Source organism: Astatotilapia calliptera, chromosome 13 (assembly GCF_964374335.1).
Source record: "Astatotilapia calliptera chromosome 13, fAstCal68.1, whole genome shotgun sequence".
NCBI lineage: Eukaryota > Metazoa > Chordata > Actinopteri > Cichliformes > Cichlidae > Astatotilapia > Astatotilapia calliptera.
The window spans coordinates 10,200,908-10,324,880 of NC_137434.1; the positions used below are offsets into that span (position 1 = coordinate 10,200,908).

The window sequence follows — 123,973 nt, forward strand, 5'->3', positions numbered from 1 at the left end:
AGAGACAAATGAACAAAGCAAACAAAAGGAAAACGAGCAACCACAACTCCAAATAACGTCCATGTTCAAAAAGGAGCAGGAAGAAGCATAAGCTTATTTAATCCCACCCCTTTTCCACTATCTAGTATCAATAGACTACAGAAATACCTCCTTGTAATTACATTATATGTTATGTGTAATTTTTTTTTTTTTTTTTAATATATACACATATATGTTTCTATCTATCCATACCTATGCATATACACACATACGCACATATACACATTTTCAATAACCCCATTAACACCTGAAGGATACACAACCTACAATTTTATATATATTTAAAAATATGCCATATGCAATATCAATATCAGCTTCTTTGTACACATTGTCCCAGTCCTGATTTAATAGATCGTTCTTAAATGCAGTCATAGTTTCTTCTGTCCTTACACGTCTGTATCTCAGTTGTTCTTCATGCTGATTTTTCTTATAATTAGTGTCATAAACTGCAAAAACTGGTAGGTGATCACTGATGTCATTAATTAATATTCCGCTCACAATGTTGTTTTCCATATTGTTAGTGAAAATATTGTCAAGTAAGGTGGCACAATGTGGTGTAATTCTGCTAGGCCTGGTTATTTTAGGATGTAAACTCAAACTGTACATAGTGTTTAGGAATTCGTCGCTCATTTTATGCTTTTTTGGATTCAACAGGTCAATATTAAAATCACCACAGATAAACATAACTTTTTGATTTGTTTTAGAGAATATTTCCTCTATGAAGTCATTAAATACTTGAATACTAGAGCCAGGTGTTCTATATATACAGCTAATTATTACATTTTTTTCTTTTTCCTTATAAATTTCAATTGTTATACATTCTAGTAAATTATCAATTACAGTTGTCATACTTTCTACCACCTTGTAGTTTAGGTTTTTATCCACATACACAGCTACTCCCCCTCCACTCTTGTTCCTTCTATTTACAAAATTCACTTCATATCCCTCCAGTCCAAAGTCCATTCCTTTCTCCGCATTGATCCATGTTTCAGAAATGGCAATAATTCCAAATGGATTTGTCAACTCATTTAGATATTCCTTTATATTGTTGAAGTTGGCATACAGACTTCTGCTATTAAAATGGATTATTGATAATTTATTTTCCGTGTTGATGGTGTGCTTAAACTGTTCATCAGTGAAGTAGCAGCAGTTACAGCTGATGTTGTAGAAGAAATTATTTTCCGGGTCTATATCCTTTTCTAAGTCTAGAACATTATGGTCTGTGTATCGAAATGTTCTCAGTTCCAGATTATCATAAAGAGAATTCCAATGAGTCATGTTGATATTGTTGCCGGATGCAGATGAAGTTCTTTTGGACTGTGCCATGTGTTGTGTTGTGTGTCACGTCACATGTGTATTCATACCTCCAGAGTAAGTTGACCTCAGTATTTGTCCAGCTCTTCCATATTTCTGATGACCAACACTTTGGCTTGTTCCGGTGTTCCATTGAGTTTAATGAATACTTTGCAGTTGGTGGTCAATGTATTTTGAATTTTTCCCTGTTTCTTCAAGTAACGTGCTTTCCTGGCAATGTCCGCATTTCTTTTTATCAGATGTTCGTTCATGAAGACATCGGATCCTTTCAGTTTCCTTCCTTGTTTTAACAGTGCTGTTTTCTGTTTTCTGTTTGCAAATCTCACAATGATGGCTGGTTTGTTACTGTCATTTTTTCGGGGTAGAGGGTGGCAAGCCTCAATGTTGTTATAATCCACTTCCACACCTTTGGACCGTAGAAAGGTAACCACTTGATGCTCCGTGGAGTTGACATCTTCCTCTCCTGGCCCTCCTACATTGTAATGATAATGGTTATGAATAGTAACAGTAAAATAATTTTCTAATCTCCACAGTAAGCCAATCACATGACCACTTCAAGATGACAAAGCGACAAGGTGATATATACCAGTTTTTAAATAGTGTTGATAGGCCACGTAAAACCAGAGTCATGATAAACAATATATACGTGTGGTTTTTTTCTGAATACTTTTACTGTCTAAGGACAGCGCTAGCAAGCACTCCCTGCTTATGAGCAAAAAATTAAAAAACAAACAAAACCCCAAAACAGCCCTTTTGTGTTGGTGGAAAAATGTACAATGTCCACCTATGACAAATGATATGGCAACATGACATTTGGTTGTTTAGGAAGAGGGGGAAATTTTAGGAGTGAGAGAGAGAAAGAAAGCAGAAAAAAGAGAGAGTGTGAGTTTTGAGATGTGAGAGATTTGTTACGTTTAGCGTGTTTGGAGTGTGTAGTTAATGTGTTGTCTTTTGTATAGTTTTGTATTGTGTGTGAGAACAATGAGGCGACTGCTGTCTCCAGGTAGAGATCAGGAGTGATACACCTGCTGCTGTCAGACCTGCAGGTATCAGGCTGTGATGTTCTCTTTATAGTGAACAGAAATTTTTGGAGTGGCACAAATAATTTGTGTGGCATCTTATTTAATGCAGGACACCTGATTGTTATGCAAATAGCTTGAAATGGTTATAAAAACAAGGTAAAAGATAAAATGGGTGCAAATAACTTTGTTTTTTGCAAACTTTGTGTATAAGATTTTAAAACTGTTTATATTTGCATTTAAAGTTATGAAATGTGATTCATTAAACATGTTTGTGGTTGTTACAGTAAAAAATATAACTTTTTCTACTCTGATTTTATGTTTTTGTCTGATTTTAGATCTATTGTGTTACTACAGTATGTCAAAATGAAAACATAACTGTAAACTCAGACATGTTAGTTTGTGCTGAAAGGATGATACCAAACAAGGCAGAGTAAATAGTTTTTAAAGGTAAAATGTGGAGGGAAAATCAAAAGTAGTTAAAAATGGCCAATTATATCCTGGACCAAAGAGGGTTAAACGTTTTTTAAAGTAACGCAATACTTATTTTTCCCAGTAATTAATTAATTTTAGAATCTTGCAATTCAGTTACTAACTCAGTTACTTTTTTGAAGAAGTAACTAGTAACTATAAGTAATTACTTTTTCAAAGTAACTTCCCCAACACTGGCCAGAGCACATTTTGAATAACACCATGGGCATTTCAGATTTCACACAGGTGGTTCCTTGTTACACTCTAGAAATGGAATGAAGGTAAAGACATGAGTTTTTGTTATATACTGCTCAAATAAAGTATAGGAACAATTTGAAAACACATCAGGTCTCAAAGGAAAAAAACATGCTGCATATTTATACTGATGTGGGCTGGGCAAGGTGTTAAGAACGAGAGGATGCCACATCATTTGATGAAAAAATAATTATCAACCTACAGAGAGCTGAATTCATAGATATGCAGAAAATTAAAGTGAAAAAAACAAACAATGCAGCACGCCAGTGAACTCACGAAGTTTCACTGCAGCGACTCAAAATGGAACTCAGTAGTTTGTATGGCCCCCACATGCTTTTATGCAAGAACAACATCATGCTCGTAATGATACAACGGCTGGTGTCCTCTGGGTTCTGCTTTCACAAGTGGACTAGGTCACCAGATCTCTGAGCTCCTGGATAGTTTGAGGCGCAACCTGGTGGTAACAGATCAACTGAAACATAATGTCCCAAAGGTGTTCTTCTGCAAGTTTCAGCCTTTGGGAAGCAATATATCTAGTTGTGTGAAAAACTGAATCTCGATTGCATAAATGTTTTTTTTCTTTTGGTTGCCCTTTAGGGGTGACTACAGTAGATCAGCTGACTCCATCATACCCCTGTCAGAAACATCTTCTTCTATCACACCAACCCTCTGCATGTCGCCTCTCACTACATCCATGAATCTTCTCTATGGTCTTCCTGTTTTCCTCCTGCCTGTCAATTCGATCTTTAACATCTGTTGTACAATATATCCGCTATCCTCCACCTCTGTTGACTGCTGTTTGACTGAGGAAGAATAAAGTAGTCGTGGTAAGCCAATCACATGACCAATTCAAGATGACAAAGCAACAAGGTGACATATACCAGTTTTTAAATTGAGTCATGATAAAATATATATACATGGTGTTTTTTTCTGAATACTTTCGTCACGTTTACTAAGGACAGCGGTAGCAAGCACTCCCTGCTTATGACCAAAAAATTAAAAAACAAAACAAAAACACCCCTTTTGTGTTGGTGGAAAAATGTTTGTTGTTAAACTCCAGAAATAGAATCAAGGTTTTATTAACCCTCTGTGTGCTGTACCTCCAAATTACATGACTGATTTAAGCTGACATAGCAAAAAGAAAAATTCAGACTTGTGAGGTTGTGCTGAAAAGAATAACACAAAGCAAGGTGAGGAAAAAATAAATAAATAAAGCAATTTGAAGGTGTAATACAAATGTAAAATCAAAAGGAGTCCAAAATGGCCATTTATGTTTTGGACCTTAGAGGGTGAACAAATCATGAAAAATTAGGTTTACATTTTTGTTCATGCCAGTGCAGATTCCTGACATTTTGTGTAAATTTAAGCATGTAACAATTAGATTTTTGCTAACAAAAAAAGTGTGAAACTTAAGTTAGGCTCGTGTTTATAAATGAACCACCCATGTTGTGTAGCTTTCTGGATTGGATACTTATTGGGCTACATACTTATTTATTATACAGGCTACAGTACATAAAATCAAAATTCGCATGTTTTATGTAACTAAAATGTTTAATTATGTGGGCTACAGAAAATAATTAGGTTATAGACAATATTTATATGAAAAACGTGTATACTTACTGCATTTGAATCATTTTAACCGTATGTAACCACTTGCACATGTGTTTAAAAAATGGCTTTACTTTTGCCACCCCCACTTGATTTCCTTCTTTAGAGCCATCCCTGGGTGGTCATGTGATGGTCTGGGGCTGCTCTGCTGCTCCAGGACGACTTACTGTTATTGATGGAACCATGAATTCTGCTCTCTGTCAGTAAATCCTGAAGGAGAATGTCCCCCATTAGTTTGTGCCTCAAAACTCAAGCACATCCAAAACACACCAGTAAATCCACCTCTGAATGCTTATAAAATAACAACAGGAAAGTTTTGTTATGTCCCAGTCAAAGTCCAGACTTTAATCAGATTGAGATGCTGTGGTACAACCTTAAACAAGCTCTTCATAGTCGGAAACCCTCCAGTGTGACTGAATTAAAATAACACTGCAATGGTGAGTTGATTGTGTTGATTCTTGCTGCCACTCTGCTCATTATTTAAATACCAAAAATGAAAATCTTTGGTAATTATTATATACCAAGTGCTTCTGCAAGAACAATCAGAGTTAAATGAGAGACATTTACTAGTTCAGTTTCTTATACACCTTTTCATTATTTCAACCCTCTAGTACAGAATTAATGACCTTTCTCCTGCTGTTCCAAGTCACACGTAGCTGACTGATATTGCAATCAATCAGATTAAAATGAACAAAAGAAAAAAATGGAAGAAAAAAAATGTTAAACTGTATTTCATGGGTTAAAAATGAGTGAAAACATTTAGGAAAGTTTCTAAAATTGAGCCACATGGAGTGTGCTTTTTTATCTCTGACATTCAACATGAATCCATCAGAAGTACACGTAGCATCACAGTTCCTCCTCCTCAGGACAGCAGCAGGTTAACAACAGTTACAAAGTGACGACCTACACCGGGAAACTGATTTGAATAGTTAGATTTTAAAATCATGATTTCACATTTCATTTCCAAATCCAATACAAACTTCCCTGAAATAGCCGGGAATCATGATGTGACCTCTTCCATATATTAACTTTGCACGTTAACAGTTACCCAACATAATATTACACAGTACATCAAATCATTTCATTAAGCAGATGCAACAAGACAGATTTGTAAAGGCTTCTGTGACTTTTGAAACTTTTCTCTTGTGACTATCAGACAGTTTGATTTTCCTGGCGAGATGCTTTTTGTGTGCTGAATATCTGAGTCCACTCTTCAAGCTCTGCCTTCACGGCGCTGGCATCAGGTCGGTCTTCTGGTTTCTCAGACAGCAATGAGTTAATAATTTGCTTCTGTTTAAAAACAAGAAAAAACACGGTGTATGTGTAATGTCTTGTGCAGTGAAACATCTGATAAATAATAAATATATTTAAAAAATGCATATGTTATGTCCAGACAACTCAGCAATCAAAGAGGACCTTTTATAAGTGAAAAAACCACTTAATGTAAGTTTTATCACTACTCTGCTGATGACCATCCTGTCAAAATGTAAGCATAGTATGAATATGGTAATTTACCTCTTTGGTAAAAGTCACTGAAAACTCTTCAGGGAACCTCTGCCTTCTGACGCCAGGCCAAATCTGGTGTTAATGAAGTGATTAAAGAAGAAAGAGGACGTTAGTTTATACAATAATTGTTCCAATTACACTTGTTTGAAGAATGAAAACATTTAAAACACACAAAAAAGCTGTGCCAGAAGAAACAACCTACAGGTACCTAGTTATTGGTATATAATAACTCCATGCATATGCACAATTGTTAACATGACTGCAGTGAATCTCACCTTTGCTCTTTCATAGCCAGTAGAAAGTTTCCAAAGGAGTTCAAAGAATATCAGCCCCAAAGCAAACATGTCCACTTTTCTGTCGTACTTCCTCTCAGTCTTCTGTGATAGACAAACAGACAAAGGACAAATGTATCTGATGTCATATTTTTCTCAATCACTGTGCTAAATGTTACAGTTATGCTTGAATTAAAAAAATCTTTTCATCTTTCAGTTTAATTGCTTAAATTTGAGGGTCAAATAAAATTCTGCGGGAAGAAAAGCTGATGATTTTACAGCTTTCACCACTAAAGAGAGGTGAGACTGAGCTTTAAGTGTGAAAGGCTCACATGTAGTACTTAGGCCAATTATAAAATCCTATTTGTTAACCAATGAAACACAAGAAGTAAACATTATTGTCAGTATAGACCATCTCACTTGTTCAGGAGCCATGTAAGATGGAGTTCCTTTGCACACTGTTCTCTCTTCATCATCATCATCACTGGTGACCAGACCAAAGTCCCCAATCTTCACTTCTCCTTCCACTCCAAACATGATGTTTGCAGGCTTTGCATTCAAAAGAAGAACATGAGGTATGTTTGAGCAAAATTATCAAAGAGGTATATTTATGTTTATTTATTTGATCATTTCTAGGGACCAAAAAATTAGCAAAGATGTTGCACAATCTATTGTTTGATAGTTTCATGAATGCCCTTACAGCAGATTTAAAAATAGTCAACAAAAGTCTGTTATGTGTCTCAGGGCGCCTAAAGACCCTTGTCATAGTAAACCAGAGGACACATTAAGGGGTCACACACTTGAAGTACCTTCTAATTTCAGCAGAACAATTTTATTTTGTCTTGAAATTCGCTGCATTGTCTCACCTTAAGGTCTCTGTGGATGTGGTTCTTGGAGTGAATATACTCGACTCCACAAACTATTTCTTGAGCAATTCTCAGACTTTCTTCTCTTCGCTTGGAGTCTTGTTCACTCTCTTTATTCTTCTCATCAATCCAGTCTCTCAGTGTGTTTTTGGCACATAACTCCATCTGAATATACAGGAACTTTGTCTCGGGGTTATCTGCAGTGCTAAAAATGTAAAAAAAAGAAAAGAAAAGGAAAAAGTGATGTAAATATTTAACTTTAACCTTTTAACAAAAAGTTAATATATAAAAGTAGGTCCACAGGACTCACTGTGAAGAGGCGTAACTGTCATAACTGTCTCTAAGGTCCCACTCGTATCCAGTATCCTGCATCCAGAACGTGTAATATCTAACAATGTTACGGTGGAAGAGGTCTGATAATGTTCTCACCTCTCGAAGAGATTTTCTGAAACACAATAAGAAAAGTGTCAGTACAGAAAGTGCACAAGTACTGTACATATAACACTGAATGCTGGAATCCTACTGTGGCATACTTAACTCTTTATAGCAGCCGACCTTCACAGCATATTCTATCTTCAACTGTTTATGTCTTACTTTGTAAACAGAACCAAAGGCCCCCTTACCAAGATGCTCCAAGGGTTCAAATTCTAAAGTAAACCTGTGGACAGCAACAACACATTTATGCAACAATGTAACGTAATGATCAAATACAGAAAGCTCTTATAAACTTCAGAAATCAAAATCCTAGATGGCAGCATGTCTGTGTGTGTGCTGACTGATTTCGATGTTTCTGAAAACTACCAGTGATTTTGGCAGGTTTTTCTACACGGCACGGTTACTTGACACTTACCCTTGACTAATAATTAAAAATCCTGCATTGAACTGATAATTAGACTGTGGTCATTAGATTGCTGCTGAAGCTAAAAAGTTCTCCAAGTTGACCTCAAGCTATGTCAAGCTGTAGCTCCATAAGAAACAACTGTTTCCAATTCGGATGTTTCCTTCTAAAGGAAGGATAAATCCTCCTTTCTCATACAAAAAAGGTAGACTTGCATAAATGACCACAGGGGTCTGTGCAACAGTGACTTTTTGGCCATGATGCCTCCTCACCTTCTGGAATTGGACTGGCAAAATGCCTGACGGGCCCAAAACCCAACACGAAAGAATACATAAATGATATTGCTCCTTTCCGACCTGCGTTTGCTACTTTTGTGGATCTGTAGTTAACGCCATCACAAAGGCTGAGACTCCTTTTCAGTGCTCTTAAATTGTAATACCGTATGAAATGGATCATGTACAGCTAATGGGACTCAGACCATTGAGTCATTCAGCAGTAGACTTTTACACCCACAGTGTAGGAATGAGTGCTACCGCAGGTCATTCTTACCAGCAGCTGTCAGACTCTATAACACAGTTTAACATCCTTTGGATTATCTTACTCATCATCTTGTTTGTTCACTGCACATTTTATACATATCTCCGTACAATTTTTTCTATATATATTTCTGTACATTATATACGATCTTCAGTTGATTATGTATATAGGACCACTTTGTGTCTTCCTTTTATATTTTATATTTCCCCCTGCTATAAAAGCTGTGTAACACCCAAATTTATCATCCGTGGGATAATAAAGGTCTATTCTATTACCTATCCCCATACTATTCTCCTCTGTGGACTTGACCCGTATGATTTGTGTCATGGTCCTTCAGGAGAATTTTACTTTTCTTTCACACAGATGCCATGATTTTATCATAGATTTAAATAATAAAAAATAATGTCCTAGAAAATCTTTTAAGCAGAGGTGCTCAACTGCTCTGTTACTTGTTATTTCTGGGAATGTTAAACCAAATACTGGCCCCAATTTTAGTGAAAGGTTTAACACTCCTCTGGATTTTAAATCTAGATAAGGCCTCACTTGAATGTACATAGCTTATGTTCCAAATAAGTTTGCTTCATGTGTGGACACATTCTACTGATGCTAATGTTAATGTTTAACCTGAAACCTTGTTAAACCAATGCATTACCAATAGTGTTATCAATAGAGATTGCGATATTTGTCAAACACAAATTCTATGTAAATTTTGCCTCTCTCTGAGTAAGCAATTTCAGGTTTTGATAGTTTAAAAAAATCTACATTAGTTGTTGATTAGTATAAAACACCCTCAGCTGTCAACGGTGTGCTAACCTCTTTAATGAAGTGCTAATCTAAATTCAGTCTTCAGGAAATATTTCTCATGAGGGACTTCAACTGGAACTGACTGCAACTCTCTAAATCTCTTTAAAATTGTTGAAAGTGTCCAGAAAAATCTTTAAAATCTTTCATCAATTGAATTATTTTAATCCAAGTTATATTATGATCATAGCATTATAAAAGCTTTTCAGTGAATGATTTAGTGCAAAGATGGGGTTAGAAAAACTCTGTCTTTTCCTTTTCTTTTTCATGAGACAGTTTTACTGTGGAAAAGAAGTGCTTTGTCCTTAGTCCTCATCACAAATAGAAATATATGCCTTAAACTGTGATCCAGTGCACATCAACCTTTCAACTACTCACTACTACAAGTCATTCTGAGAGCAAAGCACTTTTAGCCAGCCAGCTTTAGGTTGCTCTGTATCATCCGTGTGGTACGCTGGAGCCACTATCAGGGACAAACAGAGACTGCAGCGTGTTGTGCGCTCTGCTGAGAAGGTGATTGGCTGCAGACTCCCATCTCTGCAGGACCTGTACACCTCCAGGACACTGCAGCGTGCAGCTCGGATCTCAGCTGACCCTTCTCACCCTGGACACAGTCTGTTTGACCTGCTGCCCTCAGGCAGGAGGCTCCGGTCCATTTGCACCAGAACCTCTCGCCATAAGAACAGTTTCTTCCCCTCTGCTGTTGGACACATGAACAATAACCGTATGACTGTTCGCACCACAAACACATGACACTGCACTGTCATGTGCTTTTAATTCTTTTAATTCTTATTTTTATTTTCATGTCTATTTAAGCATTTATGACAGTATGTTTGCACTGAAGCACCGCTGTCATGGTCCTGGGCCATGTTGGCCCAGTATTCTTAGTTTTCATGTATTTTTGTATTTTGTTCCTTGTGTGTTTTCCCCTTGTGACTTTTATTCCGTGTGCCCCTCTATGTATCTGTGAGCCCTCGTCTCCCCTCCTTGTGTTTTATTCTATGTTTTCCCCAGCCCGTTATGTCTGCGTTCTCCCCGTGCTCTCTCTCCTCCTGTTTGAACCTCTGTACTTCCTGTTTTACTTTGCCCGTCTCCCGTTAGTGTTGCGTTCACTCCTGCCGTGTCTTGTTATGATTATCAGTGTCACCTGTGTTCCCCGTGTGCTCCCACTTCCCTCGTTAATCCTCTGTGTATTTATGTCTGCGTCTCCCTCATGCTGTGTGTGATTCCCCCTGTGTTTCCTGGTGAGCTTTATGTTAGTTTTTCCCAGTTTAGTTTTGTATCTCCTATTATCTTTTTGTCAGCAATAAAGCTGCTTTTTGAGTTCATCCCCTGAGTCTGTGAGTTTTGCGATTGGGTCCTCATCCTGCCTGCCACACAGCCGAGCCATGACAACCGCAGCAATTTCCTAATGTTGTAAACCTGCTCAACATTTGGCAATAAAACCCTTCTGATTACTGATTCTGATTCCTGATCAGTCTTTGTGATGGTAATCTATTCCTTATATTTACCTTTCAGCTAGGTTTAAGAGTTCTTAAAATAAATAGTCAGTCATAGGAATGATTTATTAGTTTGTTTGTTTTTTATCACTATGTAAAGTGTATTTAATTATAAGTTTGCTGTGAGTTGCAAATGAACCCCAGTCAATGAATTGCAAATTAAAATGGACAAAAGGCAGGGAGAGGTACTGATAACCTCGCAAGAGTTTTTCTAAGCAGATGTTCACAACAAATATGTTGGAGCCCAACTGATACTCTCATTGGCCAATTTGTTTTTTGAAAAACTGCAGGTACTGATAACATCTGTGATTAGGCTAAGATTTACAGGTATCAGCTGAGCTCTGTTTTTCTTCTTCTATTTGTTCTTTTGATGAGGTACTAATTATATACATAATATTGATTCTTACTGAGAGCAACGCCACTAGCTATTTGCTGGTATGTTTTTTCCCTTTTCTTCAAATGTATCTTTCTTTGTAGATTCATAAAGTTTTGTATGAATAAAACACGTTACAAACTGGTTTGAATGAGTGGTTATCTCGAATGGCCTTTGTTATGGATTCAAGTTAAGATTAGACTTTCATTTTCTTCTTTTCCTTTGTTTTGGTGGTTTTAAAACAAAAGCATTGAAAAAAAAATCAACTGGATTTTTTTAAACGGCACTGACTTGAATTTAATTAATTTCCCTGCATGATCTGTTAACTTGAAAAACAAAATAAAAGCCAAAGCAGATCATTGTCTAATGGAGATTTAAAATAATATCAATAACCCCTTTAAAATTTGAAGGACTGGTCTAGACCTCACCCACATATAGACAAAGACTAAAATCACATTTCTGGCAAGGCTGACATGTTTGGTTCCTTTAACGAGCATCTGATGTCCACAAAACCCTCAAAGTTTTAGGTTCTAGGAAATCAAGAGGTCCAGATAATTTGAAACTTTTCTTTTTTGGTACATAACAGGCAACATTGTGAAGCTATTTTTAGTGATCTAAATGAGGTATTTGACACCATTTATTATGAAATTTTAAAGTAAAGACTTGTCAGTGCAGTGTTGTTAGAAAAAACTGAATGGTTTCAAAGTTATTTATCTTGCAACTATCAGTGTGTAAGGATAGAATAAATCACTTGCTACCTCCCTTAATGTAACAAAAGAACTGATGGAAGGTTAAAGTGCTACTGTTATTAATTTTATATATAAACAATCTGGGTTATAATATCACTACAGCAAGAACTGTACAGACTGAGTAAGTATCTGAAAGTCCTATTAATCTTTTGAGGCAAGAAATAGACTTGTTGTTTTCACCTTTATGTTTGTACTTGATTATGGGGATTTGATTTACAGTATATAGAATGCTCAGAATGCTTGATTCTGTCTATCATGGAGCAGCGAGGGAGATTTAAGACCATAGTCTAAACCAGCTTGTGGGGATAGGTTAATTGGATAATCCAAATTGTCACTAGGTGTGAATGTGCGAATGAATGTGAGTGCGAATGGTTGTCTGTCCCTGTGTGTTGGCCCTGCGACAGACTGGCGACCTGTCCAGGGTGTACCCTGCCTCTTGCCCTATTACAGCTGGGATAGGCTCCAGCGCCCCCCGCGACCCTGAAAAGGATATGCGGAAGCCGATGGATGGATGGATTTAAACCTTTCTCTCAGGACATAATACAACAAAAACATGAGTTAAATCAGAATAGCAGTTTCTTAGTACTATTTCTTTTTCCTTATTTAAAATACCGTGATACAGTTGGCATCTCATTCTGGCCATTTCCCACGTTCTTGTCTTTGGCATCCTCCTTAAAGAATAAAAAGCATACATCGATTAAAAGGATAAAATTTGCTCTGATCAGCTGTATACTCTTTAAGAACTAGGGCATACAACCACATCTAGTAATATCAGTAAGTTTATCCCTCCAAGCTGGTCCTTTTAATTACTTGTAAAGAACAGATTGTCTGTTGGAACCTTTAATCAACTATATCTGATGAGACAAAGTAAAGATAAAAATATAAGCACCTTGCTTGACTGCTCCTGAAGAACAAACCAGGCCTGTCGCGCCGCACTTTGTTTGGCTTCTTTGATACTCTTCCCCTTCCCCACAGGATATTGCTTGTTGTTAATCCGTAATTTGTAGAAAAATCTGAGATGCAAAGAAGTTGAACAGTACATTAACAGTTTGCTGAACATCAGTCATGAGCATCCAGTGTCTGCAGTGTGTATTCAGAGTCCAGTACGTCAGGCATACTCACTGACGTTTATCAGGTGTGCCACATATTTTCTCATCAACAAATGTATAGGAGCAGTTTTCTCGCTGACAGTAGTCATTGATAAGTCCTATGTAATTTGTCTCCACTAAGCTGGGGTCTTTAGAGTTCACGGTCAGGTTTTTTGTTGTAGTACTGTAAACAACAAGCAGTAAGAAACTTTACTATGATGCAGATGCCACGATTAAACAATACATCACCATTGTTAATTACTCACCACAGATCAAAAACATTCTCACTCAAGTCCTCACTTTGTTGACCTGATCCATCGCTGTGATTCTCATCTGCAGTCTTGAAAAATATAAAAAGTACAATTTTAATGTGGTTATATTAAAATGTTTATGTTTTAGGATTATGATCAAGCTAGAATGGCATGGACTGAACTATAACTTACATCTGTAGTTTTGTTGCCATTTATTATGTCGTATACGAGCTTGGCTGCTTCCTCCTTAGCTTCTCTTGCCGTTTTCCCAGAGACTGCTGGGTACTCCTTATCACCAACCATGAAGCTACACCACCTAATGCCATAAAATAACATTTATTTAATCTATTTTACATGAGCACAGAATAGCTATAATTGAGAAACAGTCAGGAGGCTTACGGGATAGCATTATTTGGTCCAGGCCTTGTTGTCTCCATAGGCTTTATAGTCAACCTGTTTCTCTGGCCATATTCATTGAGCCAGCATATGAAGTTGATATCTGTCTCAGCTGGTGTAGAAGCTTCTGCTGCATTTTCTGTCTGTTAAGGTTAAAAAACAAAAACAAACACCATGGGCACATGCACCACTTATTTTTCTCCAACATGCTAAAGTTAAATAAACTTACCAAGTCCTGACATTTACCATCCAGCAGGCACCTCAGAGCATTTTCAGCTGCTTTAAGCTTTGCATCTTTTTTGGTCTTCCCCACACCTTTGGGGTAGTCTTTACCATCTATGATCGCCTTCTGGCTAAATCTGTAGAGGAAATGACCTGTTAGGGTTAGGTTGCAAGAAATAACTTGAATTTTCTCCTTCCACTTTTAACCTCTGGGAGGCAATATTTCTTTATGATGAAACTTGAGATGTAAATTGCGTGTATATGCAATATATATATAGTAAGACATCCTATATATACAGCAACAGACAAGCAGGTGCAGTTTTAAAACGGGTTTCCAGTGCTTTGCTGGGCTCTTTATAATAACATGACTATTCAACTAGTTAGAAATAAAGATTTGGCAAAGCATAGCGCCATTATAGAGCCTTTGGGCCTAACAGCTATTATTTCCTGTAATTGAAAGACAGATTGAAATTAATTTAAAATATAACTGCAAGGTAATAAAGGCTTACGACTACACCAGTCTGTATTTGATGTCACCATCATTACTTGTGCATTTTTCCGATAAGATACATAAGTCCTCTTCTTAAACTGTACTGATTAGCTTTGACTTACCGTGCTATCAAACACTCATCTCACCCAATACTTCTATTATCGTCGATATATTATAATGCTCAAAGCTCTCAGGTACTACAAATGTACTCACACTTTATTATGGTCTGGGCCGTCAGAGCCAAGGTACTCATACTTCAGCTTCAAGCGATTTCTCTGCGCATACTCGTTTAGTTCAGCTACGTAGTTTTTAGTTGCCATCATTAATGACTCGGCAAATGTAACAAAATCCCGGTGAGAGCACACAAAGCTCACAGTGCTGCTCCCGTCCCCACTTCCATCTTCCTTCTCCGACTGCGGTCAAGTATGTCCATTGTTTGTTTCGATTCAGCTGACTTTAGGCATCAGTAAGTTTCGGTTTCTTCGTCCTCCCCTACGTGGTAACAGAGCAGTCGAAACCAACTCCAACTTGTCGCACATTAGCGACGTTCTGTGTACGGAAATGCGCAGCACATTCAGCTGTCCTGCGGTGTGCAGAAAAAGCCTCTGCATTTTTTTAAAGGACCCTCTCCAAGCTCGTTTCTTTCTTCAATAAGTCTTCGTGGGCCGTGTTGGTAATGCTGAAAGGTATATCTAATTTTAGTTTGTGGGAAGCAATAAAAAGGAACAAAAGTGCACTGCAAAGAAAATAGTCTTCCAGCTTGTAATGTTGACAAGAACTTGTTGCATAAAATGGGATTTTTCCCAAACTGAGTGCACATTTTGCATGTGGTAATAAAAAAAATCCCATACGCACTTATGTTTAATGTAAAGTGTAAGCAAATTATCAGTACCTGTCAAGACCCACTCACTAAATTATGCAGTAAAACATGTACAAAAACTGTACAGCAGACAAATGACCATTACACCCTGGTTGGTCGTTATTTTATTTTCCACATCAGTCTATTTATTACAAAGCAAAGGCTGTAATAATTCATCAGTTTAAATATGTTAATCACATTTCCACAGAACATGATTCCTACTTTCTGTACAAAGTGACTGAACATAACTGCTATAGCCATAAAAAACAGTACATCAAAGACATTGAAACATGAAAAAAGACATGACATGAAAAAAACAACAACAAAAGATGTATTTATGTCACTTAGTAAGTGCTGATCAATCAGTTACATTTTCTAGGTGCATTCTTTGTGCATTTAATGTTTGAGCCCACTGTTCCAGGTCTGCCTTCAGTGTACTTGCTTCAGGTCGGTTTTCTGGGCTCGGACACAGCATTGACATGATTATCTGGTTCTGCAAAACACATTAAAAAAAAATCAGCTACTTTCTGTATCAACATGAATATATATTATCAGTACAAATAATTAGCCAATTCGTGCTGCACGATTTTTAACTGGTACAAGCAAACAAGAACACATGGCTCCAGTTTTAGAGTCCCTCATTGGCTTCCTGTTAAGTTTTAAATCCATTTTAAAATTCCTTGATTTGTCTTTAAGTCTCTTAATGGTCTTTCCCCCTTTTTATTTGTCTGAGCTGCTTCACCCTTACATGCCATCACATGCTCTTAGATCAGCTAAACAGATGCTTTTGACTGTCCCGAAGACATTTTCTAAATCTCGAGACAAAGCCTTTTCAGTTTTGGAACCTAAAATGTGGAATGAGCTGCCTCTGGAGGTCAGGCAGGCTCGCCGATTTATTCTTTTATTCTTGTTTTCCTATTTTATCTTATTTTTTTTTTTGTACAGCACTTTGGTCAGCTGTTATGTTGTTTTAAAGTGGTTTATAAATGTGAAAGTGAAAAAAATAAGAATTATACCTCTTCTGGAAACTTCAGTGTAAATTCTTCAGGGAGAATTTGCTTTCTGACACCTGTAAAAATCTAGTATACATAATGATAAAAGGATACAAAAACATGTTATTTGACTTGACAGAAAATCATCACAAGAAAAACAAAAGCAAAACTTAAGTATGCAATTCTATACATTATATTCTTCACACATTAACACTGATAGGAAGCTACCAGTAAACATTTTAAAATGTAAACTATTAAATTGTTATACCAACTCACCTTCCCTCTTTCATGCCCAGAAGAGATTTTCCAAAGGAGTTCAAAATATATCAGTCCCAGAGCAAATATGTCCACTTTGGAGCCATATCTTGTTTTGGTCCTCTGTCATAAAACAAAAACATAATGTGGTACACACCCCTTAACTCAGTGTGAGTGTTTAAATTATAAGATATGGTTGTGGTAAGCTAATCTATGTGGATTTCACTTTTTTCAAGTTGTAGTTAAATTTTAAGACCATGGTATATAAGTCTAAAATTAAAAGTAGAAACCAGAAAAAAACCCCATCTGGCTGCAATCACTTAAAAAAAGATATCTTAGCATGTATCATAAGAGATGGTTTTATCTGGAATGAAATAAGAGTTTTACAGCGAATGAATGAGGTGGTGATAATGGAAAGAAAAAAACTTTTCAATTTGTAAACATCTTTAAAAAAAACACAAAGAACAGGAGATTCTGTCATTTTTAAGAACATTTGCAGAAGGTAATGAAACTTGAATAGATTCAGAAAATGTTGAGCACATAGCTATCATTGAATACTGTCAACAATAAAAAAAACACAGAAAAGAAATCAAAGGTTATTTGTTTACAGAGACCTCACCTGTTCGGGAGCCATATATGACTTGGTTCCTGTTTTCTCTGTTCTCTCACTCTGATTTTCATCATTATCATCAGTCTCAGTAGCAACTAGACCAAAATCTCCAATCTTCACTTTTCCATCTTTTCCAAACATGATGTTGGTAGGCTGACGATTGGAAAAGCAAAATTTAAACATTGAGCATTTAGTGCCTCGTGTAGTCAGAAATGAGTGAATAAGCTCAGGTGATTCTACGAGAAATCTTTCAAATTTACACCATATGTGCATCTACTAAGAGGCTGCGGCATAGCACTGGCTGCTTCTAGTATTTCTCCTTGATGCTGCGCCATCTCTTCAACCTTCTTATACTTATCACCACCTTGTAATGTTGACTTTAATCCCTAAATCAACACTAATAATGTTTTTCTTAATGTGGCCCTAATACTCAGTCATTTCCTGTCTACTGGGTTTACTGTGAAGTAGAAGAAGCACACCAATACTTTAATAGCAGCAGTGTGCATCTCCATTAAACACACAAAAAGGATACTAAAGAATATGGAAATGGAAAAACTTAAACTTAAATGTGAGCTAGCTCAGCAACATAAGCTTGTGATCCTGTAATCTTGAGTCTCACCTTGAGGTCCCTGTGGATGAGTCTGTGGGAGTGAATGCACTCGACTCCACTGACTATTTGCTGCATAACGGGAAGACTTTCTGCTCTTCTTATAGACTCTTCAAGAGTTTTCTCATTCTTCTCAGTTATCCAGTCTTTAAGTGTTTTGTCGTCACATAACTCCATCATAATATAGAGGTACTTTTGTGATGAATTACTACTAGACCTAAAAAAAAAAGGAAGATTAAAAATCTAATTAGCATCAAGTCTTCATTTTAAGCATAGAAATGCAAAACTGCACAATACTAAATAACTGAACAAAACTTACTGGGAAGTACTGTAACTGTCAGTTGTATTGTCCCACTGGTATTCTGAATCCTCCAGCCAACACTTGTAGTATCTAACAATGTTAGAGTGGTTGAGGTCTGATAATGCCCCAACCTCTCTTAGAGCTTTTCTGATCAGAAGGAAAACACAGAAATGCTTCAGTAAGCAAGACATACATACATACATACATACTCACGGTTTCTGTTATTAGAATGTTGCTTATGCAAAACATTTGTACTTTGAAAATATACACTGTGCATATGACTTACTCTTTGTGGCGAACAATCTTTACAGCATAATACTTCTTCACCAGTTTATCTCTTGCTTTGAAAACATGACCATAGCCTCCTTTAGCAAGACATTCAATGCAATCAAAGTCTAAAGTAAACCTAGTGAGATAAACAACATTCATTAGATGAAGATGTGAAAAAATAAGTAAATTATTGGAAAAAAAGAGGATGCAAAAATCTGACCACACAAGTATAAACGTCATGAAATTTTTTTTCATACTGTGATTGGCCAGATGTGTCACTTGGTCTGTTGTCTGTATTTTTGTTTTTGTTAGCGTCCTGAAAAAAAACACAGAAGGACATAACATGGTTATTATTATCATTAGTATAAAAAAATGTCTGATGTCTGAACATATTAATTAATAAATACAATTACTTTTATTGGCGGTTTGGGCTTAGCTAAACATATCAAAGAAAAGAAAAAAGGAAAATACATGCTGTGTTACCCGTCTTTTTCTGTTTAACTACACTGTGATGTGGCAGAGCTGTAAATGTTTGTGGCGCTTTGGAAATACATTTGGATTTTCTTCTAACTTCTTTGTTAACCCTGAACTTGGGCTTGCAGAGACTGACTTTCAGATGTTGCATTACTGTCGCATTAATATATCGCATTAACAGCTTCTCTACCAGCCATCTGCTACCCAGGGTTAGCAAATATTCTGTGTAAACAGCCAAAGCGCTTGAGTCACAACTGATGTCCATATTTTAAGCTATTGAAGCCAAATTCAATTCATATTTTACAATCCATTTACAAATACCAGTAGGTTTAGAGATCTGAACACAGATTTGCTTATTTATTAATGACATTTATAGATTGCCATACACATTTATGATTTTTAGTACAAATGTAATGACTTTACATTGAATAAAATATGATTGCACACTAATTGACTGAAATAAAGTGACTGAACTAGAACTAAACACTAAACAAATTTGCAAAAAATTCTGACACAAAAACAGCTTCCCATAATGCCACGAAGGCTGACATGCTATGACTCTTAACTGTGCCTAGAACATCTTTCTATGAAAGTTATGAATAGAACTGGTGAGAGACGTGAAAGTGCCCAGCAGCCACTAGAAATAAGTCCAACTTATTCATAAGAATGAAAACAAAGCTCTAACTACAATTGTGCATGATCTAAAGACCAGCAGTTGACCATTTATCCCATAGTCAAGCCCTCCACCGTCCACCCCATATTCACCATATGCCATATAATATACAGTGCATAGTATACAGATTATAAAGTGGGGATTTCTTTCTTTCAACAAATTCTGTGTTTAAAGCAACAGACCTTTTCCATGGAAGGGTGTGATGAATCAGTGAAGATAACGGAGTCACTCGTACTTGTTGGCATGCTTTTTGAAGACGCTTCGAGAGACTCCCTTGGAGAATACAACAAGAGTACATGAGTGCTGCTTTCCTAATACACAACTGTCTGACTTAGTAGTTGTATTACTACTAGTATTAGAGTTTCTTACAGTGAAGGTGTTGACAGCCTGGTTGGTGGAGTGTCTACAGACGAAGTTGACATGAGGGACATCTATAAAAACAAAAACAATTTTCCAATGAAATTGTTTTGATTTGTAAATATGTTAGCCTTTGGAAGCACTCACCTCACCAATGAGAAAAAAAGCAATCCTAGTATTTTATGCTTTTATAACATTTTTCTCCTGTTTAGCGTTACTGTCAGATTATGGGTTTAAATTCCAGAAGAGGGACACCACAGATACACCGATATGTTTTAGTCTAAAAAAGTCAACTTCAAGTTCTATGAATTCTTTTATAATTTTAAAAGCAACATAAAAAAAAACCTGACCTTAGTCTCCAACAAGTTCGATAGGTCAGTGATTGATACTGATTCACTTTCACTCCTTGTTGTGACTTCTGACAAGGCCTCCCTTAAAATTAAAAAGAGAGCCATTTGTGTAGTTTTATACATGTTAAACTTTACCACATACTCTACCATTAATGTTAATACTTGCTTACACTGTGGATGCTGGGGATGGCAGCATTGTTGAAACACTGTCTTCAGACATGGTTGACCTGTAGGATACCTTAAAATAAGCACAATATGTGACATTCAACATTAGTTATCAAACTTAGAAAAGTGCTGAGTGCAAGCTTTATGAAACTGTGCAATGTTCTGCTAAAGTGACATTTTAGCAGAACATTGCACATGTTGTGTAATGAATATGAATATAATTTTTTTTCTTACCTAAGTGACAATAACATGCTGAAAGCATTTAAATACCTTGCTGTCCCAGTCAGACTGTTCCTGAAGAGCAGACCAGGCCAACTGAGCTGCCTTTTGTTTGGCTTCCTTGCTAGTGCCACCTACAGCCTGAGGGTAATCCTTCTTGTTGATCACACATTTGTAGAAAAACCTATGTAACCAGGAAAGATGTGTTAGTTTAGACTTTATTACCCAACTAAGTGTTATTGCAGCTTCTATTCACCCTCCAAAGATTCACTTATACTCACTTAGGGTTATGTGGTGGGCCACAGCTTCTCACTTTAATAATATCAATGATTCGCCCTGTCTTCTCACAGTAGTTGTGAATAAGTCCAACGAAATTTGTCCGTTTGTGATCTTTATATGTTACACCCAAGCTCTGATATACTAGCTTGGCTGCTTCCTCCTTAGCTTCCTTTTTATTTTTCCCATAGGCAGTTGGGTACTCCTTCCCACCAACCACAAAGCTACAGCATCTTCTGTAACATCATACAACATTATGCATTAATTTTTATATTTTTAAAAACAAAAATATATTTAAAAAAAATATTTTCTACGATGTATGGGGGCTTACGGAAAACCACTTTTGTTTATATTTATTGACTCCTTAGGCTTTATGATGATCTTATTCTTCTGACCATATTCATTTATCCAGCTTATATAGTCAGAAATATTTGCTTGAATAAGTGGAGCAGTTGGATTTTCATCTTCTGTTTCCATCTAAAACAAAGACATCAATAAAAAGCAGTTAGACTTGCAGCTGTAAACTACACTTTCATTTTGAACATAATAAGCAACCTAGTATACTTTAGTTCAGCAAAGACTGCATCATGATCTTACAGAATCAACTGGAGCTTGTTGCTCTTTATCCATTACTGCAGAGTATTTCCTGTTGTGGTCTGTTTGGCTCACTTCCTTCAGGCTGTTTAGTGGTGGTAAATCTGATGACAAATGATCAAAGCTTTGATTTGATTATACTGGCACGTAATGAAGTTCTTAACTACATAAAAATACATATCTATATTCAGTACCAGTCAGTTGACGTATCAACCACTGTAATGTAATGCACAAGATACCAAAATGGGAAGCAGGTTATTCCAGCCATGTTAGTTATTCCTGAAATATAACCTTAGATGCTCTAATTGGTCACTGTTGCGTTCACTTGAATAATATTATTTTGTGCAACTGGTTTGTGAAGAAAGTGACTTTAAACCTTTTTTCACTGTCGCGGAAAACAGTAATTAGCAGTCAGAGTAATAGTCAATAGACCAAATGACTTGTTATTCATTTACTAGTTAGATGTTCAAATTACATCACTATATATACACGTCTTTGTCAGCAGAAGAAATGAAAGAATGGTGACAGAACAGGGAGTAACGGAGTGTAGCGCCAATTGCACGAGCCAAAACTATTACATAAAATAATAAAGCCGACGATTGATAAGAAGTGTGCTATTGCATAGACACACTTAAATATTAAATACAACTTACCGTGATCATGGCCTGTAGAGCCAAGTTACTCGAGTTCACCTCCGAGCCTGTGTAGCTCATTCCCTATAGAACTACATGGTGTCCCACTTCCCCCCAAAATGACGAAGGAGTTGCAATCAGAGTTCAGAATTGCGAATAATTGTGACAAGTCACAAAGTACAATAGTATCGCTTTATCTCTTTTTAAAAAAATTGCCTCCACGTTTCCGCAACCGCGTTAGCGGATTCAGCCGCCTTTAAGTTTCGATTCGTCAGTGGAAACGTCATGTCCCAGTGTCCACACCTTGGCAGGCATTAAAACTTAGTATTAAAGCAAAGTCGAATAAAAAAATAATTGCAATAACATAACTATAATCTACGCATTGTCCATTCCCACTCGTCTATTTATTTTGGCCCATGTTCATATCCATCTGGGAAAGGAGAATACTATGGCACAATAGGAATGACGCATGAACAATGGCAATTAAACATTAGAAATGTCTTGTCATTACATGTATAAGCTGGCATGTTAGAAGATCGCGAGTCACCGATTCACTCACAGCTGCTTTCTCTATATTGGAAAAAAAAATTTTAAGAAAGTTTCTTGATCCAGAAAATTAAACAAAATTTTATGTATATGATAGGATAAAAGACAGGCTATGGAAGAGAGCCAGAGATAAAAAATAAATAAATAAATAACCAATGGCTGAATGCAGAGTGGAGTATAAACAGAGAGTGAAAAGAAAGTGAGTAAAGAAGAAATACCCATCATGGGAAGACTCAAAATTCAGTTTTGCAGTACTCCATGGCAAATCTATTGTACGCAGTGACTTCACAGTAAAAATCTGAGAGAAGGATTTATTCACTTACCAGTATATTTAATCTTTCAATGGATGAAATTACTCACATGACACCTTAAACCACTTACTGTAACAGAAAGTGGCCCAACTGTATGGAAACTACCATAACCAGCATGCTACTCCCTCCACACAGCTGAAAGGATGAACCCAAGTCACCTTGTAACGTTTTTTATTGCACTATTTCACATTGCAGTCATTCATCTGGAGTTCTTTTTTTTCATTTTTAATTATTACTATTATTATTATTATTATTATTATTATTATTATTACTATTTACAATACTATACAAGTATGACATCACTTTTATTACAAAATATTACAGGCTAAAACAAATAATTTATATAAGTGTTGACAACAAGTGAATAATGACACAAATTTAATTTGTATTTCATTCACACATTATAACATGAATCACTTCATCAGCCTTTCTTTAAACCAAGCACTCCATAAATACAACTATATCTGATGATGCATCAGACCATGAAAAGAAAGCATTCAAAACATCCACACATGCACTGCATGACATGATGTGTATTGAATACAGTCATGCATGAAATGACTAAACTGAGTGTTCTTTTTTAGACTTTTCATTAAAGTCCTTATAACTGTCAAACTGTGTTACTATTTCGAAGCATTTGTTTTTGCATTAAAAGTGCATCAGAGTACTCTTTCAGCTCCTCCTTTAGTTTACTTGCTTCCGGACGGTTTTCTGGCTTCGCACACAGCATTGCCTTTATGATTTGATGCTGCAATTAGACATAAGAAGAAAACAGTGTGAAATCAATATCAATATCAATCAATGCTGTCATTTATTGTGAAAGTCCAGTATATATTATTTGCCACATTTATACTTTACTTGGGAAATTAAACAAAGAAAACTTTCAGGTTCTAAGACAGTCCTGCTTGGTCATTTTTGCTATTAACGATCAACAGTTGTGGCTCTTCATCCTTTGATGGAAATAGATGATTGCTGAAAATGTTTATATAGTAAACTTAAAATAATGGTGATGTACCTCTTGTGGAAAATTATTCAAAAACCCTTGAGGAAGTTTCTGGCTTCGGGCATTGTCCCAAACCTGGCATTTATATAATGAGAGAAGGGATAAAAATGATGATCTGTTCATTTATTAAACAATATTAAATAAAAAAATAGTACACATTAAATTTGATTTATATCAACATTCTGCTTCCTATGACACAAACTGAGAAAACCATTATTAACAGAGCAAGTTTGCAGCAACATTTTGCATAAGCTTTGGAAAAACTCACCGCTTTTCTTTCAGGGCCAACAGGGAGATTCCAAAGAAGTTCAAAATATATCAACCCCAAAGCAAATATGTCTACTTTTCGGTCGTAATGGCTCTTGCTTTTCTGTCATTAAAAAGAGAAAAACAAAAAACGGCCAATTTTGTGAGTAAATAATAGAAGACAAAAAAAGGTTTTTACTATCTCTTTTCAATATGGGTGGACTAACCCTTAAGGACATTGGGCATTAGAAACTAGTTTAATAGTCAACCCAATGCTTCTTTGGTTTTAAGGCAGTTGATTTAAATGGTTTTCCTATTTACTTGCAACAGTAGTAAAATAGTTTTTTAGTAGTACAAGAAAGAAGGTGCATTGCCCTATGGTGTTGACAACCTTTAAAAAAAGTGTCTTTAATGTCTTCTCTTACTACCTAATATTTATTAATGGGTAAGACACTAAATTTCAATTTAGATTATTCAACCTGCTCGGGAGCCATATAAGATGGTGTTCCTTTGTAAGCACTTCTTTCCAGTAGATTCTCAGCATCATTGTCAATCTCAGCAGTGACCAGGCCAAAGTCTCCAATCTTCACTTCTCCATCCCGTCCAAACATGATGTTGGCAGGCTATACATTTTAAGAAAAGGCACAAATAAACGTCTACCTCTTTATGAGATGTGCAGCAACAAACAACCGTCTTCTCCTCTTTGTCTCACCTTCAGGTCTCTGTGGATGAGCATCTTTGAGTGAATGTACTCGACTCCACTGGCTATTTGCTGAGCAATGATTAGGCTCTCTTCCTTTCTCCTTGAGTCTCGCAGAGATTTCTTCACATTCTGAGTATTCTTCTCGTCTATCCACACTCTAAGTGTTTTAGTATCACACAGCTCCATCTGAATATAGAGGCACTTTTCAGATGAATCACTAGCAGACCTTGAAAATAAAAAAACACAAATGAAGGAATTATGAACCTTTACTTTATCCTCAATGGTGAGGCAACACTCTGTAAACTACTGTAAAAATCAAGAAGACAGAAAACTGTGGCGCAATGTGTGTTGCTATAATAAACTGTAATATTGATTAATTTTAGTATAATTTTAGCCACAAAGAGAAAACATGTGTCCAGTCTTCAAAAATGTACATCAAGGTAACAGACAAGAAACTAAAGTGTGAAGTGAATGCTTCCTCTGTCATTTACACCACATGTGATGCAATGTTAAGACATAATAATATTAATAATGAAGTAATGTGACTTACTGCGAAGTACTGTAGGTGTCGCCTGTACTGTCCATTTGGTATTCTAAATCCTGAATCCAACAGGTGTAGTATCGAACAATGTTGGTGTGATGGAGGTCTGATAATGCCACCACCTCCCTTAGAGACTTTCTGATTATAAGAAGTACAAGAAATATCAATAAACTTTAAATCTCTTTTAAAGCATCTGTAACTTTCCAGCTGAGGGACTCAATACATCAGGAAACAATACTGTAAGGTATCTCTGTGAAGACTTATAACAACTCCCTCACTTTCAGAAGAATTCTAAGTTTCATATAGCTTTAGGCTGTCATTGTGCTATGATGTAGCCATCAAATGCATATGTAACGCACAGAACTAACCTTAAGTAGCAAGCTAGCTGCAACTGAGGAATGTACACTTTCAACTAACCCAAAAAAATTCTGTGTCAGTTTTGTATAAGAAACATTGGTTTATTTATTACTTTATGAAGTAAGAAGACATTAGATACTAATGGGTGACCTGATACTAGAATGGATAGATTGCATACCACATGGAGATAAAAAAAAAAAAAAGGTACATTAGCATTAGCGGACAGTAGCACAAAGTCGTGTAAAACAGTAATGTGATGAGAAGTTTGGCACCTTAATTCATTTACTGATGCTAAAATGAAGGCTGCAGATGGATGTTAAGTAAAAACAAAACATCAAAAACCTACAGTGGGGCAAAAAAGTATTTAGTCAGCCACCGATTGTGCAAGTTCCCCCACTTAAAATGATGACAGAGGTCAGTAATTTGCACCAGAGGTACACTTCAACTGTGAGAGACAGAATGTGAAAAAAAAATCCATGAATCCACATGGTAGGATTTGTAAAGAATTTATTCGTAAATCAGGGTGGAAAATAAGTATTTGGTCAATAACAAAAATACAACTCAATACTTTGTAACATAACCTTTGTTGGCAATAACAGAGGTCAAACGTTTACTATAGGTCTTTACCAGGTTTGCACACACAGTAGCTGGTATTTTGGCCCATTCCTCCATGCAGATCTTCTCGAGAGCAGTGATGTTTTGGGGCTGTCGCCGAGCAACACGGACTTTCAACTCCCGCCACAGATTTTCTATGGGGTTGAGGTCTGGAGACTGGCTAGGCCACTCCAGGACTTTCAAATGCTTCTTACGGAGCCACTCCTTTGTTGCCCGGGCGGTGTGTTTTGGATCATTGTCATGTTGGAAGACCCAGCCTCATTTCATCTTCAAAGTTCTCACTGATGGAAGGAGGTTTTGGCTCAAAATCTCACGATACATGGCCCCATTCATTCTGTCCTTAACACGGATCAGTCGTCCTGTCCCCTTGGCAGAAAAACAGCCCCATAGCATGATGTTTCCACCCCCATGCTTCACAGTAGGTATGGTGTTCTTGGGATGCAACTCAGTATTCTTCTTCCTCCAAACACGACGAGTTGAGTTTATACCAAAAAGTTCTACTTTGGTTTCATCTGACCACATGACATTCTCCCAATCCTCTGCTGTATCATCCATGTGCTCTCTGGCAAACTTCAGACGGGCCTGGACATGCACTGGCTTCAGCAGCGGAACACGTCTGGCACTGCGGGATTTGATTCCCTGCCGTTGTAGTGTGTTACTGATGGTGACCTTTGTTACTTTGGTCCCAGCTCTCTGCAGGTCTTTCACCAGGTCCCCCCGTGTGGTTCTGGGATCTTTGCTCACCGTTCTCATGATCATTTTGACCCCACGGGATGAGATCTTGAGTGGAGCCCCAGATCGAGGGAGATTATCAGTGGTCTTGTATGTCTTCCATTTTCTGATGATTGCTCCCACAGTTGATTTTTTCACACCAAGCTGCTTGCCTATTGTAGATTCACTCTTCCCAGTCTGGTGCAGGTCTACAATACTTTTCCTGGTGTCCTTCGAAAGCTCTTTGGTCTTGGCCATGGCGGAGTTTGGAGTCTGACTGTTTGAGGCTGTGGACAGGTGTCTTTTATACAGATGATGAGTTCAAACAGGTGCCATTCATACAGGTAACGAGTGGGGGACAGAAAAGCTTCTTACAGAAGACGTTACAGGTCTGTGAGAGCCAGAGATTTTCCATGTTTGAGGTGACCAAATACTTATTTTCCACCCTGATTTACGAATAAATTCTTTACAAATCCTACCATGTGCATTCATGGATTTTTTTTTCACATTCTGTCTCTCACAGTTGAAGTGTACCCTTTGGTGCAAATTACTGACCTCTGTCATCATTTTAAGTGGGGGAACTTGCACAATCGGTGGCTGACTAAATACTTTTTTGCCCCACTGTAAATGTATTTGTACACCGAAAAACAAAAGATGCAAAATATCCCCAAACAGTTGACAGTAAATTTGCCACCCGCCTTACTGTATACTCTTGTATACTACTAGTGTGCTAAGATTGTTAGGCATAAGATATTGGAGGCTTTGGAAAGACTGAAGAGATCTCTCTCAAATCTCCTGTACAGAGCTAGTGGCAATTCACCTTTTTCATAAACTTAAACAAAATTAAATATTTATATTAAATATTTACTTACTCTTTGCAGCGAACAATTTTAATAGCATAATATTTATTCAGCAGTTTATGTTTTGCCTTATAAACACGACCAAAGGCTCCTTTACCAAGGCGCTCTATAGAGTCGAATTCCAGTGTAAACCTGTAGAGATTAACATAGGTGTTACTATTAATGACAAATGCTAACAAAGAGAAAATTCTCCTTTAACTATAAACTGTAGTAAAAACATGATAGCAGTACATTGTAGTGTTGTTGTTGTTTTTTTAATACCTCGATTGTACTACTTGACTTGATGTTTTCTCGGTGGAACCTCTTTCTTTACTCTTTTCTTTGAGATCAGAGTTGTGCAAATCCTTAAAAACAATGCAAAGTCAGCATATTGAAATTCCAGTATTAAACAAAAAACTGAAAACACTCAGAATTTCTGTGAGTCCTTCATACCTTTTTTTTGTGTCTGGAAACATTACCGAAATTTGCTGCAATTCTAACCAGGAAAATCATCATCAGCAATAATGTCAGATGAAATATTACACAACGATGTTTACAACAGGTTTCAAAGTATGACTTACCTTATTTTTGGTTTTAAATCAGGATTTTGATCCTTAAAAAGGGAGAAATAAAGGGGGAAATAAGGCTAAATTAGATGCAAAACATTTGTTACAAACAAGACAAACTTAGTTATTAAATGGTATTATTAATAGTAGTTTGAAACACTGATGTCAATCATCAGGTATTGAAAGTTTGTAAGAGTTTGTAAGGTGCTATTTTACAAATACACACTCAATTTCTGCCCAGAGCCTTAGCTAACTTCTTGTCTGTATAGAATGTATATATTTATGTATGTTTTCCACATACATCATCCCAAGGAAACTTTTCCTTCATTTGTACAAGTACATAGTTGAGCCTTGTTGGATTAGTTCCTACAGATAAAAATTATATACTTGAACAACATCACAAGAAAAAATAATATTGTCAGTTATTTTTCAAATTCTTGGAAAAAGTTAAGCCCGTTTCTAGCTAATATTATCCCCTTTAGTAAAAATTACTCATAGGAGATTTGCATAATTATCCACCTGCTTGATGTGAGGAAAATCTGCAGTGTGCAAAATCATTGGCCAGTATTGCAGTGATACAGATTTTACCACATTTATATTTTAATTAGAAAAGAATATCAGACTGTAGGATTCAGAGGTTTAAACAACATGGGTTTACCTTCCCAAGGCAAATCCTATCATTGGCATTTTTTCTTGAACTTCTGTTTCTAATTTTACTTATTTATACAACTGTGAGTTTTATGTTAAAAAACAAACAAACAAAAACAAAAAAACAAAACAAAAACAGGAACAGCAAAAAAGAAAGCGATGAATGAAATTGACACATACAAAATCTAAGATGCATTCGTTCTTGTTAGTTTTTAATTTTTATTTTATTCTGACTTTGTTTTTAATTCACTTTAGTTTCAGTTAGTATCCAAAGTGAATGTTCTTGTTTTACTCTTTTTAATTATTATTGCATCAAGGGGATATGTCAGAGGCAAGATTTAGGAAAATCAGTGCAGGTATTGCAAGAAAAAAAGAAAGCAGTTGACTCACAGTGTTGTAGACATATAGGGTCTCAATAAACATGTACACCAGTGACTCATCAGGCAGATTGAATTAAACAAACTAAATACTAAAACTAAAGATATTTCCTCTATATTTGTATTTTAGTTTAGCTTTTTATTTCCCTAACTGTGCAAAATCATTTCACTTCACTTTAAAAAAAAAAGTCTAGTTTTAATTTTTTATTTCAGTTTTTTCACATCTAATTTTAGTTTAAGCTGACTATAATAACCTTCACTGAGAAAAAAAAACAGATCAGTTTTTCATTTATTTAATTTATGAAGACTGTCAAATGCATTTGTCACATTTTAATAGATCATGATCACCAATATGTAGTGTTTGCGTGATCACATTTTTTAATAAATAACTATTTTCATACATTGATATTACTATAGATACATCACCCATTATTATTGAAAAGTTGTTATTGCAATTATGAAAACTACTAATTAGGAGTGTAGAACTGGAGCTAAATAATTAAAAGCATCCTAATATAACCGTGTTAGTATCAAAGGACATGACAACAAAAGATATAGAAGACACAGAGGATAACAAACCTGTTCCTTGGAAGGTCTCTGAACCTTTGGGGAAACAACTGGGTCACTTGAAGTCATTGGTATTCTTTCTGATTTTGCATCATGTGGGATCCTTTGAAAATACAGCAAGATACATTCATGCAGTTTTCTCCACATTAAACTTAAGTATTAGGTGTGCTTGCTCATTCCATTGCCTTACAGTGTGCTCGCTGGGCTGGACAGCTGGACTGGTGTAACATCATCTGACACAGCTGACCAAGAAACCAGCTGAAAGAAACAAAAAAATGTTCAGCTGTACACTAAGACACCGTTTGGTAGTAGGACACTTTAATGTAAAATAATATGATTGTTGGTAAGTGCAGGGGATATTTATTAACATGCACGACACGCCCTTACTATTTGTCCATCTGGCTGCTGCAAAATTAACCATTGGTTAACCACATACATGTACGTTTAAAATGAGACTGTCAGAAAAATTCTAAATGTTTTTGAAAACATTAGTTTTAGCTATAATTTAAACCTCCTAACACCTGAACTCTTTCATGGCATGCATTTTTAATTTCTCCTTGCTATTTGGGCTGATTGGGAAATGCAAAAACAAAGAATTACATGATTTTTTTTCTGATTTTTAGAGCCACATATGAGGACATTCGCTTTAAATTTCGATAGAACAGTGGCAGTATAATGTCCTCGTAAGTGGAAATCAGGCCCTTGTAGAGCAAAATTTTGTATTTTGGTCTAGACAACTCAAAATGTGATGTCCACATATGTGGATGCCAGGTCCCAGGAGGTTAATATACAACATAAAATATTCAGCAATAATCACTTTCTGTATGGTTTCTGTAAAGTACAGCAGTGGCTTCAAAAGCATGTTAGCATCCTGGAACCCACATCAGGTGTTTTTTGGATATTTTTCACATTTAACCTCTTAGCATGTCTGCTTTTTGCGACTGTTTTTGGTTGCATATGTAAATCTGTGAGGTCTTTTCTCAAAGCGCAAAACATAGAGAAGAAAATATTTAAATCAAGCACATACACTTATTTACTAATGTTTTCAAATGCCATTTACTGATAACTGTACCAATAATGCTAAAAAAAGAAAAGACAAAAAAAGCATGCCTTTTTTTTTTGGGCTCGATTTTGAAATTAACTTACTGCACCTACGTTTAGAAAACAACCGTGATTTTAAAACTAACCACATCTATGAGCTCTATTTGGGGTTTGCTCTCACACACTAGTTTGCTCTATTTAGCAAATCTGGTCGTATGCTTTAGAAACACATGCTTTTTTTAAAAAAAGAAAAAGTTCAATAAGTACAATAATACCTGATGATTTTGTTAGGAACATATTTCTGCATCATCCAATCTTTGAGATACAGCAATATTTGGACACTTATAAAAATTATGATTATGAAGTATTGTTCCTTTACCTAAATTGTGCTTCCCTGTCTGTAACACTGAGCTTACACTTTTCAAGCTGTTTTAACACACGAAGTTCAGGCAGCTTAGCGAGAAAGGACAATACTAAATACTTGGCTGTCCTCTCTTTTATGACCTTACAACTAGCAGGAAATAATTCGCCTCAGACTAGTTTGCACTATTGGAAATACAGTTTGGTTTAGTCGAGCTTCCCGCATAAGTGGGTTTGAAGCAGTAAGAATGATGCCCACTCATTAGAAGTGAATGCAATCTGACATCACACATCATGTGTACACAGCAAGTAGGGAGCAGGTAGATAAATGAAATGTGTGACATTTGCTTTCTCACAAGCATCTCTGTTGAATGATGCTGAGAAAAGTTTAGTAGTGCAACCCTTTTACCGCCTTTATAGTAAGGAATTAAAAAGCTAGAGTGTGTTGGATGAGGAATATGGAAGATTTCAAGGTTGTGGATAAAAACAAAAATCATTAAGTAAAGATCATTAAGTACCTTACTATCCCAATTTGATTGTTCCTGAAGAGCAGACCACGCCTGCCGAGCAGCATTTTGTTTGGCCTCTTTGATAGTCTTACCCTCACCCACAGGATATTCCTTGTTGTCAATGACTACTTTGTAGAAGAATCTGTGTAGGGAGACAATATCAGCAGCAACAGGTTTAAGAGTTTTGTGCCATACAAATAGCTTTATATATACACACATATAGATTTAGTCTATATAAGGTGTATTTAGTTAAAAAGGTTAAGTCATACTCACTGAGGATTATGTGGTGGACCGCATTTGCTCACTAGGACGTAATCATGGCAATGCTTTGTTTTCTGACAGTAGAGATTGATGAGTCCTATGAAATTCTCTTCTGTAAAGATTTCAGCTTCTTTCTTTACCATCAAGCTCTTTGTCTTAGAACTATAAAGACAAGCCACATATTCAGAACTTTACCAACAAAAGAGAATCCAAACATTGAAACTGAAACTATTTGTTGCAACTGTTTGTCCTCACCAGTTGTCGTCATGATTCTGATTTATTTCTACTCCTTTGTGACTTGAAGAACCACCGTGTTTTAGATCGATGATCTTAGAACAAGAACGGACATTTAAACTGATTTTATTTAATCCAGTAATTTAAAAAAAACTTCTGCAACAGCCTCAACATTACAAACTGGTGAACCATGGCAGGAGTGGATGAAAGAATGGGATATAACCAACCTGCTCCTTGGAAGCGTTAGATGACTGGGAGAAAACAACTGAGTCATTTGTAGTTGTTGTACTGCTACTTGATTTTGGACAACCAGAGTCCCTTTGAGACAAATAAAATGCCTAATTAATAGGTATTTTCAACATTACATGTTACCATCTACAGTAGTGCTCAGCCTTACAGTGTGCTTGGTGGTGTGGACAGTTTGGACGGTGCTCTATCATCTGACACAGCTGACTTGATAGTTATCTGAAAACACAAAGGAGGTTGTGGCGCTGTTAAACACAACCCTTCTCATTATAGTCTGCATGATCATACAGAAGAAATTCTGATTTAGTTATTCGAGTAAGGCCATCAAAATCTGACTGATGAAAAATCTCCAAAATAGGCAGAATACTACAAGAATTATCTGAGGAAAACACTTTAATATGCAAATAGGACAGAGTGCTCCATAATAAAAAGTTACGATGAGGCCAAGAGCTTACTCAACCATTACATGCAAAAAGGATTAGGTGAACATACACAGAGATGGACGCCTGAATTTTGTTTCTAGGGGAACTCAAACTCAAGTGTGCAATAAAATGATGTAAATAGTGTATGCAGCATCTAAAATACCAGGCTAGGGTCCCACTATTCTTTGGGGACAGTGTGAGCCTGGGGTGGTACCATAGTGTGCATAGTGGAAATACCAACATCAACAATCTATTAAATTGGCAAAATACACTGAAGAAAAATATAAATGCAACACTTTTGTTTTTGCTCCCATTTTTCATGAGCTGATCTTAAAAATCTGAAACATTTTCTACATACAAACTTTGCCACACCTGTGGCAAAGGAGAAGTTCTCACCAACACAGATTTCGACAGATTTGTGAACAATATTTGATAGTAATGGGTCCTTTGGGTATGTAGAAAATGTTTCAGATCTTTAAGTTCAGCTCATGAAAAATGGGAGCAAAAACAAAAGTGTTGCATTTATATTTTTCTTCAGTGTATTTAATATCAAAAGAACCCATAGGACATTCATGTGTGTATGAGAATCTATCAGTGTCTTCATTTTCTCCGGAGACTTAGAGTTTTTAGTTTTGGTATTATATCAGTTGTCTACTGCAGAGTCTCTTAGGCTATGACAGCAGGTTTGGAAATCTAACAATCAGGAAAGCAGGAAAAATTATAGGAACATAAACATTCCCCAAGATATTTTTTTATGGTTCGATAGGCCACAATATTTTATTAGGAGGTACAACTTCCCTTTGTGTCAGTATAACTGCTACAAATATTCAATTGTCCCTTTGTCAGTTAAACTGATAAATGAACAGCTCATGACTGAAGGACAACTCTACTACTACTTCAACTATTTATTTAATTATTTATGCATTCTAAGGTCTGTATTTATAAAAGTGTGCCCAACTAGGGTTTATGCTTTGATTTTTATTACTATGTGTGTGTGGGAGGGGTTTCAATGCAGGAGCTGGCCGATCCAGGATGATTTCCCCCTACGGCAGACAATAAAGTACTCTTAACTTAACAGAAAATGTTAAATACCTTGCTGTCCCAGTCTGACTGTTCCTGAAGAGCAGACCAGGCTAATCGAGCTGCATTTTGTTTGGCTTCCTTGATGCTGTTACCCTCACCAACAGGGTATTCCTTGCCATCTATGACTAATTTGTAGGAAAATCTGTTGTGAAACAGTGAAAAACTGGTTTACATCATTTACCAACTGTTAAACATCAGCCAGCATTTAGCAGAAATTGTCTATAATGGCTGGTAAGGGGACGGTCACACTCACTGTCGATTATGAGGCGGTCCACATATATCCTCTTCAATAAACGTGTGGGAGCGGGATGTTTTCTGACAGTAGTGGTTGACAAGACCTATGAAATTTACCTCTGTAAACCTTTTATCTTCAGGTTTCACAGCCAAACTCTTTATCTGAAGGCTACAATATCAAAGAAAAAATACATAAAAACTGAAACTTCAACCACTTTAAACAATACATAGTTTACAAAAAGGTTTCACAGGGATAAAGCATCAAAAAGAAACACTGTTTCAACTCACCAGACATCTGCAACATTTTGTTTTGTTTCCTCCTTTTGCTGACTTGATGTGAAAATGTCTTTCTCATCTCCAGTCTGGAATATAAAGTACAAGTGAACAACATGCTACTAGAACATGCATGAAAATATTTAAACCATTTATCCAGTTTTCTTTGATGTCAAGTCAATCAGTATATTCCATTAGTTACCTCTAAAGTGCCACATATATCGTGATATACAAGCTTGGCTGCTTCCTCCTTGGCTTCCCTTCTTGTTTTCCCGGAAGCTGCCGGGTACTCCTTGTCACCAACAAAAAAGTTACACCATCTAACATTAAAAGAAAAATATTAAATAGATTTCAAATAGATTATTCACATCTACAATCAAAACTAGATGCATCATGTAGACTTACTGATTTTCATCATCTGGTCCAGGTCTGGCAGCCTCCACGGGCCTTACAATCACCCTGTTCCTTTGACCATACTCATTAAGCCAGCAGGTGTACTTGATGTTACTGCCACTTCTCTGATGAACTGATGTATTAGAAACTTCTGCAGCATTTTCTGTCTGTTTGTAACCAACAAACACACAGCAGATTAAAACAAATGTCCACACATACAGTGAGTGAATACAATGGTGCAATGATCTTACAGTATCAGCTGATTCCTCCAACAAGCCTGCCAATGCATTTTTAGCAGCGTTCTGCTTGGCTTCCTTCTTGTTCTTTCCAACAGCGTCAGGATAGGCTTTACCATTCAGAACAACTCTGATAGTAAATCTGTTGAACAGACAAATACAGTAAACTCCTAGTGTACTTTCCCCACACAAAATATTAAATATGCCATTCTACAACTGGAGGCCAATTTAAGCTTTAAAAATTGGAACACTGTTACTGTATCTTTATATACACGTGGCAAAAAAGTACTCAGGACCACAGAACTTGCTGCTCAAAAATATTCTGTTTTTAACATATGGTTGGAATGTTTTATTTGTACGGTAGGAGGTAAACAAAGAATTGTAACAAAATATTACAATTGCGTGCAGAGTGACAAAGTTTAAGTGTGGAAACAACACACTAGCAAGATACTGCAGGATCAACATACCTGTGGACATTTAGTAAATGGACTAAAGCGACGTACAAAATACATTTACTGTACACAAACGTGCATTTGGTAGCGAGTGAGCGAAAATACAGCCTACTACGGTTTCACTGAAGAGTCTATCCTACAAAAATACACACGTACTCGTACGACATCCCAGGTCGCAGATCCCATCTATGTTCAACTTACGTTTTAATGTGGTCAGGGCCAGCAGCTCCAACCTCCACAAACTGGAGCGCCAGCCGCTGTTTCTGTGCATACTCGTTTAACTTAGCTATGTAGTTTTCCATCCTAAGTTTGTCGGGAGTCGGAATATTTACACAAAATTCATAAAAATAGAGAGCAAAGTACAAATCTCAAAATAAAACATGGTTTCCGTTTTTCCTTTCCATGTCAGTTTAGGTTTCGTTTTCTCCGTAAACGTCACATGGTGCTTTCAAGTAATGTCCGACATATCAACCACGTTTTGTTCAGTAAAGTTTTATAAAAAAAAAAGAAATGGTTTGAAGCTGTACGCTGAAACTAGCAGAGTTGGGTGGAAGATATCAAAATAAAGTATAACAACAGAGAAAGTGTGAGTTATAGTACAGGAAAACTGAGTAGCAACGATGCTGTTTTGGGAGAATAGCTGTTTGCTTTATCAATAGTTGTTTTAGATTGTTTTTTGTAGTTTAACTAATGTTAAAGCTCGGAATTTTAACGTCAGTAATATATGATTACCTGTTCGTGTTTTTTTTAAACTTACGCATGTTAGGATTGAATGACTACATGTCCCAAGATGTTTAAGAGCAGCTCCCATCGCTAAGTTTCATGGGAACTGTAGTTCTTTTGTCAAGCGCCAAACGTAGAGATGTGGCGATGTCATAGTGACAATAACATATAAACCAAAAATCCTTAAGTATTTCAGACATGTAAATTATTATTATTATTGCCCAATTTACGCATCAGAATTTTTTAAAGTAATAGTAATGAAAAGAAGTATGGCTGATATAAACTCACAACAAATCATAGAATATACAAAAAGTCAAAATGGTAGCATTCTTAAAACGTTTAATGAAGACAGATAAATACAATTGATCTTGAAATATGTAACACAATTTGTATTCATCTTTATAAAATAGAAATATTGAAAGACATCCTAATTTATAAATGAAAAAAACAACAACAACAACAACAACCCAAAAAACAGAAATGTATACAACAAATACAAACTTGATGGTCTTTCAATGAAAGACAGCAGATTAAAACTGGATGATTAAAGAACTTAATTTCTGATCACTTTATTGCCTTGGCTGTTTTTGTAGTCCGATGAACCTGACTCACATATCAAAGTGCATTCACATATACACAATATTTTTATGATCAAACATTTATACTTTTTTTTCTCTTTACAGGAAACTTGTGCAGACTGGTTTTCATTCATTTTATTCATGGTCTGCTGCTGTATCCCCAGGACAGTTAGCGCACAAGTCCTCTTCATCTGTAAAATAGAAATCAATACATTATATACACATACACAGTATGAGCAATGGCAATACAAAAGAACCTTAAAAGCTACAGCACTAAAGACAAGACATCACACCTACCATTATAGGTGGTCCCACACCATATGCAATAAAAATGGACTCCTCTCAAATAGGATGTCAAAATTTGTAGTTTATCAAAAGACTGCAACAGAAAACCACATATCACATTTAATATTCATTGGGATAATTTTGCCATTAAATCCTATAAGATGCATTTATGTTTTTTCAGCTCAACCTGAGTTGTCCCTCTGATGTACTCATTTCTAATCCAGAGTATATGAGTATTAGATATGAAAATTTAATTGAAAATATTTCTTTTCATTAATTCAACACATCATAGCAGGTCTTCCTACCATCTTTTCATTTACTCTTGCTGCTATCCTTCTGTTAGAAAACACACTTCAGCACTGATCTCCATCCAATGCACTCTATGCTCTCTTCTTCACCTCTGTTGTGCACTGTCTGGTGATTTTGATGGTTTAAACTCATCCATCTTCACTAAAGCTACTCCTTGCATTTTCACCCATCTCCCTCTCATTCACACACATGTATTCTGTCTTGCATCCACTGTCTTTCATTTCTCTTGAGAGACATTCACCTCTCCAGGCTTTTCTACCTGCTCTCTACTACAAATTTCAATGTCATCTGCAAATATCATAGGCCACAGAGACTCCTGTCTGACATCATCTGCCCATCACATTGCAAACAAGAGGGGGCTCAGAGCCAATCCCTAATGTAATCCCACCCCCATCTTGAACAAATCTGTCACTCCCACTGTACACCTCAACATCATCTTGCTATCCTAATACATGTCCTACACATACTGCTCTGCACTTCCTCAGACAGTACCACAATTGCTGTTTTGGTAAAAAAACAACAACAAAAAACCCCAACTATGAATAACATACATTAATTTTGATTGTCTAAAATAAAATACTTACAGTGAGTTCTGTAACCTCCTCTTCATCCTCATCCTCCTCTTTAAGATCGTCCTCTTCTTCATCAGAGTTTGCTTTAGGCCAGTACCAGTCTTCTCTCGGAGCAGTTATCCCCTGAAAAGAGAAGAAACCTCAGCTAGGAGATACTTTGTGTCAGTGGTCTATAATTTTCCTCCTTTCACTGGTAAGAGACTGATTAGAGAGAGACCTGCTACTAACACTAGCACTGTGATGTGCAGAGGAGTCCATAAGGAGCTATACTCATAATTCTTTCCACCTTTTGACTGTCAAGCTGTTCGCAAGCTCGCTGACTCCTCCTGAGGTCTCCTTCAATCTTTCGCTCCTCTCTTTCCGTCCTTACTCTTGACCTGAAAACGCAAAAAAAGGAAAAAGTTAAAAACACAGACTATAAGAGGGGGAGGGGACAACGTTTAGAGGTAGCTGCATGCTTCACCTGAAATCTTCCAGAGATTTGGTCTCATTCTGTTGTTTGGCTCGTACTTTCTGCCTATAATGCTCCAGTTCCTCTTCAGCTTTTCTTTTCTTCATCTCTTCCATTCCAATACCCCCTCTGTCTGATTATAAACAGAAAAGTGCTGCAATCATTCAGCTAGGCTGCACACAACATCACTAAATACTCATTTTAAAATAACATTTCCTACCTGTTTTGATATTTAGTGGGATTGGATCAACTCTTCCTGCTCCTATAGGGGTAACAAAGATTAACATCAGTGCACACTACGAATGCAAAGCAAATTCACAATTTAGCGAAGAACAAACTTGCCCTGCTTCCCAAGTCCTTGCCCAGCTTTGTAGCCCATTTTCTGCAGAAGTGCAAACCCTTTGTTTTCATTGCTGATGGAGCTCTGTAAAGCCACTTCTCGGCTTTCGCTCTCCTGCTCCTTGTAGCTCTTCTGACGGTTCTTAATATTCTTTTCCTTTTGCTTCTCCTCCCTCTTCATTGCTTCTTTTACCCGCCTCACCATGCTGACTCCCGGTTTCACATCTTGACTGACAGTCGGAGGGACAAAGAAAAACGTTACACGGGTGTAAAAAATACCGATAACTATTCTGAGAGCAACGACACCCTGCTTCTTTGTTTTTATAGCTCAATATCGGAATATACTCGATTCAACAACAGTTTCATGGCACTGACCGAACATTGTTGTCAATATGAACATTTTACAGTAAACACCAGAGCCAAAACACTTACAGTTTGCTAAGAAATGCATCAGACATATAGTCTTCTTCTTCATCTGACATTCTGCACAAACTAAAGAGAGAAAAAACAGAGAAAAACAGCAAAAAAAACAACAACTTCGGTTTGTGCGTTTGTATTTTCTTCTGTGGTGTTCTGTTCCTTTGCAAAAACGTTCCGAGTAGCTGCAAGGTACACACAAAGTCTACAGTTCCGCTGCATTTGGCATATATTTCAAAAGAACGTGTTTGTCCTGTGAAATGGACTCGATTAATGTCACGTCTATTTTTGTTTATTTCACAAAATTCTACAAGCTATATGATTTAAGTTAAATTATTTGTTTGGTTTAACATCGGACAAACTTCACAGCGACACCGCCCATAGTCGTCGTCATTCATCCTGGGTCACCGAAGCACAGGTAGGATGAACAGTTTTGCTGTATTTGTCCCGTATTTCAGGGAGTTTGTTGTCACTGAGGGGTATATTTTGAACAACTCAAGGTTGTAAAAAATGACGACGAAGAGCCAAAGTCCTATTTAGTCGTCAGTGTTTCGCGGAGTTTAGCTTTCCCCTTTTAGGAAGCAGCTAGCTTATGTTGCTAACTAGCTCGCGTATTAACATCTGAAGGATGACAGCTGTCAACACATCACTGCAGTGTTAATATTTTTGTGTTATTCCATACGAGACTTGAGCGCGGCTATTATAACTTTACAGCCACTGACATTAAAATTACTGACGTACGGAACACAGCGAAGGCATTCCAATGGCGATAATTGGTCCTTAGCATCTATAGGGCTGTTATAACCTGTCCAGCTGATGGATGTGATAGTTTATTGACTGAACAGGCGTATTGTTAGAGAAGAGGCATTTAAATTAGACAACTAAGAGGCCCTGTCATGCTGTTGGGTACAGAGTTTGTCTCCTGAGCAGGAATGTCCAACCTGCAGATCAACACAGCTGTTCCCAGTATTTATCTTCATCCTATAATATAGTATTCCTTTCATGCTAGGAATGATCTCTTCCATGGTGGCAATGAGGTGCAAGAGCTGATAGAACTTTTAGATGAGCATGAAAATGATTTTGATCATGTTATGTGGTGACTGAGTGGCCTTCACAGTCACCACAGCTCAAGTTTATTGGAGCCATTTCAACAACACAGCTGCATATACAACAAGACACATCAAATGACACAATACAGCACAACATACAAAGTACACGTGTATTGAACACAACCCATAAAAGTAGTGCAGTGTGTCAGTGTACCTATGTTTAAAGTGATTTTAGTGAATGGCGTAGAGTCTAGATTGCAGAAGGGAACAGTCCACAGTGCAAGAGGTTAAGTTGATATTGCAAATGCATGATACATACGTGTACGTTTTGCTGCATAATATATTCAGATTCTGGGCGGCACGGTGGTTAGCACTGTTGCCGCACAGCAAGAAGGTCCTGAGTTCAATGTGTGGAGTTTGCATGTTCTCCCCTGTTTGCGTGGGTTCCCTCCGGGTACTCCAGCTTCCTCCCACCGTCCAAAGACATGCAGTTTCTGGGGAAAGGTTAATTGATTAATCTAAATTGCCCATAGATGTGAGTACAGATGTGAATGTGAGTGCGAATGGTTGCCTGTCTCTCTGTGTGACAGACTGGCGAGCTGTCAAGGTGTACCCTGCCTCTCGCCGTATGACAGCTGGGATAGGCTCCAGCGCCCCCCGCGACCCTGAAAAGGATAAGCGGAAGCGAATGGATGGATACATTCAGATTCTATGATTACAACTTGCTGTAGGTCAATTGAAACAAAAAATAATAGAAGGTTCAGCATATATTTAAGCACCTAATAGCTTGGAGATAGCTACTATCTCTGTTCTTGTAGTAATACCCCTGTATCTTTTGCCTGGTGGGAGATGATTAAACAGATGATGTGTAGGAGGGGACAGTGATGATGCTTCTACCTCTCCTGGTGGTTCGGGTGGCATAGTGTGGAGCTATGAAAGGCAGACTACAACCAGTGATGTTGGAGGCTCAAACTTTTTCCAGGCTGCTGTTTGTCCTGATTGGTTGTGCTACCTTACCAAGTCAGGTTGGAGATAATAATAATAATGATAATGATAATGGTTTGCAGCTTCCCAACTGAACCCATATTTTCCATACATCTCTACTTCTGCCAAAGGAAGTAGAGTCTCTGATGGGCTTTGTTAACAGTGAGACTGGTGTTTAAGTTCTGTGATAAAGACTGGCATATAGTGGTGCCCAGGAAGCACTCTTTCAACAGACCTTGGCCAATGAAAGGAAGATGTTGGACTTCTTCCCTTCTAAAGTCAACAGCCTTTAGTTTTAGATTTGCTCAGGATCAAATTGTTGTCTTTGCACCTCCTCACCAGCTGTTCTGTCTCACTCCGGTATGCAAATTCATCACTGTTAGAGATAACGTCTACCACACTGATACCATCACTCAGTCCAGCTGAAAACCCATTGAAGATTTTGTGCTAGTAATGCTCCCTACTGCTATCATCAAAATGCCAATTAAGATTATTTCTAAGAGAAGTGGTGCTCCAGTCTTTCACTTTAGTCAAAAAGACTTGTAGATTCAGTGTCAAGTCACACTGAAGCTGTTTGAGCAAAATATGGTCTACCGACTGCTTGTGTTGCAACAGTATATTAAGCTTTTTGTTCCTCTAATTTGTCACGTGTTCGTGAATCATTGCAGAGAGGAGGGCGCACGTCTCTGTGTTCAAGGTTCCTCACCATGGAGCTGGCTCACAGTCTCCTGCTTAATGAAGATGCTTTGGCCCAGATCACCGAAGCAAAAAGGCCCGTCTTCATCTTCGAATGGCTCCGGTTTTTGGATAAAGTGCTTGTGGCAGCAAATAAGGTGACTATTCAGATTTTTAGCTTTTCTGAGTCAGAATCATTGGAAGCGTTTTGTAACTCGATTGTGCTTTTTTCCCTTCTTTTTTGAATGCAGGTGGATGTAAAAGAGAAGCAGAAGAAGCTGGTGGAACAGCTGACGGGACTAATCAGCAGCGCTCCGGGACCACCGACTAGAAAACTCCTGGCCAAAAACCTTGCTACGCTCTACAGCATTGGTGACACCTTCACTGTTTTCCAGACTCTTGATAAATGCAATGACATCATCAAAAGCAAGGATGACACACCTGCATACTTGCCAACAAAACTGTGAGTTCCCATTTATTTACTACCGCGTATATTTTTATTGGCTATTTTTAGAAATACAGGAACTGCATATTAATAGTCTGCTTGAGCTTTCACATATTTTAATTCAAATGTAAGCTGTTCAGAACTGCTTTTAGAGCTCCAGGCACGTGCGGTAGGCCTATCTTCAAGGGTATTAGCAGTTAAGCTGGACGGTAATCTGCAGAACGACATTTTATGTTTAAAAGGAGGGATTAAGCGTACAAGACTAGATTTGCTGTGTTTCTTGCTGGCGTTAATGGAATTTAACAGTGGATGAAGCTGCATCAGTGGTGCCCTGCAGGGTTTTATCCATCAGTCATTCATACCTGCTCATTTCTGGGTAGGTGAAATACACAGACGTGCCAGGGCCTCCCTTTTGCATACTAAGCCACTGTGCTTCCCCTTCAGCATTTTACAGTAGATGAGGTTAAAGCTAATTCATGTATGTAAGCCAGTCTCACCATTTATCAACATAAGGAGGAGTCTAATAAATAGAAGTTAATAACTATTAATTTTCATGAAGTATTCCATGGTATTGCATATTTTAATTTACATAATTATGAATTTTGACATAGATTTTTGTCTGAATTGCTGTGTTAATGCACTGTTACACATTTCTTGCAGTGCTGCAGTGGCATGTGTTGGGGCTTTTTATGAGAAGATGGGGAGGATGCTGGGAAGCTCCTTTCCAGATACCATCAATAATCTTTTAAAGGCATTAAAGAGTGCAGAGGTATGCCACGTGAGAGTAAAGAAACTAGGAGCAGGCACACTACAGTATAAGAACAGTAATGGAGGGATTGATTTGTAACGTCACTTTCTTCTATTTTATTGATGTAGTCACAAGGTAGAGGAGAGATCCTTCTGAGTCTGCAGAAGGTGCTCAGCGGACTGGGTGGAGCTGCAGCTTCTTGTCACAGAGACATCTACAAGAATGCTCGCTCTCTGCTTACAGACAGGTCCATGGCTGTACGCTGTGCAGTAGCAAAGGTTGGTCTCACAAAAACACAGTTAAGATTTTTAAATGTGTCAACTATCTTGCGCTTCTTTGTGGGGATTTTGTGGGCTGCTGGGGCCTTCCATATCATAAAGTTAAAAGCTACGTAGAAGACACACAGAGTAATCTTCAAACTCTTTCTCCCAAAACAGTTAAACTTGGTTTTTGATCTTAAGTTGTTAAGGCCCATCTGGGGAGCGTTATGCAAGGCTTCATTCTCAGTTTCACTCATAAAAGTAAAGGTACCGCATGCTTACTTGTGACCACTGTTTTCAGTACGATCTAATTTTCCCTTTATGACACAAGTACAGCAATTGTGTGTCAGAATGAGTGCAGACTGTTTGTAAAGGGAAGAAACCACTGACTTAAATGCTTTTGCTGTGTCACGTATGTCGACCGCATACACTGTTTCAATTTCCGTTTAGAAAGCATACAAGTTACTGTGTGTATTGTAACATTATGTGCACATAAGCCTCTGAATTCATGTCATGAAGTAGATATTACCAGTACACACATTATATGAAAAGTAATGATAGCGTCCCATTTTTTTCCTCCTTGCCTGATCAGTGCCTGTTGGAGCTACAAAATGAGGCCGTATTCATGTGGACCACTGAACTGGAGAACGTCGCTACTTTGTGTTTCAAGGCCTTGGAAGGGTCTAACTATGGCGTTCGGGTAGCCGTAGCGAAACTGCTGGGGACGGTTATGGCCACGGCCCTGATGCCCAAACAAGCAGCTGGTAGGTTACAGAGTGGATTTGTGTTGTTTTTAGAGTAGCTCACTGCTTCTGTTCTTTATCACGTTCTTTTTTTAAACGTGTTCTTCTCGCAGTGATGCGTCAGAATGTAAAGCGAGCCACTCTGGAGGAGGTGCTGGAGCTCATGGCCACAGGCTTTCTGCGCGGTGGATCTGGCTTCCTGAAGAGCGGAGGAGAGATGTTGAAGGGGGGAGGCTCTGTCAGCAGGGAGGTGCGGGTGGGCGTCACACAGGTGAGGTGAACTCTCAAACATATTAAAAATATGAACCCGATCCATCTGACTCATCCACCTCATGCGTGTTTTTCGTTAATTTCTTCTTAGGCATACGTTGTGTTTGTGACAACACTTGGCGGTCAGTGGCTTGAGCGCAACTTTGCCACGTTCCTGTCGCACGTGTTGGACCTAGTGTCTCACCCTCGGGCCACGCAGACTCACGTTGAGGCTGTGTACTCGCGCCGCTGCGTCTCCTTCATGCTGCGCGCCACCTTGGGGGGCTTGCTTGGAGAGAAAGCACAAATCGCAGCCGGCAAAGAAATCTGCCAAGCCATCAGCAAGCAAATGAGGGCTGTGGGTAAGGAGGATGGGGGGGAAATATCACGGTTCAGAGCATTACAGAGTAAGTACTCATCCATTATTATCACCTTTTAATTCGCTCCTCATTCAGTTTTGAAATCTGTTGCATGGCTTGTGCTTATGTTGTGTGCAGAGACCGCTTCTCTTTTTCTTTTATTTCTCTGCTTTTCCTTCTGCTTTCTCCCTGTGAGGTTACTTTCCTCTTTCTTCATATCCCCTTTTCACCACAAGTAGTATCATAATGTCAGTAAGATCATCCATTACCTGCGCAGCATATTAAGTACTCATGCTTGCATTATTGCATAGCCTTTATGGCTTTTTTGCCTGTGAATTCACATTTTGTTATTGCCTTATAAACCCTAAAGAGCAGTTAACGTAACCTTTTCTGGATCTAGCATCTGGCATGCACCAGCAGAAAAACTGCACGTGCCACTAAATGCAAAGACACATGACAGGATGATGCGATTACATCTAAAAGAACAAGACACAGTGTTTTGCATTATTTTATTTATTTTTTTCGCTTTTGATCATCACAAAATTATTTTCAAAATCACCCATACGTCGTTCACAAAGGATGTTTCTTACTCTGATTTGCTTTGCAACCTTTAAACCGATGTACGTTTCAGAACTTCTTGGTGTTAAGACAGAATTTCTAAAAATGTTGGATTCTTCTGGGTTCTTTGTTGTTCACTCTGTACTTGCTGCTGTATTTTTTTCCATCTAGTTGGATATGTGAGACTTCTTGAAATGGGACTTTGAGAAATGTCTAAGCTAAACATAAGTGGGAAAATGTTACCGGGAGCCATGATAGAAGTAGGACATCTAGTATATGTGTTTACATTTACACTAAAGTCCGAATGAAATGCCACAGTTCAAGAAGCATCTTCATATACTCTCTTCCTCAAGTCGTTTTATTGACCTTTTTTCTACATATGATCTGTCTTGACTGTTGTCTTTCAAGAGCTCAGAGGATTTTAGTTCCCGGTAAATGATCAGCTATTCATTTTTTTTCTTTTTTCACAATTATAGCCATCATTTCCTGTTTTTATTTATTTCTTTTTGAATGGGGGGAGACAAATCCTCAGAGCTCTTGGAGTACATTGAAGTGTGCTCTTCTGTGTTTTAATGTAGCGGTTCTGTAGTTTAATGTCGTTAGTTAAATATATGACAACAGTGCATGGCCTAATGGGGTCTGTTGTGTTATTAGAAGCTACGGTACGCACCTGTCAGTCACAACATTAAAATCAGTGTAGGTGACAACAATAAAAATCATTATTTTGCCTTAATGTTACTTGTCGAGTTGTAGCAGGAAGTCAAGTTGTTGGAAGCTGTAAAGATGTGACTTTTTTGATGTCTAAGCAACTGGATCAGATTATCTATAAAATATCAGGTTTGGGGGATTGTTTCTGGTAGTTAGTTGCTACCAAAAGTGGTATAAGTAATGAACTGGCAATAGGGTCACAGGGGCACTATACTCCACACTTTGCATGTGGTCCTGTCTGTTCTTGAAAGCACCTACAGCAGAAAGAAATCCCATTTTCTTTTACATCTTGTGTGATGTTTACCAGAGAGAGAGGGGGGATCAGCATGATACACAGTAGAGTTTAAGCAATTTGATTCTCTGATTTTCTGCAGGAAAATAGCTTTAATCTGATTCTAACTAGCCGCAGACAATTTACACCTCATTATGGAAACACTATTCCCCGATGGTGCTGGCTTTTTTTTCTGCAGCATAGTGCACCCGCCACGGCATATTGTTCAGGAATGGTCTGAGAAACATTACAAAGAGTTCAAGATCGGAAAAACAAATCAGATGTAAGGAGGCCCCACCTTGCAACTTCCTACACAATATCGGGTTTTAATGTTGTGGCTGATTAGTGTAAATTTTACTAATAACATTAGTGATTTATACTTATTATGGACACAAAGCATCTTTTCTTTGATATAAATCTTTTTCATCAATGATGCACACATTATAAATTAGTGTGTTCTGAATATTATTGAGTATTCAAAATACGAACTTAAGTGATAACCCAGAAAATGTTCATGCTGACAGATCGCTTTGCTCGCTTCTCTTCCTGAAATTTGTGTTTTCAGAGGCAGTAGTGAATGATATCAGTGGGGAGAACAAAGCAGGGGCAGGTGATGTCTCTGCCAGCCAGCATGTTATGGTGTGTGCTTTAAAAGAGCTGGGCAGTTTGGTTCAGAGTTTGAGTGCCACAGCTTCACCACTCATCCAGGAGCCTTCTGTAGGTAAGATAAACAGAATACAAAACAGGATATTCACTGTTGTCACTCTCGGGTTTCTGGTAACACAAGCTCATGTGACATAAATCCTAATTTAAAATAAGGCTGAAATCCTTAAATAACTTATTCCACATCCACTTCTTCAGGACTCCTTGAAACCGTGACCTCAGTGCTGCTGCACCCAAGCATGGCAGCACGTTTGGCAGCTGCATGGTGCTTGCGTTGCGTCGCCGTTGCGCTACCCTATCAGCTCACCCCTCTGCTGGACCGCTGTGCTGAGAGAATCAACAACCTGAAGAGTTCGCCTGAGGCTGTAAGCGGCTACAGCTTTGCGATGGCTGCTCTGCTGGGAGGCGTGCACCAGTGTCCACTGGGTATCCCCCACACCAAGGGCAAGGTGTGTAGCTTCAGAATTTGGCCTTAGTGGTTCTTTCATATGTATGTCAGACTTGATTGACTAGCCTCGCTGTTCTTGTAGTTGGTGGTGAGTATAGCTGAAGACCTTCTGCGAACAGCTGCTCAGAACAGCCGTCTGTCCCTGCAGCGCACGCAGGCTGGATGGCTTCTGCTGGGAGCCCTGATGACTTTGGGTGAGCCTCAAAGACACTTCCTGATTTTGGAGTTTTTCAGAAATCGTCTCTTTCTCCCACCACCTTTGTGACCACATTGTGTTCATTTGTGTTCCCAGGTCCCTCCCTTGTGCGCTATCATCTCCCCAAAATGCTGCTGCTGTGGAGGAACGTGTTTCCTCGCTCCCAGAAGGAGCTGGAAGCCGAAAAAGCCAGAGGAGACTCCTTCACCTGGCAGGTCACCCTGGAGGGCAGAGCTGGAGCACTGTGTGGTAAAGGCTTGCACCTCCACAGTGTGCACGCCCTAAAATGTTACGAGACGCAGTGTTGACTAAAACTGTTCCTTTTCTTTTATAGCCATGCGTAGCTTCGTGGCCCACTGCCCCGAGCTTCTCACAGAAGACGTAATCCGCAGGCTGATGACTCCTATCGAATGTGCCATGACTATGATGTCTCAGTGAGTGTGGTGGTTTTTTTTGTGTAATTTTCTCTTAAATGTCTGACTTTTTATTTTATTTTTTTTGTGTGTTTTTCGACTGCATGTCTAATGATTGTAACATTTTGACTTTTCTCAGTGTCCCTGCCATCATTAAGGTACATGGAGCCCACCTGAAAGCAAGTGCAGCTATGGTGAGGCTCCGGTTGTACGACATCTTGGCTCTCTTGCCTCCAAAAACTTACGAAGGTAAATCAGTCACTTGTGCATTAGCTTTCACATAAGTTGAGGAGAGGTGTTTTAAAATGGGTAATCCTCTCGTACAGGCAGCTTCAATGCTCTCCTGAGAGAACTGGTGGCAGAGTTTACTTTGACCGACAACTCGGCCAACACTACCACGTCTTTGCTGCGCTCTCTGTGTCACTATGACGACAGCGTGCTCATGGGCTCGTGGCTACAGGAGACCGACCACAAGTCCATAGAGGATCAGGTTAGTTGGTAAAAGACCGTTCTAGTAACCCAGCTCTTATTTGAAGATGCTTTATGTATGTGATTTGGATTAGTCATCACTATCTCTCGTTAAATGTTAAATATAAGTTTGGCCTTTTGGTGTTTCTGTGTCGTTACCTGCGAAACAGTTGCAGCCCAACAGCGCGTCTGGCAGCGGAGCTCTGGAGCACGATCCCTCGTCGATCTACCTGCGCGTCCCCGTAGGCGAGGCCATCCCAGGACCTCTCCCTTTGGGTGTGTCGGTTATCGATGCTTCAGTGGCTCTGTTTGGTGTGGTGTTCCCTCATGTCTCCTTCAAACACAGGCAAGGCGCTCTCTCTTATTGTGGTGACTTGATGTGGTTCTGCATCATGTTAACATTATTTTTATTTTCTTGTCCCGCAGCTGCTCTCATTATTTTCCTTATATATTTATATTCACTGCATTGTTGCTGAGCTGGTTTTTATTAACATACTGTGTTTTAACTGATGGGTATGATTCAGGCTGCAGATGTTAGACCACTTTGCAGAATGCATAAAGCAGGCTAAAGGAGTTCGACAGCAAGCCGTCCAACTCAACATCTTTACTGCAGTCCTTTCTGCCCTCAAGGTAAGAAAAAAAGCTCTATATCCTCTTAAATGGGAAGGTAATTTAGGTAATAGCTACAGTGAGAAATAATGTTTCTCTTTCGCTTTAACTGTAGGGTTTGGCTGAGAATAAGAGCACTCTTGGGCCTGAGGAGGTGCGTAAATCAGCTCTGGCCCTGGTGATGGGAGCTTTGGACAACCCTAATCCCATCCTGCGCTGTGCTGCTGGAGAGGCCCTGGGGAGGATGGCTCAGGTGGTCGGAGAGGCAACCTTCATTGCCAGAATGGCGCAGACCAGTTTTGATAAGTGAGCATATCATGTCTCCAATTTCTGTTTCTTTGCTTTTTGTGTCCAACATTATGGTTTCAAATCATCTTTGTTGTTCACACAGAATATTTAAGAAAGGCCTTAAGAAAATTTCTTCATATTTTACACCAGTGTTCACTTTCATTGACTGATTGATTTGTTTGATTCATGAGGATGAATTTGATAGCATTTGGAGGTCAAAGGTCAAGCCCAAAGAGCTTACTTTTGGCCATAACTCAAGAATTCATACACCAATAAAAACGATACAAGTGTCTAACAGGATAAAAATGATGAATTGATAACATTTTCTGTTTAAAATGGTCTGTGGTTAACATTACCATGACAACCTAGTGATCTGTAGAAACACTTTGGACAGAAGGAGAGATTTGAGCGCCAGATTTAGTCTTCTGAGGTGCCAGGTTTGAAAAGTGTGGATTTTTGCAATAACATAAATATTGAAAACATTGTCTACAGTGCACAATGTTGTGATCAGAATAACCTGTATTTACCTTACATTAATAAATGTTTTTAAGAATACAGTGATTTTAGGTGTAAAAAATATTAGTCTATCACTACATATCTTGAATGAGCCTGGACAGACAAGGATGTAAACTGCACCTTGACGTTTAGTGGGACGGACAGAGAGTCATTTTATACCTGATTGCACAAAATAAACATTCTCACTACATTTTCAGAATGTCTCTTTTTGGAAAGTTATAGTTTGTGTTTCATTGTTGTTCATCTGTCTTGAAGTTGATCTCTCATACTTTGTATCTGTCTCTACTCACGTGATGCATGTCTTTGTTTTGCTCTGTTTACAGGCTGAAGTCAGCTCGTGATGTAGTTTCAAGGACGGGCCATTCACTGGCTCTCGGCTGTCTGCATCGATATGTTGGAGGAATTGGCTCTGGCCAGCACTTAAAGACCAGTGTCAGCATCTTGTTGGCTCTAGCCCAGGATGGCTCTTCACATGAAGTCCAGGTGCAGTCAATTATTTATTAGAAGTACATTTTTATATTCACTCATAATTAAATTACATTTTGATTGTTTTTCTTTTCTGTTAAATGTTATGTCTAAACCTAGTTTTGATGCATCCCTGTCTTTTTCTTCAATTCTGGTCTGGCCCACTCTAAATTAATTCAATCTGTGTTTTTGTCTTCACCAGACTTGGGCTCTGCACTCTCTGGCTCTAATTGTGGATTCAAGTGGTCCCATGTACAGAGGCTATGTGGAGCCTACACTGTCTCTGGTGCTCACCCTGCTCCTCACTGTGCCCCCGTCTCACACAGAGGTTCACCAGTGTCTGGGCCGCTGCCTGGGAGCTCTAATCACTACTGTGGGACCAGAGTTGCAGGGTAACTGTGGCACAACCAGATTACAAACATCATTAACCATAGTATTTTTTTAGCCAGCAGGTGGCAGTGTAACCGGTTTTGATCCTTTGCAGGCTACTGAAGTATATGTCTTTAAGTACAATGTTTCTTTGTGCTGGTCTTGCTAGGAAATGGAGCCACTATTTCCACCATCCGCTCGTCCTGCCTGGTTGGTTGTGCCATAATGCAGGACCACTCAGACTCTCTTGTGCAGGCAGCTGCTATCTCATGTTTGCAGCAGCTGCATATGTTTGCTCCACGACACGTTAACCTGTCCAGCTTGGTGCCGTGTCTCTGTGTAAGACATAAATACTTTTAGAGTACGTATGTGATAGTTAGAGTTTGTGTCAGTCTGAATGTTGATTTCCTGCTGTGAACTGGGGTTCCCATAGGTGCACCTGTGCAGCTCTCACCTGTTGCTGCGTCGTGCTGCAGTGGCCTGCCTGAGACAGCTTGCTCAGAGAGAAGCTGCAGAGGTCTGCGAGTACGCCATGAGCCTGGCAAAGAGAGCAGGAGACAGCAAAGACAGCACTGCAATCAGTCAGTACACGGTCAAAACTTGATTCGAGCATTCTGTTTGAATAATTCCCCTTAATGCAACCTGGATCCTAATGCCATAACTTGCTCTGGTTCAGATCTAAACATCACAGAGACTGGTCTGGAGGGCGTTCTGTTTGGCATGCTGGATCGGGAGACGGACAGGAAGCTATGCTCAGACATCCATGACACACTCGGCCACATGCTGTCGTCTTTGGCCGTAGAAAAACTTTCCCATTGGCTGAAACTCTGCAAGGATGTTCTTGCAGCAACTACAGGTAAGTCTACAAAACGGCAAATTCAAAAATCATCTTTTATAAATCTTTCACCACAAATGTGCCCGTGTCCTCTTTCAGATGTAGGGGGCGCTGTTGTGTTTGAGGTGCAAAAGGACGAGGAAGACTCGGAGAAAAAAGACGAGATGGACGATGACACAATGTTCACGGGTCTGGGCGAAGACGACAAATCGAAGCCATCTGTGGCGCCGCGCTGGGTCACACGGGTGTTTGCAGCAGACTGTTTGTGCCGCATCATCCTGCTGTGTGAGAATGCAGACAAAACACACTTTGACCTGGCAGCTGCTCGTTCGGCGCAGGCCAAGAATGTGAAAGGTACCATTCACTGTGCTGCCAGAATAGACTACTGCAGAGTTCACTTAAAGAATTGTGATTGATTAATGCCACTTTTACTGTGCGACAGGAAATTGCTTATTCACATGCTTTCATTTAAAGATGGAACAAAGCTAGAGGTTCAGAGGGTTTTGTTCACTGTGGTAAATATAGGAGACAATATTTATGTAAGCTTTGCTGTATAATAAGGAGCTATTCTACAGGCTTGCCCGTAATAGCACATTGTACTGACTTTGCAGCTCTGAAACCAGCTAAGCCAAATTGAGTGACTGGGATTCAGTGGATGGTTGGTCTGCATGACGGCATGTCCAACTAATCCCTCAAAAGGTGCCCTTCAGTTAAAAGTCAATTAAATCTCAGCCCCAAATTTAATGTGGGGTTTCTTTCTGGTCGCTGCAGGCACACGCTGAAACTCCAAAAGTGTTTCCTCTTGAAGAAAGTATTAAAGCAGAGAGTCTGAAGAAAGCACTGGTTATAGCTTCTTGCTGAAGTGTAACACATCATCAAAGGATTAATAAATCAAATACTAAACAATGACTGGAAAAATCATTATTGTAGCTGCTCCCGGAGTTCATATTCCTTCCAGTGTTTATAATTAGGTTCGTATTTCTCACATAGTCCTTGTTGTTTTTTCATCCATCTCTGCCCGTTCAGGAGATCTGCTGGTGCTCCATTTATCTGACCTCATCCGCATGGCTTTCATGGCAGCCACAGACCACAGCAACCAGCTGAGGATGGCTGGCCTGCAGGCCTTGGAAGACATCATTAAAAAGTTTGCGTCCGTACCAGAGCCCGAGTTCCCGGGGCACGTTATCCTGGAACAGTACCAGGCCAATGTGAGTAAAGCATTGCATTATTTCGTAGTCCAAACCTAGAAACATTGCATGAAAGTAAACTTGTTGCAACTCGTGGGTATTTAGGTTGGAGCTGCTCTCAGACCTGCGTTTTCACCTGACACGCCGTCCGACATTACAGCAAAGGCATGCCAGGTAAGCCATACATACCTGTCTCTTTCACCAACTCAATTGCTTACAATTCCACTTTATGCCTCTTTTTGAGGTGTGTTCAACCTTCTTTCCATTAACAGCCATTAAATATGTTTTTTGATTGTTAAATGGTAGAACTGTGGCTGCGTTAGCAGCTTAATTACCACGACAAAGTGAGTCATCATCCCCTTAGAAGCCAGCAGTGTCAAATTTGTGACTTAATGCTTTTTGACTTAATTGAATGATGAGAATGTTGAGTGACGGGGGCAAATAACAAAACATGCCTGTCAGCTTATTACTAAAAGATGTTCTCTCTTTGACATTCCCCTGTTTCTCTGCTTGGGAGACTTTTTGAAGGGTTTAATTTTTCTTATCGAGAACAACTTACTCTGAAAAAGCGGATTAGGATACATATATCTGTGGATGTGAAGGTCACAGAGGACCTGTAGTTTTCTTATAGTTTAATAAGCTACCAGATTTATAACAAGCTGCTGCCCTTGAACTGACACTTTAATTGCTGTTCCTCCCAGAAGAATGCAATCTTATAAACATGTGGTCCAGTTTTACATCACTAAGGTGTCAGTCCATTTATTAATACCCATTTGTTTGACACTCCCACCCCCTCTAATAGCTTGGCTAATGAGCCTAAGTGCTCTGTTATATAATACATTTTTTACATCAAAATCAGAATCATAAAATGTTATTGTCCGTTGTTGTAATAGATAAAAACGGTAAGATCCATAGCAGTTTCACCTTTCTCACATTGACTACAGGTGTGCAGTACGTGGATCGGCAGTGGCGTTGTCAGTGACCTCAACGACCTGCGGCGAGTCCACAACCTGCTTGTGTCGTCGCTGGACAAGGTGCAGGCTGGGAAAGGCTCGTCCAGTCAGCTGTATAGTGAGAGCGCTACCACGATGGAGAAACTGGCAGTGCTGAAGGCGTGGGCTGAGGTGAGATGGAAGATGAGCAGGAAACTGCTCCTTTTTTTACAATCAAATGATGCATGTAACGAAACTGAACGTGCACTCTGGGTTTCTCACTCAGGTCTATGTGGTGGCAATGAAGATCAAAAAAGAGGCTGAGTCTAAACCTGCAAAACCAGTCAGAAGTGGAGATGACGACGAGGATGAGGAGGATCTGGGAACTGACGTGCTTCCCCCTGACAGTCTTATCACCCTGGTGCAGCCAGAGCTGCCCTCACTAAGCCGCCTGTGGCTGGCCATGCTGCGAGACTATGCTCTGCTCACTCTGCCTGCTGAGTTTTCCAGTCAGCTGCCCCCTGATGGTATGAGATTCTTTCCTGTCTTCCTGTGTGCTAAATATGGTTTTAATATGATATCTTCAGTGAAACAAAATATAGTCTTGTGGTGTTTCTACACAACATTTTAATGTAGCTTGGTTAAAGCATCAATGTTCAAGTCTTATGTTCCACTTTGGATCCTTTGACGTTCATTTATTCCAGATATTACCAAAAACGTTCAACATTATTTGGACAGTGTCAGATTAAATGTCAACAAAAACATCTCTTAAATCAAATGGGATTGTAGATTACATGCTCGTGCACTCTGTTGGAGCTGTTTTCAAAGTCATTGACATGTTAATAAAGTAATTATATATAATTGTGTTTGTGTCCAGGCGGAGCATTTTATACCCCGGAGACTATAGATACAGCAAGGCTCCACTACCGAAGCTCCTGGGCTCCTGTCCTGCATGCTGTAGCCCTGTGGCTGAACAGCACTGGGTTTGGAGCAGGTGTAGGTCAGGAGGAGGTCTCATCAGCTCCCTCCAAGCCTCCTGGCCTCCCCCAGGGAGGCTCCACCACTATAAAGACCTTTGAGGAGTCTGTCAAAGACAGGATGCATCTAATGTTAGGTAAACAAATGCATAGCTAACATTTGCGGTGTAAAGCATTTAGCATACTTTTCCATTTTCTGGCTTCATAGTGTACCTAATACAGAAAACAGCAACTGCTTTTGTTCACCTCACAGCTGTAGGACCACCGGCCAATTGTGAAGGAATGGTAGTAGAAAGAAAAATACATGTACAAGAACATAGACTAAGAGCATTTTTGTGTTCTTTCTCTTAGGTGTCAGTATAGAGTTTCTCTGCTTTCCCCGCCCTGAAGAGCCTATTGAACATGTGATGTCGTGCCTGCGGGCCCTGTGCACTCTGCTCGAGACTCCTTGTGCTAAAACACATATTGCAGATGACCAGGTAAACACACAGGGCTTAAATTATAGGGTAAAAAAAGAGAGAAAATTTTTAAACCACTTTTATGACTATTGTAGAATCTCATTAGTAAAATATGAATATATGAGTTACACATTAAGCTATAAAAGAACTAATGTAGTTTTCACTTATTAGAAAATACTAAAAGAAATTCAAGCACCCAAGTGTCCTATAAGAAAAAGTGTTTTCCCTTTAAATCACCTCTTGCAGCAATCATATTGTGGTGTAATTCAGGTGATCTGTTTACCATGCACCACCTCACTGCAAATATTTGATAAATACAACACCGGCCTGTGATATTTACTGACTTTAGAAGGTGAAAAAGATCACCCACAGAACAGATGATTGGGTACCGATGGCTTCAAAGGGCACATGTGTGTATCCTACAAATTCAGCAAAAGAAGGTTGTATTTCTCAGCTGTATTTGGTGAAGCCTTTGAAGAGGGACGTGTCTCTACCAGACTGCTTCAAAGTGTGGACTTCAGAGGATTTGAATTGGAGCACAGTGTGTGGGATCACTCAGCCGTCTCACTAACCATAAAGATATTTGAACAAAGAAGTACAAATTGCTTCTGAACAGTATAAAAATCACATTTTTAAATATGAAATTGTATCCTATGGTGGACATGCTTTCTGCTTTTCAACAAACCAGAACAGATAGTTACAAAGCATCAAGCACTTTACTTTAAATGAGAAAAAAATACATAATTGAAACAGTTGGAATTCTAAATGTGAGAGAAATGAGAAGTTTGTGCTACATGTTTCACAGTCACATTAATGTAGTTGTTTACTTTTTCTTTCTGCTGTAGCTGCTGGCTGTGGAGCTCCTGAACGTGCTTCACAGGCTTCTGTTGACCCGGGATCCACCTGCTGTCCAGCTTCAGGTCACTGCTGTTGTCCAGGAGACCATCAGGGCTGCACATGACCATCTACAGCGACAGAAAACAGCAAAAGGTCAGAAACATTATGTTACACTGCATATAAGGTTTGCATGTTGTCTTTAAGCTTCTATATTTAGAGTGAAGTTAACCAAATTGTGTGGTAGTTTAAGCGGTCATTACTTTTTTTTGGTTTAGGCAAAGAGGAAGATGGCGAGAAAGACTCTCAGGCCAGCCTTGGAGAAGGAGGAGACACAGGGGAGCTCGTCCCCGGCAAGTCTCTGGTGTTCGCCGCCATGGAGCTGCTCGTGTTCATCCTGGTCCGCCACTTACCCCAGCTTAATACACGTGTGAAGGAGTCGCCCAGCCATGTGCCACTCAGGCCTCAGCGACTACCCGAAAAAAGTGCCCGCCTGGTGGCAAACGCAGTTTCCATCCTGGCAGAGCTGCCCTCGCTCTGCTCTCCAGCTGGTGAGGCCTGAAGCAAAGTGCAACAACACACAAATACCATGCATAATAAGAAAGGAAAACTCGCACACAGTCAGTTGCTATTTCAGTGTAACATACTCTCTCTTAATGGATGCTTCATGCATTTCTGTGACATTAATTAATGATAAGTAGCAAAGGAACATGAGCGTCATGGTTTTCAGCCCATTGTTTACATTTTATTTTTGCCTTATTAGGAAGCATGACCATCCTACCTACAGTGCTTTTCCTCGTCACCGGAGTTCTGAAGGAAACTGCAGTAAAGACTCCTGACAACTCGGTGCCAGTGCCTGTGGCAGCTGCCCTCCAGAGCATTAAGACCATCTTCACCTCCCCAATAGCCCGGATGGAGAGCGTGCAGACGCAGTGGACCAGCCTTGTGAGGAGCAGCCTGGCATCTGTACTTGAGTATTCGCAGCCAGGTGAGCTCATCCACACGCATTCATTATCACACTCTGACTTTTTGTCTTTCTGTGGAGCAGAAATTTGCCTTGCCTTGCCAGTCTACAAAAAGCACAACATCACTGTTAATCAAAAGCATGTTTGTGTGTTTTTTTTTAGATGAGTCCAGGCCTGACATGGATGAGGTCAGTATGCTGACAGCGATCACACTCTTCCTGCTGTCAGCCAGCAGTGAGCTTGTAGGAGTGACTGTCCTGCAAAAGGGCTGCATGGACCACTTCCGAAATGCCCTCAACTCTAGTGACCCCTGGGTAAGCTCGCATGTACACAAACAAAGATGTAACAAAAGAATTTTGAATACCGAACCAAATCATCTGTTTTTAAATGTGTACCTCTGAACTTTTCTAGATATTATCTAACGGAAGTGCAGAATACCCAAATTTCTGAATCAGTACTAGGTTTTTACTTGCCAGCTAGACGGTGGCTGTGGTCTGCTGTGCACTGTACGCACCTCTCTTCTGTTACCAAACCCAAACGTAGCATTTCCACGTGTGAAAAAGGGCATCTCTGAACAACGCCTGGGCTGGATCCTTCTCCCATTGTTCAGAGTTCATGCGTGAAAACAGCTTCACACTGTTCACATAAGTCTAGCTCAGTTAAGCGAAAGATGTAATTGTTGTTACCACAGGTTCAGGCTCGGTGTTACCAGCTGCTGTTGTCGGTGTTTCAACACTCCAGCCGTGCCCTCTCTACTCCCTACATACACGCTCTGGCTCCACTCATGGTGGAGAAGCTGAAGGCAGTGGAGCGCAGCCGCCCAGGGACGGCTGCTGAGCTGCAGGCTGTGCAGGAGGGAATCAGGGTCCTGGAGAATCTGGTCGGCATGGGTGAAGACCAAAACCGTAAGTATTCCTCTGCTTAATGGACCAAGTGAAGCAACATTTGGTTCATTTTGTGCCACATTTACTCTGTTAAAGTAGATCTCTTCAGTATTTAGCTGTGCTGCCCTAGATCAGACTAATAAATAATTAAATGTTGAATTTAATGCTTTTCTAATTTCTAGTCCAACCATTCAAGAAAAAACTTTTTTAAAACGATTTTATTTCAGTTTACTAATAATCTGGCAAATCTCTGCGTAGATAATGACATTACATTGGATTTGTGGCCACAGTTCTGCTTCTCCTTTTTTTAAACTGTCTCCTAATTACTGATTATATATATATATTTTTTAACTTATCACTGCTTTATGTGTTCAACAGGGGTGCAGCTGCTCGCTCTCCTTGTACCGACTCTCGTCTCTTACCTTTTGGATGAAAATTCCATCTCCTCTGCACCCCAAGTCTCCAAAGGTCTGCACGAGTTTGCACTTCAGAACTTGATGCGGATCGGCCCCCTCTATCCGGCTGCCTTCAAGATAGTGATTGGAGCGGCACCTGAGCTGAAAACCCGTCTGGAATCTGCTATACGGGCCAACCAGGCCAGCAGCAAAGCCAAAGCTGCAGCCAGGCAAGCTCAGCCAGCAGTGCAAGCTGCACCAACCATTAAACTCAAGACGAGCTTCTTCTGAACACTCCAAAATGCACCGCACACTCTCAACTAATCTTTTCTTCTTTGGATTTCTTTCAACACTGTACCACATGTCATGTCTGTATCAGTTATGCTTTCTAACTGCATTTATTTATTCTACATCTCTTCTTTGTTTTGATGGACGAGTACTCCCCTCAAAGAACGTTTATGTAAATATCTTTGAAAGCCTTTGAATGTTCACTTTAAAAAGCTTGCTATAAATTTTGTAGCAAATTTTAATTGTGTGAATGTATCATTTCCAGACCACACAATTTACATTTTACTTTCTTTTTTTTTTTTGTTCCCCCCAAGTCACCAAACCCAGCTCTCTGTGGAAGTTTGTTTCTAACACTTTTTTTTTCAGGCAGAGCTAAATTGAAATTTGAAAAAATCATCTCAAAACTTACTTACGAAGTATGTTTTCAGGTACAAACCATGACTTTTGACTTACAGAGGGCAAAAAATAAATAAATAAATCAGGTGGCAGAAATAAAATTCCAGAAAAAGTCAATATTTGCTCTACAATTTTCCCTGATTTTATTTTATTTTATTTTATTTTATTTTTTAGGAGGCCTTGGGGTCTCCAGGTTGTTACTGATGAATGTTACTTTAATTTCTTATGTTTTGTGTATTTTCTCAAATTATGTTGTAAACCTTCCTACTAATTGCTCAAAGGCATAGCTAATAAATTAAAGTTGATCAAACCAGTATCGAGACTAAAATTAGAACTAAATGATAAATGCATTATATTTTTCACTAAGACTCTCCAGTTATCTGCACACCAATCAACAAATAAATAAATATATATATATGTATATATAAGTACTGGTCATCACATAGATTTTTTTTTTTTTTGGTCTGATAAATACATGTGTTTACTGCCTGCATGTGCTGGTGTTCACCAATGTCATCAATAACTGGCACATTTGTGTGAATGTAATGTTACACTCATTTTTTTTCCCAAAATATGAATAAACTTATTTTGACCTCATTGCTGTTGGAAGTTTTCACTATACTTAAATGTAATTGGATTAATAAAATAGGAATGCATGATTTATAGCTAAAGTTCTGCTACTGGGTCTGGACGTCCGGGCAATTCGGGTGAGCAAAACGAGCACCACCAGCCAACTCGCTGTAGGCGTGGAGTTTGTGGTGACGTCATTGGATGACAGCTAGCTGTCAGAAAGTGAGTTCATTCCCCCAAGCAGAGGAGACGGAACGCCGTCAATAGGTTTTTACCCTTCCGCTGATATATAGCACATCGAGTCAGCGAGACAACGGACCAAGCTTTCCACCGAGCCCGGCCATGGATGAACAGGCGGGGCCCGGCGTGTTCTTCAACAATAATAACAACTCCATTTTACCCGGCGGTGGAAAAGGACCTCTGCCCGATGGCGACGCTGGGGAGGCGGCTAGGGCGCAGTACAGTATCCCGGGGATCTTGCACTTCCTGCAGCACGAATGGGCCCGTTTCGAAGTAGAAAGGGCACAATGGGAGGTGGAACGAGCCGAATTACAGGTAAAAAAGCTGCATTTTTTTCTGTACACGACAACATATTAGCGGCATTACCAGGGCTGGCCTTTTCTAGTAACTCGCGTTGAGTTTGTGTGTTTGATTGTTCGGGCTAATGGTTAGCTTGCTAGCTGTAGTTCAGAGGCTAAACGAGCTGCAGCGCCCCTCTCAGCCAGCTGCACGACGACTGTTTGCGACCTATTTACTGTGGCGAAAACCACGAAACTTACCCTCTACTTTTATAGTTTGATAAACTCGCTTTAGGCGTTTTTCAACATGATAATATATCAGTTTAAAACCAAGGTGATTGCTAGATTTAATGACAAAATAGTTCATGTGTAACGTAAACTATGGCTACTTGCTATTTCGAGCTAAATCTACTATCACCCTGTGTTTGTTTGAATCGTGCTTTATTCCCAGTCCCATTAAAAAAATGATGTGGAGAGATAATAGCAGGTTTCTTTTATGCTCTGATCTTTCGGGAGCTGCCAGTGCTGACAGACGGCACACACTACACAAGAGAGTGCAGTAACTATGTCTTGTTTATGAATCTTATCGCAAGCTAGCTGCCATGTAAAGCCACTCCTGATGCCTGAATTTAAAACACTGCACGGCGTTTCTCTTACAGATCGAACAGGTCTCTCTTGTAAATGAGTCACTGAGTCTCAATAGGGCTACCTGTAAAAATAAAGGTTAAATTAAAAAAAATATATGTGTGGGGATATCTCCACGATTGGCATCAGAATAAATTATTCGCGGTTTATTTTACTTTCTTGCTTTGTTCTATTTTATTTTAGGAACAAAGCAGGTTTTTCGTCCCATGAACTATAATTTTGTTAATCTGCAAACCTGATGCAAGCTGGGATCTTTAGTGGTGAGTTTGCTTAAACGAGAAATTGATGTCTGACAAAGTTCATCTTCTTGAGATTCTCAGTAAGACTAGAATTTGAATTTTCTCACTATGTATGCAGGTGAATAATTAACCCATGCTGACTATACTGGCTTCCAGGAGTAATGGTTATAATACACGAAGCCTTATTGGATTTTTCTTTTCTTTTTTTGGTCTGTTTAAAATGATTTTGGGCTCTTTCCACCAGACTATTTTTTTAACTAGGAGTTGAGAGGGCAGCTTATTGTAGATGTGCTCTTGTCACTGTACCTAATATTTAAAAGATGTGTTTTTCTTTCCAATATTTTGACCTGGCTGTGGGGCGGCAGCTGCTGGATCCCAAACTGAACTTTCTGTGATTTTTGCAGCAGGAAGCTCCATGGATTTACTGACCTCAGCTAACAAAGGGAGGAGAGGGAGACACGGCATTGTTTCTAAACTGGTGACGTACCCTCATCAGTGTAGTAGGGTTTTGAGTCATCAGCGTCATGCGGCACTTTGAGTCTGGCTGAGGTATTGAGCTTCCTGTGTGCTGTCATGAAGCAAGCTTATCAGCGAAGGAGCTGCAACAACTGCGGTGAAGCACAGAGAGGCTGCTGTACGGCTCTTTAGGTGGTTTATTTGTGGCGGCAAAAAGTGCGCGCTCAGTTTGAGTTCTTGTTTTTGTCATACGTAACCCCAGGCTGGTTAATCCTTTGAAAATCATTCTTTCTACACCAGACAATTGGCAACTTTTGGATTTGTCATATTTGTGCTCTGATCCTTGTGGCACAGGATGTATCTGGTTAAAATAAATCCTCTAGTTTGTCTATTGTGAACATTGCTGTTAACCTTAATGTCTTTCAGTGGTAATATTTCACTATATTGGATTATAAACGATGACTAACATATTACAAATCTTCCACATGGAGAGTAACCTTGCTGTGCCCTTGAGGAACACCTACTTATTCCACAGATATACATAACTTTTTCCAATAGAGGGGCTTGATGGGTTAACTTTCAGGAAAAGAGGCACAGTGAGGAAGAAAGGATAGCAAGTCATTTAAATGAGCATAAATAGACATGCATGAATAATGAAAGGCTGTTGTGGACCTAGAGCCTTGATGGAAGATACCACACAGCATCAACAGTGCATTCGTTTCTTCTCCACCTTATCCGACTGCAACATACCTCTCATAGTGTTCATCATCTTGTCTGCACAATGTCTTTCTTTTAGCTGTAGACTCAAATCTTATATGAGATCTTTACAAGTTTTGACAAGGTTGTACTTGTAGCGGTTTCATCACCTCTCAGGATTCCTTGTTCCTTTTTTTTTATTACTGGTGGTGTAGTCAATGAATGGCAGACAGTTGGAGCTGTGTTTTATGTCACTGTTTGGGAGGAAGGCAAACCCAGGGCTTGTACTGTAGGAATGTTGTCCAGCCAGCCTGTTAGGTCATGCTCAGAGCCACTCCTCTTTACTGGAGCTGCACAGAAACTGTTCTCCTCTACCCAACCTTTCCTGCTGTTGTACATCATACGTTCATGGTTTGACTACAGCAAAGTAATCATTGGTAAGAAGTGGACTGACTCAGTCGAGGTGATTTGTTGAGCTGGTGGTCATATGTTACAGCTCTAGTTATTCTTTAGTATGTTATCTTGGCAATAACAGTCGATGACAATAACTCCGAATAATCATTATTTCATTTCAACTTAATAAATCTTTTTAAATTATGTACAAAAACTGGTGATTGTTACATTGTCCACCTTTCCTATTATCAGAGCAGCTGTAAAAATTCCCAAAGATACTCAATTTAGAGTTTATAATAGAAATACAGCAAATACATGCATTTTTTTAATTGCTGAAGATGCAGCTAACAACCAATGAACCTGCCTAAATGACTGGAAATCACTTTTTCAGTGTAATTTCTTCAAATGTATAGTGATGGAGCTCAAGCGTCCTGTGCAGAAAACTGTAGCCACTGGAGTGGAAACGGGCGGCACCACAATATGCAAACGAGGACTGAAATGGTAACAAAATGCAGCTAGCTAGCTAAAAATATAATTTTCCACAATGTCAAAGGGTTATTTTAGCAGTGAAATCTAATGTTGCGTACACTAGGAAATGTTTTGCTAAGGCAGTTGTGAGCATAATGCATCTATCAAAGTTTTCTGAGTTCTCTCCATACCACAGAATGCTTATTGTCAACTGCAGAAACATGTTAAGATAAAATGTAACTTCCGATAGCCTAAAACTTGAATTTGGTTATTATCTAGTAATCTGATACACATATAGATGTAGAGTAGACAGGAAAGTGAGGAGGAATTATGGTCAGAAAACGGGCTAGGAAGCTGCAACAAGGACTGGGCCACCTGCTCGACCAGGTGAGCTGTAGCGGCTCCCCCCGGTTTTCCTATTTTTCCTGTTAATCCAGTCCCTGCAAGGGTTGGTGTCCGAGTTATAATAGGTTATAAAAACCTGGATAGAATTAACCAGAAGACAGCTTTACAGTATCCAGCATGAATAGGAGCCATGGATTGTGTCTATCAGTGTAAAGAGTTTATTGATATTATATACCATGGAAAAGAGTTGATTGATTTTTCTGTTTTTTAATTAGTCAGTGGTCTGATAATTACTTTCCAGTTGAACGCTTGAACAGTCACTCAAATTGCCATCGGATCGGTCAGAGTAGCTTTATGTTGGCACTGAAACTAGAGGAGGGCTTTGCCTGTTTAGTTTAGCTGGTTTTTAATTTGAATGATAGAGAAGGGGCCAGTAAACCGAACTGACCTTTGGTTATTTACCAGGATCTTTACATACAATTTTCATATTGTAAGAGCGATCTGTCATTTAGAAAGGGGGAAAAAAAATCGTGTTCATATTGCTATATTGATTTAGCTCGCATCACCCTGCTGTGCTGATTACTGCTGATCTATTTCAGTTATGATGATTGAATTTGAATCAAAATGACTTCCTGTACAGGCCATCCACTGTGCTCCCTTAGCTGTCCAGTTATGGGGAAATCCCTGCTCCGTGGAGTATCTCCTTGCCAGAAGTATTTGTCAGCAGCCATAATTTGACACCAGGAGAAGGTTGAAGGTGACACAGGGTGTTGGATGGCTTCATGTGGGTGCACACTGAAACGTGGGCTGTCTTCACAGTATAGAAGCATCTCTTGTATTTCTGCACCAAAAGCTTTTACCATGAATAAGATTACCATGATAAGAAGTCTCGTGCTATTTGATTACTTCACTCCGTGTGGACGGCAGCAGCCTAGAATTACCCTGCCTCCGGTAGATGACTTATTGCCGTGATGTTGTGTTTACTTTTACTAATGGCAAAACCTGAAGCATATTTAACTCAATGGTGCAGCAAAAAGAAGGACCGAACTGTGCACAAACATCTACACAAGCATGCCGTGGCATTCAAAAATTCAGAAATGGGAGTCACCGTCATTCCTGAGTCGATACTATGTCCACCCCCAAGCTGAAGCTATTTTTGCCCTCTCAGTGTGCGCCTCTGAGTGGGAAAGTACAAAAAGTACGTGCTTCCATCCAAGAATATGGTAGTATAAGTACCGGTTTCTCAATATCCTTGCCGTCTGAAACTGGCAGAGGAAACTTGGGCTCCCAAAGAAACACTGTGCACATTTTTAAGATCTCACAGACTGAGAAGGCAGCTATCGACACCTCATATGAAATATTCCCTTGTAATGTAATGAGTAGTTTAAAGGGGATTGTGTTTTTCCTGTGAAAGAGCCCGACTGGATCTGTGTTTATTAACTAAAGCCCGGCCCTCTGAGCTTTGCTCCGCTGCCACCGTTGGACTGACACCAGAGCCCTTCTCTGTGCTGCAGAACCGCCTTGTCGGCTTGTTAATTCCCTTCTCCTTCCTCCATTCACACTTACAGCCTTCATCTGCCTACGTGGGTGTGCGGGAGAGCTGCCTCCTTTCGTGTTATTGTAAATTTGAGGTCAGCAGTTTGTCAGAGTTGTAAATTGGTGTACTCACCAGATCAAATTGCTGTTGTCTTGATGTAATGTGGTGACAATGCGATGTAATCTGGTCTGTCATTTTGCCTTTTTTATTTGAAATGCTTCTCTCCCTGTCTTTAAAACAAATTAGAGTCGAACTTTTCTAAAACTTCTACTCATATTTTATCCACCAGCACATTTTGCATCATATTATAGTTTATACAAGAAATGATAACGCTGCATACGTCTGAAAATTAAGTCAAAACTGTGTCAAACTAGCTTTAAACCAAAGTAATATAGAAAACGGGGACGACACAGACCTTTCAGTCCCACAGGCTCTTTTCTTTTTAGTAACTCTGTCTTAAAATTGCCTGTTTCAGACTTTGAACATCATCACACTCTTCATCCTTGTTAAGCTGCTGTTTGTGCTGATCTCTGAGTTTGAAGTACATGCAGTTCCACAAAGACAACACCTTAAAGCCGTGCAACCTGTTTGTCAGAGAAAATGCTGATGTTTGAAAAAGAAAATGTAGCTTTTCGCCTGCATGTGTTCGTGTCTGCATGTGCAACGCGAGGCTTATGCAATATTAATGCAGAAACATGGGATGCAGCACCCTTGTCCTTAAGAAGCCCAACAAAAAAGGCTTGTGTTTGCACCCTCCGAGGTAGCACCGTGGTGTCGGCTCCACATGAGATTGATGATGGTTTAAGTGTAAAATGGAGCTCAAGTGAAAACGATGTGTTTTTGACTTGAAGCAGCCTCTGCCAGTTTGATTATTTGTCTTTTGATTTCTGGGTGTTGTACAAAAGGTGGGAGGCAAGAGATATTCCAGAAAAATAAGCAGAAATCTACACCACAGTTTGGACAGACTAACACTAAGCTGCTCATCAAAGCATTTCTGAGTCTCTACTCATGCACATGAGCTCTGAATTTGAAATATATGCAGTTTGTTTGCAGCCTTTTAAAAGGTGCTGTCTGACTGGAAGTGAGCGGGTGTGGAAAGAGCTGTCATAATGCAAACACTTAAGTTACCTTTGGCATGCTGAGTGGAGGAGGCGGCTAAAGGGTTGTGCAACTGGTGTTAGCATTAGGATAGTAAAAAGAATACTTCAGCTGGACTCAACCTTAATGTACAACTGCAACAAAGGGACTTATAAAAGGTGACTTTATATCTAAGCTGTGGTCACTGTTCCTAATATATCTGTCCACAATTGTTTTTAATACACCCAATGTTGCAAATCGGTAAGTGATCAGTGAGTTTGCTGTCTCTATGGCGCTGTTGATTTCCTTACTTGTGTATCAATGCAATACTGAGTTTTGAGTTCTCTGTACTTTTTTGTGCTGGGTTTGCAAAGACCATGCAAAAATGTGTTGCAATAATGACTGTGACCTTTACACTTTGCTTTACGTTGAAAGGGTACCAAATAATTCAGCGTGGTATCAGAAAGGTCTTAAACTTGGATCCTTTTAGTGTAGCTATAGAATATTACATGAACTGAGGATTTGGTAAACATTGCAGGTTGGAGCAAATCCAACCAACAACATCTTGAGTCAGAATATCTGTTTTGCACTTCAGTATGAATAGTTTTCTGACAAAGTGTCCATGTAAACGAGAGGCTTGTGTTTCGAAATAGTAGGTGCAAATACCAAAGATTCATTCTTTTCCAGATGAGCTGCAAAGAGCTCATGTTTATCTGCTGTAGCCACGTTACATTAGCCCCAGCTCCTCTGTCCTGCTGCTTCTTCTGTTCTTTGGCTCCTTTCTTTCTTTCTTTTTTCTCCTCTCTTCCTTTTGGTACTTTTGTTATGGCATGCATGGAATGTACTTGGCTAGTTATCGGGGCGGCCATCACGTTGCTCTCTAGTTTGTGGTGATGGTGAGAGTAAATCCGGTGTTCCCTGAAAGAAAAGATGTTTGAATTGTAAACGTGGGATTTACACAACCCCCCTGCCCCCACCTTCTCAGTCTGCGGCTGGAGGTCCAGCCTGCGTGGCCGTTCTTTTGCATGTGGTTACTCACGAAAATATGCATTAATATCCGGCAAATTTCTTTTTTCGTGTGATGAGCTCAGCCTTGCTGAAGGATTTTTCACACTGTTCACTGTGTTGATTAAATAGACTCATTGTTTTGCGGACGTCTTTGACTGTGACGCAGAACTAGTCTGGAAGAAAACATGTCTGGCATTCGCAAATCGTAGACTTGAAAGTCTTGTTTAATTAAATTTTGTGGAAATGGGGTTGGCAGTCATCATACATTCATTGACTGAAAATGAAGTTGAAAGGCGGAAGAAGATATTTGACAGAATTGTTTTCCTTCTGTTGTCTTTCATTCATTGCCAACACTGTGTGGTTAAGTAATCCACCTTTTAACTCTTGTCAGAGTCATGCAAGTGTGGTAAGGTTACAAATGAAGATGATTTTTCTTGTAAATGGTATGGCAGCCACAGTCATCAAACTAAATGATACCGCAAGATTATAAAATCAGTATCTCCTTTAAATACTCTAAGAGAATAAAGTAGACCTGTATCTTAGATATATTTTCATTTAGTAGTAGAGTAGCAGTGAAAGCTGCTACCTGTCCATGTTTCCTTATTTTACTAATTAAATTTAGAATAGAGTTATTCAAAACAGAAGCTAGCCAACCATCTTACCAGTGCTGCTTACCAGGATCTAGAGGTTAGTGGCTGTTGTTTATTTTCCTCTCTATCCTAGCATTAGCCTATCTCTTCTGCCTCCTTTTCCTGTCTCTGAAAAGCCCAGCGCTCTAGATGCATGCCCCATTCTACATGTCTCTTGCTCAGACACACTAAGGAGCCCTTATCCAGCAGCGCAATAATGCAGTCAGTGTGAGGCTGGGAATTAAATGCTTCCTGTGTCTCTTTATGGCCAGAGTTGACTCATTGCATTCCTCCCAAGGTTAATGTTTGATGGAGAAGAGATGGCGAGCCAGAGATTCACAGAGCCGCACTCTTCTCTATCTCTGGCACGGCAGGACTCCAGGGGTCCCTGGGCCAGCGCTTCATGTGGATAAGGGAGTGAATGGCCACTTGCTATCTCAAGCAGCACAGATGTACAGTTTCATCTGCGGTGGAACATTAGACAGTGAATTGAGCCGGAGTGAAATAACAGCCTTTGGAGTTGTTCTTACACTTTGTCATCGTTTTGGATCTGATAGGACTTCACTGTGTGGCCTTGCCTTTGCTGTCATTGTGGAAACAATTGAGCTGTTTTTCTCCACTGAAGCAGTCGTGACACATTTTAATTGAAATGTACTTTTTTGCTTCAGCAAATAAAGACCAGATTCACTCGATATGAGAGCCATTAAATGGAAAATAGCTCCAAAATTAGCTTAATGAAGTTGTAAGTGGACCCTTTTACTCGTTATCCAGTTTCAGTGCCCCAAAGCAGTGATCGCTACTGATACTTGGATTCGAGCCAGTATAAACAGTATAACTTATTTTAAGAGCCAGCCAAGCTGTGATGATTTTCCTGATGCAGTAGTTTTCTAATTCCTTATTTGTGTCCTTTCTCATCCCATGATCATTTCTGTGTTTCTGTGCAAAAGCCATTTATTAATAAGTCATCATTGACGCCACTCTTTTCCTTCTGTCATACCTACAAACTAGAGCTGGGCGATATGAGATTTTTTCATATCACGATATGTTTTTTTCATTTCAGGCGATAACGATATCTATCACGATATAAGCCAAATAACTATATTTGTAAGATTTAAATGTGCCGTTGCTCACAAGTAAAATGTGAAATAATCAGCAGCTTGTTTTTATTTAAATATTTATTTCCCATAATAAGTTCAACAGGGTAGATGTACTTAAGGAACATGAGACTTTTTCAGATAAATAAAGGCAAATATTGCAAACTACACAAAAGGCAGCCGCTAAAGCGTTTAAGTTTCAAAATAGAACAAATGAAACAGACTAAATTGTCAATTCCACTTAGAAACAAAATATTAATTCTAAAAATAAATCTTAGTTTGTTTTACAGAAGAACAGACAAAACTGACTAACCTTTGTCAATATCAAATAAACTGAGAACTAAAAGGAAATTCTCAATCTCTCCTTGTTGTATAGCTGAGCTTTTCAAACAGTTTTAACAGTTACTTTAGTCTGACAAAAGCCGAATGACGAATTAGCGCTTCCAGTCAGAGACTGAGGCTACGTCCACACGTACACGGGTATTTTTGAAAACGGAGATTTTCCGTTTTCGTTTTAAAAAATAATCCCGTCCACACATAAAGGCAGAAATGAAGGAAAACGCTGCTATGAACATGCCAAAGCAGCAGGTGGCGCTAGATTCCTAACCGTGCAGAAATGTTGGCCAATCAGAAGTCTAGAAGCCTCGGTGGGAAAAAGTAAACAAAGCTGGGGCATAGAAGCAGAACCGAGTCGTATGTGTGGAGGGACAGTAACTGTGTGTATATGTAAGCATTTAAACACTGCAGAGAGTAGAATTAACAGTAACAGTATTGTAGAAATTCATTTCACCGAAACAATAACGTGGCGCACAGTGTGACGCATGCACCAGTTTATTGTATTTCCAGACTTGCTTTCGGCACATTTACAGTGCACGCTACTCTGTTTTTGTCAGACTTGAAATAGCCGAAATACCTTCACACTACGGAACTTCTATGGCTCTTCCGTTCGACAATCTCTCCGGCATTGCAACCATCATCTGTTTTCTCTTCGGTCACGCTCGGTTGATTTTTCTAGTCGGCACACTCATTTCCTCCATTACGCGCTGGCTGTTTCCCAAACAAACACACCTGCGGCTTGGCACTTGTGCTGTACGTAACAAGTCACGCGACGTGACGCTGCGGCTGTGATTGGTTCGGCTCTGCGCTGCTTAATTTGGATTGGCTGACCTTTTTTTTTTTTTTTTTTTTTTTTTTTTTTTTTTTAAGAGGACAAGAGCGGCGAAGTCTATCGTGATAGCTTAATTTCTCTATCGAGTAAAAGTTATATCGCGATACATATCGTTATCGTTCTATCGCCCAGCTCTACTACAAACCTGATCATTAGTCCACCCGCAGGGACAAATCTGTGTTTCATCTAATAAATAAGGGCTTACTGTCTTTTTTGTGATGTGTATGATTTGGACTTTACTGTAATTTTCTCTAGTCCTCTACACTCTATTATTTTACTTTCATCATGAACCTTTTTATGAGCCTGTTTTGTTCTTGGACAGCTCCATGTTTTTATTCTTGGACTCTACTAGAGTAGCTTTACATGATTCAGAGCATAAAATAATTTGTATTTAATTGACGCTGAAGCTTTGCGCATCTCCTCAGATCTTACTCTCTTTGAAAGAAGCCTTTTTCCCCTCCGTCCTTTATAACTACATTCTTCTAATTTGCCGCCCTCTCACCTGGTTTTCCACCAGGTAATCAGTTGCTTTACAGCCCTGCCTCCTCCTGTTGTCCACGTCTTAGCATGAATCTGATTGGAATGATAAGAATGGACAACACAAACCCATACATGCATCAAAGGTTACAGCAGAGCATCACTGCTGAGAAAATCTTACACCCTTTACCTGCTCACATAACGGTGTGAAATTGTGTCTATAGCTCTTGTGTCTAAGCTCTGAAATGTGGACTGAAATATAAATCTTCTGCTGCCAGGGCATATTGAAGGTAACATAGCAAGTAAAATGTTATTCTGCAAGTATTTGTATATCATTTTCTGTCTCTCTTATGTGTGCTTTGGAAGATTTAGTTGAGTTATAGAGCAGCTTAGCTGAGCAGTAATTCTGGCCTTTGTCTTAACTGGAACTGCAATAACAAGTCATTCAGCTGAACATCAACACAAGACAAACACTTCAGTGACATGACGTTACTAAAGCTGGCAGTTCTCCTCAGCATCGCCCTTTATAGATTGGGCATCCTCGTCTTTGAGCTTTAGCCCAGCCAAAAATCCAGCTGTTCTCAGTTGACCTAAGACACTCTGAAGTAGCACCAGGTGTAACGTGTACACTCATCATTCTCTACACTGGCTATGCTGGATGCACATCCACCTGGATCCACCATAACAATATATGAATATGAGAAAAATAAGTAAAAGTTTAATAGTTTTTGTTTGTTTGTTTGTCCATCAACATCCATAGTGGCTCAAGGATGAGTAAAAGTTAATATTGTTGTTGTCAGTCCCGAATACATTACTATGGATGCAGCTATCGATCAATGCACATAAAACAAGCTGAATAAGGAACTGGAGACTGTGTAGATATAATGGTTAGAGTGGTATGAGGTAGAGTGGCTGCTTACCCAGCTTTCAGAAGCAAAGCACGTGTACACTATTATCACGCGACTGATCCTAGCTGAACTCCATGCTGTTTGCACTGTCACACTGAGGACAAATACTCTGAGGTGTAATTGCACTTTCACAACAGCAGGCTGGTTTTGATGAGTTCATCTACAGATGACTGTGGTGATGGAGAGATGAAGGAAATGCTCATAATAATTCGAGGCAGATTGAAGTGCTGTCATGACTCATTGTTGCAGGCAACAGTAGCTGCAGCAGCGCTACTTGCTATCCATGTGAAACTGTGATACAACCCACTCAAACTCGCACCATCCTCTGCATGTAGAGTGAAATGCAGGGAAACAAGTTAATAGCCATCCCCTTAAGATGTGAGCTTGGATGTTTTTAGAGGGAATTGTCGTCTTCTTTTTGAAGTTAAACACAGGAGCAGTCAGACTTGTGCTCCTGCTTTCCATCTTTCTTTGCAACATATCGACCTTAATGATGCTGTTCAGGTTGTGTTAATGATTTTCAACATTACTCCAGTTAATTTTGTCATCTCCTCCTAGCTCCACAGAGGCACTTAAATCCCTTCTTGTGCTTCTTGTTTTTCTTGTGATCATTTAGCAACTGAGATGGATTCTACAGCAATTTTATTATAGCAGTGAAATGGAAACGGCGGCATTCTCATCCTCTCTGTAAACAGCACAGCTTTTACACACTTTAGCAGCTTTTAAGAGTCATTTGCCCGGCTTGCTGTAACCTCATAATGTCCGATGGACTGTGTCTGTTTGGTTTATCTTTTATTTGGCTCCTGTGACTATATTTAGTGGAAGGCATATTTATAAGGATGTAATACACGCTTAACCAAAACGGGAATCTTTAAGCTGGGAAGAACGCATACTTTTTTTTTTCTTTCCTTTTTTTTTTTCAAGTGAAAATGTATGCTAATGTGCGTTTTTCTTTGATCTAGACACACATAGCATTATTACAGAACAAAACCAGAAGGAAATGTCTGCTAATTTGGCTAAAACTCGGAGGCGATACTGTAATTCTCTACAGGATCTGTGACTTTTTACAGCCTTTTTCCTGTGTTTAAAATGATTTTCATTCTCCAGCCTCACAATAATTGAGTTAAAACCACATAAAAACAGAGGGGCTATCTAATAATAAAAGACTAGAGACCATCTTGTGATGGAATTACTTGAGCAGCAATCTCAATGAGTTCTCTGAATTAATCACCTAATTGTCTTCAAAAATATTGTGTATGCCAGATGAAGACACATCAGGCTTGGGTCATCAAATCATCAGACTGAGGCTGGATTGTATTTTACCTTGAATTTCTTCTTAAATAAACCTCTGTGTTTTGTGCGTGTATCTTGCGTGGTTTAAAGACTTTGCCCACAGACGGACACATAAACACCTGCCAAAGTCCTCTGAGATTCCTGCTAATGTCGGTGTCACCAGGAAAATATTTGTCATGAGGACGTGCATGGTGGACTCAAAAGGTGAAAACCAGCCATACCAGCTTTGCTTTAATGGATGAAAAGGCATAATAAGGTTCATAAAATACAACCATATAGAGTAATTTTACCTCTCTTGATAATTCTTTTTCCTTTTAAAAATTTCTTTACACAGCAAAACACTTCACACTGGATTGTGTTTTTAGTGCCCTTGCTGCAGCTCATGTACTGTATGCTACACCGTGAGTTTGTATGCTACACCGCTGTCATTGCGAGTGTGTATGTGTGCACACATGGCCGCACGCGTGTGGTACCCGGCAATGTAATGTAACGCTGACTCAGACCGAGTGCGTCAACAGCTGTTGCCTGTTAGTGAAGAGAGACAGTGGCGTGGAGAGGGAGGGGGACGGTTGCCGCGTGGGGGGAGTGAGGAGGTTAGATTAAAATAGAATAGTACAGATAGGCTTTGTATTTCCCATCATGCCACACACATTGATTTGACATCATCCTATTTTAGTCTTGACAAAAGAAGTTGTTTTTCAGATGTGAGGCAACATCTGAAAATCTCTTTGACGTCGTTAACTAATATCTAAGATGGCAAAACCTCTGAGACGTCAGCTCTATTTATAAAAGCAACCACTGTGACTCTCTCAGCTATTTACTGACAGTCCTATTTTTGTGTTTTCAGGCCCAAATCGCCTTCCTGCAGGGGGAAAGGAAAGGCCAGGAGAACTTGAAGAAAGACCTTGTCAGAAGGATCAAAATGCTCGAGTATGCGCTGAAGCAAGAGAGGTGAGTGCCCTACCACCCACTTCTTCTGCAGCCCACCCACAGCACACACATACCTCAGCAAGTCTCCAACAAATGCAGTGTTTTCAGGTTTTATAATAAAAAAAAAAAGGTTCCTGCCACTGAGACTGTTTTAAGGGGTACCGTAGCTGTGTCAGATTCTCACTAGTCAACAAAGCATCACGTTGGATTTGTTGATAAAGATTCGAACCGCTGTGTTTCAGCCATATGCCGTGTCGCCTGCTCAGCCACGGAGCTAAACTGATGCTTAAAGAGTAGTGGGCTTTCTTTGCCTCCCCCCCAAAATTTCCTCTTATTTTCTCTGTCCCAGTCTGATGTCTCAGCTGGTGTCAGCAGAAGCAGAGTGCTAGAGAGATTCCCCCGAGTCCAGCTGGTGTTATGTCTCCAGTTGAGAGCAAGTGTTGGCATGAACGCTTTGTATGCTGTCAGATGCTCATGGCTGCACGGTCCCCAGCAGGAGGACAGAATTGGAAGGAGTAGGAGTCCTCTCTCTACCAAAGGCGAGGTCACCGTTGGCACGTTCTTTCCAAGACGAAAGGGCGATGCAGTAGTAGTGGTGGTGACAACACTTTGCATTTCCCTTTCTCTTTGAAGCATGGCTGCACACTGGAACAGAGATGTCAGTGATGTCTACACATCTCTATTAAAGTGTCTCTAAGCCACCGAGCACATTACCCCAGCGGGGCTTGAAGAATTAACAGTCTTTAAACTGATAAAATAGGCCTCTGGATTTTTGTAAGTGTGATTTAGTGCATTCTTTATGTAGCCAGGCACTCGGATCACTGTCTCAGCAACCACACAGGATGTATGTAACTGCTCTGTGGCTGACAGTCGAAGGCTCTGATTGTGTTTGAAGCCTGTGAGCTGAAGAAGCATTGCTGAACCAAGACAGTGAGCAGAGTCCTCCCTGGATAAGTAAAGGTTAAACACAAGAAAGTGAAAACTGGGGTAGGTAACAAATGAAATGGCTGGCTGCAGGTATCATAATTAGATCTGGGAGCAGGGAGATTGTGTAGGCTAATGAGGGCCTTAACACAACTGAGTTAGACAGGTGTCAGAATGGGTTAGCACTTTCTCGTTCCTCCGGTCACCTCAGAGGTTAGTTATATTTTGCCTCCATGCGCTCTGCGAGGAGCATCGTTCTGGGTTTGAGCGTCAGATCTTCTTCTGGCTGTTTGCAGCATGTATTTGTCTACTTTTCTCCAGTGAGATCACTACAGACGTTGCCTCTGGAGCAACACTTAACCCAGAATTACTACCACTATGCCTGGTTGCTAAGCAACCGGTCATGTCTCCGAGGGTATCTCAAAGCAATATCAGGAATGGCTTTCTGAATGTAGGGTGTACCCAATTTAAAATGAATTAGATTTTGATGGGGGTTGCTTCACACCGCTCTCATGTGATGGTTCCTCTGCATCACAGACATGAGTGAACACAAGCGCTCCTTGTGTGGACTCCACTGTTGTGGATGCGTGTGAAGCCACTGGAAGAAACTTCACGTCATTATTGCGAAAGCTGAATCACCTGAAACTGTGATGTCATCACTGTATGTGTAAACTGCATTAATGTTTATCCGTTTTGAACAGCAACTGGAAATGTCAAACAAATTAAATAAAATTTCAGCGACTGTAACCTAAAGGCTTGTAGAGTAAAAGGTTATTATGTCAGTTGGCATATATTATCCCCCACAGCTGAAAAAAAACATTAGTCACTTAATCAGTTTTCTGTTAACAAACAATTAAGTCGTCTTTTTTGGTTTAAAAAAAAAAAAAAAAAAGACAGATTTACTAGTTTCAGCTGCTCAAATGTGAATATTTACCTGTTTCCTTATTTGTCTCTAAACATTCAAATAATTTAATTTGAATATGTTCACTCGTATACAGGAGACTACGATGAGCCGATAAATGCTGGAAATTCGAGTTCAAAGCAGTCCTGTTTTATATACTGTCAGAAATATGCTATTTAATGATTCGGTACACGCTGTCTTACGTTCCTATTACAAGTGTGCCTCTTGTTTAAGCTAACCGGTCTGTGAGAAGTAGAACAAGTTGCAGCTGGGCCGACTTTGGGAGCTTATTATGCAAATATTGTGCATAATGAGTTTTTTAAATAGCTTTTTTGGGCCGTTTCTGATCAATCCTGTTTACTTATTTGCCTCTGTCCCCCTTTTTTCTCCTTTCTCTCTTTTACTCCCAGAGCCAAGTACCACAAGTTAAAATATGGGACAGAGTTAAACCAAGGTGACATGAAGCCTCCAAGCTACGACTCGGGTAAGTCCATGGAGACCCAAACGGCCAGCTCCACCTCCTCACACTAAATCACTGTGATTGTTGAGTTCACATACCTCTGGTGACAGGATGGTTACGCATGCGAAGCTCCTGCGATCGTGTTGAATCTTGTTTGTCTCGATAGATCTGTTCAGAAGTTCCTGAATAGTGAAAGATTAGGTTTCGTTGCCATAGTACAAATATTTCATTCTAGAGCATTTAGAGGTTTTTCATAGAAACCAGTCCCTGAGAAATGGTTAGGTTTATTCAGGGTGACAGTGACATTGTTTCTGGAAAACCGATTTCTAGAAACAATGTAATTGGAGCTGAAACAGTAAATCAGTAATGAGTTTTCAAACAGCACAAGTATTACCTTGCCGTAGCCTCACAACTGCGAGAATGTGCTCCTTTTCCTGTTAACTTATTTGTTAATCTGCTTGGTAAGCTGTAATGAAAATGACTGCTTTTCTTTAATGCTGTGAGAACAACAATCAAAACAGAAACAGTCCACACAATGAAAGCTACTAGTGTTGAAGTGAGGGGTGCAACTCCCTCTCAGCTCAACATAGATAAGAAGTCCTTAAGAGCGTAGAAATGTGAAAATGTAGCCATTTCTAGTTCAACCTGCTGATGGAAAGCAGCTACACAGTTGTTGGAAAATGAGCTCGATGCTTGGGAATGTACATCCAAGAATTCTGGGAAATGCAACCAAATCTCTTTGCATGACTAAAACCAAGTTAGAAGAATTCGCACAAATTAATCTTTGATGCTGGGCATCAGTTCTCCATCTCTAGCGTGTTTTCCTTTACCTTATTTAACAGCAGCATCACTCTGAAATCTGCATGCTACCTGTTTCTTGTTATATTATTATAGTTTAATTGGCCTCTCATGTTTGGGTCCACTGCCATCGTTAAGTCAGATTGGGATATTTCCTCTCCTCATCTCTATTCATCAGAGCTCTTCAAAGCACCCGAGCCCTTGAAGTGTTGATGAATGAGAGGAGGTGAAGGGGAGAGGTGTTGGTTGATGGGGGCGGGTGGGGGGAGTGAGAGACGAGAAGTGGGAGGTGTTGCTGGTGTGGTGGCACACCTGCCCGCTCATCACCCTCTTGAATTAGGCATGACCCAGTTTTTAAGGCACTCTCATCTCTCTGCCCTGCCAATTCCACCCTGCAACGCACATAAATACGCACACTCTCCCACCCAGTCTAAACCTCATTAACGCGTCTCTGTGCTCCATGCAAAATTCCCAGCTGACTCGCCAACGGACTGTTGACTTAAAGTATCAAAGTGAGCTTTGAAAACCTTCATTGTTTGTCATAGAAAGACGGAGCGTGTCGGGCTGGATGCTGGAAGCACCAGCACACGTTGTTGATCTTTCTAGTATGTCATGAGACGGGTGGGGCAGAGACGAGTCGTTTCAGCGGTGTTAGAATTCATCACACGACATCAAATGTTTTTGCTTTAACGTCACGGAAAAAGCTGGTGACAGTGAGTTTTTGAAAATCCACTTTAAAGTCAAAGCAGCATCAAAATCCAGTTTGTCAAATGAACAAAAATTTTTAAAGGATGTAAATATTTTGTTTAAAGCTGTTTTGTTTTGTTTGTTTTTTAAGTGAGTTTATTAATAAATCAACTCGTTTTCACTGGAACGATTCAAAGAGAAACCATACTCTTTTCTCTATAAGTGTGTTTAACCTTTTATAGACTGAAAGAAACTGAGTACACGAGTGTATGGTTGCTGTGATTTAGGAATGTCTCGGTCGTGTTTACAGAGTGGAAATAATGTCTGTTTGCGCTGCCCTGATTTGTGTCCTCCTCGTCTCTCTCCAGACGAGGCCAATGAGAACGAGACTTCTGGATCGCTCAACAATCAGCTGTCCTGGAAACAAGGCCGTCAGCTCCTCAGACAGTGAGTGCACGCGCTTTTAAACCTCGATCAAAAAAAACGGTCTTCAACCCAGAAACCTACTAAACTCGCTAAAATTAACTGCACTGAAATCGACGTCTTCTGTTGAGAACTGAAATGTCCAAATCACTGGAATGGTGTGCTTCCAAGCTTATTAATTGCTTAATCATTGCTGGAGGCAATTTTTTTTCCCTGGCAGTTGCACATTGCAAATCAGTTACGTCAAACTCATGACAGCCTTTCCCTGAGTCACATGCACACCTTTTTTCTGCTGTTTCTTCACTGTGTTCAAACTCAGAACTGAGAAAACTGAAACCCTTTTGTAGAAACACGTAGAATGGGCCCGATAAGCAGAAAGCGTTGGTTTGAATCAAGTTTAATCAATTTCCAACCTCTGCTTACATTTCTCTGAGATATTTGTCCCTTGTGTCAGTCTACTTACTATGGGCCAAAAAAGAAAGTGTGGGAAAGGGCTCCCTCACATGGCCAGCAGCCATCATTACCTGCTCCGTGTGTTTCCTTTCCTCTGGTGCACCCAGCACACTCAAGAGTGTGGTTATCCTATCATCCTGCTCTCTAGTCTGTCATTGTAAATAAACCAGACACCATCAGGCAGCCTCACACATCATCTGCCCCAACATGCCGCCTGATGATGCAGCCAATTTATTCACGAGTTCGTGTCATGGGACAGATCAATAATGTGCTAAAACACCCCTCCCTTTCATTCAGTCGCCCGCTCAGATTGCTAAAGCTTCTTCTGCGTCCCCACAGGGCAGGTGTAATATTTGATGAGTAGCTTGTCGTGGTGAGACTGTTGACTGTTAGAGACATTTTTAACAGCGAGAAGTGCTTTTGTGTCTTTCATGGTGAGGTCAAGACAGTAAAAGTAACGCAGCCGGGTTAATTTTGTCTTTCTTTGCGTCACTGCAGGACTTTACTGCTGCACAAATATTACTTAAAAACTTGGGGGAAACCATATGCATCCATATTTAAATCCTCTTACTTTGTTCCAGGTACCTACAGGAGGTGGGCTACACAGACACCATCTTAGATGTAAAGTCCCAGCGAGTCCGAGCACTGCTAGGACTAGCCGGGGATGGAGCTGGAAGGACAGGGGAACGCACGAGCACCGAGCCTTTGGTCAACGGCACAGACGCAACAACAAAGGGCACCAGAGGGTGAGCATACACCCTTTAAGGGTGTCTATACACTCCTTGTATATCACAGAATGACTGAAAATGAAAGTCAAATAAAGCTGATATAATGGAATTGAAAGGCTTGCTTTAAAAGCATAGTTAGTGCAGCTGTGTGTTTAATGCATGAATCATTCTCACTCAACAGGAAAACGGAGCTCTCTGACACCAGCGCTGTACTGGAAGCCTTCAAGTTCATTGAGAATGCAGCTGCTGAGTTCAGCGATGAAGACGAGGAAGAGGAGAGCGAGGGGAAAGACAGGACTAACGTGGAATCGAGGACGGTAAGAAACCAGTCGACCTTCCCACCTTCTGTTCTCACGTGTTTTTGCAGAAGTTGTTACTATACTATTAACAATGGCCGGCAATGATTTCCCTGCAGATCATCAGGAAGAAGCCTGCATCGTCTACGTCGCCCGCCAGTATGGACACCACTGAGGACCCTGACACAGAGGAAGTGATGAAGGGCTTCGACTTCCTGTCTAGTCCTGACGAGATGGACACCTCGCCAGAGACTAGAGGCACCGGGGACGGCACAGACTGGGGTGAGTCACACGTTAATCACCAACAGATCAGAGTTTGGAGTGGATGACACTATTAGCCAGACACTAGATACAATTAGAGCAGTTATGATATCAAAATGTTTCCTTTTTGTATTATCTGTGAGTAAATGTAAAGATCTTGTTTTCAGTTTGGTGACCGTTCATGGAGTACTTGTCATTCACATATCATGCTGTGGTCATTAGTCATGATGTTGGGAGTTTATGTTTAATCATAGTTTCTTATCCTTTCCGCCGTGTGTTCCCATAGCCAGCCAACCTGTGACCACAATGTGCATCCCACTCCTGTTTGTGTGTTCCCGGTGTATCTCACTGATCAAAAAAAATGGGCTTAATGTCATGCTGAGGTGTTTTCTTTGACTCTGACCACAGATCTTAGTGTTGAGTCATCTGTAAACCTAAAGTCAGTACACTAGACTATGCATGGGATGATTTTTCTGGTCAGATTTAGCACTGAGAACCCGCCACATGACATTAACAACCCTGCCATTACTTTTACATAGACTGGAAAAGAAATCGTGAGCAGATTAAAAGAGATGCCTGAAAATGCTGCTCCCAGTTATGTAATGTCAAAGGTGCTCACCTCAGACCTTCTGCTCTCCTGAGGGAAGCCTCCAGGAGAGCATGAGCCTTGGCCCTGCGAGGCAAATCGGGCCTCGACCAGGCCAGTTCCTCAACAGCCTCTCGGTCTGGTTTTGTTCTCCCTGTGTAGAAAAGGACGAGCAGGTTCCCATTTCTGAGGCCTGGGACGTGGACCCGGGCCTGATAACCAAACTCAAGGAGGAGTACAAAAAGGAGCGCAAGGGGAAAAAGGGGGTGAAGAGTAAGTCCTGTCGGGCGATGCTGCCTCCCTCCCTCTCCTCTCTTTGTAGAGCCTGACTTTTCCTGAGCTAAGCCAAAAAGCCTAAAATCAAAAACAAAATTTCATTTCCGTCTCTGGCTGCTCCTCAGTTTCATTTATCTTTTTGTCTCTCGTCTTCTTCGTCTTTTCAAACTGATGTCTCTTCTGTCTTCTGGTGATCATTTTCCTGTCCAAACTCATTGTTATGCTCAATGCATGTTTATCCCATTTAAGCATTTTTTTTTTTTTTTTTAAAAGCCGTATTCATCTTCTCCTCTACACTGTCAAATATAAGATTAATGAGTTAGCTGTGACGATAGGTCCATCTGTGTCCCATCTGGGCCAGCAATAGTACCCTCAGTCATCTGTTTCTGTATCTTCTCCAGTCATAATAACATAATCCTCACCATCTTTACCCTCATCTGTCAGCCATGTTGATGCAACAGTAACGAGTAATTTTGCCGCTGCCATAAATTGATGGCAATTAAACGCTATTTTTTTCAGTGACTCAGTGAAGTGACTCAGCTGAATACTACAGCTCTCATAATGGCAGCCCACTTCAGACCCATTCAGCCACTGAGAGCTCTTAGATTTCACATTTGTTTTGAGACCCACGCTCTGCTTTCCTGCTGTTGTGATTGAATCATGAGATCAACAACAAGTTTGCTTCACTTTCTTCTGCTCTTGACTGTAACACCACTTTACACAGTTGGCTTTTTTTCCTGCTGTGTTGGAGCTTTATCACTTTGGTGCCTGTGTGGAGGAGATCATCTGGCACTTTAAGAAGTAGTTTGACATTTGGGGGGGAGAAATATTTCTACTGGGCTGAGAATTCAATTGTACGATCAATATACTCTGTTATCCATCTGTTGGCTATAAGCAGCATAACAGCTGCCCTTCCTCTACGGTAATGTAAGGAAACTGAGCTACATCCACCTCTGAAGCTAATTAGTCTGTTATGTTTTGTTAGTTTGACCCATTCAGAGACCATTATATGAAAACAACAGGTAAGAGTCAACAGAGCTTTCCTCCCATTGGCAATCTTTTTAATATAAACAGATATCTGCATATTCATTATTGACCATCTGGTTTGAGCAGGCTCCGGTTGCTCGCAGAACATGTGTTGAAACAAAAGAGGGATTACATTTAGCTCTAGCTGTTAATTGCCTTTTGTTTATTCCAGAAACCCTGAAAAATGGGCTCAATTCCCAAATGAATAGACAAGCCCATGGCCTGCTGAAACCTCATATATACAATGTATAACATATTTTACACCCAGTATAAAGGCAAATAGATTAGAAGATAAAGTCCACTTCCATGTTTGCGTGTCGTACACATCCCCAGGGACTACCTCAAGTCTCTGCAGGTTCCCTGGCAGCTGCTCTGAGCTCAACTATTGCCCTTCTTTCCGGACTGTATGCTAAGCTAAGCTGATGCCTGCAGTCTTGCTTTCTGTCACAAGGAGACTTTTAAAAACAGTCAAACGACTTACTTGAACAATCAGGTTTAATTCTGTTAGGAAATGCATGCAGCCCTGTAGTCCTGCACAGTAAACACTACATATACATTTATATATTCATTTATCACGCCTCAAAACGCAGCTCTATCTGAAGTTACCCTCTCCACACAGCACACCCTTTGGTGATGAATGCGCCTCAGCAACTTCTCTTTTTCTCATTTTACGAGGTTTTTTCTGGTGGCTTCTCTTCATTTTCCTTCCTTTACAATCAGAGTTTATAATTTATTTTCTTGCCTTTTAATGCTGCCTTCCTTCCGTCTTTATCTGCATTCTTTCTTTCAGCCTGTAGTTGCAGCTTTTTGACAAAATATTTTTATGTGTGTGTTTTTTGTTTTAACTCTTAACCTGACTTGCTAAACAGGACCCAATCGATCCAAGCTGCAGGACATGCTGGCTAACCTTCGAGATGCAGAGGACTTATCCCACATCCAGCCTGCACCCGCCCCTCAATCCCGGCCCAACGTACCCCGATTCAACGAGCACGATGCAAACCGAACGGATGAAGGTGCTCCAGAAAAAATACCAGCAGGATGTAGAAGTCAAACAATAGATCAGATAAAATTGCCCACAAAGTTATCGGGTTGCATGTTTATTTAATTGTTTGTTCTTTTCCCAGTTGAGTCGCTGACCTTCCCGCCCACCTCAGGGAAGTCTTTCATAATGAGCACGGACGAGGCCATGGAGAGTGAGCTGGGCCTGGGGGAGCTGGCTGGACTCACTGTGGCCAACGAGGCCGACAGTCTCGCCTACGATGTGAGTAGGAAAACACAGAAATCATTCAAAGACTCACAGGACCACTTCTTCAGAGAAAACTACTTCCTTATGTTAGCTTATGTGGCATCCTGCTTTCTTTCTCTGATCGCAACAACATTGTCTAAGTCACAGGGGAAAAACACATCAAAAAGCTGTTTTTATAAACTGTTGCCAACAAAATGTAATAAAGATAAAAGATCTTTTTAGATCACATTTACTGCAATAATATAAGTCACGTGGCTCCAAAAGTTTTTGTTTTTTTTGTTGTGTTAAGATGGGCTGATGTTTATTTTATGCAAAAAAAGGATGTTTATCAAAGTACTGAAAAATTAACAAAGATGTTAAGTTGTTTTCATGACAGGCAGTAAATAGTGACAGTTATGCTGCCTTTGAGGGGTTTTTTTTAATCATACTTCTTTTTTTTATATATAAATCAATGAAACTGTTACTTTATGCTGCTAATAAATAAACAAAATCCTTCGCATCCAACTGTGGCTCTGCTCTGAGCTGCTGCTTATACTTTATGAAGCTGTTCATTCTGCTGATTGGATGCTGAGTTCTGCCATCTTCTCTTCAGATTGGAAACAACAAAGACGCCATGAGAAAAACATGGAACCCCAAATTCACTCTGAGGAGTCATTTTGATGGGATTCGGGCTCTGACCTTCCATCCCGTGGAGCCCGTCCTGATCACCGCTTCAGAAGACCACACGCTCAAGATGTGGAACCTCCAAAAGACCGCTCCTGCCAAAAAGTACGAATGCCTTTACTCAGACATCACCTCATCCTTTGTTTTTGTTTTTTAATAATTAAACGCACAGACGCTCTGAGCTCAGCGTGTCGTGCTGCAGCAGCAGAGCGACGCTGATTAAAGAGAAAAGCTCGTCTGTTTGACTGGAAGCCCGTAAGGAGTGAGCTTGTCTCTGTTGCCGTGCCGTCACATGATACAGTCACAGGAAACCGATCCCATGTGTGACAAAGAGCTGACGACACTGCTTCCCAAGACTTGTTATTGCCGTGTCACAACTCTGCAGCCCACACACAGTCTGGTAGTGATTTGGATTTTAGGAAGCTGAAGTCATTTTTAAGGGGAACAGTTACTGTGAATAAGACAATTAAACAGTGTGATATCAGCTCAGTGGTGCAACGGCACATTAAAGCATTTAATCAAGTCTTTGACATTTATTCTCTGCTGGTTAGTTCTGTATGTCATAATAAAATGCAAATTGTTTGTCTGCAGAAGTACGTCCTTAGATGTGGAACCGATCTACACTTTCAGGGCTCACAGGTAAAAAACAACAAAAACAAAACACGGCGTGAATAAAACTTTGTGTTAGTGCTGGTTTAATAGATGATTCATGATTTACACCACAGGGGTGCTGTACTGAGTGTGGCGATGAGCAGTACAGGGGAGCAGTGTTTCAGCGGTGGTGTCGACGGGACTATTCAGTGCTGGAACACCCCCAATCCCAACATCGACCCCTACGACTCATACGGTAACAGCCTCGTGGGTTTTGTTGTAATTTGAGGGTTTTCTAATCAGATCACGATGTCTGAATGGAGTTCTTCTTCATTATTTCTCTCACAGATCCATCTGTGCTGCGAGGAGCCCTGAGCGGACACACGGACTCTGTTTGGGGTTTGGTGTACAGCAGCGCACACCAGCGCCTTCTCTCCTGCTCCGCGGATGGGACGGTGAGACTGTGGGACGCCAACACCACCTCACCTGCCCTCGCAGTATTCAACGAAAACAAAAGTACTGACTTTACTCGTCTTGCTTATCCTCGTTTTTCAACATTTTGTCAACTGAGCAGGTAAAATAATTTGTTTGTGTTTTTCCTGTACCAGAGCTGGGAATTCCCTCCTCGGTAGATCTGGTGTGCAGTGATCCAGCTCATCTGGTCACATCTTTCACAAACGGGCAAATCGGCCTCTTCAACATGGAGACCCGTCAGCTGGTTCTCAGTCTGGAGTCCAATTTGGAGCCAGGTAGGTTTGGAGCTGTTGGTCACTAACACACCAACACTAGCACAGTGTGATAGCGGTGGAGGAAAAACCTTAAAAGCTTATCACCAGTAAAAGTTTTCAGGGGTTGAAGCTATTTTTGAAGACATGTTAAGGCCATAATAAAGGGTCTTTACTAACATCTAGTGGTGGCTGAAGGAAATAAAACGCTGCTGTTGCTTGTTGTCCAAACTAGTTTAATTTTAGAAAGATCTGGAGATAGATGTTAATGTTTAGTATTTGTAATATGTGTTTTACAACACTAAATATGCATTTCAGCATCAAAAAAACTTATGAGAGGTCTACAAAACTAAAATTGTATTGTACATGTGCATTTAAATCCATAATTTATATTTATGCCAAGAACCCTGATTTGTAAATTTTTGAAAAGAGATTTTTTTTTTTTTTTTCCCCCCCGACCGATCATCCCTTTAGTTATTCTGCTGTCTCATAGCTGCTGTTTTAAAGTCCATTGTGCTCATCTGTTTTCAACAGGCACTCCCTCTCACATCAACAAGGTCCTCAGCCATCCCACTCTACCCATCACCATCACTGCGCAGGAGGACAGACACATCAAGTTCTTTGACAACAACAGTGGGAAGCTGATTCACTCCATGGTGGCCCATCTGGATGCTGTCACCAGCTTAGCAGTGGACCCTAATGGACTTTATCTTATGTCAGGCAGTAAGTACCTTATGAATCTCCCTATCCTAGATTTAATTGACCAAAACTAACATTTTCTGGTTTATTAGGTGGATTCGCCCAACAGTGTGTCGGCTGAATTTACTTGGAAACATTTTAGATGCGTCTGAAGTTAGAAGAAAATATACAGTGTTTAGAATTCTCAAAATATTCACCAAATTTCCCCTTGTGGGACAATTAAAGGATTATTCTCTATAACACTGTTATGGGTTACTTATAAGAGTGTTCATAAATAGGGATGGGTATCGTTTACGTTTTCCGATACCAGTACCAAACCGGTACTTTTGAAACTGTGCCGGTGCTCGAACCGGTGCTTAAAGAATGGAGAACACAGAACGTAAATTACACATGAACAACATTAAGCTACTCACGCAGAGAAGAACAGCTGCTGCTGCATCATCATCCGTCATCATTTCTGCTACACTGGCAGGGCTAGGGGCCAGGACTCTCCTCTTCGGGTTCTTGGGGGATGTTGCTAACTCCGGGTCCGATAACAGGCACCCACACCTGCAGTAGATGTGGTGTGAGGTCTTGCATCAAGCTATCAAATACAGTGCATTTCTCGGCTTTTAAAAAAACTCAATGCGTCGCCAGGTGTTTCATCAGATTCGAGGTGTTACCTCCTTTGCACAGTATCACCTTAAAGCACTTGTTGCTGCTGAGTTTTCATCTTTTGCTGTGAAGTACAGCCAGGGCATTTTTAATCTGTAGCTCTGCTCTAAAAGAACATACGTACCTGGGCCCGCCTACTACGCTTGCAAAGGTAAAATGATTGGCTAGAATCCAAAGTGTATGACATCTCAGTAGGTCTGGTTACTACAGTTACTACCGTGCCATAATGGCACCAGATACTGGTACCCATCCCTATTCATAAAGCTGTTCATACTCGCGCAAATTCACTTCTGCAACTCTTCTCACTCGTCATCTTCTCCACAGGTCACGACTGCTCTATCCGTCTGTGGAACCTGGAGAGTAAAACCTGCATCCAGGAGTTCACGGCTCACAGAAAGAAGTTTGAGGAATCGATCCACGATGTGGCGTTCCATCCGTCAAAATGCTACATTGCTAGTGCTGGAGCAGACGCTCTCGCCAAGGTGTTTGTATGACGCGGAGCTGCGTCTCCCCCCACAGCCCCGCTCTCTGACTCATCTTCCCGTGATCAGGGACCAATGGCGACACAGCAGAGGAAGGACCTTCAGGCAGGGATCCAATCCCACCTCACCCAGCCCACTGGTCTCCTGTCGGACTTGCAGACTATGTAGCCACTAGCAGGGCTGTGACTGTCCATAGAAAGGGTCAGCAGGGAGGCCAGTCGGGAGGGGAACTGCCCTTCTGGTCCCCCATCTACCATCCAGGCAGGCCTGGGTGTGACCGGCCACAGCGCCCCTGCATACAGACTCAAATTTAACCTCGAAAGCTCAGAGGCTCAGGACAAGTGTTAGAGCGTGAAGTGGAGAAATGAAGTCTCAAGCCCCGTCTTCTTCTTCTGCCCGTGTGGTTTCACGCTCACCTCGGATCCCTCAGGCCCTCGACCTTCCCTCTGAGACAAAACCAGGTCCGGGCCCTTTACTCCAAGTCAGGTTTTGTTGTTGTGTTCCAGAAACGTGGGGTACCGAAGGTCCGCTGGAGCTGTCACGGAAGCCTCTCACTTCCTCTTTGTCTGCTTCCCAGACTGACTCTGCTTGCTGGCCTGCCTTTATTTTCCTTTTTAAAAACACGTATTGACAAATGTGCCTTTGCTTTAAAAAGGTCTTGAAAACGTTATTTTAACAAGCTTGTTTTCGGGGAACAGGGAGGGAGGGGGGTGGCGGCGAATCGGAGCTGGTTGTCACAAAGTTGTTGATTTTAACATTGGATGTAAAATTACAAATGCTTATAATAAACAAAATATATATTCAGTCTTAAAATTTACTGTGCAGCGTGAGTTTGAGTGCTCCTTTTTGATAAGTGTGGTTGGGGAATCAGTTTTGTGCATTTCAAAGCTGGTAGAGTGATAAAAACCATTAATTATATTGCCTGTTTGTTAGATTCAAGTAATTGTACACTTCAGAAGTAAGATTACCAACATATGTGTCCAAAGTAAACCATCTTGGTTATATAATTACAATTCAAACTTGGTTCTAGATGTCAACGTTAGGCATAATTAACTGATTTTTGGCCAGTTTGCTCATGTTTGAAGTGAATGGCTTGTACTGTATGTAATTTTCCCCAGTCGTGTGGACATGCTTAACTACAATGTGATGTATCATGTCCAGATATTTACAGTAGTCCAGTGTTTAGCAGGAAATTAGTGCAGTACTTTAGGACTATTTGAAATGAGTTGACCATCCGACACCAAGGGAAGAGAAATGTCCTGCAATTCCAGTTTACTGTAAACTGAGGAGGGTAATAAGAAAAGTTACGATGTTGTACGAGTAGAGTACAGCTTCAAATGAGCCATTTTCTCAGTCACTGGTTTGTATATGAAAGTATGTTCAAAATAAAACCTGCTGTAAAATGTTAATTTGGCTGAGGCTGGTCTTTTTGCAGACTTTTTTTCTCTCCCCCGAGCCATCCAAGACAGCTTCCATGGACCCACAGTTATCCTGTGGGCTTCAACTTGAGCCTCAGTTTTTACTTTGCCCACCCCTGGTATAGTATAATCTCAGTCCACGAGGGCCGGTGTCCCTGCAGGTTTTAGATCTCACCTTGGGTCAACACACCTGAATCACATGATTAGTTCGTTACCAGGCCTCTGGAGAACTTCAGGACATGTTGAGGAGCTAAATTAGCCATTTAAATCAGCTGTGTTGGTTTGAGGACACATCTAAAACCTGCAGGGACACCGGCCCTCGTGGACTGAGATTGCCCACCCCTGTACTATACGGTTTTATTTAAAGCAGGCTTGGATTTCTTTTGTACTGAAGGAAAAACCTACTCAAGCAGTTTAATGGCCTCACATTAAACTCTAGCATACTTGGGTATATAGAGGAGCTCCTAATTGACTCTTTGACTACAAGGTGCTCTGGTCCTGTACCTGCAACAACCACAGTTCATCACCCCTCCACCGTGCTTGACACTTGGTGTGAAGTGCTGATTGAGATTTTTACCAACTGTGTTTTTTGGTTGACTCTGCAGAATTTTGAAAGGCCAAGCTGCCACATTCTTTTCAGAAGAGAAGAGGCTTGCTCCTGGCAACCCTTACAAACAACCAATACTTGCCCTGCTGTTTTCTAATCATACTGTCAGGAACGCTAACATTTAACATGCTAACTGAGGCCTGTAGAGCCTGACATAAAGCTTCTTTGGCAGTTTCTCTCTCTGACCCTGGGGTGAATTTGTTGAGACATCCAATTCTGGGAAGATTGACAGCTTTACACAACATGCCTCATTCACACCCACTCATGCGAACACTTTTTTTTTCCTTACACCTAAGTGTTTTCTATCTAGCAGTCACACACATTCACAGTATGATGAATGGATTGGAGAGCAATTTTGGATACTGTGGCATGCAAACGAGAGCACGCAGGGATCGAACCACCAAACTTCTAATTAGCAGATAACCTGCGCTGCTTCTTGAGCCACAGCCATCCCATGTTTTCGACTTGTGAATAGCTTTTCTTACTGTAGAATGATTAACTAGAAATTTCTTGGGAAAGGCCTATAATATATTCCCATCAATCTGGGATATATTAAATCCCAGGTTGGGCAACAATTGCTTCTTTAAACTAATTTCTGATGTCGTTCCTATTGTGGCACTGTGTGCACATCTGAATGCTCCAGACCAGCAAACTGCCCAAACCTCTGCTTTCACAGAGATGCTCACACTTGCTGATGACCGTTTGATTAGCAGCACCTACTTCTCCTTTTAATTCCTGTAGAAGGAGCAGGAGTGCACTTAATTTTTTTTCCAACAGTACGTCTGTATTTTGACAAAATAAATAATGGCATAGAATAATATGTCCTGTTTTGTAATTCATCTGAGGTTTATTTAAACAATTTTCAGATTTTCTGAGGATCAGATGACTTATTATGTCCGTGACAAAACCTCAGAGGTTCTTTTTCACTATGACTTCATGAGGTTTGTTTTCAATGAATAAAAACTGAAAAGTGAAGTTTTAACACACTGCAATAAAAAGGCACTTTAGGTTCTCTTCATTTTCTTTATTTTATTAAAAATTGCCCAAAAAATACCGATTAATTATCTGAACATTATTAGTGATAGGCTTCTTGAATATGCATATGTACAAACAGGGCATAAGAATGATAAAATCATAAATACTCTTCCAACAAAACTGCAATATTAGAAGCGAGCACTGTTAGAAAATAAAGATTAACATGAGTTGCTTTTATTCCTGATAAGAAGCAGATTTGGGATCTGCCGTCACTCTTTACAAAGATAAACAAGCTTACTTTTCACACAAGTCCACATCCGTGTTGTTGCTTTGCCTTTCACCTCCACTTTTTGGTTGCATGTAAAAATCATCTCAGCACCTTAGTCTCTTAGGAACCCAAACAATGTTCCTACGATCAAATCTCTCCTATTAGGAAGATTAAAATGCACCAACTCTAATACAGTATTTTCTCTTTACAGAGAATTGTAAAAAGCACCGCGCTATTAGGTTTATGAAGGTTTTTAAGCCATAAGATGAAGTGCTAGGCATGCTTTAAATCTATATTTCTCTGCAAGCACCATACCCCAGAAAGACAGTCTTACAGTATGTTTATTTCCCACTAAGTCACCCTTCAAAAAGGCACTACAAGTCACACAAAAAGCGCTACACTAATGTTAATGAATAATGTACTAATGCCCAGTTTTAAACATAACATTAGGCCTGACAAGCAGTGGAAATGGTCTTTTAATATCCTTTTATGCCTTTTATAAGTTTGAGGTCACAATTTTAGATTATTAAATATTTACTTAACATGGAGAACTCGCTAATTGAAGCGTTTGTTGTGCAGCTTTTTTCTCGTTTGACAAAGGTTTCATGCTAAAGGAGATAAAGCGCCATCTAGGAAGAAATATCACAACCTGGAAACCCAAATGCTGGCTTGTTCTTTCCAGCTTGGCTCGCTGTCTGTGCTTGCCCACTTGCTACTTTTGCATGTAGTATGCATACAACTGGGGCGTCGCACTTCACATGTTTTCAACCGTCTTGCTGTACTTGCACGTAGATGGATTAAAATGTACCCTGAAGCCATGCTTGCTTGCAAACAGATTTCTTGCATACCAAGTATGAAAGATTAGGCGTTCTGTAAAGCATTAGTAAATTTTCTAGCATTAATAAGACAAGTAGCAACTTATAAAGCCTTTATAATGGGTGACTTACTGGTGCTATTCCAACTGTTAAAAACTTGTCTCCAGACAGAAAACAACTGGCACCACACCACAGCTGTGATGTCAGTTTGTCACACTGCGTGCCAATCCTTTAACATTAGCACCATCTGAGTATTTGGGATAAAAATTATTTTTCATGTATTTTTGCCCCCACCTACATTCAAACCCCTCCCTCTTCAAATATGGGGCACTGCAGCCAATCTAGCACTGCCATCTGGGCGACAGAGTAAATTTACCAGCAGTGCTCTGTTACTAAAGCCTTGGATCCGGACAGGCCTCTCGGCACGTACGTCCTCAGTTTCTGGGCTGAGAGTTGAACTCCTGGCAGATGTTGTGGATGATCTTGGGTACAAATTTGTAGAGGTTGTCAAACTCATCCACGAAGAAGGAGTGCTCCTTGTCGGGGTCTGTGGCGATGTACTCCAGCTCATCCTGGGCTGCCCAGGCGATGCCGATGGAGTAAGCAATCACACCTAGATGAGAAGGTAGAGCAGATTACACACACACTGTTTTTCACATCAGACAGTAATTGACACCAAACTGTCGACTGACACACAACAGAGAAAACAACTGTTTGCATCACTGATCCTTAACTTCAGCCTTATTTTTCAGATTCTGTTACAGATGATGTCTGACCTTGGCGATGGACCGCCAGTGCCGGGGCCCTGACATCATCATAAGAGCGTCCATCCGTGATGACAATCATGATCTTGCGTTTGTTGGGTTTGGATTTGCTGAAAAGCTGCTCTGCCGCGTAGGTGATGGCAGCACCGGTGCTGGTCCCGCCGCTCCAGTAGTTGATGCGCTTGATGGCGTTCAGCAGCTCGGCTTTGTTGTTGTACTGGCCGAAGGCAAACTCCAGCCTCTGCTCGTAGGTGTACTGCACAGCGCCGACCCGCGTGTCCGTGTCTGAGATCTCGAACTCCCGCGTGATGTTGGCCACAAACTGCAGCACCGTGCGGAAGTTGCCCGTCCCCACGCTGCTGGAGCCGTCTATGACAAAGGCGATGTCGTTGGCGTTGAGGCAGGTTTTGCTGCACACCAGGCGGTCTGTGTCGCACACTCTCTTCACCAGGGGTTGCACGGCTTTCCTCAGGGCAAACCAGCTGTTCACAGGAAGCGAGAAGAAACCGTTTGTCCGGCACACGGCCTGCGGGACAAAACAACACACCGTGCTTTAAACTGCTTTGATTTCTATCACGAAGCACAGGCACACTTCTGAGACGGCGTGTGTCACCTACCTTGTCAACAAAGTTGGCCTCGACAAGGTTCTGCTTCTCATTGTCGTCGGGACCCTCGATGGTGACGAAGAAGATGTTGATGCCGGACTCGCGTGCGAGTCGAGACGCCTCTTCCACCTTGTCTGTGGGCCAACCGTCCACTAGTATCACAGCCACGTTTGGAGCTCCTCCTCGGTTTCCATTGGCATCACTGAAGTAGTGCTTGTTGATGTAGTGGAGGGCTTTTCCTGTCAAGACACCAGGGGGCAACGGGGAGATTCTTAATGGTTTTATTGTATATGCAAGTCTGGGACAGAAAGCTGAGGAGTATAAAAACAGTCATTTCATCACAAAGCTTAAACTCATCCTTTATGTGAATAATAGGCTAGAATATAAAATGACACAAAATTGACTTTTATACAGAAAATACTGAATGCCATATAAAAACTTTACATAGTAAAGTACATATATTTTGCTTCTCTATGGGATGCATAGCTCAAACTGTGCATAATCACAAAAATGTGGATACCTATCATTTAGTCTATTACAGTCTCGTCGGTGGTCTTAACAATGGCTCTGCTGGAGACTAGAAAGTTTTACAGCCACTCACACTGTTATATGATTAGAGAGCACTTCTGGGCAAACGCAAACAACACTATTTGGATCGGGATGCAAAATTTAGCAAGTCATAAAGGCACATGTGGCAGTGGATGCATGCTGACGCACCAACCAAAGCAGAAAAACCGCAAATGCTCTCTGAAAGCTGCCCCTTAACTGGGCTGCTAAAACCGAGCCCATTTTGGTCAGAGCAGAGGAAAAACACGGCCTACAGGATCAGGACTGTAATTTTGCTAACACTGTCTCGCAGCAAATTTAGATTTAATTCTATACTTGCATGTGAAAATGTGCCTGGCTAGTAAACCATGCGATAATTGCACCCCTTTCCCTTTCACACTTGTGTTTGTAGGCATGTGCTGTGTAGGCTGGCAGCTGACGCAGAGGGTCGCTTACCCACATTGGAGAGGCCTCCTTTCTGCACAATCTTATCTATGGCTGCTTTCAGCTCTCTGGAGCTGGAGTGAGTCTTCAGACTGATCTCTGTCACAGGGTCATCTCTTCGAGACAAGACAACCAGCAGTTTCACTATTTTTTGTCATCCAAAGTACAAGATAACACAAAAAGAACAAAGAGGTTACCCGTATTGGATGATGCCCATCATGGGGCCTGCCACACCCGCATTGATGGTCTGAGCCACCTCAGTTAGGAAGTCTTTCTGGATCTTAAAACGCCGCTTTCCAATGCTCCAGCTCCCATCCATCAGAAAGGCCAGATCCACCTTACAATCTGTTACACAAATTCATGTTATTAGATCCAAATATCATGAGGTAGCTACAACTATACACTCAGAACGGCCTTAATTCTTCATGACACAGATTCAAGAAGGAGCTAGAAATATTCCAGACATTTCGGTCCTTATTGACACGGCAGCATCACACAGTTGCTGCACATCCATGATGTGAATCTCCTGCACCAACACATCTCAAAGCTGCTTTATTGGATTGACATATGGTGACTGTGGAGGCCATTTGAGTACAGTGAACTCACTGTCATGTTCATGTTAGAGCTTTGTGACACTGTGTGTTATGTTGTGTGTTAGAGGATGAGTACACTGTGGTCATAAAAGGACAGACATGGTAAGCAACAACACTCGGGTAGACTGTTGTGTTTAAGTGATTGCTAGTTGGTACTAAGTGCCCCTCACCACCACCACCACTATTACACCACCAGCAGCCTGATCTTCTGACATGTAGCGGGATGGATCCATGCTTTCATATCCTGTATACCAAATACAGCTCTGCTATCTAAATGTCAGGAAGAAATCAGCAGTTTTCCCATCTTCTATTATCCAATTTTGGTGAGCTTGTGCAAATTATAGCCTCTGTTTTCTTGCTCTGAGCCTACAGGAGTGGCACCTGGTGTGGTCTTCTGCTGTTGTAGCCCATCTGCTTCAAGGTTTGAGTCTTTGTGCATTTAGGCTGCCTTCTTGTCAGTTCAAAGCAGTCTCGCCATTCTCTTCTGACCTCTGACATAAACAAGACATTTTCCCCCAGAGAACCACTACTCACTCGATATTTTCTCTCTTTCGTACCATTCTCTGTAAACCTCAGAGAAGATTGTGTAGGAAAATCTCAGTAGATCATCTGAAACACTCAGACCAGCCCATCTGATGCCAAAATCCATGCAATGTTTAAAATCACTCTCTCCCATTCTGATGTTCGGTCTGATCAGTTTAGCAGGTGGTCTTGCCCTTATCTTCATGCCTAGATGCACTGAATTGCTGCTGTGTGATTGGCTGATTTAATCTTTATAGTAATGAGCAGCTAAGCAGGTGTTTCTATCGAAGCAGTGGATCAAGAGACTTTATGCAATGTTGAAAATAGATTATCAGCGCTCAGCTCAGCAGTTCTGTGCTGTGACTGGCTGCTTAGATCTTTGCATTAATATGCACTTGGACACGTGTACCTAACAAAGTGGCCACTTAGTTTATACAGAAAATGCAACTGAAAGTGTGGGCTGTATTTTCAACTATCTGCCCCAAAGGACACCCAAATTTAGCACCACAACTGTAAGGCCAAATTAAACAAGCTCTGGATTTTATGGATAGGAGACTTCACAAATGTATAAAATTGATGCATTTACATGTATTTAAGTTGGGGTTAGAGTTTTATGGGGTTTTATGAGGAAAGATGTCTCTTTAACATGTGTGTTATCCCTCAATAATACAAACACACAGAGTGCATACAGTGAAAAACACAAACACTTCTCGCTACAGTTTCGTTGAAGCAGTATGGGGACCATACCTGGGTTTCCCTGTGACACAGGCTCAGGAGCTTTGCGGAGAGGTTCTTGCTCCCTCACACTGAAGCCTGGAAATCAAGAAACAAAGGGAACATTTTAGCTAATAAACAAATGTTCTATATTCTTTTATTCCAGGAAAGAAGAAATGTGACAAAAAAATAATTGAGTGCATAACTAAACCCGTCCTTTTTAGTCCAATAATATTTATAAGATCCAAGGCAATGCATTCATGCTTTGTAATGGAGTGAGAGCACATGTCTGCTTTTGTAGAATAAACCCGGTAGTTTGTTTGGTAAAAATTTCCAGCTGCCCATTTTCTGGAGTCGCCAAATGTTGGCCAGTATTTGTTGTGGCAAATATTGAGCCAAACAGCAACCGATTTTACCCTCAAACAACCACACCATTCGACTCCTTCAATTACAGGCTGAGCAGAAATCCAGATGCTCTTCCGTGGATGGCGTCACAGTGGTTTGTATTTACAGTGAGAACTCGGGATTTACTGGCAAAGCGACTGTTTTACCTAATTCATAAGGTGGCGCTTCTGGATTCCAGGCGTCCACCGGCTCCACTGCACAGATGACATCACACAAGCTCAGCGTTAGCGCGCTTTTATCGCAGAGCAGCAGGTAACAATTTCACAACACTCAACACAAATCCCATATAGAAAACAGCAGAAGTCAGAAACATCTTTTAACTTGAGCTAATGACATATCTTATGTATTTTTATTATTTAGTTTCAATATACAGCACTTTGTGTCACTTTCTGTTTTTTAAAGTAGGGCTGTTCGATATAACGATATATATCGGATGACGATATAAAAACGTCTATCGTTTCATTTTACGCTATCGTTTGTTTCGTGGTGTCGCAAAATGAACTGTTTACGGCAATATTTTTTCATTTGATGGTCACTGTAGTGGCTATATTAATTTCTTAAAGTTCTCTCTTTCTCTTATATTTAATATAACCACACTACAGACAGACAAGCGCCTGTTTGTGGTTAGCAACAAAGACGGTAACACAGTCGCGTGTCCGCTTGTTTATGTACCACGTAAACCTTTCACAATAAAGCTCAAGATCCTGTTGAGACTTTTCAAAATAAACTGAATTACGTGAAAGAGCAGACTATTTACGGATGAGAAGTAAAAAAGAGCCGTCAGGTGCTAAAAAATAAACCTTAGACTCAAACGTTAGAACAGGCTTTTCCCCGCAGCACCCTGTGTAATAAATACTCACAAAGAAAACGGCCGCCTTTACAACTTATGTCTAAAAATGTATCGTTTCATGCATCTGTTAAAACACTCGACTCCAGCTACATGACGCGCAGCTGGAAACACTTCACGCAAGTCGAGCTGCCCGAGATTCACAGAATTTACAGAAAATGTTACATTTTTGTGATTTATATCGTTATCGGACGATAGAATTCTTATATCGGGATATGAGATTTTGGTCATATCGCACAGCCCTATTTTAAAGTGTTTTTTTTTTAAGATAGATGGATGGATACATGTCTTTCTGGATGCAAACAGCTGCAGTCATACTAACCCCTCCTCACCTTTAGTGTTGGCCGTATCCATTATTTTACGATCCGAGTCAGCAGGTCGCTGCACTGAAAGTAAATTGTCAGTGATGGTGAACCATGACACACAAGACAAAACCACACCATAGCATTACAGCCTGTCCTTACTGGCGCCATGTTTCATTTGGTTGGATGTGTGGTGCTATTTTTGTGGTACACCCTGAAAATGGCTAAGCCACTCGGTTTTCCAAACCATATCCCTCTGGATTCGGATGCTCGGCTGTGTCTTCAAACAGACGGAACCAGGGCAGTAATCTTTTTGCACGCCCTTTTGTGTTTTGTCACTGGGCCGTATTGTAAGTGTATTTTTAGTGTGAAAGAAAACAAATAAAATGTGTTCGTTCTTCAAAGCATTTCAATGAAAAGTTCAACATTTTTGTGAAATATGCTGCGCTCTGCATACAAAGCTACTTCCGTACATGTAAAAACAGCTTTTACATGATCCCAACCCACTCATTTAACAACATCAAACCGGAAGGCTTGTTAGTTCCCAAAAATGAAATAAAAGGAAAACACTTACGGTATTGTCCAAGGTTATAATACCAGCGCTCATATTCTGAGATATCAGGCCTGTAATCCCGAGCTAGAGGAGGATGTTTTGAGACCCGTTAGTATGGACAGAACTTCAGAGGGAGAAGCACACATTTTCATGGTTGTGATTGGTTGGTATGTTCTCCCCAACCGATCCCAGACCAGTGAAAACAATGGCTTTATGCAGAATTATCACCTCACATTATTTCGCTCTCACATGCACAATAAACCTGCCCTGCTCTCTTCTCTTTTGCACTTCAAAGAGTCTCCCATATGGCAGGCAGATGGCATGTAAACATAATGTCCCGAGAGACACATTGCATGTACTTACACATGGAGTCAATTTCAACACATACATGGTCAGCAGATACCAAACTGTATCAGTCACATGAGCATGCTGCGTTAGCACATGCAACACAAATGCATACAATGTGTAGTAGCCTGCAGTAAAGAGGCCAATAAAGACAGAAAGAAAGCCGACTTACCTGTAACCTCAGGTGTGCCGGTCTCACTCCAAGCGTATCCTGAGTCTGGAGCTGCATAACTTACATCTGAATGTACAGCAGAGAAGGTGGAGGCATGAGCAGAAAAAAGAGCTACATACAAGCTGCTCAGAATAATTATCTTCTCATTAGCTAATTAGAGTGAACATTTGCAGCCTTAATTCTACCCCATGTGGGCACCCCAGATCTGACAGTTAGTTGATCGAGGTCATTCAACTGAAACTCTGATGTGCAAGTTTCATTGAATGCAACTACATTGTATAAGTAAGAGAAGCATCAGGTGATGTAACAGCTTTACATAAGCTTCGACTGCATTTAAAAGAGCACAGAACACTGCTGGATGACAGTCTGCACCATGATGAGTAACAGCAACCTGTTCCTGCACCAACAGGTGCTCCTGGTAATGATACAAATGGCTTCTGCATGTAAAATTGTCTCAATAAATCAATAAAGGTGTGTTAATAGGGCATCTGCACTGAGTTATTGGTCATGACATTATTGCATAAAGCCATTTTACTCTTGCTTAATGTCAATGTTTCTGGAAAACTCTGATCTCTGGGCTCTATCAGGTTTTATCTTTATATCATACACTGTTTTTACTCATGATGAAATATTGCAGGTGGACCATCCCGTATACGGTCAGGTGACATTTATGGCACTGGAAAAATTTCCTCTATGCAGTAAATGTCCATATTATTACCATTATTATTATCACAACATATTTTAAAGTCCTGATCTGCTATAAAACAACCAGTGAGTAGATCTGTCAGATAAATGAAGCAGAGTAAAAAGTACATTTCCCTTTGTCATAGTAAAAGTGTCATAAAATGAATATACTCAAAGTAAAAGTGTCTTGGAATTAAGTAAAGTATGTTACTCTCCAACACATTTAATTGGTTTTTAAGTCTGAATAGAATTGTTTGTAGGTCCATGCAACATACAAGTAAACATGCTGTTCCCTGTATTCAGTGTACTCTTTAAGGTTAAAACTGTATTAGTTTTTAAGGAAAGGAAAAACTTGCCTACTTGAAAAACAATGGATGGCTAAACATATCTTTATGCATAAAATGTAACTCATGTTTAAGAAGTCAAAAAGGTAAATTTATAGGTGTGAGCCTATCTACATCAAATAATTAGTGACATTACTTGTAATAAAACTACGGATGATTTGATTTTCATTATTCTAACAGTATGATTTGGCAAAGTGAACCACCAGAAATATAACAGCTTTCATGTTTTTGCAGTTTTTCTATAAATCATCACCTCTAAAATCGTTTTAACCTAATGTGATCATTTTAAAAATTCATTATACGTAAAGGTTTTCATAGCAGCCAGTGGATTCATGTGCTTCATAGATTTTTCAGGTTTTATTAACATTTTTTTAAAGAGATCTTTAAAGGATGGAGTTGCTTGATTACTTTGAACACTAACCAGTGTTTAGTCAGTTTAGAAAATATTTATGATTTCCACATGTAGCCTGATCTATCTGTTTGCCTTTGTGCTTGGTACCTGCTGGTCGGCGAGCTCCAGGGAACCAATCGGGATGAGGAAAAGAGGGGAGTGGCCAATCCCTTCTGGGTAAAGCTGTACGGAGGGGTGAGAAGATTAGAAAGCTGCATTCAGGACAAGCATCGGGGAGGCGCATACTTGTGACTCCACAAACCACTTTATTTGTGGAGGTTGGACAAGATGTTTAGCCTTGAGTCAGACAGTAAACATGAAGGAGCCACTCAGACACAGACTGAGTGACCAAAGCCTGCTTTAGGAAAGTTTAGCAATTTTTCTTTCTTCCTTAAGGGAAAAGAGAAAAAGGAAGATAAAAAAATGTTTGGATCTTCTGCATTCACACAAGGTTTCTACTTAGAGAGCAGCTAACAACACTGATCAGGTTAACTAGCCTCATAAGGTTAATTGAAATAGGCTTCATTGCCAGAATCCCTTACAGAGGAGCAAAACCATAACAGTGCATTTCATCTGTTTATACTGACTGAGCCATGACAACACACTTCAGCTAACCCCTCTCTGTGGTGGATGGGCAGCTTACACAAACACACAGACTGGGCTTTGAGGTTCCCATCCAGTGGCAGCCAGTAAGCAGGGCCTTTGTTGACCAGGACGGGCTGGGAGAGCCCAGCATGCCGTCCAGTGAAGCGTGGGAGTATTATTCTAAAGTTGGTGTCAAACTAGGGTCAGTGTAGATAGTAGGACGCAGAGATTAGGCTAATCTGGTGCTGGTCAAAGGCCCAGCGCTATACAGCAGACAGCAGTGTTATTTTTTTCTAATGAAGCAGGTGCTTTATAAGGATTGAGTTTAACTCTCTAGATCATAGCCACCTCAGCGATCACCACGGGCAGACGGTCACCACGGGCCCGGGGGTCACTCAGTCTCACTTTGGGTATTGTATGGTATGCCTGAAGCATTACTAACATGTCTGCATGAGACTTGTTGGAAGAGGCCCATTGGACAGAATGGATCTTTGTGGGTGTGAAAGCCGACACATACAAGGCTCAGCTGGATCAAAACTTTTTCACTTGTGTGACCGATAAATTCAAACATCTGTTTGAAGCAGCGGGGTGGCAAAGCGACTGCGGAGAAAATCCTTCAGCTCATAAATCATAGTCCGAAATGTCAAAGTCAGCAAGCATCTACCTTTCAAGTGTGTCCTTGAGAAAGACAGTGAATCCCTGCCGTCTCCAGGGGGTCTGCTGTGAGGCCGATCCTCACCTCTGACCTCTTCCAGCTCAAAGAATTTCCCCTCAGGGATTCAATAAATTTAAAAATTGCATTATTCTCACCAAATGCCCAACTTAACACCTCTTTTCTGCATTGATCAACATCTCAGTGGGTTTAGGTTTGACCTCAGATCATCAAACCTTATGATCAGACATCATTTAAACTGGACTTTAGGAAAATGTGTATAATTTTAGGGATCCATGGTTTTGCATTCCTCGGAAGAAAAACAGAAGCACATTGCTCAGTGAGCCAAACCTCGCCTGGTTTGAATGGCAAAGAGCTTTCTATTCTTGACAAGCTACTCAGCGGACCCAGGTCCTGCAGTACTGTGGACTGGATCAGACGTCTCTCTGGGAGCAGCACAAGGCCACTTGGTGCTACTGCTTTCATCTCTCCCTCCCTTTCTCAAAGTATTTACAAGGGAGGGGAAGACCCCAGACCAGATGGGATCTGTCATACATTGTTATTACTGTACTGACAGAGCACATTTCTCATCCTGGTCTTAGTTCAAACTGAAAGTTATTCTGGACTTTGTGAAAATATGGCATAAATATGGCATGGCAGTGATATTATATCATCTCTCACCTTTAAGGTATATAAACTTCATTCTTTACTGCTGGGTACGGTGAAAGTTGAGCATCTTTGATTTCCACACCTCTTTTAAAGAAAGCAGGCTCATGCATTGAACCATAGCGTCCCACAGACGGTAAACATTAGTGCTGCTTTATAAAACATTTCAAACAGGGTTTTACTTCCATAGTTCTTCCCCTGTTTGATCTGACCTGTATATGTACTACGTCAGTGCATGAGCACTTTGTGGACTACCACTCTGGATCTGGAGATACTTACCAGGGTTGGACTGGCTCATGGTTGGAGTTCGCTCAGGCTGGGCAGGCTGAACCCTGTTAAAACCTATTTGTAGCAATGAGAAACAGGCAGAACGAGAGAGAGAGGAAAAGGAAGGTGGAAAAGGGGAAAGAAGAGCGCTTCAGTTCTGGGGCTTCATCTACAAATACAGCCCAGCTGCTTTGCTTTGAGTGAAGCTGAAGCTTGCCCACAGCATGATATCGAAAACAATAAGATATATGCTGGGTGTAACTATTCCTCGTTTGCCTCTTTTCATGTTGGAAAATGAAAATATGAGTAAGAGGATGTGCCTGAGGGCAGAGAACAGCAGTTATGGTGAAAGGAATGTTAGCTGAGATGCTTGATAGAGCGGATTAGTGGTGACCCTGGGGTGAAGATCACAGGAGCTTATGAGTGTCAACACCAGGGTCAAACTTACACCATTCATACTTCTCCTGGATTCTTTTTCCAACAAAGACATCAGTAACCCCTGTTTCTCTTGACCCCAGCCCCACCAGCTCCATCAAGCCTACCTGTTTGTAGCTCTGTACATGTGTCTATGTGGGTGCTAATGACAAGGCTGACCTGCACCAACTGGTGAGGATGGCTGCCTCCGGACAGGCGACCCTGGCTCTTGTTTGTGTATACCTGAGACCACAATGAAGAAAGAAACATATAACAAGAAAGCATGAATATAATAAAATGACACCACATTTGTATGTTATTCATGATATGATAGGTTTGTAACGCATCCCCTCAGGGCATCTATCATCTTCGGAGTTACCTGGTTTTGGTTTGGTTTTATTAGTTTATCTTACTAATGTTAGTTTAGAAAAGAGGCCTGAATCTTATGCCCCACTCTGTGGTTGGTTCAGGGTCCCCCTTTTCCCTTTTCTGTGTAGTCCATCTTTGCAAATAATTTTATTTCCACTAGTGCTGTTAAAATGACGTTAATGCCATAACCGCATTAACGTGGCAAATCGCTAACGGAGATTTGCCGCGTTAATGCAGTTATGTCATTTTAACGAGATTAACGCTGACAGCACTAATTTCCACAAAACATTTGCTGACCTGCATCAGCCTTGTGCCATCTTATTCGGCAGGCTCCTCTGAGCCATCAGTTTACAGCTTGTAAAATATTTGGGGGCTCAGTCAGGATAGCCAGTGGATTTTGCCAATAAACACAAGGTGAAATTAATATGAAGCGAGTAAACATATTAAACAAGAGTCCTTTAAATCTACTAAATAGTTTCCAACACAATATACTTTGAATATAGTAGCAGTTCAAATAGTTCATTACTTGAACAGGACAGCAGAATCCGGTCTGGATGTTGTTAGAAAATTATTGAAAACATATGTGGAAACAGGAAACAGGAAAAAACAAAGTAAAGGAAGACAGAGGAAATGTGGATGTAGGTAGAATAAGATAGAAGACATCAAAATTAAAAATCTGTTTACCTGCACTGGCACGTTGTGGAACTCTATGTGAATAGGAACCTCCTCTGAATACTTTGAAGAAATGCCATGGTTTAGTTACATTTGAATTGCTTGCTTGAAAGACTTTCCATGAGCTGCACACTGAGTGAGAGTGTTCACATACCTTGGCTGGGACTCTTTCTTTGACCACTCTGTGACTGTCCTAACACAATATGACACAATGTGGGCAAATTTAGACATAAATCTATGTTTACATGTAAGTTACCAAAAAGATTAGTGAACTGTTTATTATTTTGAATGGACTATAACCCAGTAGCCCCAGTCATAACATTCCTGTTTTAAGTTTTCTACTTAAAACAAGTTAGCTGATCTGAACTTCACTACACAAGTTTGCCACTGACAGTGACAAACTTGGTTTGAATGCATGACCACTGATGGCTTCAAGAGACAATATTTATGTGAATATTTATTCCTGCATACCTTAAAGCAGCTTTAAGCAACACCACCAGAAACCCTCACACCACAAAGACAAATATTGTCAGTCCCTCTTTGCTTCCTTTTACTTACTTGAATTTGAAGCTGCCGCATGGGCAAGGTATGGGTGAATGCTGCCTGGATGGAAGAAAGACAAATGGAGTGCCGATATGGAGTGAAGAGAGATAATGTTACAGAAAATGAAAGGGAGAGAAATAGCTGGAAGGTTGTCTGGCACATAGCCCATGTAATTTGCACACATACCTTATGATACTGTAGCATTGTCTACTCACTATCGCTGTATTTCTATCCAAAACGGGGCAGATGACTCAGTGATTACTGTCTGATAATCTTTTCATTTAATGAGAGTGATGAAAGGTCTGCTGATCATATATGCTGTTAGTAACTGAACAGCATCATATTAACTTCATCGCAGAGCAGATATAATTTGTCTTAATTGCAGTTGTCGCTTGCAATTACCATCTGCAATCATCCAACTTTATTAGTCAGCTGCACACTAATGAATGCTTGTTCTGGTATTTGTAGTTACTGCTAATGTTATTAGTTAATGTCAACTTGGCAGCGCACAAACGATTTCACTCTTGGTACAGAAGTCATTTAAGTGTTTGCTTCATTCACCTGCTTCCCTCACTTTATGTACAACGGGTCGAGCCTTGGTAGTAGGGGGTGGAGGTGTAGTGGTGGAAGCAGTGGTGGGAGTCGGTGTGGTGGTAGTGGTCGTGGTTGGTTCAGGAGTTGTTGTGGTGGGTTCAGGTGCTGTTGATGTTGGAGGAAGCATCGTGGTCTCCTTTTGATCTGAAAGAAAACAGACAAAGGCAGTGGTGCACGATGAAGATGGATAGAGAGGAAGAAGGTCTACAGTAACTTCTGTGTTGTAATGCATTCTTAACATTCTTCACCAGCCTGCAGCACTCAGCCTGAGCAAAGCTCATCATGCCAAAGTCAAGCGCCGGGATGTCTATCTACTAACCTTTTGTCCCCAGAAAGCATTGATCTGGTGCCAACAGATGCTTTGATACCAGGGTTAACACTGAGCAAGACTTGGTTGGAAAGCAAAAGTTCTACATGCTTTATTTTAATATCATTTTGGTAGTTAAATAGTATTTAAATGTAAACACAATTACCAGATAATTTATGCTATGCTCCACTATTAGATAACAATAAAGATGAAAATATCTATCTTTAGAAATTTAGTACCTTCACTGCTTGTTTGAGAATCTTTTAAGTTCTCATGTTAAATTGTTCTGACCAGCCATCTATCGCACATGGTGATACACTATATTGCCAGAAGTATTAACTGACCCATCCAAATCATTGAACTCAGGCATTTCAATCACCTCAATGGCTACAGGTATATAAAATCCAGCACCTAAGTATGCAGACTTGTTCTACAAACATTTGTAAAAGAACAGGTCGCTCTCAGGAGCTCAATGACTCGAGCATGGTCCTGTGATAGGATCACACCTGTGCAACAAGTCCACTCATGAACTAAATATTTCACAGTCAGCTGTTAGTAGAATTATAACAAAGTAGAGGTGATTGGAAATTACAGCAACTGAGCCAAGCAGTAGTAGGCCGTGTAGCATCACAGAGCGGAGTCAATGGATGCTGAGGCGTATAGCGCGCAGAGGCCGCCAACTTTCTGCAGAGTCAGTTGTTACAGACCTCCAAACGTCACGTGGCCTTCAGATTAGCTCAAGAACAGTTTGTAGAGAGCCTTATATAATTGGTTTCCATGGCCAAGCAGCTGCATCCAAGTCTTCTATCACCATGTACAATGCAAAGCGTTGGTGAAAAGCATCCTGCCACTGTCAGCGGAGTTGTGCTCTCTGGAGTGACGAGTCACGCTTCTCCATGTGGCAATCCAATGGATGAGTCTGGGTTAGGCCAAGTGTAAAGTTTGGTGGGGGGGAATTTTGGTGTGGGGTTGTTTTTCAGGAGTTGGACTCGACCCCCTTAGTTCCAGTGACAGGAACTCTTAGTAGAACTTGACTGGCCTGCACAGAGTCCTGAAAACCTTTGGGATGAATTAGAGCAAAGACTGTGAGCCACACCTTCTCCTCACCATCAGCGAAGACTGTGAGCCACACCTTCTCCTCACCATCAGTGTCTAACCTTAAAGATGAGCTTCTGGAAGAATGTTCAAAAACTCCCGTAAACACACTCCTAAACCTTATGGAAAGCCTTCCCAGAAAGCTTGAAGCTGTTATAGCTTTCTACATAGCACTTTAATTCTTATTGTCTGCACTGAAGCACCGCAGCAATTTCCTAATGTTGTAAACCTCAACATCTGGCAATAAACCCATTCTGATTCTGATTCTGATTCTGAAGGGTAGACTGACATCATACTAAACCTTATGAATTAAGAATGGGGTGTCACTCAAGTTCATATGTGTGTGAAGGCAGGCAAGTGAATACTTTTGGTAATATAGTGTATGAACCTTTGAAGTTTACCCAAAAAACATTTAAGTTTCCTTAATAAAATTATCAGAAAAAAATGCATGGTACCAATCCTTTTTTTCTGGTACTCTATATCTGAAACTCTCTCAGCTCATGCACTGAAAACATGAATTCACATAAAAACTTGCTATGAGGGTAAAAATAACCTCCTCTCACTTGTTTTCACATAGGTCGGTCTTGAAGGGACGTAATCCAGAGTAGATGGGTAGATGACTCCCTTCTTAGGCTTGCCCACTGAAACACAACAAAGTTGGCATTTAGCTGGAGAGTGACTTCTAAAGAACTGTATTTAACCTTGTTGACTTTATACCCGAGACAACGAATGATTCCCTCCATTTAGGCAGAGACAGAGAGCGCACGCCGTTGGAGTTGCTGCCTTTGTAGACATTCTGTCCAGCCATCTTCCTCACTATCACCTTTCCTCCTGAGTTGGTGATTACGCCACTGTGGAAACCAATTTTTTACTGTTAAATGATAGTTTTGATTTCACCCATTCATTTTTTTTAGAGTCATCACTCCAATGCTAACCTGTGGATGGCTGCATTGCAGATGCTGGAGATGGAGGCAAACACTCCTGTCCCATAGACTTGCTGTCTGGTTTCCCTACAGCGTGGGGGACATTTTACTATGAACTCTGGGAGATTGACCTTTCCTGCTCTGACATCGCACTCTACAGCTGGAATCACTGTCAATGAAAGAAGAAAAGGAAGACAGGATCATAATGTTTTTAGATTTCATTTCCAGACAGTTTTGCTTCTTTCATAACATTTACTTACATTTTATTGATTAATCAAGAATAAAATTGTCCCTTGAAAGTATTTGTTGATTATACTTCAACATGTAATTCAGACCGTTAACATATATAGAGTAAGAAGCTGTAGAAACAAACATTTGGCGTAAAAACCCACATTTTTAAGCCAACTTCAGCCCAATTTTAACCTCAGCTGCTATACACACAGCTTTTTGCCTGCCAACCAATGCAGTCATACAATATTCTTTAATATTATGGGTTTATTTTTGCTTGTTTAGTGACCCCTAACTGAAGCAGGACACTGAGGCTTGTTCGGCAACGATGCCTACCTTGCTTTGGTTTCTTATTCTTTGGTCCGTTAGGCTTGGCCCAGCATTGGTACGACAGGAGGAGCGCTGAGGGTGAGGCAGAGGGAGTTTCATGTAACAGCAGACAAATGATCATAATCATCAGTATGTTTACTGTACACACAAGACCTCAATGACAGAGGAGACTGCTGTTTGATGGTGTTAATGTGCAGAAAGCCTGATGGAGATATTATAGTAGTCAACCTTGATGTATTTGAAAACAGTATAGCCTGCAGACACAGAAATGGGTTGCTCACCAAGGCAGATGGCAGTGAGTGATGCTCTGATCATGATGGACAGTGATGTTTCAGCACGTTAGTCAGACGTTCTTGTATAACCTTTGCAAGGGCAGAAGGAGAAGAAGGAAGTCAAACTGAAACTTTACGTTTACCTGCTGAAAGCAACTTTGGACCTTTCACTCAACAGGCCTGAGAATGACAAATGCTGTGTCTGCTAAGAACAAAGCAGAGAAAATGCATGCTACTGAGGCACACCCTCTCAAACATTTTTGATAAACAGCAGGCCGATTATGGAGTGGCACTACACAAACAGCTGAGTATCTCATCTACTGCCTGTAAAGTCAAGGTGGCCAGATGAACATTGCACGGTCTCAGTCAACTCAGACACTTTACATTAGTTAAAGTCAGTATTTCTTTCTAGTTTCTCCAGTTGGAAAAGTCTCAAGATTTACAGCAAACATCTGCGCACAGTCAAAAAAAACTGCATGTAAAAGTCCGTGGAGGCAGACTCTATTAGAGAGCGCACACGGACATAATTTAATGCGATAGGAATGGGGGGATATGTTCAGTCAGAGGGCTTTGTTTGACAGCCGCAACCACATCAAGCTGGATCTTTGTCTGGAACACTGTCTGTTTACAGTAAGAAGAAAATTTCTTTCAGTGTCTGTCATTCTGTCCAAAGTAAAGACATAAGTTGAAGCCTGCGTTAACAAGATCAGATGAGGACCGCCAAGCAAGGTGATATTCTGCACTTTGCGTGTCAGCTGTAAAGTAAAGATCGCACTGGTGGTAACTACAACAACAAGGTCTAAAATAAAATGGACCACCACTGAGATTCTTTAGGATGCACAACATTCTAGTTCATGCAGTGTACAAGAGCTTTGGGACAGCACTACATACTGAAGTCTCCCTCTTAACAAAGGAATAATGTACCTCTTAACAGGGGTGGCACCATGTCTGACCTCTGAAAGCAGGGTCAAAACTATGTTATTTAAAGTGAAGTGCTGCATATTAGCAGAACTTTACTATTACATGAGAACGTGTTTAAAAATACACCTGACTCTGGTTGATGATTGCTACTACCTCAGGTCACGTACTGAGGTATCATTGACAACATGTCAAACTGTGGCCACACTGAGCACACAGGTTCACAGAGCATTTCTGAAAAGACCCTTTTTCAGTGGTGTCATTTTTCACATGAAATAGTGTGTAAACACGTGTGTTAGCCATGACATTTAATAATGAGCCTCTGTACCTGAATATAACAGAACCTTCTTTAATGTCATTAGGAACGCCTGTGTTTACCTATTCCACGTGAAAAATGGCTTCTGTGAGAAAGAAGACTTTGGCTTCGGTGGTATTCCTGTGAGTAGAGAACCGGGGAAATAAACTCTGGCTTTCTTCCTTTTCATGGTAATGGGCTTGTTTGATTAAAGATTTTTTTATAACCACATTTTAATTATTGCTACAAGATCAGTTTGATACATGGGAAAGTTATCTGCTATTAGAGGTTAGACATGAAAATTGATGAAGCCTGAACTAGCTACTGGTTAACGTAGCATAGCTTAACATGTGTGTGTGTTAACTCAGAACCACAGAACTTAGTCAGGCTGGTTTTTTAACTATCCTAAAGTGATAGCAAAGTTTCAGAGTCTTTAAACCTTATTTTCTTGTTATCACTGGACTTAATTTGGGTTTTGTTTAGCTAGCTAAGTCCATCTCTTTCTAGTGGTTATGCTAAGCTAACTGGTTGTTGACTCAAGCCTTATATTTACCAGCAAAAACCCACCCTATAGGCAGTTTTTGCCAGCCCTGGGGTGGTTTTTCAAATTCTTCATTCCTTCTTTAGTATAACTTGAACAAAATTCTGCCACAGATACAAATTTTGGTGATCTTTAGGTTATGTATGTTTAATGTGCCATGTGAAACAAATACAAACAGAGAACACAATTTTACACTCACAGGGGGATGAATACAAAAATCAAAAGTATTGGGATTTATACAAAATGTTTTTTAAAAACATAAATTATTAAAGATTGCTATATGTGTGACAATGTTTGTGCAAAGCTTTGTTGAGGCTGGCCCACCTCTTAAGGATTAAATAGGATACATACAGACTTATATGCCCATATATGCTCTGATCATAAAAGTAAGATAATTATATCGGCATAGAAAGCTTTCAGTCATATGACATGCGATTTCAACTTCATATCAAAAAAGACAAAGTGTGAATATAAGGCTTTCCCCCCCTTTTTCCAGAGACAAAAACAGCAAGAATAAGAGATAGCTTATACTCAAAATAAGCAGAATATAATATGTTTGATCATCTAATTATGCAGAAAACTGCTGTTACTAAATTATATGAATATACAGGCAACCTGCCCTTACCCATTTCCCTTCCAGCTTCAGTCCAAATTATTGTTGGATGTTGACTATGCTGCAGTAAAGTGATATCAATGTTTTAATCTCAGTCCTACAAAAAGAGAAAACATTTTCCCAGAATGCTAAAATATTTCTTACAGACTCAAGAGTGAATTATCAACTGCTTCAGCACCATCCTATGCTGCATTTCCATCACATGTTTAAAGAAAGATGTGCTTGTCAGGCAAACTTAGGTATGCTGTGTAAATATCCTTGTAACAGTCTTGGAGTACTAAGATACCGCAAGCCATTCTCTTCCATAGCTCTCTATTAACTCTCTACAAAGGTTGCGGCACAAAACAGTGTAGCTTGTTGAATAAAAACTAAGATCACCAAATCTTTCCTTAGTGCATTCATGAGCACTGACATGGTTTTTCCACAGTGCTGTGCTTTGACAGGTAGGCAGATCACTGATGCACAGTTGGGACTACAATTTTTCCTCCCGAGTGAAGAAAAACGAAGCTGGAAACAAGCTGGGACAGATATGTGCATCTACAGTGCAGGAGTCAGATCTGCAGTAAGAGGAGAGGTGAGTAAGTGCGCTTTCATAAATGAAGTGAACTGCTGATCAAACAGATCAGGTGTAAGGCAGCAATCTCCCAATTTTACAAATTTAGAGCGACAAATTAAAAAAACAATCAAACAAAGCAAAAACGTAATTTAGTGTCTATGCTTCACTGAGAAAAAGGATGACATCATAGTGGAAAAAATGAATGACAAACAAAAATGATGATAATTTGGAATTTGTGTTCTTAGTGTGAGCGTCTAAATGCCTCCTTTTCATGGCAATGAAATGGTGGGCAAATGATATCCTTTGACAAACACTTAGGGGAGTTTCCTGTACAGTAGATAGTGAATCCTCAGAGACTTGCAGAGACAGTCTTGCATGCTGACATGCACATGCACACACACGCAAACACACTCTCTACTAAAGAAGCTAAAATAAACAAAGATTTGGGATAACTTATCACATGCTCAGATAGCTTTGGAGAATGCTTATTTAAGGACTTTCAGACATTTAGCATCGAGACAAATCACAAACACATTGTCCTACATACTGCTGAAGTGCCCTATAGTTTGCGTTCGCCTAAACTTTAGATAAAACATGTGTAATTTAAATAGCCTAGCTTTGCCTCTGAGGTTGCATCAGCTATATTCTCGGTGTTCATTGGGATCTCCAGCATCTAATTTCAGCTGGGTGGGGATACAAATCAAACAAACCATTGACATGGTAACAAGTATGAAAAAAGCTACAGAAAGACCAAAGTGATTTTCACAGCCACTACAAAGGCTCTGTGCATGAGCCTTAGTCACTTTGTAGAAAGCAAAGCAGCTCAGACAGCTCACATAGTTTAAGGCATTAAAGTCCATTTCAACTAACACTGTCACTACAATGTGGATTACCTGCACCGAACAGTCTTCACCAAGATTACACAGTGCCGAGCTGTTTTGCACGAAACCAGCTAATCTGATGTTGCTAGTGAAATTAAAAAAAATTCAGCTGCTGTGAAAACTTTCACAATGCATAAAGCAGGAAAAAAAAATCACATTTTGCAGGAGCAGCACAGGTATACAGTGGATGTAATGTAAACAGTGGCTGTCTGTGGGTACTTCAAAGACCAGCACATAATAGGTTTTGGAAGCATAGGTACAGACCACAAACACTTATAACTGGTGCATCTGAGTCTTCAGAATGCTTTTTTTGAACTGAAAGCACACAGTTGTTGTTTTTTTCCTCTAATGCAGCTTCTGCCAAGTAAAAGGTACTTCTGCATTTCAGCAGTGCCACATTTCTAGGCTGGAGTGACCTGTGCAAATGCAACAAGGGTACACACTAAAGGGGACTGAGGCTTATTTAAATATCACGACCAGCTGAGAACTTGCTTTCACCAAGTTCCTGGGTGATTGCATGCCCAGAGCGAGAAAGTATTTACACGCACACCCGTGCCAGGCAGTGTTAAATCCCACCCTTCACAGGTGTCAGAATTGTACTGTAAGCATGCTGGATGTGCCAAGTGTTGTAGTAACAAGCCAACTAAGGAACCATAAGAGAGAGATCAAAATCAGACACCAAGGAAAGCCAACATGTCTCTACAAGGTCATTTCTGTAGCCTTTTGGGCTGTGCTGCTGCTGCTGACTATTTGTTTATCCAGCACAGCACAGGCTGAATTACTTTAATTCTTGGCACTGGCTTCAGTGCAAGCCAGAGCCTGTTTATGTTCTGCTGCTGGACATACTGTATAGAGACCACCTGCCCTTAATCAGTATGTTTCAAACCAAACAGAACAGAAAGACACAACACATAAGAAGATAACGTACAAGAAAGTAATTCAATAGCTGAAAAATTCTTGCAGCTGCAATAATTTAAAGCTCTGGCAGAATGATTCCTTTCAGGATAAAAGCTTGGGTAACTTAGATCCTTGTGTTTTATTTTATTTAAAAAGAAAAAATAAAGAACTTTTAAAAAATAATTTAAGCAGCACTAGGTTTATTCAAGCAACTTGTTAATGCAACTTTCTCATGAAATAACATGAAAATCAAAAATCGAATCAAATCAAATAACATGCGATGTTGATTTAAAATCCCCGACAGAAAAAAATAGGACTAAAACGCGTTGGAAGCCAATTACGCGCGTCGTTTAAATAATTCCTATGTGGAGCTGCTTGTTAGCTCTGCGTTCAAAATTCCCATCCTCTCTGAGTAATGATGTGTGCTTACCTGATTAGGTATAATAATCCTCCGAGGTTTAAAGGGGTGATTCCCAGCGCAGGTTTCCTGGATCCTTACTCTTTCATTGAAAAGCAGTTTAACGCGTGTGCGAGCGCTCTTCCACCTGGAGTTTTTCTCCTGCCTGAGCGCAGCGCTCATTAAAAGTGGAGAACGGGACGGGGGCGAAGTTTCTCCTATTTGCCCGTCCCACTTCAGGCTTGCAGCTCTTCACCCAAGCAGAAGAAGTAACCCGGGGCCATCGAGACAGCGCGCAGACAAGTGTTTTCTCTCTCTCTCTCTCTGAATCAAATGACGCACTGCCTTAGTAAGCCCACTGAGGGAAAAAACAAACTATGATTCTGACTATATGTTCTAAAACTCATTCATCCCGATTACCTGGCTGACAAATGAACCACCTAAGATGAGTGTGTCATCTCTCACCAGAGCAATCATTCCTCCACAAATAAACCGATCAACACCTGTTTGGGAAACACTTCAAAGTTAAATCCACTGTCACTTTGGGGGTTTGCGGCTTTTGACATGCAGTTGCGGTGTACCCTACAGCTCATGTACAAACACACACACACACACACACTGACTGCAGACTACACAGACTTTTACTACAAGCACAGTAGGTATGGGTGGCTCTAATGAGCCCGAGGCCGTTTAGCTCTTAATGTCTGGTGTAAATGTCCTTCATGTCATTACCGTGCAGAAACAAAAAGTTGTCCTAAAAAACAAAAACAAAACACTCATCTTTTGATTAAGCTGATCTTTTAAGTTTTCCTTCTTTTCTGTCATGCATGTACTGTTACAGCGGTGAATGCTTATATTATATTCAGTATTATTTTTTAAAAAGTCAAGCGTTCTCAGACAGCTTTTTCTACATTTACTGTAGCTCCTACAGACCTCTGGCTGTGAGGACAGCAGCCTAATCCATCTGCCGTTCAAGCCTTTTGTTTGCCAGGGGCAGCAAATCAGAAGAAAGCTGGTTTAAGAGGAGAGTGGCCTTAAAGAAAGATGCACTAAATCAGCTTAGACAGTGGGTGATTCAGGGGCTGTAGCAAGGCTGAGGATGAGATAATAAAGCACGCAAAGCTACTCTAGAAGAGAATTTGGAGTTGGAAATGAGAAGGAATCGGCCCCTTTAAAATAAAACCATTTCCTTGTGAGTGATGCGTAAACACACTGAGAAATAAAACGCTGTTTCTCAACAGAGTGTGGACTGCAGGATATAAGGTAGATCTGAGGGTATGAATGCCCTCAGGGGACACGGGGGAAATAGTAGGATACTGTGCCATCACATTGCTTCGGTTGAGTTAAGGACACTTCAGTGTTTCCAGATGTTGTTGTGCATCTCTTGTCTCGCTATTTTACTGACTGCAGATTTCATGAGCTGGGCACCTTTTAAAAAAACACATGCATTGTTCCAGTTTGGTTTGAGTGATTGTTAAAACACTCCTAACAGGACCTGGAAATAAATACTCTTTGCAGCAGGGATGAAACTTAAAATAATTTATTAACACTGGTTGCACATACAATTTATTAAGATGGATAAGACCATAACATACAAAAAAATAAATAAATAAATACTCCCAGTCTCCCCATAGAATTCAAGTATTGGTTGAGGTGAAATGGAAACAGTCTTCAGAGCCTGTCACACCAGTACTCTGATGTTTCAGTGTAAGAGGGCACGTCGATGTGGAAGACCTGTGGGTCAGACGGAGGAGTCTGAGGAGGGCTGTTGACCCCCGAATCACTGTCGTGCTCAGATTGGTTCAGCTCTGCAGCTGCACTTTTCACTTCCAGCTTCTGGCCTGGAAGTGATTCAGGCGGGGGCGGGGCCTCGGCTTTTGGCGTGATGTTTTGCAAGTGCACCACCTCGCTGTGCTCTTGCGCGCACGGCAGAAGTACCAAAATATCCTTGCGAAATTTGGAGCTCATGCCGAAGTAGATGAGCGGGTTGTAAAAACTGGCAGACTTGGCAAAGAGGCGGGTGATGATACTGGTTGTGCTTGGCACGTGGAAGCCCCAGGCTGACCACATAGACACCACTGCATATGGTGACCAGGCCAGGATGAAAGCAGTGCAGATTACAATGGAAATCTGAAAAGAGACATAAGGAAACTATTGTCAGCACTTGAGTAACGTGAAAGGAGGTTTATGACCGAGCGGGCGCTTTTAAGTAGACCTTTTAAGAGTCCCTTTTTACATTTCTAATCAAGCCTTTCAATAAACCCTCCACAACTAGACTCGACTATTTTCCTTTTGTCCTACCCTTGTGACGTCCCGCTCCATTTTCCTTTGGCGGGCGGTGAGGTAACCGTCAGCTGACATAGCATTCGTGGTTTTCACTGTGTTGATAATGGAGATGTAGGAGAAGAGCATGATCATCACCGGGATGAAAAAGCAGAAGATCAGGATGGATATGATGTAGGACTTGTAAATAGTGGAGTAATTGGCTTTGGACCAGTCCACTTCACAAGTTCCATAACCTCGATCTAAGAAACACGAGATACAAGGTCAGATCACGGCTCTGTTGTCATGTTGCATGAAGTACCGTTAAGTCCGATGCATAAAACAGACCTGTGTAGCTGCCCCAGCCCAGGAGTGGAGCAACAGACCAAAAAATCCCTCCAGTCCAAATGCAGATTAGTGACACAGCAATCGTGTTGATGCTGATACAATGAGCTGCGAGAAGACAGAGCAAGGACAAGTAACATGAGTACAGCCTGCTATTCTCACACCGTGGAACTGACTGCAGGATTGTTTGCAGTTTAAAAACAGTTTAAAGGTCATGATTTTGGCAACAGAAAAAGTTAGATGCAGAATTTTTGACTTGCTATGAATTTTTGTTGAACAATGAAGTCTTTTCTTTTTTAACAGCCTTTGCTGACATCTGCGACTGAAAAGGGCCTCTGTTGATAAAGTGTTCAAGGGAAGAAAATAATAGTTTGTTCTATTTCCAGGCAACGAGCAAACGTCTAATTTAAATATCCCATATTATACGTGCAGAGCAGTTTTCAAGGATTTCAGTGATTTTAATACTGAGCTGTATTTTGCGTATTATCTGCACTGGTTTACCTGCACATTTCATTCTCCTAACTCATTTGCACACAAAAACACATGCAGTGGGGTTTTTTCAGATTTAGATTTAGTATAAGAGCGAAGGTTTTAGCAAACGCAGCTGGTGCCACACCACATTTACCACTAATGTCCATAGTTTAACGGCAAATGTAAAAACACTCAGGTTAACATGAGCAGCCACAAACAATAAAATCCTTTATCCCTCGCCGACAGCAGAAGCAGTTGCTCAACTAAATTTCCAGCATAATTAAGGCATTTTTTAACATCAGTTGCAACCCCCAAAATAGCAAATCTCACTTCAAAATAAGTTAATAATGTCTTTGAGAAATAAAAATGAAACTGCTGGAGACGAGTGGTCGTTATTTCCACAGCTGAAGCCTGTAATGAGCTTTCATTAGCACTAAAAACACCACACTCTCCTGTCAGATAAGAGACTGCTGCTGGAATGCGAGGAAGGCCAAAAGGCTGGGCTAAAGCTGTAAACCTTTGTTTGGATGGCATCCCTTTATGTATCTGGTGATGCTGATCACCGTCAAGGTGTTGATGCTCGCGAGGCCGAAGAGCAGCGTGAAGAAGCCGTCCACCTGGATGGAAAGAGAGAGAGAAAGATGGACTGGTAGTTCCTGATGTCACGTCTTCAAAATATCTGTGAGTGGTCAGTGACGCCTCGGGGTAGAGAGCCAGTGCCTGTCTAATGTCAGACCTTTGTCTGCCGAGTTTGCTTTAGATTTTATCAGATAGAGATGCTTCAGATAAAGAGCTCTTCCTCCCTTTTGGTCAATATGCTCCAGACACAGAGCCTTTCCTCTGATGTAAGCTGTACAGGTTCAATAAGAGGATGCTAAAATGGAAAATCTTTACTGCGTCTGCTAATTTGTAGATATTAACTTATATCACAGGAAAATTTGATTTGACTCTCAAATATGGCAACACATGGAGCTTTGTTGCAGTCAGCCCAATGTTTGGGAATCTTTTAATCACAGCTCTTCTTAAAGGAAATGATGCTACTGTGTTTCAGTCTGGCCCCAACTATGTAACACCCAGCTCCTGCTGTGCCATTTCCAGGTGATGGGGATCAGTTGAGGTCTGATTACTTTCTTGATCTTCCTTAAATGTAATCCTATTACTTCCAAGCATCACGTTTTTTCACCCTCATTTGGCAGAAAACTATCTTACTAACATTGGTATGGTTTTTATTAAGCGTTAATCTTATGTTTCATTTTAGTTCTTATAAAATTTCAGGACCCTTTGCAATAAAAATAGTGGTTTAGTGCAGTTTAGTGCAACTAATCTGTCTTTTATTTGGCTCTCAAGAAGGTGATGTAAACTTTCATAGACCTTTTACACTGCTGCATCATTTCTTCCTCCGAACTTTCCTTCTGTAATGTCACATGATCCTGAGAGGCTCTTTCATATCTAATAATGTCCTGCCCCACCGAGTGTGAAACACGGGGATGAGGCCCAGCTTGCAGCTCGCTCATGTCCCATCACGCTCCATGCAGTAATGTGCTTCTCACATGCCTGTCTCCTTCACCTTTCTATTCTTTTTCTCCACTATTTCTGTCACTTTTTACCTGATTCCCTTATTTACGTCTGAGGCTCCCTGCCTTAGCCCACTTCTCTTGGGGGAAGGTGAAATAAGAGAGGTGGGGTACTTCCCTTCCCAATATTTCTCTTTCACCGGAGATTGGATGACTGAGATATGAGATCATCTCTGTGAGTGTAGGGAAGCCTAAGAGCAGCAGAGCTTGAGTTACAGTATCTCTTTCACTTAGATTTTTAAAGTTTACGTTCTCCAGACTAAAATATATTCTGGTTACACCGGCTTGTTTTTGTATGACTCCTCAGAGACTTCACTCGCTGCAGCACGGAAATCACAATTTCTACCACGCCTGGCTTCGAGCAAGAAAATATCCTGGATGAATTCCAAGCTAAAGTATGACAAATATTTCTTTTCAAGCTGAGGCTGTAGGAAGAGAAAAACACAGAAATGAATGGTTAAATATAAAATCCTGCAATATAAGTGCATGTAGATATAAAATTCAACAAATAGCCACCAAAGCAGCTCTTAACCGTTCACTGTTTGGTTGTTGACAGGTGCCCTACTGCTAGAAGAAAGGCCTCCACAATGGTAATCTTATCACGATTTAACCTCCAGCCCACATGTCTACTAGAATAATCCCTTTCACGTACACACACCCACACGCATATACACCTTACTGTTACACTTCCACAGATTCTTTTAATGTACTTTATTAACTGAGGGCTGGCCAAAGACAGCAGATGCACACGGATGGTTTTTTTGGTGACTCTGCACAGTCATAGCTCCTGCGATAAGACTTGTTGTTCCAAATGTCAGTATTTTGAAGTCTTGTTCGAGTTTGGCTTTTACCTGGCAGGTCCAGATCCAGGTGATCAAATATCCATCATCCTTGAAGATATTGAATATTTCTAGGATTCCCCGGGAGTAGCCGAATATTGAAATGCTGGCATCAGAGATTGCGAGGTTTAAGGTGAGCAAATCGGTTGATTGAAGTGTGGCCCGCTGCCTGTACAGGACAAACATCACTAAACTGTTTCCAAACCAGGACAGCCATCCTGCAGGGAGGGAAGCACACAGAATATTCAGGGGATACCTAATTAACCACATAGCATAGGATACTAAATCTTATGGTAGCATATGACATTGTATGGTGTTTTATTTTATTATATTTTATCATATTGTATCATATGTAGTAGTATAGTACTATTAGATAATATGTTACATACAGTATAGGAACATGTACGTATGTATCATTGCTGTTAGTTCTGGATCTCATCCTGAAGTGACTCCAATAGTGTGAATAACCCGTGAAGCTCAGAGTTAAACCCTTTTACTCTGTAGTCAGATAACAAGCCAACAGGGTCCCTTTCTTTTTATATCTCAGACTCTGTGTTACACAAAATCTCTCGACTATCTTAGCTGGCACGGTCCAAACCAAACTGTGGGTGTCAGCTGTGGACTGGCCTTTGGAAACAAGAGTCGGTTTTGTTCTTGACACTTGAATAATGTGTGACTCTTTCATGCGAATGTAGGAAATACAGTATATCAAGCAATACTGACACAGTAGCATAACGTACAATCCAAGTAAACATATTTCATCTGCAAACAATACACATAATGCAAAAAATAAACATTGCATTCTAGCGTATGGTGGTTTACTTACCCAGCACTAACAGGTAGACTCCAATGATGGTCTGTCCTTGATCAGACAGAGGAGGGTCTGTATGCAGGGTGCTCAGGTTATTATTCCTCCATGGAATATTCACCACCTTCAGAGTGAAAGCCTTCAGCGTCAGCTCCATGGCCTGAATTTCGATGCCTATGCATGAATTCTTTCTGTCCTCTTCAAAATCCCTGCTCTCCTCTGCTTTCAGTAGACACTGCAGTGACACACGAGCAGGGATGACCGGTCAGTTCATTTTAAATCCAGCTTAGACACAGTCACTAATACCTCACTACTAACTGTCCAAATGACTGCAGCTGTAATCCTATCTACTGCTTAACAACTAAGAAGATAGAGGTTTTGGGTGGAAATTTGAGGCAACAGGGAAAGGTTCAGTGGGTTATAGTCTAATTTTCAGAGTGGCTTCGTAAAGCTTAAAGACAAAGGTCTCGTCTCAAGCAAAGCTATCTTAAAGCCCTCAGCAGAGATCAAAGCGGTGCTGAACAATTTCAAACGCCATCTTGTGCATTTTCTTTGAATTGTGTCCTGCAGGTTTGTGTGAATGCCAAACAGGAATTAATGACTGAAGCTTTTCAGTTGGGCAATAGCACAGAATTGGTATTAAAATTTCAATATATTACTATTAATAATGTTCTGAAAAATATAAATAAGAAATGTATTTACCCTTATCCAGTATTAACAAGCGCCTAACATCAAGTGTTTGGGCAGCATTTACATTTAAGAAAATTTTATTGTATTTAGTACATAAACATAATGTAGGTGTATCTACTGGATAATAGATACTGATTTTTAAATAACTGTACATGAATAACTTGACTTTATTATAAACTGTAATATTATGCTGCAGTATATTTCTAACCAGGCAGCTCATTCTCATTCTCTCAACAATACTTTTGTCATAGATATAACACATTTTGGGGTCAACTTGAAAGAGAAAGAGATATGAAATGTAAAAGTGAGGTCAGAGGTCAAATGTGATGTAATATTTGGATACTTAGAATCCCCATACAAAAGTCTAATTTCCTAAATGTTGCGAATGGCAGTAAGAAACATACTTTGAAATAGAGTTTCAGATCAATCTATTGACTTGAAGAAAAGATGAGAGCTCAAATGTGATGATACTTGAAGTCTTCATGCAGTACTTTCTGTATCCTGACAGCAAACATCACACTTGTACGAATTATAGTTAAAGTTATAAGGATTTTTGCCATCTTTTGATCAATAAATCATTAAGTTAACCTAGAAGACCTTGGTGGATGTAACCAAATTTTAATGGAGTTTTAACATGACTACGCTCTACACCCCTACAACGTTTTAGGGGTCAATTCAGAACATTTCAAGCCCATCATTTTAACAGAATGACACGCACACATGTAAACACTACTAAGAACATCTGTGGAGGTAACAAAAATCAATCCAAAAACAATAATAAAAAAAAAAGTGCTGGGATACTAATAAAATTGAGCTTTGTCAGCTTTTCCATCTTGACCATTCAAATATCTGCTTACACTTTTAGTCCAACTCCTGAACTACTCTCAAGAGTTGTGTTCCTGTTTCTGTACTTCCATTTAGGAGGTGATGACTTTAGACCTGCTGCAGTAACCACACGTTGTCTAAACACAGATGACATTCATCTAAACATACACTAAACCCCAGAAATATCATATGAAGCATAATTTAGTTTGTTTGAGCTAATGTGTGCACTGAGAAATGTGCTCTGATGTCAGAGTGAGAACATCTGGCACTTCAGAAACACGATCTTTATTTAGCTCCACCAACAGATGCTGGTGCAGTGTTATTGATTAACATTGTTTTGTTCTGTGAAAACTTATAATTGCAGCACATCTCCCCTCGTCCACCTTCTCTCCTTCTTCTCTTCACAGTGAACTTCTCTGTGGTGACACACCCACCAAAGGGGTATCCTGAACACCCCCCCCTCAGTTTGTATTTAGTTCACAGTGTGCACCTTGTTTCTCTCTTCTGGCTGCCACAGTTCAGGATGTGGTGGGAAGGGCTGCTTGTGCTTCTGATGCCAGATGCCTCTGTGCTTCCGCGTCTTCTTTCAGCCTCTGAAAGCCAGCGAGCAAGAGAAGGAAGGAGCCAAAGGGGAAAATGAACCTCTGACCCCAACTGTCACCCGTCCAGCAGCAAACACTGAATGCAGTCTTTGCACACCATACCTTCAGCCAGAGACTCAGAATGACACTGTTGCTAGATGTTAAAGTTCCTATTTTTGTTCGCATAATATGAAGTCATGACACTGTTGATATCAATTTCCTGCAGCAGGCTGGAAAGCTATCCTCCTACAGTGAAATTAAGATGATTAGGAGTGCATGTTATAAAGTCATTGTTTAGTGCAGCTGCTCCTGAGATTAAACTGTTGCTAAAGGACAAAGGACAAAGAAGACCCCACATCCAATCTACAAGGACAAAGCTAAAGACAATCACATCTGTCCACAGAGGATAAATGTGTGAAGCTGGCATCTTGTGGTCTGTCAGCTGCTGTGCAGAGATGTGGGCTCTGTTCTGACAAAAATCCATGAATCAAATACAGGTTTTGCTGAGTTAAGCACAAAGCACTGGCACCTACCATACACCGCACAGTGCTTAAGTGTTGCCACATTACAGGAAGACGACAAGATTACCTTAGCGCTCACCTGTATACCTTGGCACGTGTTTGAGTTCACAAAGCTGGGCAATCACGGTGCACCTACAGTAGGTCACTGTATCTTTCTCTCGATCTCGCTCTGTCTTAAGCAAAGCCAGAGACAGAGCAAGCAATTTTCCAAATGGAAAATCACAGACACATATGCTATTATGAAGGTGTGTGTTAAAGGCTAAGAGCTGTCTGAAGGCCACAAAGCCTCTCTTCACTGGGGACATTCACCAGGTCAAGAAACCAATACAGGATCTGCTTGAAAAAAAGTGTGCGTACTTTTTCCCTCCCTGTCACTGAACGACAGACACAGGGACTGATTGTATGAAAGTAAATGGCTTGCCTGTCATTTTCGTCTGCTAGTCCATGCGTGGCATTCGTAGACATACATTTTCACATCTACAGGAAATCTGTAATAAAAATTGTTCGAGGGGGTTTCTCAAAAGGTGGCCTCTAGCAAGGCTGGTAGTAAAAAAAAAAAAGAAAAAAAGAAAAGAGTATACTTTGCAATAAACAAAGTTATAAAACCTAAAAAAAAAAAAAAAAAAAGGCTGGTAGTAGTGACGGTGATTCTACAATTTATCATAAATGGATTAGAAGTAAAGCTATTTACTGCCTCTCCATGCCCCTGTGTGCTGGGTCGTTAATATGAATAATAATCTCTGCAAGGCTGAAGCCTTTTAAAATTTCCTGCAGTGGCTCAGGAAGTAGAGCAGATCATCTACTAATCAGAAGGTTGGTGGTTTGATCGCTGGCTGCTCCAGTCTGCATGCCAAATTATCCTTGGGCAAGATACTGAGTATGAATGTGTGTGAATGTTAGATAGAAAGCACTTAGACATAAGAACAGTGCTTGTGTGAATGTGAGCTAGCTGTGCTCAAGCAGAAAACTGCTATATAAGAACCAAGCCATTTATATTTTACATAAAATAGGGGAAAAAACTTCAAATCAAATCAAATCACTTTTATTGTCACATCACATGTGCAGGTACATTGGTACAGCACATGTGAGTGAAATTCTTGTGTGCGAGCTTCACAAGCAACAGAGTTGTGCAAAATACAATAATGTAAACAAGCAAAATACAAGAATGGCTACATCTGAAACTAATAAATATATGTACAATATATAATAGTATATGCATTTCAAGGAACATCGAGCTGGCTTACTGGCGATGGGATGGGATAGGTCCCATTAAAAAAAACACAAACCACGAATGCCTGCCCACAACATGTTCATACCTATGCTTCAAAGGCTTCGTCACTCTGCGCAAATATAATTTCACACAAGTGAGGAATATGTTTAAACACCGCGGGGAATCTTTTTACCCAATGACATAAACTTAAAGCTTCATGCTACAGTTAGATGCTTTGAAAAAGTTATAATTAAAATGTGGATATTACACGTTGTATGTGAGGCAAAGCTCTCATGAAGTAAACAGAGACCACAGTTCCTAAGTTCACCTCAGACAAAGACCAGACTGATTTTACTGTTCCCTCTGCACCTAACTGTTTCATGACTCCACAGCCAAGCCTGCTATAACCACAGATTGCTGCTCAAAATATAATTATGCTAAAATAGTGCATGGTGTTACAGTGTTAAGTTGTCCAGTTGAGCTGTCTGAAATTGCACAGAGGAAATGAACACTTTATATTATTGGTCTTATCTGCCAGCTTTTTATTTTCAGGACAAAAGTGCAGCACTTTTGTCTAAAATACCATTTTTTTGGATAACACCTTCATATAAAGCCCATATGAAATAATAGATGAATGGTTCAGTATGCATTTGAAGTGAACACAGGCTCTGTGTTGTGACCAGCAAGCAATGTGGACTGGTTTTGTGGCTCAAGATCTTTGGCTCTGGACCACATGCAAACATTTTTTTGGGCACTGGGTCTAGTTTGCAATTTCTCTTCCTGAGTGTGTTTGTGTAAGCAGGTAACTTATGTAAGAGAGTCTCACTGAGGGCTGAATGTTCGCCTTTCCTAAAGCGGTCTGCACATCACCTTCGACATAAAGGGATATTTGGCCAAAGTATAAATGCGGAAATATCAACCTACAAATCAAACTCTAGATCCTGTAAAACCTTACGTCCTAAAAGTATGTGAATACAACTGGTCACCTAGAGCCACGTGCTTTTCAAGACTAAATCTGACAGATGACGGCTTATGCTTCCATTTAAGTTTACATGGAAGCGCTAGTAGCTGATGTGAATGGCCAGCTCTTTGCATCAGCCTTCTTTACCTGTGCTCCAACACTGGAACTCTTCTTGAAACTTCTGGGGACTAAGAAAATTAGTGATCTCCTTTGACATCTTGAAGGAATCCAACCTGTCCCTTTGCATGATGCGTTGCAACACATAGGTGCCTGCTGGTGCGGGACAGGGGTAAACATGTTTCAGACATTTTAAACCTTTTAAAAAGCGTGACCTTATTAGTAACAGAAATGTCCACAGCTGTCCTAACGCCTCATCAGGGTGAGTGAGTTGACCCGTGTTTGACAGAAGGTTAGTGGGCTACATTATTATCCTCTCCCTGAGCAAAAACTTGTTATGCTTAATGATGACAGCTTCGCTACAGCTAATCACCCATATGACACATGCCTGGCTGGGCTTAAATAAGACAGCTGTTACTGACCTGTTTACTTGGACGTCAGTGTAGCTCCTAAGCAAGAACATTTATACCTCTAGTCTTAAATTACTAAATTTCAGACAGTTTTAAAAATGTAAATGTTTTCTGCAACTCAGAGGAAGAAAAATCCAGTTTTTGTTGTCGTTAGCAATGTGCTAGGTGTCACTAAGCTAATAGCCAAGCTAGTTAGTGCTAGCTAGTGTGTACACAAGGCTAGATTAGTTTCCTTGTGATTACATTGAGTACCACTATAAGTCCAAACGGTGCATGTGCAGTTGTGGTCCGAAGTTTACATACACTCATCACAGGCAATGTCATGGTAATGTGGGGCTTTTAATAACTTCATTTAACAGTTCTTTTTCTAGGGTAGAATGATTGTACAG

General features: G+C 40.2%; 7 protein-coding genes across 14 annotated transcripts; 2 read left to right on the forward strand and 5 right to left on the reverse strand.

Annotated features, from left to right (window-relative positions):
- Nucleotides 1–5,020: 5,020 nt before the first annotated feature.
- On the reverse strand, nucleotides 5,021–15,116 carry LOC113034716 (interferon-induced, double-stranded RNA-activated protein kinase). Its single transcript, XM_026189623.2, has 15 exons — nucleotides 14,808–15,116; nucleotides 14,112–14,241; nucleotides 13,886–14,025; nucleotides 13,679–13,802; nucleotides 13,502–13,575; nucleotides 13,270–13,419; nucleotides 13,037–13,160; nucleotides 12,760–12,818; nucleotides 7,889–8,008; nucleotides 7,661–7,795; nucleotides 7,351–7,555; nucleotides 6,905–7,033; nucleotides 6,488–6,589; nucleotides 6,222–6,284; nucleotides 5,021–5,996 (listed from the first exon to the last, which is right to left on the reverse strand). Exons 1-15 carry the CDS (start codon nucleotides 14,915–14,917, stop codon nucleotides 5,859–5,861), a joined length of 1,803 nt encoding a protein of 600 aa, XP_026045408.2. The 5' UTR covers nucleotides 14,918–15,116; the 3' UTR covers nucleotides 5,021–5,858.
- Nucleotides 15,117–15,565: 449 nt separating this feature from the next.
- On the reverse strand, nucleotides 15,566–36,423 carry LOC113035386 (uncharacterized). The gene is made up of 39 exons (XM_026190927.2): nucleotides 36,204–36,423; nucleotides 35,327–35,692; nucleotides 35,124–35,241; nucleotides 34,937–35,010; nucleotides 34,668–34,817; nucleotides 34,424–34,556; nucleotides 33,061–33,128; nucleotides 32,891–32,981; nucleotides 32,685–32,758; nucleotides 32,442–32,591; nucleotides 32,178–32,310; nucleotides 30,449–30,516; nucleotides 30,271–30,361; nucleotides 28,682–28,713; nucleotides 28,554–28,596; nucleotides 28,383–28,465; nucleotides 28,134–28,253; nucleotides 25,588–25,716; nucleotides 25,047–25,263; nucleotides 24,814–24,957; nucleotides 24,357–24,458; nucleotides 24,101–24,163; nucleotides 23,698–23,833; nucleotides 21,600–21,700; nucleotides 21,334–21,479; nucleotides 21,008–21,238; nucleotides 20,778–20,910; nucleotides 20,513–20,580; nucleotides 20,343–20,424; nucleotides 20,005–20,066; nucleotides 19,818–19,908; nucleotides 18,746–18,804; nucleotides 18,505–18,624; nucleotides 18,237–18,365; nucleotides 17,930–18,134; nucleotides 17,320–17,463; nucleotides 16,722–16,823; nucleotides 16,470–16,532; nucleotides 15,566–15,946 (listed from the first exon to the last, which is right to left on the reverse strand). The coding sequence occupies exons 1-39, from the start codon at nucleotides 36,302–36,304 to the stop codon at nucleotides 15,812–15,814; spliced, it is 4,557 nt and encodes a 1,518-aa protein (XP_026046712.2). The 5' UTR covers nucleotides 36,305–36,423; the 3' UTR covers nucleotides 15,566–15,811.
- Nucleotides 36,424–37,047: 624 nt separating this feature from the next.
- gpatch11 (G patch domain containing 11) lies at nucleotides 37,048–39,827 on the reverse strand. The gene is made up of 8 exons (XM_026189971.2): nucleotides 39,692–39,827; nucleotides 39,263–39,489; nucleotides 39,141–39,182; nucleotides 38,933–39,053; nucleotides 38,756–38,846; nucleotides 38,482–38,592; nucleotides 37,601–37,682; nucleotides 37,048–37,494 (listed from the first exon to the last, which is right to left on the reverse strand). The coding sequence occupies exons 1-8, from the start codon at nucleotides 39,739–39,741 to the stop codon at nucleotides 37,439–37,441; spliced, it is 780 nt and encodes a 259-aa protein (XP_026045756.2). The 5' UTR covers nucleotides 39,742–39,827; the 3' UTR covers nucleotides 37,048–37,438.
- Nucleotides 39,828–39,954: 127 nt separating this feature from the next.
- heatr5b (HEAT repeat containing 5B) lies at nucleotides 39,955–59,908 on the forward strand. 2 transcript variants are annotated; one of them, XM_026189969.2, is made up of 36 exons: nucleotides 39,955–40,094; nucleotides 42,378–42,542; nucleotides 42,636–42,847; nucleotides 43,490–43,598; nucleotides 43,706–43,855; nucleotides 44,430–44,601; nucleotides 44,694–44,851; nucleotides 44,942–45,236; nucleotides 47,291–47,446; nucleotides 47,587–47,837; nucleotides 47,919–48,030; nucleotides 48,129–48,281; nucleotides 48,367–48,466; nucleotides 48,585–48,694; nucleotides 48,772–48,935; nucleotides 49,084–49,259; nucleotides 49,438–49,543; nucleotides 49,638–49,828; nucleotides 50,650–50,809; nucleotides 50,994–51,183; nucleotides 51,330–51,499; nucleotides 51,594–51,741; nucleotides 51,837–52,016; nucleotides 52,095–52,349; nucleotides 53,022–53,203; nucleotides 53,288–53,356; nucleotides 54,127–54,306; nucleotides 54,401–54,641; nucleotides 54,992–55,228; nucleotides 55,443–55,570; nucleotides 56,395–56,539; nucleotides 56,662–56,934; nucleotides 57,147–57,371; nucleotides 57,511–57,662; nucleotides 58,040–58,253; nucleotides 58,611–59,908. In XM_026189969.2, the coding sequence occupies exons 2-36, from the start codon at nucleotides 42,417–42,419 to the stop codon at nucleotides 58,916–58,918; spliced, it is 6,198 nt and encodes a 2,065-aa protein (XP_026045754.1). In that variant the 5' UTR covers nucleotides 39,955–40,094; nucleotides 42,378–42,416; the 3' UTR covers nucleotides 58,919–59,908. The 2 variants fall into 2 exon arrangements, with proteins under 2 accessions (XP_026045754.1, XP_026045755.1); XM_026189970.2 differs by having other exon boundaries at nucleotides 44,942–45,191.
- Nucleotides 59,909–60,081: 173 nt separating this feature from the next.
- On the forward strand, nucleotides 60,082–88,050 carry LOC113034784 (striatin). Of its 2 annotated transcripts, XM_026189809.2 has the most exons (17): nucleotides 60,084–60,436; nucleotides 73,680–73,783; nucleotides 75,998–76,071; nucleotides 77,901–77,979; nucleotides 78,990–79,154; nucleotides 79,318–79,453; nucleotides 79,552–79,714; nucleotides 80,442–80,552; nucleotides 82,451–82,594; nucleotides 82,706–82,842; nucleotides 83,420–83,595; nucleotides 84,082–84,129; nucleotides 84,216–84,337; nucleotides 84,430–84,597; nucleotides 84,690–84,830; nucleotides 85,341–85,529; nucleotides 86,484–88,050. In XM_026189809.2, exons 1-17 carry the CDS (start codon nucleotides 60,224–60,226, stop codon nucleotides 86,651–86,653), a joined length of 2,340 nt encoding a protein of 779 aa, XP_026045594.1. In that variant the 5' UTR covers nucleotides 60,084–60,223; the 3' UTR covers nucleotides 86,654–88,050. The 2 variants fall into 2 exon arrangements, with proteins under 2 accessions (XP_026045595.1, XP_026045594.1); XM_026189810.2 differs by lacking the exon at nucleotides 80,442–80,552 and having other exon boundaries at nucleotides 60,082–60,436.
- Nucleotides 88,051–89,675: 1,625 nt separating this feature from the next.
- vit (vitrin) lies at nucleotides 89,676–112,242 on the reverse strand. 6 transcript variants are annotated; one of them, XM_026190550.2, is made up of 23 exons: nucleotides 112,004–112,241; nucleotides 106,882–106,962; nucleotides 106,607–106,672; nucleotides 106,055–106,211; nucleotides 105,837–105,970; nucleotides 105,683–105,760; nucleotides 103,685–103,861; nucleotides 103,139–103,183; nucleotides 102,735–102,773; nucleotides 102,593–102,643; nucleotides 101,720–101,782; nucleotides 101,138–101,200; nucleotides 99,064–99,138; nucleotides 97,537–97,602; nucleotides 97,041–97,103; nucleotides 96,497–96,550; nucleotides 95,464–95,511; nucleotides 94,946–95,011; nucleotides 93,281–93,428; nucleotides 93,096–93,199; nucleotides 92,106–92,332; nucleotides 91,501–92,014; nucleotides 89,676–91,337 (listed from the first exon to the last, which is right to left on the reverse strand). In XM_026190550.2, exons 2-23 carry the CDS (start codon nucleotides 106,913–106,915, stop codon nucleotides 91,159–91,161), a joined length of 2,451 nt encoding a protein of 816 aa, XP_026046335.1. In that variant the 5' UTR covers nucleotides 106,916–106,962; nucleotides 112,004–112,241; the 3' UTR covers nucleotides 89,676–91,158. The 6 variants fall into 6 exon arrangements, with proteins under 6 accessions (XP_026046335.1, XP_080144314.1, XP_080144315.1 ...); XM_080288188.1 differs by lacking the exon at nucleotides 101,720–101,782 and having other exon boundaries at nucleotides 112,004–112,242; XM_080288189.1 differs by lacking the exon at nucleotides 101,138–101,200 and having other exon boundaries at nucleotides 112,004–112,242.
- Nucleotides 112,243–113,494: 1,252 nt separating this feature from the next.
- LOC113034485 (visual pigment-like receptor peropsin) lies at nucleotides 113,495–118,541 on the reverse strand. The gene is made up of 6 exons (XM_026189018.2): nucleotides 118,288–118,541; nucleotides 117,474–117,679; nucleotides 115,566–115,665; nucleotides 114,581–114,685; nucleotides 114,272–114,495; nucleotides 113,495–114,100 (listed from the first exon to the last, which is right to left on the reverse strand). The coding sequence occupies exons 1-6, from the start codon at nucleotides 118,424–118,426 to the stop codon at nucleotides 113,642–113,644; spliced, it is 1,233 nt and encodes a 410-aa protein (XP_026044803.1). The 5' UTR covers nucleotides 118,427–118,541; the 3' UTR covers nucleotides 113,495–113,641.
- Nucleotides 118,542–123,973: the final 5,432 nt, after the last annotated feature.

What these genes read in the sequence shown, in the direction of transcription:
- LOC113034716 (XM_026189623.2), bottom strand. Translation starts at nt 14,917, where the DNA reads ATGATGGCAACTAAAAACTACGTAGCTGAACTAAACGAGTATGCGCAG. An exon ending in GGCCCAGACCATAATAAAGT is followed by an intron (nt 14,242 to 14,807) that starts GTGAGTACATTT and finishes TTTCCTCTACAG; the next exon opens with ATTTAGCCAGAAGGCGATCA. An exon ending in ATGGCAACAAAACTACAGAT is followed by an intron (nt 13,576 to 13,678) that starts GTAAGTTATAGT and finishes ATATTTTTCAAG; the next exon opens with ACTGCAGATGAGAATCACAG.
- LOC113035386 (XM_026190927.2), bottom strand. Translation starts at nt 36,304, where the DNA reads ATGGAAAACTACATAGCTAAGTTAAACGAGTATGCACAGAAACAGCGG. An exon ending in AATCAAATTGGGATAGTAAG is followed by an intron (nt 30,517 to 32,177) that starts GTACTTAATGAT and finishes TGTTTCTTTCAG; the next exon opens with CTGGTTTCTTGGTCAGCTGT. An exon ending in GACAGTTACAGTACTTCCCA is followed by an intron (nt 18,135 to 18,236) that starts GTAAGTTTTGTT and finishes TTTTTTTTTTAG; the next exon opens with GTCTAGTAGTAATTCATCAC.
- gpatch11 (XM_026189971.2), bottom strand. Translation starts at nt 39,741, where the DNA reads ATGTCAGATGAAGAAGAAGACTATATGTCTGATGCATTTCTTAGCAAA. An exon ending in GCAAGGACTTGGGAAGCAGG is followed by an intron (nt 39,183 to 39,262) that starts GCAAGTTTGTTC and finishes TTACCCCTATAG; the next exon opens with GAGCAGGAAGAGTTGATCCA. An exon ending in AGGAGGTTACAGAACTCACT is followed by an intron (nt 37,683 to 38,481) that starts GTAAGTATTTTA and finishes TTTCTGTTGCAG; the next exon opens with TCTTTTGATAAACTACAAAT.
- heatr5b (XM_026189969.2), top strand. Translation starts at nt 42,417, where the DNA reads ATGGAGCTGGCTCACAGTCTCCTGCTTAATGAAGATGCTTTGGCCCAG. An exon ending in GCATACTTGCCAACAAAACT is followed by an intron (nt 42,848 to 43,489) that starts GTGAGTTCCCAT and finishes CATTTCTTGCAG; the next exon opens with TGCTGCAGTGGCATGTGTTG. An exon ending in GATGCCCAAACAAGCAGCTG is followed by an intron (nt 44,602 to 44,693) that starts GTAGGTTACAGA and finishes TTCTTCTCGCAG; the next exon opens with TGATGCGTCAGAATGTAAAG.
- LOC113034784 (XM_026189809.2), top strand. Translation starts at nt 60,224, where the DNA reads ATGGATGAACAGGCGGGGCCCGGCGTGTTCTTCAACAATAATAACAAC. An exon ending in AGTATTCAACGAAAACAAAA is followed by an intron (nt 84,598 to 84,689) that starts GTACTGACTTTA and finishes TTCCTGTACCAG; the next exon opens with AGCTGGGAATTCCCTCCTCG. An exon ending in ACTTTATCTTATGTCAGGCA is followed by an intron (nt 85,530 to 86,483) that starts GTAAGTACCTTA and finishes TCTTCTCCACAG; the next exon opens with GTCACGACTGCTCTATCCGT.
- vit (XM_026190550.2), bottom strand. Translation starts at nt 106,915, where the DNA reads ATGATCAGAGCATCACTCACTGCCATCTGCCTTG. An exon ending in GGAATCATTCGTTGTCTCGG is followed by an intron (nt 105,761 to 105,836) that starts GTATAAAGTCAA and finishes GTTGTGTTTCAG; the next exon opens with TGGGCAAGCCTAAGAAGGGA. An exon ending in ATGGGCATCATCCAATACGG is followed by an intron (nt 93,200 to 93,280) that starts GTAACCTCTTTG and finishes CTTGTCTCGAAG; the next exon opens with AGATGACCCTGTGACAGAGA.
- LOC113034485 (XM_026189018.2), bottom strand. Translation starts at nt 118,426, where the DNA reads ATGGAGCTGACGCTGAAGGCTTTCACTCTGAAGGTGGTGAATATTCCA. An exon ending in AGTCTACCTGTTAGTGCTGG is followed by an intron (nt 117,680 to 118,287) that starts GTAAGTAAACCA and finishes CCCTCCCTGCAG; the next exon opens with GATGGCTGTCCTGGTTTGGA. An exon ending in TGGAGCGGGACGTCACAAGG is followed by an intron (nt 114,101 to 114,271) that starts GTAGGACAAAAG and finishes GTCTCTTTTCAG; the next exon opens with ATTTCCATTGTAATCTGCAC.